A 144,179-nucleotide genomic window follows, 5' to 3' on the forward strand; every position below is an offset into this window, starting at 1 on the left:
TACTTCTTGTTCACCCACGACTATGTGGCTGTGCATGACTCCAACACCATCATCAAGTTTAAGGACAGGACGACGGCGAGGCAGCCTATAGGGAGGAGATCAGAGACCTGGCAGTGTGGTACCAGGACAACAACATCTCCCTCAACGTCAGCATGACAAAGGAGCTGACCGTGGAGTACAGGAAACAGAGGGGAGAGCACACCCCATCCACATCAATGAGGCTGTAGTGGAGCGGGTCGAGGGCTTCAAGTTCCTCGGTGTCCACTTCACTAAGGAATAAACATGGTCAACACACACCCACACAATAGTGAAGATGGCACGAAAGCGCCTCTTCCCCCTCAGGGGCCTGAATATATTTAGTAAGGGCCCTCAGATCCTCAAAAAGTTCTACAGCTGCACCATTGAGAGCATCTTGACTGGCTGCATCACCGCTTGGTATTGCAACTGCAAGGCACCCAACTGCAAGGTGCACAGAGGGTGTTGAGTACTGCCCAGTAGATCACTGGGGCTGAGCTCCCTGTCATCCAGGACCTCTGTACCAGGTGGTCAAAAAGGTGGTCAAAAAATTGTCAAAGACTCCAGCCACCGAAGCCATAGGCTGTTCTCTCTGCTACCACATGACAAGCGGTACCAGTGCACCAAGTCTGGAACCAACAGGACCCTGAATAGCTTCTAGCCCCAAGCCATAAGACTGCTAAACAAGGCTGCTAAATAGCAAATGAAACGGTTATCCAAACTAACTGCATTGATCCTTTTTTAAACTAACACTCTTGCACTGACTTTATGCACACACACTGGACTCTACCCCCCACACACACACATACTTCCTCTGACACAACCCACACACACACACACACACACACACACACACACACACACACACACACACACACACACACACACACACACACACACACACACACACACACACACACACACACTAAACACACCCACACACACATTACATGGGCACACATACTTCCACTGACACCCCAACACACCCACACACATTACATGGGCACACATACTTCCACTGACACCCCAACACACACACACACACACAAACACTCACTAAATACACCCACACACACATTACATGGGCACACATGCATAAACAAGGCTGCTAAATAGCTAATGAAACGGTTATCCAAACTAACTGCATTGATCCTTTTTTAAACTAACACTCTTGCACACACACTGGACTCTAAGCACACACACTCACACAAACTTCCACTGATACCCCAACACGCCCATACACACACACTAAATACACCCACATTACATGCGCACACATGCATAATGACAACCCCCCGCCAAACACACACACTCCACACACTTTTACACACCACATACGCTGCTGCTACAGCTTAGTCTATTATCTAGCCTGTTGCCTAGTCACTTTACCCCTACCTATATGTACATAGCTACCTCTACTACCTTGTACCCCTGCTCATTGACTAGGTACTGGTACTCCCTGTATAAAGCCTTGTGATTGTTATTTGTTATTCAATGTGTATTTAGTTCTCGTGTCACTATTTTTGAATCTTATATCTTTATCTTTAACTCTGCAGCCTACCTGGTGCCCGGCACAGGTTGCATCGGACTGATGACACGCTCTTCAGGGCGAGTGCAGGGAGCCGGCATAGGACATAACGGGCTGGGAAGGCACACTGCAGGCCTGGTGTGTGGAGCCGGCACAGGTTTCACCGGACTGATGACACGCTCTTCAGGGCGAGTGCAGGGAGCCGGCATAGGACATAACGGGCTGGGAAGGCACACTGCAGGCCTTGTGTGTGGAGCCGGCACAGGTTGCCCCGGACTGATGACACGCTCTTCAGGGCGAGTGCAGGGAGCCGGCACAGGACGTACTGGGCTGGAAAGACGCACTGGGGACCTGGAACATGGAGCCGGCATAGGTTGCATCGGACTGATGACACGCTCTTCAGGGCGAGTGTGCTGCAGAATACACCTAACCAACATCTCTCTCTGATCTCCTTCCTCCAATTGCTCCATCGACTCCCAGACGGTCTCTGGCTGTTTCCTCGGCTCAGCTGACCGCCCCTTGGCCCCCCGCCCCCCCAAAAAAAAACATATTGGGGTTGCCCTTGGGCTGTTTGTGGCCGTGGACCCCAGCGCCGTCGCTGTCCTCCTATACTCCTTAGCAACTCCCGCCAAGGAAGGGTCTCGCATCCACCCAGTATTTCCTTCAATGTTCAACTCTCCTTGGTCCTGCTGCTTGGTCCTGTAGTGGTGGGATATTCTGTCACGCCCGTCAAATAAACAAGTGGACCAAGGCGCAGCATGAATAGAGTTCCACATATTTATTACAGTGAAACTTCAAAACAACAAAGCATTAACGACCGAGCCGTACGTAGCGCACATAGGCACTAAACAAAACAATATCCCACAACGCAGGTGGGAAAAGGAACACTAAGTATGATCCCCAATTAGAGGCAACGATATTCAGCTGCCTCCAATTGGGAACCATACTCACACACCAACATAGAACTATAATAACTAGAAAAAAAATCTAGTCACGCTCTGACCTATTACACCATAGAGAACCCCGAGGGCTCTCTATGGTCAGGGCGTGACACAAATAATTAGTAGAAAAACCTTTTGTCATCATTGTGATGTCAGATTGACTTTTGAGATTGAAATTGAGGAGACCACCGTATCTTAGCTTGCTAACATTAACATTGCTAGGAAAGTAATGGCAAAATTTGCCTTTGCTCTACAGCAAATTTGACAACATCAATATATGGCAAAGTTGTTTCCTACTAATTATTTGCCCACTTTAGCAAAGTCATCGTATTTCCATGCCACTCTAAATTACTGTATTTTAGACGAAACAGTCACATTAGCCTCTGAGGTGCAACCCATGTCTAGGGCACGAATAAATATTGGAAATGTCATTGACAGGGACTCTCTAAGTCAATCTTAAATAAATGATTATTTATTTGTCACTGGAGAGGTTCCAACTAACTCAATGCACCATAGTACATGCTAATCAGGAGCTCTGCCTGGACAGTCCCAGAAGTTTTCTTATATACGGCTATACAGAGACAAGTTATATTTGCATGATTTAGTATAATTCATTAATCATTACCATTTCATTCATGTGACAGACCAATACTGGTTCATAACATATGACAGACCAATATCTCACTAGGCTTCTTCTCTCTAAGCTAAAAACTTGAATCTGAGATATCTTTCGTTCGTTCTCAAAACAAGGTCTGGGCTTATTGCCAAATTACAGCTACTGATTGTGAGGATTTGTACAGTCAACCACTTGCAAGAACACAGAAATTGGTTAATAAAGCTGTCATCAAGGCAAAGGGTGGCTACTTTGAAGAATATTAAATATAAAATATATTTGTATTTGTTTCACACTTTTTTGGTTACTACATGATTCCATATGTGTTATTTCATAGTTTTGATTTCTTCACTATTATTCTACAATATAGAAAATAGTAAAAATAAAGAAAAACTCCAGAGTAGGTGTGTAGAGTAGGTGTGTCCAAACTTTCGACTGGTACTGTATCTTCCAAGATTATGTTATTTCTCAAGCTTTGTTTACTGCCCTGATGACACAGACAGTTTCATCAACAACGACAGGTAATGTGTGTTAAGTGAAATGTGAAAAGCTTGTGGCCTACCGAGTGGTGCAGCGGTCGAATACCTTGCTTCGCAGTGCTACTGGTATCTCTACAAAACTGGGTTCGATCCCAGGCTGGGTCACACCTGACTGGGAGATCCCTGAGGTGGCACACTATTTGCCCAGTGTCGTCTTGGGATCATTTCATGCATCTGTGAACACAGTCACTGTTTGATTGCCAATGGTAGTTAGGGATAAAACAGAATTAGGTAGGTTTAGTCTGACCTGTTCATTCTTCAACATAGTATATGGGATATCTCCTATCCCTAACTGCTATTGGCAATCGGACAGTGTATGTGTTCACAGGCTCTGAATTCTAGTTAAAGACTGTGAAACTGTCTTCCGGACAAGAAAAACATGCTGTGAACACTTATGAGTAAGTCTCAGGTTTATACCATATGAACATCCTTATTTTTTTTATTTTATTTTACCTTTATTTAACCAGGCAAGTCAGTTAAGAACAAATTCTTATTTTCAATGACGGCCTAGGAACCGTGGGTTAACTGCCTGTTCAGGGGCAAAATGACAGATTTGTACCTTGTCAGCTCGGGGGTTTGAACTTGCAACCTTCCAGCTACTAGTCCAATGCTCTAACCATTAGGCTACCCTGCTGCCCCGCTACCATGGGGAGGTCCCAACGACACAGACCGGCCAGTAGAGCCCGCCTTCTGTGATTCTTCCTATAAATAAAAGGACTTACTCACTAGAAATAAGTTAAAATACCGCAAGGCGCAGCCATGCAGGTGGGTTGAATGATCGTATCTCTGTGAAACCAAAATACAGATCAAGGAAGCTTTATCCAGCTCAGACAGAAGAATCAGAGAAACTTTGCAGAACAACACACCGCTGAGTGTTCTCTCTCCCAAAAGGAGCCCAAACATTGGATCGAACCCTAGCACCGTAACAAACTTGATCTCTTTGGACTGAACAAACTGAGAACTGAACTGAGAGAAACTGAAGAGCTCCTGTGTGTGTGTGTGCCCTGACGAGGGAAGATGCTACGGTAGACCGAAAGCTCCAACACCAGGACCACTGACCCTTTTCCCTGTTCACCACTCCGTCATAACGGAAACCCAGCTGAACCAGATGACTTTCCCTTTGTGTGACTCTGTGTCTGTGTAAAAGTGGTGGCACTAACTGATTATTATAAGACTGATAGTCTTAATTACATATGATTAATACTGTCTCTGTCTGGTGAATGTATGCACTGTTGTATGTGCTACCTTGAGTACGGAAGTGTTGTATTCCGTTAGCCTATACCCTGCCTTACTATTGTATCTACCTATTGTTCCAACTTAGTCTATTAAATAAAACCTTACACTAATTATTTGTGACTTTTAATCCATTACCAAGCGATTGGGTTCTTGAAGATTCTGAGCTCAACAACCATTCAGAATGAGAATATGGTAAAATGACTGTTGATTAAGACTATTGTTGATATTGAGTTAATGATAAGTACTGATATAGTTAATTCAAGGGGTCTCTCCATATCAAAACCCTTAATGGTGCCCCACTTAGGTTAATTTGGATAGGATAACCAAATCAAATAAATAAATAATTGTAGTAATTAATCAGTAAATGACCTTGAATATTCATTGTCAAAGTCACAACATCTGTCTATTTCTACAGATGGACTGAAGATACTTTTACCAGACGGCAGCCTCTGTCATTTGATGGGGAGAACAAAATTGGGTAGATTGTATCTGACCTATTAAAACGTCAACATAGTACCTGTTCGTGTGTCAGACATTACCTATACTAACTACCATTGGTAATAAAACAGTGACTATGAGTGTTCCTAGAAACATGTATGGAGCCAGCACATAGAGACTTGCAAGATGATGTCCAGACTGGCTTGATAGTGATGTCTCTGAATTGAGAGAGACCTGGCACTCGGCATTACAATTTTCCTGAACACAACTTTTACTTGTATTATCTTTTTTTACTGAATCAAATGGTATCAGTCAATATGTGCCGGGAGAAACCCTGTGCATTTTGGGAACTCCTGTTGTTTCGGGGACACCACACAGGAACCGATTAGCACTCTGACATGTTTGCCAAGGTAGCTCCATTATCACCAGACAAAATGCCGATAGGCACATTATCTGTATCGGCTGGGAATGAAAGATGAAAGGTGCACATTGTTATATTAGCAGAGCACTGCGTCTATGGGACTATTTGCATGGACCTGTAATACATTTGAAAGTTATCAAAACACTTAGTTTAGAATATCTACATAATTTCAGAAATTGCATTCTTCTCATATTACTCTGTGGGCTATTTACCTATTCAAAGCTCCCTCGAGCATCTCACCGTACATATACCTGTAGTTATTGAACTCAACCTGCAGGAGGTTTATTTGTTGTCATTGAGATGGGGGAAATGGCTGCGGGCAAAGTTCTGACAGATGGGAGTGTCTTGGTGGGTGCAAGGGCACACCCAAGAAACACCCATATCAAACCACACCCCCAAGCCAACTCACATTTGGCTTCTGTCATGGCCGCCAGCATTTCTTGAGGAGCAAGCCAAAAAACGAAGCCAAATCAGTAGGTGCAGTTCCCCTTTAAATGTGTTGAGAATGTTCCAATGTCAAGCAACTATCATGCACCATTCCCAGAAAGTTGTGGGAAGGTTGTAAGCAAAATAACCAAAGGACATCCACACTCTCACCAAGCTCCAAGAAACATATGGTTCTCAGAGCGTTATGTGCTAGCTGGGGGACGATTATCCTATGAGGTGCAGGTGGAGAGGAAGACTGACTGGGCTTTGGGAGTGGTCACAGAGTCCAATGTCTGAGAAGATGTCTGAGAAGCAGACTCTGTGAAAAACCCAGGTGAACAACATTTGGCTTTCAATGATATGAGAGGTTAATGACTCAAATCAATGGTCCTGAAACAACTTGAAATCACGCAGGTTGGAAACAGTACTGGGGTTGTTAATTGGAACTAGAGTCTGAAAACTTTGCCCAGTGGTCCATGGTTTGGTGAAATCTGATGCAATCAGTTTGCATCTTGTTATTGAAAACAATTTGCCTCAAAGTCTCGACAGACGGCGCAACCTCTGTTTTGTGAGTTGCACTTTCATAACAACAAAACAAAAAAATGACCTCTCCATGCAGGCTTGTAACTCTTTATCCTATGTACAGTACATCACATGCTTCATCTTGCCAACTGTGAAAAAAATATCTTAATGGTCAGTTCTCCAACATAAACCTACCAAAAAGATAAATCTTAGCTCTGGTGGTAGCGTTCTAGGTTTGGGGGTGTGTCAGAAATATTTGAGATATTTTCACAACTGGCCAATCAGAATGTCCTCCATGGATAAATACGTGGTTGCTTCAAGTTCGGTATTTATGGCATTTTATGTATTGTGTTGTCATCAACTCCAATTCGAATCTTAGTCCATTATAGCCTAGTTTGTTAAATAGCCTGCCCCATATTTGCTAAATATGTTGAAAATATTTGTCATCCCAGTGTTCTAATTACATTGCTTAAACATGGAAATACATTGTTAAAACATAGGCTATAGCACTCACGCTAAGATAGGGTATAGGCCTACTGTAAATTGCTATCTGGAAATGGGCATACACAACGTAGTCAAAAAGCAAAATTAAATTCACTATGCTATTGATTAGGACAAAAAATATTTTTTTATAAAAACAAAACAACAACAACATACAGTTGAAGTCAGAAGTTTACATACACTTAGGTTGGAGTCATTAAAACTTGTTTTTCAACCACTCCACAAATCTCTTGTTAACAAACTATAGTTTTGGCAAGTCGGTTAGGACATCTACTTTGTGCATGACACAAGTCATTTTTCCCAAAATTCTTTACAGACAGATTATTTCACTTATAATTCAATGTATCACAATTCCAGTGGGTTAGAAGTTTACATACACTAAGTTAACTGTGCCTTTAAACAGCTTGGAAAATTCCAGAAAGAGATGTCATGGCTTTAAAAGCTTCTGGAAGGCTAATTGACATCATTTGAGTCAATTGGATGTGTACTTGTGGATGTATTTCAAGGTCTACCTTCAAACTCAGTGCCTCTTTACTTGACATCATGGGAAAATCAAATCAGCTAAGACCTCAGAAAAAAGATTGTAGACCTCCACAAGTCTAGTTCATCCTCGACCAGCTCCACTACAGCCCCGTCAATGTTAATGTGGGCCTGTTTGGCCCGCTTTTTCCTGTAATCCATGATCAACTCTTTTGTCTTGATCACGTTGAGGGAGAGGTTGTTGTCCTGTCTCTGACCTCCCTATATGCCGACTCATCGTTGTCGGTAATCATGCCTACCAGTGATGAGTCGTCAGCAAACTTAATGATGGTGGGTGAACGGAGTACAGGAGGGGACTAAGTACACACCCCTGAGGGGCTCCAGTATTGAGAAGCAGCGTGGCGGATGTGTTGTTGCCTAATCTTGCCACCTGGTGGCTGCCTGTCAGGAAGTCAAGGATCCAGTTGCAGAGGGAGGTGTTTAGTCCCAGGGTCCTTAGCTTAGTGATGAGCCTTGTGGGCACTATGGTGTTGAACGCTGAACTGTAGTCAATGAACAGCATTCTCACATAGGTGTTCCTTTTGTCCAGGTGGAAAAAGGCAGTGTGGAGTGTGATTGAGATTGTGTCATCTGTTCACCTGTTGGGGCGGTGAGCGAATTGGAGTGGGTCTAGGGTGTCCGGGAGGATGCTGTTGATGTGAGCCATGACCAGACTCTCAAAGCACTTCATTGCTACCGACGGGGCGGTAATCATTTAGGCAGGTTACCTTTGCTTCCTTGGGAACAGGAACTATGGTGGTCTGCTTGAAACTGTAGGTATTACAGACTCGGTCAGGGAGAGGTTGGTCGGTGAAGACACCTGACAGTTGGTCTGCGCATGCTTTGAGTACACGTACTGGTAATCCGTCTGGCCCAGCGGCTTTGTGAATGTTGACCTGTTTAAAGGTGTTGTTCACATCGGCTACCGAGAACGTTATCACACAGTCATCCAGAACAGCTGGTGCTCTCGTGCATACTTCAGTGTTGCTTGCCTCGAACTGAGCATAAAAGACATTTAGCTCATCTGGTAGGCTTGCGTCACTGGGCAGCTCGCATCTGGGTTTCCCTTTGTAGTCCGTAATAGTTTCAAGCCCTGTCACATCCGAGGAGCGTCAGAGTTGGTGTAGTAGGATTTAATCTTAATCCTGTATTGATGCTTTGCTTGTTTGATGGTTCATCTGAGGGCATAGCGGCATTTCTTATACGCATCTGGATTAGTCTCCCGCTCCTAGAAAGAGGCACCTCTAGCCTTTAGCTTGATGCAGATGTTGTCTGTAATCCATGGCTTCTGGTTGGGATATGTACATATGGTCACTGTGGGGACGACGTCGTCGATGCACTTATTAATGAAGCCGATGACTGATGTGGTGTACTCCTCAATGCCACTGGATGAATCCTGGGAACACATTCCAGTCTGTGCTAGCTAAACAGTCCTGTAGTGCAGCATCTGCGTCATCTGACAACTTCCGTATTGAGTGAGTAACTGGTACTTCCTGCTTTAGTTTTTGCTTGAAAGCAGGAATCAGGAGGATAGAATTATGGTCAGATTTGCCAAATTGAGGGTGGGGGAGAGATATGTATGCATCTCTGTGTATAGAGTAAAGGTGGTCTACGATTTTTTTCCCCTCTGGTTATCTTGCCAGGTTTTGTCACTCATGTTGTGGCACAGAGTCGATATGGATTACTCTACACACAGCCAGATACAGTAGCGGCAGCATCGCCCTTGCAGAAAAGATTGGCTAGTGAAACGCACACTGGGAACTTTGATTGGACAAGAAAACTGTCAATCAACACAGATCGGGTGGTGAGCTAGCGAACAGATTGTTGATTTGCTGTACAGCTATAGATAGGTATGGGTGCAGCGCAAACGTCAAATTATAGGAAGAGGGGATTGCCATAATAAATAGCTCCAAAAATGGTTTGGTGATCAGGAATATGAACTGTTTACTTTGCAATCTCATCAGCAATTGGGCAACAATTACTAATATAGGCCTACTGGTATTTTGGTATGTAACAATTACTTGAATATGATAATTTACTTACGAAGCTTGCATTTGGAATAGGTCTCAAATTAAGTATTACTTTGGCGAAGACGCACCATAGGCGCAGTGGAGTGTTTAAAAAAAATCTTGTTGAAATGTTTGCTCTTGCTTTCACATGTTTAAATGCATAGGCCCTATGTTGTAAGTCTATATTCCATCTAATACTACAATAATTGTTTGCGTTTCATCATTCTATCCACGTACCATTTATTGCAACACATACATTTATTTTCCATGTTTGATAGGTCTATGATACATTCTTATTTAGCCAACCATGTCTTACCCTCTGAGTGGGCTCTGTGTTTATTGTGCACATGAACATTCACAAGACTCTTGAGGTAGAAGTTCTGTTTATTTAATTCAATGTATACTTTCCTTTGTTTTCCAGTGCTATGTCGGAGTTCCGTCTGTGTCCTATGTCTCTGTCATTCTGGAAGGTGCATATTAGGAGCGCGTGCACCCCGGTGCACATAGAAACAGGCTATTGGAGTAGGAGAATAGGAGAAAATGATTGTTCCATGTATGCATGGTGTTGACATATCATTAATAATGTACCAATGTAACAATGGATGTGGAAATTGCCTTTTCAATTGTAGAAAATGTTTATTGGTTGTAATTGCCAATTTGCTAATTATTTGGTCCTGGGGGCCAAGTGCTTATATTATGTAGACCTACCTGTTTGAGCTCCTGTTAGACAGATTTGAGTTGGTTTCTCAAGGGGAGGCTGTACAGTCTTGCCCTCTACCTGTGTCTGTTCAGATGGGGCAAGTTAAGCCTGACAAGTAGGCTATTTATTTTGGCCAATTGCATATTTGGTGAATCTACTTGTATGTTTTGTATAATATGAAGCTTTCACCAATGGATCACCAAGACCTTTAAATACATCTACACTCTGAGCACGCCAACCTGCCTGGCCTTCTGCTCATGTCATGCCCTTACAACTGCTACGAGATCCCTATGAAATTAAATGGACATCTGGTAGCCTCAATAAATAGACAAAGATTTGAACAAGTCATTGAATGTATGGATACCTCTAGATTTGTATTATTATGCTAATTCGATTTCCACGGGTGCGCAGACATTGTTTCTCCGGGGAGATAAGGCTATGCTTGGTTTTTGATCAAATTAAACTAAATGGGGGAAACCAATCATTTTTTTATGTTTCTAAATATGAAATTCACTGGCTCAAAGGGCACATCTGTCCTTCCATGGGCACTGTGCATCATGGCTAGGTAACTCTCATAATCCATGTCCTTATCAACTTTGTTAGCGTTAAGACCTGATCTTGTGGGTCTTAAATCTTCCCATTAGCGCTACACAGTGGTGTAGTGCTTTTTGTTTAGCCGAGGAAGCACCAAAAAAAATATTTAAATTACATAATTTCCTCAGATTCGACCGACAGGTGTAGACAATTGAATAGCCTATCATTATAGAATATGCATAAAAAAACATCCTCCAAATTGCAACGTCTGCCTATGCCCACACATATTATCTCAGGAACATTTTATATTTTGAATATCCTCAAACACAAAGTTAGTCACAGGCTCCTAATTTCTCAATAGGCCATCATCACTGTCAATCGTGAATGATAATTCTTCACATTTTACCAGTGAAACATCCAAACTTAATCTCCATGCAAATCATTTGTTTGATCTCAATCAGTTTTATGGGAATATGCAATGAGATCTTCTTGAATTAAGGTTTTGTGAGTTAGAGCAGATGGTGTTAAACTATTAGCCTTTTCTTGTATTTGTTTTCCAATCAAATTGTATATCTTGCCTAGTGGCAAGCTCTGTTGAGTTTTGGCACATTATATTTTTGGGGGGACTATCTGCTTCAGCTACCATCCTAAAATCTCATTAGAATTGATACATGTCTATCGTCTGTTGAACGTTGTTTCCTGTGATGCATGGGCGCGGTAAAATACTAATACAGTGGGGCAAAAAAGTATTTAGTCAGCCACCAATTGTGCAAGTTCTCCCACTTAAAAAGATGAGAGAGGCCTGTAATTTTCATCATAGGTACACTTCAACTATGACAGACAAAATGAGCAAAAAGAATCCAGAAAATCACATTGTAGGATTTTTAATTAATTTATTTGCAAATTATGGTGGAAAATAAGTATTTGGTCAATAACAGAAGTTTATCTCAATACTTTGTTATATACCTTTTGTTGGTAATGACAGAGGTCAAACATTTTCTGTAAGTCTTCGCAAGGTTTTCACACACTGTTGCTGATATTTTGGCCCATTCCTCCATGCATATCTCCTCTAAAGCAGTGATGTTTTGGGGCTGTTGCTGGGCAACATGGACTTTCAACTCCCTCCAAAGATTTTCTATGTGTTTGAGATCTGGAGACTGGCTAGGCCACTCCAGGACCTTGAAATGCTTCTTACGAAGCCACTCCTTCGTTGCCCGGGCGGTGTGTTTGGGATCATTGTCATGCTGAAAGACCCAGCCACGTTTCATCTTCAATGCTCTTGCTGATGGAAGGAGGTTTTCACTCAAAATCTCACGATACATGGCCCCATTCATTCTTTCCTTTACACGGATCAGTCGTCCTGGTCCCTTTGCAGAAAAACAGCCCCAAAGCATTTCCACCCCCATGCTTCACAGTAGGTATGGTGTTCTTTGGACGCAACTCAGCATTCTTTGTCCTCCAAACACGACGAGTTGAGTTTTTACCAAAAAGTTATATTTTAGTTTCATCTGACCATATGACATTCTCCCAATCTTCTTCTGGATCATCCAAATGCTCTCTAGCAAACTTCAGACGGGCCAGGACATGTACTGGCTTAAGCAGGGGGACACGTCTGGCACTGCAGGATTTGAGTCCATGGCGGTGTAGTGTGTTACTGATGGCAGGCTTTGTTACTTTGGTCCCAGCTCTCTGCAGTTCATTCACTAGGTCCCCCCGTGTGGTTCTGTGATTTTTGCTCACCGTTCTTTTTGCTCAAACACTTTTGCTTTCAGAACAGCCTCAATTCATCGGGGCATGGACAAGGTGGCGAAAGCGTTTCATGTTGACTCCAAAGCTTCCCACAGTTGTGCTAAGTTGGCTGGATATTCTTTGGGTGGTGGACCAGTCTTGATACACGGGGAGGAACTGTTAAGTGTGAAAAACCCAGCAGCGTTGCATTTCTTGACACAAACTGGAGGCAAATTCCCTGGCACATATTACCATGCACCGTTCAAAGTCACTTAAATCTTTTGTCTTGTCCATTCGCCCTCTGAATGGCATACATACACAATCCATGTCTCAATTGTTACAAGGCTTAAAACTACTTCTTTAACCTGTCTCCTTCCCTTCAGATACAGTACACTGATTGAATTGGATTGAATAAGTGACATTAATTAGGGATCATAGCTTTCACCTGAATTAATCTGGTCAGTCTATGTCATGGAAAGAGCAGGTGTTATTAATTTTTTGTATACTCAGTGTATAGCAGTGGAGGCTGGTGACTTTATAAATTGAGGAGGATGGGAGACCCATAGTATAGGCGCAGAATGCACAGAGACCACAAAGTGTCTTTCAAAATCGGCAAAGACGAAATATTTTAACCTAAAGCATTTAATAATGACATTTATTTTACAATATTATGTGGAATGGGAATGACAGGGCTACTTACAGTGTTGTAAAGGGATCACAGCAGTGATTGAATGAGGGTGTGTGGCATGAGTTGAGATATTCAGAGGCATCACCAGTGTAGGGTTTGACTGACAAGACAAAAAACAATAACACAACACACTACACAGTTAGACAAAATATCTAAAAATGAGCTATTCCAAGCAAGGAGTAAAATCATTTATGTGTAATAATGTGATTGTGTTTTTGTATGTGATTGACTCTACATACAGTAGTGAGAGAAAATTGATAGGGGTACTCATGGTGCTTGGAGGGGAAACATTCAATGTGCCAGTGGATGAGCAGAAACATGAGACATGGCTTCAGTTCATCTCAAGAGAAAGTTGACAATGGGAGTTGAGTAGTCATCACCTCTTAATCAGATGAGATTATATTTATTACAATACTCATTTGCATCAAGCCTATAGCCTAATAAATCTATGACTACGTGATATAGCTAAACTCAGTAAAAAAATAAAAGTCCCTTTTTCAGGACCCTATCTTTAAAAGATAATTTGTAAAAATCCAAATAACGTCACAGATCTTCACTGTAAAGGGTTTAAACACTGTTTCTTATGCTTGTTCAATGAACCATAAACAATTCATGAACGTGCACCTGTGTAATGGTCATTAAGACACTAACAGCTTACAGACGTTAGGCAATTAAGGTCACAGTTATGAAAACTGAGGACACTAAAGAGGCCTTTCTACTGACTCTGAAAAACACCAAAAGAAAGATGCCCAGGATCACTGCTCATCTGCATGAATGTGCCTTAGGCATGCTGCAAGGAGGCATGAGGACTGCAGATGTGGCCAGGGCAATAAATTGCCATGTCTGTACTGTGAGACGCGTAATACAGCGCTACGGGGAGACAGTACGGACAGCTGATCATCCTCGCAGTGACAGACCACGTGTAACAACATCTGCACAGGTTCGGTCCATCCGAACATCACACCTGTGGGACAGGTACAGGATGGCAACAACAACTGCCCGAGTTACACCAGGAACACACAATCCCTCCATCAGTGCTCAGACTGTCCGCAATAGGCTGAGAGAGGCTGGACTGAGGGCTTGTAGGCCTGTTGTAAGGCAGGTCCTCACCAGACATCACCGACAACAACGTTGCCTATGGGCACAAACCAACCGTCGCTGGACCAGACAGGACTGGCAAAAAGTGCTCTTCACTGATGAGTTGCGGTTTCGCGTTTATTGCCAAAGGAATGAGCGTTACACCGAGGCCTGTACTCTGGAGCAGGATCCATTTGGAGGTGGAGGCTCCGTCATGGTCTGGAGCGGTGTGTCACAGCATCATCGGACTGAGCATGTTGTCATTGCAGGCAATCTCAACGCTGTGCTTTACAGGGAAGACATCCTCTTCCCTCATGTGGTACCCTTCCTGCAGGCTCATCCTGACATGACCCTCCAGCATGACAATGCCACCAGCCATACTGCTCGTTCTGTGCGTGATTTCCTGCAAGACAGGAATGTCAGTGTTCTGCCATGGCCAGCGACGAGCCCGGATCTCAATCCCATTGAGCACGTCTGGGACCTGTTGGATCGGAGGGTGAGGGCTAGGGCCATTCCACCCCAGAAATGTCCGAGAACTTGCAGGTGCCTTGGTGGAATAGTGGGGTAACATCTCACAGCAAGAACTGGCAAATCTGGTACAGTCCCCCTTTGTTCAGGGACACATTATTCCATTTCTGTTAGTCACATGTCTGTGGAACTTGTTCAGTTTGTCTCAGTTGTTGAATCTTATTATGTTCATACAGTATTTACACATGTTAAGTTTGCTGAAAAAAAACGCAGTTGACAGTGAGAGGACGTTTCTTTTTTTGCTGTGTTTATTTATACGCTATAGCCTAATATAAATACAAATACATATAGCTTAATATCATTGCACAGTTTGCGAGGAAAGCTGCATTACGATTAGGCATTTAATTGTATTTTGTAGCTTACACACTGTATCATAAATAAACATTTGAGTTACAATATACCCTATTACAGAATAATAGAAAACAGATTGATTAAACATGCTATCAAATGAATTGACCAGTTAGTGTATATAAATAATTTTGAGTAGAATTGCTGGAAATTCGTTTTAAAACGGCCATAAAATCAATATTTTTTTTGGTGGGTTCATGCATCTCAATAAACAATAACCTAAATGCATTACTACCTCCAACTTTCAATTCAAATTCAAATGTCCAAATGTCCAATTACCCACCAATTACCCACCAATTACCCACCAATTACCCACCGTGACGTACCAAGCTAGAACGGGCAGTCAAAAATATCCCTAGCAGGACTACAGCAACTTCCAGAGAGGGTCAAGCTCCTTGGGCTTTGCGGTGGCTACTTTGGTTTGGGTGTTCCTCTTAGAATGGTGTCGCCGTATCCAAGTGGTCACATACTGTATCGTTCTGGGCTCCACTCTGCAAAAGTAGAAAGGGGGTCCGTTGAGTTTTATTAACTGCAGGCCTCTGACGGGCCTCCGCAGTGCACACATAGTTCTTCAGATTTCTTGCCATCGCCAGAGAGAAGAAGAAACCATCATTCACCCACCTCTAGGCTGCTATACATATTTATTTGGTTTGTCATTTTATTATTTTTTTTTGGGGGGGGGTAATTCAATAGAATTTATTTAGAATTTATCAGAGTACATTTTCCAGAAATAGTATTCTCAAATAGAAAAACGTGAGGGAACGCCACTCCTCTGCACCGGCAGCTCTACACCCCTGTTCCTGCATGATATTGTCACTTTTCAAATCAAATCATATTTTATTTGTCACGTGTGTGGAATACAACAGCTGTAGACCTTACCGTGAAATGATTACATACAAGCCCTTAACTAACAATGCAGTTAAGAAAAATGAGTTTATAAAATAATAATAAAATTTAAGTTAAAAAAACTAACACAAACTTTTATGCTTGTTTTTAAGGACACACCTCAAGTATTGCAGTGCAAGCGAAATTATGTTTTACAGGTCAATTGTTTGTCCATTATTGACACTTGCTGTAAGAATGCGCCTCCCTTTGCGCCAGCCGAAAATAGAGTCCTTACTGTAAGAATACTTTCAAATGCACATTGGGAATAGTCAGATTAATATAACAGTTTGAATAAAACATTGACATGCTTTGCAAGAAGAACGATTGCTCTTGTAATCCTGTTTACCTGGACACATCTGATAGGACTTTGATAAATGCAGAACATCGCCAATCAAAATAAACATTCTTACCACAGCGATCGTGTTATTTTAGGGAAACCTAATTGATTCTGAGTTTGGACATATAAAGTTTGCATGTGAAAAATATGATGCATACTTTCAGTTTTTCTTCACTTGGCAAAGAGGGAGGTTTGTGCTACTCTTGCTAGCATATGCATAGATCAAATACACCGATTAAGATAAGTAGGTTAAGGTGTTTACAAGACTAATGCCATATTCGGGCTACTGCCATATTCCGTTTAATATTGAATTATTAGTGTGCATGTCAACATACTCATTGTTTTCAGTGAAGTTCATTGGATATCACCATTTAGCTCTTACATTATTGTGTTGTTTTAGACCACAATCAGCTATTCTAAGGCCCATGTCCCACTACCTCCGCACTTTAAAAACACTGACTACTCCTGTTAGTTTCTGTGTCATTTGCCTGTTTTCTCCTTTATGTTCTTTCGGGAGAAGTTAAGGGGGAGCTGGTCTACTTGGAACAAAGACTGATTGGCTGATTGTAGCACAGACAGCAATCAGCTGCTCTTTCTCTCTGTCTGTCTTTCCCATGGAGAAAGATAGAGGACTCCACTGCTCAAAAGCCTGTTTTATCCTGGGAAGTGCCATTGAGGACATTCACCATCTTGAAGTAGACAACTGAGTGTGACTTCCTATGGGTTAAGGAAATATCACATGATTTCCATCCAGGTAATGAGGGGTCAACCAATAAATTAAACTTGTGAGCAAACATTCCGGAACTGCAGGTGGCAGTAAATCATCAACCTTAGCTTTATACCTGTTCAAACAACACACTCTAGGTGGCAGTATGCACCCTTTCAGTTTGTTTGCCAACTCATAGAAGCAGCAGAAGAAGAAAATTAACTACTTGAAAATGGAGATGGCCTCAGACGCCATAATGAAACAGATACAATGATGTGGTGTCTATCTAAGTCTATGCTCCCTCCCTCCCCTCCCTCCCTCCTCCAACTGCTACAGAATAGAAGAAAAACAGACAACAAAGGAATGTAGGAGGAAGAAAAGCATTTCCTTCGATACCAAGTCCCAGTTTGGGGAGTGAAGTTGGTGTAGGGTGTAACCAATTTACCATGACATAATCTCTCTGGAAACATACTGTACTGTTCCATCCAATTGTTTGTCCATGATGTAAGACATAAGCAAAGCAAACACATGCAGAAACAGCTATCTAAATGTATGTTGGCCTAGGAAGTTATGAAACTCATAGGGTGCAGTAGCATATCATTGAAAAGCACATCCAGAACACTAGCATGAAAGCATGAGGGCTGTTTTGACAAGACAGAAAAAGCAGAAATAAGCCCTGAAAGTAAAGGTTGTTCATAGGAAAAAATTGTCTGAAGAGGGGCTTGTTAAATGCTGACGAATGCCTGTACATACGTCATTACTTGAAAATTCCACTTTCACCCTTACGCCACCTGGTGTCAAATAGCACATATGACACCCTAAAAAAATCTGAGTTGCACTCAGTTACAGTAATTTCAATTCTTTCAGATGAGTCAAAAAAAATGTATACAAGTTTCTCTGTGTGAAATAAAATGAAATATCACTCAACCAGTGAGTGTTTGTAAGTAGAGCTACCTGTCACCAAGCAACTGATGTAACAGTAGAGCTAGAGCACACAAAGGCCTCTGTGTATAAATCATCTTCTATAAAACAGTCAAAAACAACCTCAAAGACATATTCCATGGACATAACTCTTTATTTGTCTGAGGATTGGAATTTTATGACAATTTAAGGCACATGTTGTTGGGTTGCATTTACAAAGTACACCTCTGACAAACCAAATAACCAAGTCTATGTATGGCAGAAGTGACCAAAACAAATAAATAAAAGCAGAAACATATTAGGGGTGATATGCAAAGACACCCTCAACAGGAAGAGGGAAAGAGACAACTGCGGAAAAGTGCAAATATAGAAAATATGGCATATTAGCATTGCAAATCAAATAAAAAAAATTAGTCTTAAAGAGTTATTTTTATTCTATGAGGTATGCACAAGCAATGGTATTTAAAAATATAACATTTACAAAATAGCCATCAAGGCATGGACTTAATCAATTAAACAGAAACAAAACAACAAGGCTCCTTGCCTATAATAATACTGTAAAAGGAATCACAATTCAGACATTTCCTGAGCTATCTCCTGAATGGTGTATCTGATACCAATATTATACTGTAATATCATGCTCTACAGATAATAGTAAAAAAAAAAAAAAACAGCAACAGCCTCTAAAAGTAACAAGGTAATGTGTAGCTATCTAAAGAAAATAGATATAATACTGGTACATACAGTGCATCCTGAAACTATTCAAACCCCTTCCCTTTTTCCACATTTTGTTACGTTCCAGCCTTATCCTAAAATTGATTAAATACAGTTTTTTCCTCATCAATCTACACACAATACCCCATAATGACAAAGTGAAAAACAGGTTTTTAGAAATTTTGGCTAATGTATTAAACATATGAAACAGAAATACCTTACTTACATAAGTATTCAGACCCTTTGCTATGAGACTTGATTGAGCTCAGGTGCATCCTGTTTCCGTTGATCATCCTTGAGATGTTTCTACAACTTAATTGGAGTCCACCTGTGGTAAATCCAATTAATTGGACATGATTTGGAAAGGCACACACCTGTCTATATAAGGTTGCACAGTTGACAGTCCATGTCAGACCAAAAAACAAGCCATGAGGTCGAAGGAATTGTCCGTAGACAGTATTGTGTCTAGGCACAGATCTGGGGAAGGGTACCAAAAAATGTCTGCAGCATTGAACGTCCCCAAGAACACAGCGGCCTCCATCCTTCTTAAGTGGAAGAAGTTTGGAACCACCAAGACTCTTCCTAGAGCTGGCTGCCCAGCCAAACTGAGAAATCGGGGGAGAAGGGCCTTGTTCAGTGAGGTGACCAGGAGGAGGAGCCTAATGGTCACGGACAGAGCTCCAGAGTTCCTCTGTAGAGATGGGAGAACCTTCCATAAGGACAACCATCTCTGCAGCACTCCACCAATCAGGCCTTCATGGTAGAGGGGCCAGATGGAAGCCACTCATCAGTAAAAGGCACATGACAGCCCACTTGGAGTTTGCCAGAAGACACCTGAATGAAACCAAGATTTAACTCTTTGGCCTGAATGCCAAGTGTCACGTCTGGAGAAAACCTGACACCATCCCTATGATGAAGCATGGTGGTGGCAGTATCATGCTGTGGGGATGTTTTTCAGAGGCAGGGACTGGGAGACTAGTCAGGATTGAGGGAAAGATGAACGGAGCAAAGTACAGAAAGATCCTTGAGGAAAACCTGCTCCAGAACGCTCAGGGCCTCAGACTGGGGCGAAGATTCACCTTCCAACAGGACAACAACCCTAAGCACATAGCCAAGACAACACAGGAGTGATTTCTGGACAAGTCTCTGAATGTCCTTGAGTGGCCCAGCCAGAGCCCGGACTTGAACCCGATCGAACATCTCAGGAGAGTCCTGAATATAGCTGTGCAGTGGCACTCACCATCCAACATGACACAGTTTGAGGATCTTCAACAAAGTACTGAGTAAAGGGTCTGGATACTTATGTAAATGTGATATTTAAGTTTTTTTTAATGTAGATTGATGAGGAAAAAATCAATCAAATCCATTTTAGAAGAAGACTGTAACGTAACAAAATGTGGACAAAGTCAAGAGGTCTGAATACTTTCTGAATGCACTGTATATAGTCATTTCAAAGGAAAATAAATGTACAACTGTTGCCAAAATGTGTTATACTGTTAGATTTTGTAACGATACTAACCTTCAGGCCCATTTATTTTCATCAAATGATAAAATACATCAAACAATATTCTCATATAATTGGTGATTATATGATAATTATCTTTACCCTTTATATTGTCTAATTCCGAACAAATGTTTTCCTAATTTGACAACTTCACAGCAGTCAGCAGCAAATTTAATTTAAAAGCAACAGAGTATATACAAGGTAATAGGCACCGTTAAATTAAATTAAAGAGGACATTTGGTTAGTAAATGTAGTAACAGTAAAATAATACAAGTTTCTGTAAATTGTGGTTGATATGACTTACGATTATATTATTTTCTATCAAAAGAAAACACCCTGCAGTGCACTGACAGTAAATAACTGCTTTAATGTTATTTTGATGGCGTTTCTTACTCAAACTATGCGTGTCCATCAATGTCTATTTTGAAAAATGTTTGTGCTAATTTTCAGGTTAAGTCTATAGATAAACATTTCAGCACCACCAGGATGTGATGCCAATTTGAGTTTTTATTACTTATGGCATAAGCTGTACAGTGTATCTCCTGAAATTGCAAGATTGTACTGTACCTTCATCTTAATTATGGAATGCAAACCACTAATGGGACACAAAAGCTCATCAGCACAGAATACCTAGCCTGGCCGCAGATGTGTTTGTGTTGTCTTGCCAAATCACAACAACCATAGCAGTTGGAAAGACATCACAAACAGATCTGGGACCAAGCTAGAGAATAACCTCTCACAGAATGTGCTATACTACATGATCCAACCAGTGGAGCTTAGGTAAAACACCTATCCTATCACAGACGTTTCTCTCAACTTCACATATAGAAATCAGAGCCTTTATTAAACATTAATTGCAGGCCGGGAAAATAAAACTCTGGCAGTTCTAAAATTACCTCGACCGCTGCTTGTCAGCCAATAGAGTTGCTTTTAAGACAGCCACTCGTGAGTCACGTCCTGTCTGTGGTGCCGAAATGTTATACTAGGCAGTTTTTTGTCATCAGTTCTCATGTCAGTCCTGTGAATCCAAGCAAGTGGTTCAGTTTTGAGCAACTCTTTAGCATTGAAAGGCTAAATGAAAGGATACGATTAAAAGCTGGTTGAAAGATCTAGGGTCAATTCAATCAAAACTGCCGTAGCAATGTTTAGGGAGCATCTTTTCACAATTACTGCCCTGAGACACTTGTGCCATCATATGAACAATTGAAGTATATTCCTGTGAGGGTAGTCTATTTGGTATTGGAAAAATAACCAAAACCAGAGCCATTTATTTGGATTATATTTATATATAAAGATATACAGTATCTCGTTATTAAAAGTAGTTGAACCTACACCCCGGTTTATCATTAATCAAGGAACAAACATAACAGGTTGTGTGTGTGTGCGTGGCTGCATGCATGCATGTGAGTGTCTGAGGCCCTGCAGTGGGCTGGGTCAGACTAAAAAGCCAGACACAGCCAAGGAAAACACAGCTCTCAGTCTAGCACAACCCCGTCCCCAGACCATGGAGGAGGCCAGAGTCTGGGGCGATGATGGGAAATTGCCAGGGTGGACGCCCCGATGGGAAACAGGGCTTGATTTGGCTTTTGATCTGGGCCATGTCATCACTGTATGCCAGCCAATGGGATGGGGGTGGTGGTCTTCCAACAAGTGAAGAGTGAAGGGGAGGAGGGGTGGAGGGAAGGGGTGGCAAAATAACTGGTATGCAGCCCGGCTGTGCAGTTATTTTAAGAGAGAACCTCTGGAAATACACTTAAGGCTGTCTACACAGCCACTTTAGAGGGACAGCCCAGCTGAGGACAAAGATAAGTCAAACTTTGGGATGTTAGAAACAACAAACACCCCAGTAGTCATTTCTTGATCCATCAAATAAAGTTACAACAGTGTTGGTTGAACAGACATTATTCGTAATGCATCTATATACTTTTGAACAGAGATTTACAATAATATTTCCAATAGCGCCAAATAGATCTTTTCACAACCTAAATAAACTCAATGGCAAAACTTAAGGATTCTTCTTAGTTCTAAGTTGAGATATTTCTAAACTTATAGTGTGAAAAAACTGCAAGTGGTAATCTAAATGCTCTTTAATATCTGCTTTCAGTTTAGTGTTCTTCTTATCTGGACTGCCAGATGGTGAAGCATGATTCATCATTCCAGAGAATGTGTTTCCACTGCTCCAGAGTCCAATGACTGCGAGCTTGGCATTGTGCATGGTGGTCTTAGGCTTGGTTGTGGCTGATCGACCATAGACACCCATTTCATGAAACACCCGACGAACAGTTCTTGTGCGGACGTTGCTTCCAGAGGTGGTTTGGAACTTGTTAGTGAGTGTTGCAACCGATGACAGATGATTTTAAAGCGCTATGCGCTTCAGCTCTCGGCTGTCCCTTTCTGTGAGCTTGTGTGACTTCGCGGCAGAGCTATTGTTGCTCCTAGATGTTTCCACTTTGCAATAATAGCACTTACAGTTGACCAGGGCAGCTCTAGCAGGGCAGAAATCTGATTAACTAACTTGTTGGAAAGGTGGCATCCTATGTTGGTTCGTTGAAAGTCACTGAGCTCTTCAGCATGGGCCATTCTACTGCAAATGTTTGTTTATGGAGATTGCATGGCTGTGTGCTCGGTTTTATACACTTGTCATCAACGGGTGTGGTTGAAGTAGCCGAAACCACTAATTTGAAGGGGTGTCCACATACTTTGGTGATGTAGTGTATATCCAAATAGAAGGCTCTGCCCAAAACCCCTCAGATTTGATTCTACAACAGGACAAATGTCATATGTGGCTTTGTAAATACTGCAACAGAAGTTAGATTGAATTGGGGCCGAACAACAAAGCAACAAAAAAAATACATGGTCAATAATACATTTATAGAATAGTAATCAAAAACAAAAGGCAGTTTTTCCTTCATACAGCACAGATCTACCTTATTGAGTTGAATTATGTACACACTTGTCCACCTTTACTGTTAAAGCGAAACTACAATAAAACTATTACCAAAACTTCAAATAAATCTGTTTATTTAGTCAAATTAGTAATATTGTCCTATAATAGCATACTGAATATATTGTGGCAGCACACAAATTTTTAGCAAGCACAATATGTCCTCATTTGTGCCCTGTGAAAAAGTACATCATAGATGTCCAGCAGTTGTCCTAAAAATAAATATACGTGTTAGGCAAAACCCTCTTAAGTTTAATGGTGACATTTTTACCAATGGAAATATTCAGTGTTTCTTGACCTGAGGATTGGCACAATGTTAATATGTGATAGTGAAATGTCCAATGATATCAAAACATACACATTTCTTAATACTAGCATGGCAAAAAGGACTTTAACACTGAAAAGGAATGATTCAAGAAGGCCGCATTCAAAATGGTAGAGGATCTTCCTCTCTGTTTCCTATGTCTAAGCAATTAGTCAACTCTCATACCCAGTACTGGTTCTTTTTTAACTCCGGGTTCGTTGTCCGACAGTGCTGCAGCAATTCCGGGTCGGCGTCTTTGGAGTCCATTTGGGACATGGGGATGTTATTGGCCGGGTCGGTTTTCCGGAAGGTCTCCTGGCTGATCTCTCCATTTTTGGGCTTGGAGCCAGCCACCGTCTGCACATTGTGTTTACCCGTCTTGTTGCGACGCACCAAGTAGAAAGCCAAGATGGCCACCAGCAGGAGGAGGAGCAGGAGGATCAGAATGGGGATGAGGATGGACCACAGGTTGTTCCTCCTGGACACCACTGGTTTCCTATGGGAGTCTTTGTCAGTGTAGGCAGTGGTAGGGGCATCTCCTCCATGAGGCCAGTCCATGTTGCCCCTCCAGCGAGGGCTGGCTGGGGTGATGCGTGGGGACCCCGCCCCTCCAGGGAGGTCGTTGCTATTGGACCATGCAGACCCGCCAGGGACCTTAAGGAGAGTGGCCGGGTAGACCGCTGAGGCGTTGTAAGGGGTCGTCTTGAAGGAGAGAACGCACTCAGCTGGAGGGACCCCGTGGGCCTTGAGCAGGAAGCGAGCCACGTCCTGGGCTTGGCTGCCTCCTGTTCCATTCAGGATCTCCATGGCTACACGTCCCTCATCCAGTTCTTTCTGGGTGAACGTGTCCACGGGCTGGCCGTCTCCCTCTGGCCCTCTCCCGCCAGCCCTCACGAAGCGGGCGCCTTGCGGTTGCTGGATGACGCTGAAGGTGGGTGATGTCCGGGTCTTGTTGGCCAGCGGCGTGGCATCCAGCAGCTTCTTGTCCAGCAGCACGGTGGCACCCCGTGGCAGCAGGAGTTCCTGGGGGATGTTGGCCAGAGGCTTGACCGTGATGTTGAGGACAGAGGAGACATTGGCCGCCCGGCTCCGGGCCACAAAGGCCACGCTGTCCCGGGGTGAGGTGGACTTGATGAAGCGAACGCTCACCCGGCCCTCCCTTATCTGGGTCTGAGTGAAGGCCGACGTGGGCTGCCGGTCCACCATGACGGCAGCGTACTTGGGCACACTGGTGATCTTGTAGAGGACTTCCTCCTCATTGGGGCCACCTGTGGTGGCCCTCAACATCTCCTCTGTCACTAGGGTCTCGTCGTCCCCCTGCAGCACCTGGATCTCTGGGGCTTTGGCCAGCACCAGCGTCCGGGCCAGGACTCCTACATGGAGAGTGTGCGGCTCAGTGTGGTGCTTCCCGTCCGACACAGTGAACTCTATGAAGCCGTCCGACAGGCTTCCGTCACTGACAAAGCCCACCTGGCCCTTGTTGACCGCCTCCTGGGTGAACGTGGAGATGTGGTCACCCTTGGTGGCATCCACCAGCCGCCCGTTGGTGGGCACCTTGGAGACTGTGAAGCGCACCTCATCGGGCGTGCTGTCCTCGTCGCGGGTGTTGAGGTACTTTTGGGTGATCACCGTCATGGAGCCCTGGAGAACCTCCAGAAGAACGTCCAAGCTCACCAGCTCTGGAGGACTAGAGTCCCTTCTCCGGATCGAGATGTTGAAGACCTCCTCCAGGACCACTGCCTGGGCTGGGGAGGGGGGAAGTGTGCCGCGGCCCTGGGAGTTGAGCCGGGCTCGGAAGGAGAAGCTGTCCACGGAGGCTCCAGAGTCATCGTGGAGGTATTCCAGCTCGCCCTGCGCCACATCCTCCTGCATGAAGTAGGGGGCACCCTGGGGCAGATTCAGGCCCCCCAGGGTGACTCTCCCATGGGCCGGGAAGCGGCGCACCTCAAAGACCACGTCCAAGGGACCTCGCTCCACCTCGGGGAGGCTGGCCAGCAGGTTGGAGGCGTCCAGGATGGAACTGTCAATCACCTTCCTCTGACCTTGCACTATGTCCAGACCTGAAAAGAAAATAATATACAAGATGATCCATTGATGTATAGGGCCACATACCCTTTCTTTATATGACATTTGAAATAACTTTTTTATTTTCTTGTAATGCTTCTCTTCTTTGTAATTATGCCATGAACAGACCTGATTCAATAAACCTGCAATAGCAATATTGTTTACAGAACATTTTGTTTACAAACTGCTGCCTGACACACATGCATATCTTACACTGATAACAGACAGCCAGACCTGTGTCAAATACATACTGTATGTCAAGTCAGCTTGATTTATCTTACTCAGTAGAATAGAACCACCGGAAGTCACTAGTGCTAGTACACAGTTATCTGCATTTTTAGATGTTGTGAAACGCCTTGAATCCCATACAATGACTGACCTGGACACCATTTTCTTTGGTATCCACCACTTTTGACATGGCACCTGCCCAGATCCATGTGGGTCTACCTACCTCTGTTCTTCCAGAGCTGTGAGGAGATGTTGTGGCTGGCTGCGGAGTAGGACACGGTGATGGGGAGGACGTGATGCACAGCGGGGGCTGGAGGGGAGGAGAGCAGGAGCTCCACAGTGTCCCGGACCACCCAGAAGGGCTCCTCAGGCATCTGGTGCTCGTAAAATACGGCCCCGGACTCCAGCTGTGGGGAAGAGCAGAGGATTGGACATTGTTCATTAAGGCAACGTTTTAAATGTTTAGAAACAAAAATGAGCATTTCTCATTAGACAAGACCAGGTATTCCCTCCCTGTTTCAGCATGTAATCTTCAGTTTGGCGCTTAATTAATGAACACGACCCAGGTAGCTGTGTGTTTGTATGTGTGTGTATACGCGTTTGTGAGTGAGTGAGAGAGCGAGCGTGTTTGTGTGGGCGTCAGAACTGGGTTCAAATATCTCTCAAATATCTTACTTTCACATACAGTGGGCTCCAAAAGTATTGGGACAGTGACAAATGTTTTTGGCTTTGTACTCCAGCACTTTGGATTTGAAATTATACAATAACTATGAGGTTAAAGTGCAGCCTTGGTGAACTGTGTAGAAAGTACAGCACTTTTGTACATAGTCACCCCATTTTAGAGGACAAAAGTATTGGGACAAAGGACATATTCAGATATATTTTATTTGAAAAGATAAGTAGTTGAATATTTTAATGTATTTGGAAATACACAGTATTTTCAAATACAATTTTTAAATACTTGGATTAAATGCATGCGAGTGTATTTGAGTCACTGTATTTTAGTATTTGAAATATGATTTAGCAGAATATGATTTATACAAATAACCATTCAAACACTCAAATAAAAGTACTTGTTTTGGGTTGTGTATTTGAAAAATGCTCAATGACTATTTTTTTTAAATTGAATTTATTTTACCTCTATTTAACTAGGTAGGCTAGTTGAGACAAGTTCTCATTTACAACTGTGATCTGGCCAAGATAAAGCATAGCAGTGTGAACAGACAACAACACAGAGTTACACATGGAGTAAACAATAAACAAGTCAATAACACAGTAGAAAAAAAAGAAGAAAAAAAGTGTCTATATATATTGTGTGCAAAAGGCATGAGGAGGTAGGCGAATAATTACAATTTTGCAGATTAACACTGGAGTGATAAATGATCAGATGGTCATGTGCAGGTAGAGATACTGGTGTGCAAAAGAGCAGAAAAGTACAGTGCCTTGCGAAAGTATTCGGCCCCCTTGAACTTTGCGACCTTTTGCCACATTTCAGGCTTCAAACATAAAGATATAAAACTGTATTTTTTTGTGAAGAATCAACAACAAGTGGGACACAATCATGAAGTGGAACGACATTTATTGGATATTTCAAACTTTTTTTACAAATCAAAAACTGAAAAATTGGGCGTGCAAAATTATTCAGCCCCTTTACTTTCAGTGCAACTCTCTCCAGAAGTTCAGTGAGGATCTCTGAATGATCCAATGTTGACCTAAATGACTAATGATGATAAATACAATCCACCTGTGTGTAATCAAGTCTCCGTATAAATGCACCTGCACTGTGATAGTCTCAGAGGTCCGTTAAAAGCGCAGAGAGCATCATGAAGAACAAGCAACACACCAGGCAGGTCCGAGATACTGTTGTGAAGAAGTTTAAAGCCGGATTTGGATACAAAAAGATTTCCCAAGCTTTGAACATCCCAAGGAGCACTGTGCAAGCGATAATATTGAAATGGAAGGAGTATCAGACCACTGCAAATTTACCAAGACCTGGCCGTCCCTCTAAACTTTCAGCTCATACAAGGAGAAGACTGATCAGAGATGCAGCCAAGAGGCCCATGATCACTCTGGATGAACTGCAGAGATCTACAGCTGAGGTGGGAGACTCTGTCCATAGGACAACAATCAGTCGTATATTGCACAAATCTGGCCTTTATGGAAGAGTGGCAAGAAGAAAGCCATTTCTTAAAGATATCCATAAAAAGTGTCATTTAAAGTTTGCCACAAGCCACCTGGGAGACACACCAAACATGTGGAAGAAGGTGCTCTGGTCAGATGAAACCAAAATTGAACTTTTTGGCAACAATGCAAAACGTTATGTTTGGCGTAAAAGCAACACAGCTCATCACCCTGAACACACCATCCCCACTGTCAAACATGGTGGTGGCAGCATCATGGTTTGGGCCTGCTTTTCCTCAGCAGGGACAGGGAAGATGGTTAAAATTGATGGGAAGATGGATGGAGCCAAATACAGGACCATTCTGGAAGAAAACCTGATGGAGTCTGCAAAAGACCTGAGACTGGGACGGAGATTTGTCTTCCAACAAGACAATGATCCAAAACATAAAGCAAAATCTACAATGGAATGGTTCAAAAATAAACATATCCAGGTGTTAGAATGGCCAAGTCAAAGTCCAGACCTGAATCCAATCAAGAATCTGTGGAAAGAACTGAAAACTGCTGTTCACAAATGCTCTCCATCAAACCTCACTGAGCTCGAGCTGTTTTGCAAGGAGGAATGGGAAAAAATTTCAGTCTCTCGATGTGCAAAACTGACAGAGACATACCCCAAGCGACTTACAGCTGTAATCGCAGCAAAAAGGTGGCGCTACAAAGTATTAACTTAAGGGGGCTGAATAATTTTGCACGCCCCATTTTTCAGTTTTTGATTTGTTAAAAAAGTTGGCAAAAGGTCGCAAAGTTCAAGGGGGCCAAATACTTTCGCAAGGCACCGTAAATAAATAAAAACAGTGTGGGGATGAGGTAGGTAAATTGGGTGGGCTATTTAACGATGGACTATGTACAGCTGCAGCGATCGGTTAGCTGCTCAGATAGCAGATGTTTAAAGTTGGTGAGGGAGATAAGTCTCCAACTTCAGCAATTTGTTCCAGTCACAGGCAGCAGAGAACTGGAAGGAAAGGCGGCCAAATGAGGTGTTGGCTTTGGGGATGATCAGTGAGATAAACCTGCTGGAGCGCGTGCTACGGGTGGGTGTTGCCATCGTGACCAGTGAACTGAGATAAGGCGGACCTTTACCTAGCATGGACTTGTAGATGACCTGGAGCCAGTGGGTCTGGCGACGAATATGTAGCGAGGGCCAGCCGACTAGAGCATACAGGTCACAGTGGTGGGTGGTATAAGGTGCTTTAGTAACAAAATGAATGAATGATGAAGACGGCTGCACAGTACTGTCTTTTATCGATGGCGGTTATGATATCGTTTAGTACCTTGAGCGTGGCTGAGGTGCACCCGTGACCGGCTCAGAAACCAGATTGCACAGCGGAGAAGGTACGGTGGGATTCGAGATGGTCAGTGATCTGTTTGTTGACTTGGCTTTCGAAGACCTTAGATAGGCAGGGCAGGATGGATATAGGTCTGTAACAGTTTGGGTCCAGGGTGTCTCCCCCTTTGAAGAGGGGGATGACTGCGGCAGCTTTCCAATCCTTGGGGATCTCAGACGATATGAGAGAGGTTGAACAGTCTGTTTCAGAAATAGAGGGTCCAGATTGTCAAGCCCAGCTGATTTGTACGGGTCCAGGTTTTGCAGCTCTTTCAGAACATCTGCTATCTGGATTTGGGTAAAGGAGAAGCTGGAGATTAGCTGCGGGGGGGGGGCTGTTGGCCGAGGTTGGAGTAGCCAGGAGGAAGGCATGGCCAGCCGTTGAGAAATGCTTCTTGAAGTTTTCGATTATAATGGATTTATCGGTGGTGACCGTGTTACCTAGCCTCAGTGCAGTGGGCAGCTGGGAGGAGGTGCTCTTGTTCTCCATGGACTTTACAGTGTCCCAGAACTTTTGGGATTTTGTGTTGCAGGAAGCAAATTTCTGCTTGAAAAAGCTGGCCTTTGCTTTCCTGACTGAATACGTGTATTGGTTTCTGACTTCCCTGAACAGTTGCATATCGCGGGGACTATCCGATGCTATTGCAGTCCGCCACAGGATGTTTTTGTGCTAGTCGAGGGCAGTCAGGTCTTGAGTGAACCAAGGGCTACATCTGTTCTTAGTTCTGCATTTTTTGAACGGAGCATGCTTATCTAAGATCGTGAGGAAGTTACTTTTAAAGAATGACCAGGCATCCTCAATTGACGGGATGAGGTCAATATCCTTCCAAGATACCCGGTTCAGGTCGATTAGAAAGGCCTGCTCGCAGAAGTGTTTTAGGGAGCGTTTGACAGTGATGTGGTGTCGTCGTTTGATTGCGGACCCGTAGCGGATACAGGCAATGAGGCAGTGATCGCTGAGATCCTGATTGAAGACAGCGGGGGTGTATTTGGAGGGCCAGTTGGTCAGGATAACGTCTATGAGGGTGCCCTTGTTTACAGATTTAGGGTGGTACCTGGTGGGTTCCTTGATGATTTGTGTGAGATTGAGGGCATCTAGCTTAGATTGTAGGACTGCCGGGGTGTTAAGCATATCCCAGTTTAGGTCACCTAACAGAACAAACTCTGAAGCTAGATGGGGGGGTGATCAATTCACAAATGGTGTCCAGGGCACAGCTTGGGGCTGAGGGGGGGTCGGTAGCAGGCGTCAACAGTGAGAGACTTATTTCTGGAGAGATTCATTTTTAAAATTAGAAATTCAAACTGTTTGGGTATGGACCTGGAAAGTATGACATTACTTAGCCTGCAATCTCTGCAGTAGACTGCAACTCCTCCCCCTTTGGCAGTTCTATCTTGACGGAAAATGTTATAGTTGGGTATGGAAATCTCAGAATTTTTGGTGGCCTTCCTAAACCAGGATTCAGACACGGCAAGGACATCAGGGTTGGCAGAGTGTGCTAAAGCAGTGAGTAAAACAAACTTAGGGAGGAGGCTCCTGATGTTGACATGCATGAAACCAAGGCTTTTTCGATCACAGAAGTCAACAAATGAGGGTGCCCGGGAACATGCAGGGCCTGGGTTTACCTCCACATCACCCGCGGAACAGAGGAGGAGTAGGATGAGGACTTTCAACTCCCTCCAAAGATTTTCTATGGGGTTGAAATCTGGAGACTGGCTAGGCCACTCTTACGAAGCCACTCCTTCGTTGCACAGGCGGTTTGTTTGGGATCATTGTCATGCTGAAAGACCCAGCCACATTTCATCTTCAATGCCCTTGCTGATGGTAGGCTTCGTTACTTTGGTCCCAGCTCCCTGCAGGTCATTCACTAGGCCCCCGTGTGGTTCTGAGATTTTTGCTCACCGTTCTTGTAATCATTTTGACCCCACGGGGTGAGATCTTGCGTGGAGCCCCAGATCGAGGGAGTTGACAGTGCATGTCAGAGTAAAAAAACAAGCCATGAGGTCGAAGGAATTGTCCGTAGAGCTCCAAGATAGGATTGTGTCGTGGCACAGATCTGGGGAAGGGTACCAAAACATTTCTGCAGCATTGAAGGTCCCCAAGAACAACACCTCCATCATTCTTAAATGGAAGAAGTTTGGAACCACTAAGACTCATCCTAGAGCTGGCCACCCAGCCAAACTGAGCAATCGGGGAGAAGGGTCTTGGTCAGGGAGGTGACCAAGAACCCAATGGTCACTGATAGAGCTCCAGAGTTCCTCTGTGGAGATGGGAGAACCTTCCAGAAGGACAACCATCTCCGCGGCACTCCACCCACCAGGCCTTCATTGTAGAGTGGCCAGACAGAATCACTTGGAGTTTTCCAAAAGGCACATAAAGACTCAGACCACGAGAAGCAATATTATTTGGTTTGAAGAAAACAAGATTGAACAATTTGGCCTGCATGCCAAGCGCCACATCTTGAGTAAACCTGGCACCATCCCAAAGGTGAAGAATGGTGCTGGCAGCATCATGCTGTGGGGGATGTTTTTCAGCTGCAGGGACTGGGAGACTAGTCAGGATCGAGGGAAAGATGAACGGAGCAAAGTATAGAGAACCTTGATGAAAACCTGCTCCAGAGTGCTCAGGACCTCAGACTAGGGTGAAGGTTCAACTTCCAACAGGAAAACAACCCTAAGCACACAGACAAGGCAGGAGTGGCTTTGGGACATGTCTCTGAATGTCCTTAAGTGGTCCAGCCAGGGCCCGGACTCGAACCCAATCGAACATCTCTGGCGAGATCTGAAAATAGCTGTGGAACAACGCTCCCCATCCAACCTTGAGAGGATCTGCAGGGAAGAATGTGTGAAACTCCCCATATATAGGTTGCCAATCTTGTAGCGTCATACCCAAGAAGACCGGAGGCTGCAATTGCTGCCAAAAGGTGCTTCAACGAAGTACTGAATACCTTAGGTAAATGTGATATTTCCATTTTTTAAAATAAATTTGCTACATTTTCAAAAACACTGTTTTTGCTTTGTCATTATGGGGTGTTGTGTGTAGATTGATGAGGGGGAAAAGCTATTTATTCAATTTTAAGAACAAGGCTGTAACAAAATGTTGAAAAAGTAAAGGTGTCTGAATACTTTCTGAATGCATTGTGTAATGCAGTATGCAGAGTCTATTTTGTATCATTATTTTGCGGTTAAGAATGTTGGGCCAGTAACCAAAAAGTCACTAGTTCGAATGCCAAGCCGACTAGGTGAAAAATCTATCCATGTGCCTTGAGCAAGGCACTTAACCCTAATTACTCCTGAAAGTCGCTTTGGATAAGAGTGTCTGCTAAATTATTAAAATGTGAATCATGTTTTAATAACCAATAGTTTTTTTTTTGTTGATGCAGATGAATTTTGTGATTTACATACACTACCGTTCAAAGGTTTTACAACACCTACTCATTCAAGGGTTTTTCTTAATTTTTTAAAACTATTTTCTACATTGTACAACAATAGTGAAGACATCACAACTATGAAATAACACATTTGGAATCATGTAGTAAAATAAAAGTTAAACAAATCAAAACTCTTCATATTTGAGATTCTTCAAAAAGTCACCCTTTGCCTTGACAGCTTTGCACTCTTGGCATTCTCTCAACCAGCTTCATGAGGTAGTCACCTGGAATGCATTTCAATTAACAGGTATGCCTGTTCTTTCCTCAATACATTTGAGACAATCTTTTTGACAAGTTAGGGGGGTATACAGGAATAGAAGACCCATAGTTACCTCTGCTGCAGAGGATAAGTCCATTAGACTTACCAGCCTCAGAAATTGCAGCCCAAATAAATGCTTCAGAGTTCAAGTAACATACACAAACTGTTCAGAGGAGACTGTGAATCACACCTTCATGGTCAAATTGTTTCAAAGAAACCAATACTGAAGGGCACCAATAATAAAAAGAGACTTGCTTGGGCCAAGAAACATGAGCGATGGACATTAGACCGGTGGAAACTTGTCCTTTGGTCAAGAGTCCAAATTTGAGATTTTTGGTTCCAACTGCCTTGTCTTTGAGACGCGTGTGGGTGAATGGATGATCTCTGCATGTGTATTTCTCACCGTAAAGCATGGCGGAGGAGGTGTTATGGCGTGGGGGGCTTTGCTGGTGATACTAATTTACTTACAATTCAAGGCGCATGGCTACCACAGCATTCTGCAGCGATACGCCATCCCATCTTATTTGAACTTAGCGGGACTATCATTTGTTTTTCCACAGGACAATGACCCAACACACCTCCAGGCTGTGTAAGGGCTATTGTACAAAGGAGAGTGCTGCATCAGATGACATGGCCTCCACAAACCCCCCCGACCTCAAACCGATTGAGATGGTTTGGACCGCAGAGTGAAGTAAAAGCAGCCAACAAGTGCTAAGCATATGTGGGAACTCCTTCAAGACTGTTGGAAAAGCATTCCACGTGAATCTGGTTGAGAGAATGCCAAGAGTGTGCAAAGCCGTCATGGCAAAGGGTGGCTATTTGAAGAATCTCAAATATAAAATATATTATTTGTTAAACACTTTTTGTTTACTACATGATTCCAAATGTGTTTTTTCATAGTTTTGATGTCTTCACTATTATTGTACAATGTAGAAAATAGCAAAAAATAAAGAATCCCTTGAATGAGTAGGTGTTCTTAAACTTTTGACTGGTAGTGTAAATTCACTGAAAACCCACACTAACACGCATATTAACAGTATTGCACTTTTCATGTAGCCTAATTTTGGCCAGCTAATACCCTAACCACCGATCAAGCAATATTATGGAGTAAACATTTAAATCCTGTTGCTGCAAGTTTATTTTGCTGTGTCAGTACTGGTCAAATTAAGATCCTACATTGGATGCATGTACTGTATGTAATATTTTCCTTAGCTTTCCTTTATTTTTCCTATCAGCATATACATAAATATGGAACATAGCTTCCTGCTGACATGATCAGGGCTGTTGACATTGGCTTGTCTCTTACAGCATTAGCTAAGTATTGGTTTCCAAACTCATCCTAAATTGAAAACCAGATGCACTGACTGGACACTTTTCCCACAGGCCAGGGAAGTAAATGTCTTATCCATTCATTGGAATGTTCTTAAAATAGAAGATGGAACAATGGAAATGAAATTATAATAATTCTCAGTCATCTGGAGATCCTCTGTCTTACATCTGATTGAGAGAAGCGTGTGATCTCTTCAAACTGGTTCCTGTCGTTGGCTAAGATCAGTCTTCCCAGGCGAGGAGGCCTGACCAATGAGAAGCTTATCTCATCTCCATCCTCATTGGTCACTGCCTTCAAAATGGCACTGGTGATGGCATGTCTTGTTCCTGTAAAATTGTAAAAATGGTACAGGTTCACTATAAGTGAACATAATGCAGGATATAAAACACATGCCCTGTCATTGTAGCTCTTAGCTTCTTCTCATTGACACCTTTTAAGCCTTTAACGCCAGACATTCCAATAGCTCAGACACCAGTAGGATTGTCAAACGTTTGCCTGCCGATAGTATTTACTTAGCACCTCTGAACAGTGTTGGCAGTCAATCTCTTTTTTGTTCACACAGCAAAGACTTTGAAGTCATCAGCCACTCAGCCTTGTTAAAATTACACCAAACCAGAAGGTGGCAGTAGGGTTGTTTGGCAATACATGTCCATGTGTGTTGCTTAGTTTATGCTGTAGATTCCCATGTTAGCTAGCTAACTGTGCTAATGTTGCTATTTTGTAGAAAGCCCTTGTTGATACTAGCCAGATGGCCACAGCTAGATAACTACTTAGCAAGATGACCAATAAACAATTTAATTCACTCACCATAATCCCATAATGCCAGCGCCAGCCCATAGCCAACTGTTTACCTATCTAGCTAATGTTAGCATATTCGCTAGCTAGCACATCTTAGCTAGTTAGCTAAGGACACTGCACTAAAATGGCAGCTAACACCGGCAGCTGTTTCTAGGAAAATAATCCATTGTAATTTAATTATAATGTCAATACTAGCTACAGTGGTTAGTTAGCTTGGAGGAAGTATTCAGTGTTGTGCGCATTACCATCCCATAGCCTACATTGCATATGAAGTGTGACTGGCTCGTGACATTTAACTGTGGATGTATGAAGAAAATGCCATTTTTCCCCCATTTTGTTGTCATTCTTGCTTGCTCCCCATCTGGGGGTTCATGCGCTCTGATTGGCTCAAAGTGAAGTTGTTGGCCACTGACGAGCATTGCCAGGTTCGTCACTACCGGGTTGGTACTAATGATGGGAAAATAAACCTTCATGAAGAGTTTAGCATTTCCCGCGAATTGTGTCAAAAATAGGTTCATTACTTGAAGCTTTAAACAACACTGTGTATATTAGTGGCACCTGCTGGTCAAAAGAACAGCAAATTATTATAGATGGCGTTGCGTGCAGTGTAGCCTTTTTGTCTTCTACCAAAACCAATATCAAACCAATCAGGTGGTTGATCATTGATCACGTGCTTCTGATAGTGATACAAGCATCGGCATACCGCTTAGAGATTTCAACGCATGAGAAAAAAATAGGCAGTCTCGGCAGTGAGATTCTCGGTGTGTTTCATGCCGAAGTGTGGAATGTCAACATGTTGTGATTTAAAGAGGGGAAAAGGGGATCAGAAGGGAAAACAAAGCTAAACATTACACATCCTCAATTGTATTCCTTGTAGGCTACAAAATACCCATGGAACTATTTTTCTGATATTGAGGCCTATTTGTTATCCAATCAACAAAACAAAAAACAAAGCCATGCTGAGACAATTTGAAATGGCCATTATTTGTTCATCATAAATGTCTGGTTAAATTGGGTTCACTACTTCATGACCCAGCATGCTTTTGGTAGCTCACCTGGAAAGATCTTTAGCTCCTCCCCGGTTTCCATGGTGATGGTGAGCTGTCTAGCCGTAACGACAAAGCGGTAGAGAGGCGAGGTGTGCTCTCCATCTGTCACGGTAAAACTGAAGCCTCCAGACTCCAGACCTGAAGGAACAGTTCAGAATAGTAGGTGGCATAGGTTGACCATCAGTCAAAGATAAAGCTTACAAAGCCTAGGGAGCTAAAAAAAAAGAGAAAAAAAGACATGAGCTAGTCGCACACCCAGAATAATAGCTTGTTTGGAGGTGGTGACTAACGGCAAATAAACTATAAACTATCAAAGTAAAGAAAGTAGCACACTCCATGTATAATCTCCCAGCAATTGAATGGGTATTTACCAACTTTTCGGCATCACTGTGCCTTCCTCAGGGTAATGTCATGAGTACTTGAACCAGGTTATGTAGACACACAGTGCAATTAGTGTAACCAATGACAATAGTGAGGGGTGTGCCATAATGATTGCTTTCATTCAAATGAATTAGTGAAACTGTTAAAAAAGAGTATATGGCTTATTAAATATATTACACTATTGTTATCATATAGAAACAATGGAATATTGTACAACATATTAGCATCAACATACATTATTGTTTAATTCAATTTCACATAATTTTGTATTTCATTTTTGTTACATGTAACCTTTTGGTTCAACCTTAATATATAATGAGCATCCTCAATAGGGGGAACATATTAGGTGTACGCTAATAAGCTGTAAATAACTTTTCAATTTATAAGACTTGTTCATAAAGGAACATTTGTTCATAAGAAGGCCCTGAGATCAAAGTCAATATTCAGACCACTAGGGGTCAATGTTTTTAGATAGGATATCCAGTAAGCCTCCCTTGTAGTAGTAGGATCTCGATGTGACCTCCTTTCCTTGGTAGAGCAACATGCTCAATGCTTGTGTATTTAAGGGAGGAGATGGGATGGTTAGCTTCAACAAAGTGAGCTGCTACTTGATAGCCAATGTTCTTGGCTTTCCAGAAAAACAACGCAATCGTCTTTTGCACTAAGTACACCAAGGGTTCGGAGAAAATGAAAGCAATCCTGAAAAAGCACTGGCAAATTCTTCAATCAGACAACAACAAAAAAAATCACACAGCTCTTCAAGGAACCACCACTGGTGGTCTATAAGCGTGGTCGCAATATTGGAGATAGTTTGGTGAGATCTGACCTGCCCTCTGAGCCCACTTAGACACTCTTGACACCTATCCCAAATGGGAACTACAAATGTGGCTCAAGCTGCGCACAGTGCAATAGCACTTTAAAAACATATTTCTTCAGACACCCACATACAGTTTGAAAGATCCCTGTTAGAGGTATCATCTCATGCAAGACCAAGGGACTAATCTATCTCATCACCTGTTCATGTGGAAAAGCCTACGTAGGACAAACAAAAAGATAATTATAACACATAGCTGAACCCTGCAGCTCAATCAGGTGTAAGAACATTGGCTATCAAGTAGCAGCTCACTTTGTTGAAGCTAACCATCCCATCTCCCTTAAATACACAGGCATTGAGCATGTTGCTCTACCAAGGAAAGGAGGTCACATCGAGATCCTACTACTACAAGGGAGGCTTACTGGATATCCTATCTAAAAACATTGACCCCTAGTGGTCTGAATATTGACTTTGATCTCAGGGCCTTCTTATGAACAAATGTTCCTTTATGAACAAGTCTTATAAATTGAAAAGTTATTTACAGCTTATTAGCGTACACCTAATATGTTCCCCCTATTGAGGATGCTCATTATATATTAAGGTTGAACCAAAAGGTTACATGTAACAAAAATGAAATACAAAATGATGTGAAATTGAATTAAACAATAATGTATGTTGATGCTAATATATTGTATAATATTCCATTGTTTCTATATGATAACAATAGTGTAATATATTTAATAAGCCATATACTCTTTCTTAACAGTTTCACTAATTCATTTGAATGAACTCAATCATTATGACACACCCCTCACTATTGTCATTGGTTACACTAATTGCACTGTGTGTCTACATAACCTGGTTCAAGTATTCATGACATTACCCTGAGGAAGGCACAGTGATGCCGAAACATTGGTATATACCCATTAAATTGTTGGGAGATTGTACATGGAGTGTAAGACTTTCTTAATTTTGCTATTTTAAAGCCTTGGGAGCTAACACAGTTTTTCAGGTCTTCGCAAGGTATACCAATTGCATCCTTAAAAAGAAAAGAAAGAGCTGCACACTCTAGTAGCTCCGATGAAATAATTTATTTACCAACATTTCGACAAAAATTGATTCATCAGCCTGAAAGTGAATTTGTGGCCAGTGAGTCAATTGGGGTCAGTGAGATAGCTGAGGCTGTAGGTAGAAGCTCAAACAGCCTTACCTTCATGGATAAAGATGACTTCCCCATTGTTAATTTGTGCCTGTGTGAAGTTCTGAATTTCTTCGTCAGGTTCCACCTTTAGAGCCACCAACCCATTGATGGTTGACTCGATGGAATAAACCAACTCATTGATGGGGGTGTCTGCATCTTCTGTATTCAACATGCTGGTGGTGATGTCCGATTCCTCTCCAGCTAAAACCTGAGAGAGAAGCCCAGAGAATAGAGCTTGGTCTTGGTTAAGGAAAGGGATACATCTCCATGAACTTTTGGTGAGTCTATTTTCAAAAAAGCATATGTAAAACAAGATGTGCATTATATTCAAAAGTTTTAAGTTTAGAATGTTTATCATACCCATTGTGACATATTCAACCAGCAACTATGAGAATGTTTCAACTACTTTTAATAGATATGTATGAGCATACCAGTTGAGTTTTATATACCCCAAAAATTATATTGTATGTAGGCCTCCATATACTTGTATGTACTCTATGGATAATGTAAATTGACGATTGCTGCAAATGCAGCCTGTGCTCTGCCAAACCTATTCTTTCTTACTGCTGTCTGGTGGTAGTACTGTATAGGGTGGCAGGTAGCCTAGCGGTTATAGCATTTGGCCAGTAACTAAAAGGTTGCTGGTTAAAATACCTGAGCTGACTAGGTGAAAAATGTGTCCCTTGAGCAGAGTACTTAACTCTAATTTGCTCCAGGGTTGCTGTACTACTATGGTTGACCCAGTAAAACAGCACATTTCATTGCACCTATCCAGTGTACGTGACAATAAAGTTAATATATTTTGGGGGGTGTGTACACCATGAAATTATTAGTTATTCCATTAACTTTCCACTAGATGGCAACATTACATCACTATCACCCAAGAAATTTCCCTGAGTCATTTTGGCAAGTTATATCTAAATTGGTCTGGAAATGGATTGTTTATATAACAATCAATGGATTTTTCTCCTCAGGAAGAAGGGTTGCAAATTTAACTTGATCTGACAAAATGGATTTCTCATTTCTTTTGAAGCCAACAATATGATTCAATGTGTCAATGTTTTAATTGTATCCGTCTCCAAATCCCAGTAAAGAGAGAGGGAGAGAGAAAGTGAGATTAAATGAGAGAGAGGGAGAGAGAAAGTGAGATTAAATGAGAGAGAGGGAGAGAGAAAGTGAGATTAAATGAGAGAGAGGGAGAGAGAAAGTGAGATTAAATGAGAGAGAGGGAGAGAGAAAGTGAGATTAAATGAGAGAGAGGGAGAGAGAAAGTGAGATTAAATGAGAGAGAGGGAGAGAGAAAGTGAGATTAAATGAGAGAGAGGGAGAGAGAAAGTGAGATTAAATGAGAGAGAGGGAGAGAGAAAGTGAGATTAAATGAGAGAGAGGGAGAGAGAAAGTGAGATTAAATGAGAGAGAGGGAGAGAGAAAGTGAGATTAAATGAGAGAGAGGGAGAGAGAAAGTGAGATTAAATGAGAGAGAGGGAGAGAGAAAGTGAGATTAAATGAGAGAGAGGGAGAGAGAAAGTGAGATTAAATGAGAGAGAGGGAGAGAGAAAGTGAGATTAAATGAGAGAGAGGGAGAGAGAAAGTGAGATTAAATGAGAGAGAGGGAGAGGAGAAAGTGAGATTAAATGAGAGAGAGGGAGAGAGAAAGTGAGATTAAATGAGAGAGAGGGAGAGAGAAAGCGAGATTAAATGAGAGAGCGAGATTAAATGAGAGAGAGAGAGAGAGAGAGAGATTAGAGCAAAAGAGAGGGATAGGAGAGAGAAAGATAGACGGAGTGAGAGAAAATATCCTAATAGAAGACAGCTGTAGCAAGGGCCTGGCCAACAGGATCTATGGCAATCAGTCATGACCGGACCATCTTGTTCGTCATGCCTGATCATTTGCTGTAGGTCACTATGCTCACATTTCCTGCCTTAAAATCAGAAGCAGTTCTAGGGAAGCTAAGGAGAGAATTCACAGGAGGAGCTAGAGCTGGTATGAATGAACCCTAGGCCTGCATGCGGACAGAGAGACATATCATTATATTACATTTTGTGGCCGTGCGAGAGACTGGCTGGTTCCTTGGCACCACCAAAAGCCTGAGGTCTTGTCATCTCAGTTTTCCCAAAATACGGGTTACCGTGGATACGCCGAACCACAGGCCAGAGTGAACAAAGCTGAATGACACACTCGGTTTCCAGTTGTATGTGAGAGGATTATAGCTTTTTCCAGCCATTTTGTCTACAGTAAAAATCTGCATTCTGAATTTTTGAAACACTTAGGCCGTGTTCGAATAACCATATTTCCATTCTAAATAGTAGGCACTTTGGATATGTGAAAAAATTACTTTTTATTGAAATTTTGAAAATGTAGTATGCTTTAAATGCCAGAATGTCATACTCATTTAGTAAACTTCACTACACAATATTGAGGAAATAATTGTCTTTCGAGACCCACGTGTGTCTGACAACAGCTGATAATCAGTTGAGGGGACGCGCTGTGCCAAAATAAACGAATGGTGGGAATCAACGGAAATGCACATTAGATGACTCATTCTCCGTAGGATTTGCCTAGTATGTTGATATTTGTTGCATACTGCATTAATTTCACTAAACAGTATGTTCTAAATAGTATGTAGCACGATTAGTACAGAGTTTGCAGTTTAAGTAAGTAGTAGGCAAGTCAGATTTAAGACACGGCCTTACTGTTTGCTTTCAAGAATTGACGGGTAATACAATATATCCATGACTGAAATTGGTAATGAACCTTAGGCGTAAAAGGGTTACCAATATAAAGTGTTGCCAGATGTGTATTACTTAATTAAGGTATTCATTATCAAGTACATTAATTAGTAAGATGTTTACAAACCAATTCAATTCAAATGTGTTTGTATTGGTTCTGGTGAAATACAGTACACTGCAATTAAAAGGAGTTTGCACTCATCAAATATATAGTTATCAGCAGTCGACTGTTGTGGTAAACCGACAGCTCAGTACCTCCAGTCCTGTGTTGCATGTCAGTTTAGGTGCCTCATCGTTGACCGGGAAGACGGTGACAGTGAAGGTAACGGGAAGGCTGCGGCGCTCTATCTCATAGGCTGAGGCAGAGAGTGTGAAATTGTCCTCGCCACTTTCCGTGCTGTCATGTAAGTAGTAGATGTGTCCAAGTTTCACCTGTAGAGAACAAAAGGGGCCGTGGGGGTCACACAGACTAGTCAGTTCTCCTGTCACACAATAGTGGTAGGCAAACAGAATTGGCAGAATGGACACAGTGGTGTTGTTTAATGCCAGTCTCAAGCAAAGCTATAATAGCTCCTGTGTCTAGGAATGTTTAGTCAAAATCTGGCAACCTTTGGGCAAAACATTTTGCCCAAAGGTGATGATTCAAGATGTTGATCACTATCTTATCATGTTGGAACTTTGTTACACTCAAACAAAAAGCAATTATTAATTAATGTGTGTAAAATATATCATGCACATGTTTTGGAGATGGATGGATCAAGAATATTCTATCAAGGTCTTCATATCCCAGTATTTTGGAGTCCAGAGGACAGACAATGGATCACTGTGTCTTTCTCGCCCTCTACTGATCAATAACATAGGTGACCTGTTTCAGGAAACTAGGCGTACATTATGTCGCAAGTCACAACTTTGTTTTTAATCAAAATGCCTTCTGGAACATGTGAACTTTCATGCGCCTTAATAACAAACTTGTATGCCATCTGTAAATACAATTGTTAAATTACGAGCCTAGTTGGTTAAGCCACAGAAAAAGTCAGCAACCTTCCCACTTGCCATGATTGGCTGAGATAATGAGTGGGCTGGACATGCCGAGAGAGGAGTTCGGATTGGTCTGCCATATAGAGGCTTCTGTCTATTTGAGCTGGTGAGTCTGTGTTGGTAATCCTGTCGAACGCGGCTTTAAAAAAAAATGTATTGTGTAGTGGAGCTGTGTAAGGGTTGCTCTCCACTTTCTGGAGGATTGCGTTTTCAAATCAGTGGCGCGAGACTATGATAGCTAAAGAGATGGAGAAAACACCTGTCTCTGGATTACATCATCAAACTAAGGGCAACCGTGATATGGCATCCGTGACAGGGATACTCATCCATCATACATGATGATGTATAAGGGTAAGATAGTCTAGCAAGCTACATTTTCAGATATTACACAATTCTCATTTAGACATAAAGGGGTTTCATTTCAAGCTCAAGTGTACTGTTAGCTAGTACAGGTGCATCAAAGCAGGGAACGAGAGACTGAAAAACAGCTTCTATCTCAAGGCCATCAGACTGTTAAACAGCCACCATTAACATTGAGTGGCTGCTGCCAACATACTGACTCAACTCCAGCCAATTTAATAATGGAAAAATTGATGTAAAAAAAGTATCACTAGCCACTTTAAACAATGCCACTTAATATAATGTTTACATACCCTACATTACTCATCTCATATGTATATACTGTACTCGATACCATCTACTGCATCTTGCCTATGCCGTTCTGTATCATCACTCATTCATATATTTTTATGTGCATATTCTTCATCCCTTTATACTTGTGTGAGTATAAGGTAGTTGTTGTGAAATTGTTAGGTTAGATTACTCGTTAGTTATTACTGCATTGTCGGAATTAGAAGCACAAGCATTTCGCTACACTCGCATTAACATCTGCTAACCATGTGTATGTGACAAATATAATTTGATTTGATTTGTTTATCGTACCTTTGGTAGTCTAGAATGTTCCACTTCCAAGCCAGTTTGTTTACAAAGCTCTAAACATCACAACAAAAGTCAATATAGTGGTTCTTCTAGAAAAGTCTTTAAATGATCTCTGACCTTTCTGACACACCCTTCATCATGTAATGTACTATGTTACAATACTACTTACTGTATGTTCTGTTCCTATGTTATATGTGCAGTACATGCAAGTACCTTTTGCCATTCTTGTGGCCTCTTTAATTCATACTTATGACTATAGACTACCAGTCTATAATGAGAAGTGCCAACCACTTCAGCTACAGGAGTAAAGCTCCCTCACTCTCATTTTCTCCACTGCATCTCCTACATGCAGTAAGCTACAATACTCTGACATAACCTCACAGACTTCCCCTGCGTGACGAAGAGTTTATCACGGAAATGTCTTTACGCAGCAATTAAGCCAATATGAGTTTCACTGAGTAGTGGGCCCTGAGCATGAAAAGAACCACTGCTCCCACATGAGTGAGTCAAGAAATTCCAAATCATGTCCAATAATCAGTCCAAGCATAACCATCTTTAATTTACAAATAATTATGCTCTGGTTCTAATCCTGCCTCAACCGAGTCAGTCTGCAGATTTACTTCTAAATGTGGTACTCATTTGGAGAAGTGTTGTGTTTTGTCCTCTAAACTTTTTTTGGTCGTCCTTGCATAAGAGGAAAAAAACTCAGACTATGTACAGAGAGAGTACACACAAAAATACACCGATCCAGAGAGAGAACGTGTCCAGGATGGCAGACGATTATGTCAAAGTTTCCCCCCCACATTTTCTTCTCTAAAAATCCAAATCAGATTAACCTGAATCATGGCTATGCGCTTGTCCCAGTTGAATTGAAACACATAGTGGGGTCTTTCAGAAAGTCTGTCTGGGAGCAAAGCGAGGGAGGGCTGTGTGCACATGCCTTATTCTAGGAATATATGGGCAAGTTTATTTTGGCTTCGGGCTGCCGAACATCACCGTCAGTTTTTCCACAACCCTTTCAGAAGAGTAGTGTATGAGTGAGGAGAAGAGCTGAGCTATACACGTAGCAGGCTAGCCTTAAGTGGAGTGACTCACAAGCTCCACTAGGATCCCTGGTACATACAGAATGTATGAGGCTTTTCCACCACAAGTGACCACTCATGTCTCCTTTTCATTCTTTCCAAGTGCTAGGCCTCAGGACCACATGGTTGGAGACTAGACAACTCACAGTCTCGCATACTGTAGTTTCTCTCTATCTAAAACTATGGACAGAATCATAAAACAGCAGAGAAGCAACGCACAGAATAGTGAGCAGCTACTGTGAAAAGAGTTACTGAGCAAACAACAGCAAAGTGAACTTAGTGTGGCCTTGGTTGTCTTCGCGAACAACCAGCAAGATCAAAGTCAGGGAAGGTGGATATTATTCTGTGAGCATCTTGTAATTAAGACAGAAAATGCTATGGTGCATATAAATTATATGGCTTGTGGTCTGGTGGGACTCGGTTTGTTTCCAAACAAGTCAAAACGTATAAGTCAAACTCCATTTTCAATTAAACTAATGAATCCCTTTTTGTGTTGTATTTTCTCATGGTTCCTTCTTTTCAGAAAGATTAACAAACAAATAACACTTCAAATGTGGGGAGAGAGAGAGTAGCTCAATTCCTGGCATCTAAATAGAAATGTTATGTTTTTTAAATCCTTGATCATTTGAATTTGAATAAATATATTGTCTTTATCACAGGGGGTGACACATACCAGAGTTCACCTCTTAACAGTTGATATGGATATCTGTGTACGTTTAAATTAGCTAATGAACTCAATCAATCAATCAATCCATCAACAAACCAACCACCCCCCTACCCCCTCCAAAACGAAACCTATGAAAAGCACTCACCTCCTCCCAGGTAAAGAAGGTGAGCTCTTGTTCGTCACCATCCAAGTAGCGGATATCCCCATGCTGCGGTGGCTCCTCTACGACGAAGTCCACGTTGACCGCACTGTAGAATGGGTGAGAAATATTCAGGAGCTCAGTGGTAAGGGCCATCCCACCGCCCTCCCTCACACTGAAGTTGAGGGCCTGGATGGGGATGAGGCGAGGCACAATGTCCACCATCATCCGGAGGTCATCCACAGTGGTGAACCCGTTGCTGACGTCAGCCGCGAAGGCGTCACTGCCCTGGATGGAGGCAGAGACATAGAGGATGCGCCCACTGTTGACATCCTCCTGGGTGAAGGAGTGGATGTAGTCGAGGCTGGGCGCAGCCGTACTGTCCGAGTGGTTGGTCAGCATGACCACGTGGCCCAGACGAGGAGGCTCCTTGATGGTGAACACCATCTCAGAGGGCAGGATGTCTGCTTGTTCTACCTGGGGGGAGAATGTTGGGAGACCAGGTTCAGATTTACTTTCAAGTATTGACTAACTAAATGGTTGTACTTACATGGTTGTAGAACACCTATGTAATAGCTATGTAATTACATGGACAGGTGCAGTGTGTGACTATGTTGTAAGTAGCCTACACATTGTTACATAGTACTTACAACTTACAATTTACCATGTAAATACATACTTTAGGGACACTTATGTAAAGTTGGACCAGTTAGTTCAGTCAGTACATTCCATATACATTCAGTCAATTTGTTCCAGCACCACTGTAAAAACCTTCTGCTACTAAGATGAACACATCAATGTACCGTAGCATTTACTATGTCTTCCCTTATGTTGTATGAAAGAAGTAGGCCTATATTCACAGCATACTAAAGGTTTTTACAACCTATGAATTTAGGCAATGGAATTAACAGACAGTCTCCACTGACTTTGATTCATTGCATATGAATTACATTCGATGCACAACAGTTTTTCATCTAAAGCCCTCATAACTTGGTCAATTAAGGGAGATTCGGGGTCTGGCACTTTTGTGGCCTGATTGAAGCGCTTCTGAAAACAAGCACCTTTCAAAATAGGCAAAAGCTGCATCTCAAAGCTAGTTGATTATTGATTATAGTCGATTATTTGAATCAGCCATGCAGTGCTAGGGTAGTGCTATGGGTCCCGAGGACTGAGTTTGGGAGATGCTCTGCCTCAGGGATAAATCATTTCTGGAATATTTGACTGTTCTACCATCTATAATCACAACATTAGTCACAAATACACATTATTCCTATGTGAATGAGGCATGGGGCACTTGCTATGACTCATAGCTATACGGTCTTAAAAAACGCCCTATTTTTGGTCACTTGGAAAAGCTTGGTATTGATATCTAAAAAACGATATTATTTTACGCTAATTTGGTGCCAGGCGCGCCGGTTTTAGTGTGTCAAGAACTGCAACCCTGCTGATTATTTTTCTTGTCAACAGTTTGCTGTGTATCAAGGTTGGTCCACCACCCAAAGGACATCCAGCCAACTTGACACAACCGTGGGAAGCATTGGTTCTCCAACTAAATGTGAGAATGCACTTCAAGTAAGCTCCACAAAACCCATGGTGTATAGGGCCACATTTAAAGGACAGCCTGAGCTTTGTTTGACATTTCTCAATACTTGTTTCAATGTCTGTACATCTTGGTCCTTCTTAAGTCAATACTGAGAAAAGAACAGAACAAGGTCCTCTGAGAAATTAAACATTAAATATCAAGCACAATTTTCAATAGGTTTCTTATTACTTCACAATTCGAGGTGAAAACAGGAATGCAATATGCATTGAAAAAAATGTAACTTCATCAATAGGCTCTCAAGATGAAGTGCACTCGTGTTCATCTTCGAAACAACACGATTCCAGATATATCCTTAGGGTGTACTTAGTGAGTGTTTTCCACACTAAATAGACTATAATTAAGTACATAAACAAGATTAAAAGCGCATTCGGAAAGTAATCAGACCCCTTGACTTTTTCCACATTTTGTTACGTTACAGCCTTATTCTAAAATGTATTAAATAAAAACAATTCCTCAGCAATCTACACACAATACCCCATATGACAAAGCGAAAACAGGTTTTTAGACATTTTTGCAAATATATTATAAATCTGCCTCCAGAAGTAACAGCTTCTCCCAAGTGGGTGTGAGACCTACTTCCGTTGCCTGCTGCACTGCTAACTTAGATTCCACCTGGCGATCTGTTCACCGTCTGCCCTGGTTGTCTTCCCCTGTCTGGTACAGGTACCCCCACCACACACCCCTAAACCTCTCTCCCGAGCTTTTGCTCGCCTCCAGCACAAAGGCACTGTTGGGGCGAGTGACTCTGAACTTACAATGGTTAATCCCCAAGTCGTTATATATTTTTCTTCTGCATTTGACTATTTTGCTATTTGCCTCATGACTCCTGCATGCTTTGTTGACTACGAATTTTCTTTCCCCAACCGTGGAACAGACTTTGTTTGTTCCCACACTCGGGACTCTGAATCTCTATTGGTTACACAGACTTTTGGCCTCCCATCCTATTCTAATCACCTCTCGCCAGCTTTGTATTCATATTGCCTCCTGAAATTGCTGTACAATATGATCTTGTTGCCATCTGATACACATTCAGATGTCATAAATCAGCACTGCAGAGCTCTCTCCCTGTCCTATGCGGTGCCTTGATTGTATTACTGTTGATGATATCTGGAAATGTGCATGTACACCCTGGTCCATCTACTGTTGCTAGCCCCAATTCAAATCTTTCTCAGGTTATTACCAATCCCACAACGTATGACTCCAAATACCCAGAAACGGCTACTGTTCTTGATGTTATCCACACAAATAATCCTGATAGGTATCAGTCAGGTGTTTTCTGTAATGACCTTAGTGATCACTGTTTTACAGCCTGTGTTCATAGTGGCTGTTCAGTGAAAGGACCTGTCCTGATTCATCATAGACGCCTGCTAAAATACGTCAATGAGCAAGCCTTCCTTCATGAACTGGCCTCTGTAAAATGGTATAGAATCAACTTGATCCCTTCTGTCGAAGACACTTAGACCTTCTTTTTTGACATTTTCAGTGGTATTGTTAACAAACACGCCCCCATTAAGACAATTTTAATTAAAAACAGGTTCAGCCCCTGGATCGACCGTGATATTGTCGTTACTCCACCTCAAGAATTGCATTTTGCGAAAGGCTCGGCACAGGCATACTCAGGCTGACTGGCTCTCGTTCAGGCAAATGAGAAATAAGTGCACTCAAGCTATCCGGAAGGACAAAGTTAGTTACTTTAAAGACTTAGAGACTAAACACTCCTCACAGCTACCCATGTCCCTTAAAGTTGATGATGTGGTTGTTACTGACAAGAAGCCCATGGCTGAGCTCTTTAATCACCACTTCATTAAGTCAGGATTCCTATTTGACTCAGCCATGCCTCCTTGCCCATCCAACATTTCCTCATCTCCCACCCCTTCAAATCCGACTATCCCTGATGCTTCTCCCTCTTTTTCCCCTGCCCGCTACAAAGTTTCTCCCTGCAGACAGTCACTGTGTCCGAGGTGCTAAAGGAGCTCCTGAAACTTGACCCCAAAAACCATCTGGGTCAGATGGTTTAGACCCTTTCTTCTTTAAGGTTGATGCACCTATCATTGCCAAGCCTATCTTCGACCTTTTTAATCTGTCTCTCCTTTCTGGGGAAGTTCCCATATCTTGGAAGGCAGCCATGGTTCGTCCTTTATTTAAAGGGAGAGATCAAGCTGATCCTAACTGTTACAGGCCTATTTCTATTTTGCCCTGATTATCAAAAGTGTTGGAAAAACGTGTCAATAATTAACTGACTGGCTTTCTTGACGTCTATAGTATTCTCTTTGGTATGCAATCTGGTTTCCACTCAGGTTATGGATGTGTCACTGCAACCTTAAAGGTCCTCAATGATGTCACCATTGCCCTTGACTCTAAGCAATGCTGTGCTGCTATTTTTATTGACTTGGCCAAAGATTTTGATAGGGTAGACCATTTCATTCTTGTGGGCCATTCTTGGTGTCTTTGAGGGGTCTTTGGCCTGGTTTGCTAACTACCTCTCTCAAAGAGTGCAGTGTAAAAAGTCAGAAAAGCTGCTGTCTCAGCCACTGCCTGTCACCAAGGGAGTACCCCAAGGCTCAAACCTAGGCCACACACTCTTCTCAATTTACATCAACAACATTGCTCAGGCAGTAGGAAGCTCTTTCATCCATTTATATGCAGATGCTACAGTCTTCTACTCAGCTGGCCCTTCCCCGAATGTTGTCTTAAATGCTCCACAACAAAGCTTTCTTAGTGTCCAACAAGCTTTCTCTACCCGTAACCTTGTTCTGAACACCTCCAAAACAAAGGTCATGTGGTTTGGTAAGAAGAATGCCCCTCTCCCCACAGGTGTGATTACTACCTCTGTGGGTTTAGAGCTTGAGGTAGTCACCTCATACAAGTACTTGGGAGTATGGCTAGACTGTACACTGTCCTTCTCTCAGCACATGTCAAAGCTGCAGGCTAAAGTTAAATCTAGACTTGGTTTCCTCTAACAAAATCGCTCCTCTTTCTCCGCAGCTGCCAAACTAACCCTGATTCAGATGACCTTCCTACCCATGCTAGATTACATAGACATAATTTATAGATCGGCAGGTAAGGGTGCTCTCGAGCAGAAAGATGTTCTTTACCATTTGGCCATCAGATATGCCACCAATGCTCCTTATAGGTCACATCACTGTACTCTATACTCCTCTGTGAACTGGTCATCTCTGTAAACCCGTCGCAAGACCCACTGGTTGATGCTTATTTATAAAACCCTCTTAGGCCTCACTCCCCCTATCTGAGATATCTACTGCAGCCCTCATCCTCCACATACAACACCCGTTCTGCCAGTCACATTCTGTTAAAGGTCCCTAAAGCAAACACATCCCTGGGTCGTCTTTTCAGTTCGCTGTAGCTAGCGACCGGAACGAGCTGCAACAAACACTCAGACTGGACAGTTTTCTCAATCTCTTCATTCAATTATGGACACTCTTACTGACAATTGTGGCTGCTTTGCGTGATGTATTTTTGTCTCTACCTTCTTGCCCTTTGTGCTGTTGTCTGTGCCCAATAATGTTTGTACCATGTTTTGTGCTGCTTCTATAGTGTGTCGCTACCATGCTGTTGTCATGTTGTGTTGCTACCATGCTGTGTTGTCATGTGTTGCTGCCTAGCTATGTTGATGTCTTAGGTCTCTCTTGTCGTGATGTGTGTTTTGTCCTACAGTTGAAGTTGGATGTTTACATACACCTTAGCCAAATAAATGTTTTCACAATTCCTGACATTTAATCCAAGTAAAAATTCCCTGTCTAAGGTCAGTTAGGATCACCACTTTATGTTAAGAATATGAAATGTCAGAATAATAGTAGAGTGATTTATTTCAGCTTTTATTTCTTTCATCACATCCCCTGTGGGTCAGAAGTTTACATAAACTCAATTAGTATTTGGTAGCTATTCCTTTAAATTGTTTAACTTGAGTCAAACATTTCAGATAGCTTCCCACAATAAGTTGGGAGAATTTTGGCCCATTCCTCCTGACAGAGCTGGTGTACCTGAGTCAGGTTTATAGGCCTCCTTGCCCGCACACGCTTTTTCAGTTCTGCCCACACATTTTCTATAGGATTGAGGTCAGGGCTTTGTGATGGCCACTCCAATACCTTGACTTTGTTGTCCTTAAAGCCATTTTGCCACAACTTTGGAAGTATGCTTGGGATCATTGACCATTTGGAAGACTCATTTGTGACCAAGCTTTAGCTTCCTGACTGATGTCTTGAGATGTTGCTTCAATACATCCACATAATTCTTCTGCCTCATCATGCCATCTATTTTTTGAAGTGCACCAGTCGCTCCTGCAGCAAAGCCCCCCCACAACATGATGCTGCCACCCCCATGCTTCACGGTTGAGATGGTGTCCTTCGGCATGCAAGCCTCCCCCTTTTTCCTCCAAACCTAATGATGTCCAAACAGTTCTATAATTGTTTCATCAGACCAGAGGACAATTCTCCAAAAAGTACGATCTTTGTCCCCAAGTGCAGTTGAAAAACCGTAGTCTGGCATTTTTATGGCAGTTTTGGAGCAGTGGCGTCTTCCTTGCTGAGCGGGCTATGAGGTTATGTCGATATAGGACTCGTTTTACTGTGGATATAGATACTTTTGTATCTGTTTCCTCCAGCATCTTCACAAGGTCCTTTGCTGTTGTTCTGGGAATGATTTGCACTTTTCGCACCAAATACGTTCATCTCTAGGAGACAGAGCGCGTCTCCTTCCTGATAGGTATGATGGCTGCGTGATCCCATGGTGTTTATACTTGCGTACTATTTTTTGTACAGATGAACGTGGTACCTTCAGGCATTTGGAAATTGCTCCCAAGGATGAACCAGACTTGTGGAGGTCTACAATTTTATTTTTAAGGTCTTGGCTGATTTCGTTTGATTTTCCCATGATGTTAAGCAAAGAGGCACTGAGTTTGAAGGTAGGCATTGAAATACATCCACAGGTACACCTCCAAATGACTCAAATTATGTCAATTAGCCTAGCAGAAGCTTCTAAAGCCATGACATTATTATCTGGAATTTTCCAAGCTGTTTAAAGGCACAGTCAACTTAATGTATGTAAACTTCTGACCCACTGGAATTGTGATATAGTGAATAATAAGTGAAGTGAATCTGTCTGTTAACAATTGTTGGAAAAGTGATTTGTGTCATGCACAAACTACAGTTTGTTAACAAGAAATTTGTGGAGTGGTTGAAAAATAATTTTTAATGACTCCAGCCTAAGTGAATGTAAACTCCCAACTTCAACTGTATATTTATATTGTATTTAAAAATATATATTTTTATCCCAGCCCCCTTCTCCGAAAGAGTCCTTTTGCCTTTTGGTAGGCCGTCATAGTAAATAAGAATTTATTCTTCACTGACTGGTTAAATAAAGGTTTAACTGGTCAGTGAAGAATAAACAGAAACATAAAACATAAATACTTTATTTACATAAGTATTCAGACCTTGAGCTCAGGTGCATCACGATTACATTGATCATCGTTGAGATATTTCTGAAACTTTACTGGAGTCCACCTGTGGTAAATTCAATTGATTGTACATGATTTGGAAAGGCACATACCTGTCTATATAAGGTCCCACAGTTGACATTGCATGTCAGAGCAAAAACCAAGCGATGAGGTCAAAGTAATTTTCCGTAGAGCTCTGAGACAGGATTGTGTCGAGGCACAGCTCCGGGGAAGGGTACCAACACATTTCTGCAGATTAATTTTTTTAACATTAAAACAAAAAATGTAACCTTTATTTAACTAGGCAAGTCAGTTAAGAACAAATTTACAATGATGGCCTACCCTGGCCCAAATCTGGACGATGCTGGGCCAATTGTGCGCCGCTCTATGGGACTCCCAATCATGGTTGGATGTGATACATCCTGGATACGAACTAGGGACTGTAGTGACACCTCTTGCACTGAGATAAAGTACCTTAGACTCAGGAGCCTTGAAGGTCCCCAAGAACACAGTGGCCTCCATAATTCTTAAATTAAGTTTAAAACCACCAAGACTCTTCTTAGAGCTTGCCACCCGGCCAAACTGAGCAATCAGGGGTGAAGGGTCTTGGTCAAGGAGGTGACCAAGAACCTGGTGGTCAGCAGAACGAGCTCTAGAGCTTCTCTGTGGCGATGGGAGAACCTTACAGAAGGACAACAATCTCTGCAGCCCTCCACCAATCAGGCCTTTACGGTAGAATGGCCAGACGGAAGCCGCTCCTCAGTAGAAAGCACATGACAGCCCACTTGGAGTTTACCAAAAGGCACCTAAAGGACTCTCAGACCATGAGAAACAAGATTCTCTGGTCTGATGAAACCAAGATGGCCTGAATGCCAAGCGTCACGTCTGGCACCATCCTGGCACCATCCCTACGGTGAAGCATGGTGGTGGCAGCATCATGCTGGGAGGATGTTTTCAGTGGCAGGGAGACTAGTCAGAATCGAGGCAAACATGAACGGAGCAAAGTACAGAGAGATCCTCGATGACCACCTGCTCCAGAGCACACAGGACCTCAGACTGGGGCGAAGGTTCAAATTTCAACAGGACAACGACCCGAAGCCCACAGCCAAGACAATGCAGGAGTGGCTTTGGGACAAGTCTCTGAATGTCCTTGAGTGGCCCAGCCAGAGCCCAGACTTGAACCCGATTGAACATCTCTGGAGAGACCTGAAAATAGCTGTGCAGCAACGCTCCCCATCCAACCTGACAGATCTTGAGAGTATCTGCTGTGAGGAATGGGAGAAACTCCACAAATACAAGTGTGACAAGCTTGTTGCGTGATACCCAAGAAGACTCGATGTTGTAATCGCTGCCAAAAGTGCTTCAACAAAGTACTGAGTAAAGTGTCTGAATACTTATGTAAATGTGATATTTCAGTTTTGAATGCTTAATAGATTAGGAAAAAATGGTTAAAATCAATTTTAGAATAAGGCTGTAACGTAACAAAATGTGGAAAAAGTCAAGGGGTCTGAATATTTCCGAAGCGAAGGCACAGTATTCCTAATTTACAACAATTGTATTGTACAAAAAAAAGTGCCCAAAAGCAGCAAAGCAACTAAGCCACAACCATCCACCTACTTTCAACAGGCATTGATTAGTTTTCAAGTGTAACACCCAAAAAAACACCCTGCGCAGACATAGATATCACATAGCCAAAGACATGGTTCCTACTTACAGTCAGCAAAGACCGCTTCACGAAGATGATAAACAAGCTGGAAAGGAGATACAAGATTCTATCTCGCACATATTTCTCCCAAGTTGTCATCCCAACACTGTATAACAAAATTAAGAGGCAAGTTGAAACACGTCTCGTTGAATAACTGGACCAGACTCCAATGTTTTGGACACAGGCTGCACCTTGCAATTGGTAGGCTACACGTTACATGTTTTTAAGGCTTACAATTTCAATTATAATAATTATTGAGGCTACTTATACATAATTGCACAATCATAAGTTTCCTATTCCATCTGCAGGTTATGGCTGCCTGAAAAAATAATTAACTTAGGTTATTTAGGAACGTATAATGGTAAAATAGGAACTCAATGTTTTTCACTAATTTATTAATAAATGCACACTATATTTTGATGATCATGGTAAAAATGTTTGTTAATATGTTGGTGTAAGTATACTATTTAGTATGATATGTAGCCTATAACAATGTTAGAAAAGATTTGTTTCATTTGATTTTGTATTCAGTTAGCATAGTATGTAGTCATTCATATGATCTCATTTTAGAAGTGATGTTCTCTACCCTGACTCTTGTGATAACTAAGTCTGACATTTTCGCAAATCGCAATTATATATTTTATCCAGATCGTGCAGCCATAAAGTGTACATACTGTTGAGGGTGCATGCTTGGGTACTTCCAACTCTAATGACTGCTTCATAAGCACAATTACAGTCTACTAAATCACTCAGTTGGCGGTAGCGTAATAGATTCAAGAACAAACAGTCAAACAGGCAAAGGTGGAAGCCAATGATTGGTAAACGTAGAGGGAATATAATGTAAACATACCTTAAGATGATCTTGGTTGATCACAGTGTGCTCTCCCTCATAGGAGATGATGACCTCATTGGTGATGACCACAGGCTCAGACAGATAGCCTTGCTTGAAGATCTTTATTCTGAATGTACCCTCCTCAGAATATCCTTTCGCTTCCACAGTGAAGCCAAACGAGTCCTTGGAGCTCAGACTCTGGTCGTTATGCTCGTAGGACACCACACCCTTTTTCAGATCCTCCTGTGTGAACCAAGAGGCCTCAATCCCACTCACGATGATCTTCCCATCACTAGGGGGTGATGTCACTTGGTACCTAATGTCACTGGCGTCTCTAATGTCCATGTTGGACTCTGCACTCAAGAGACTGGTGTTGAGCGTCTTTGTGCTTCCATGGTCCATAACAACCATAGTGTTGTTCACCACACGGAGGTAGGCCTCACCAGCCTGGATCTGCAGCAGGGCTGTGGTCTTATGCAGGCCATCAGAAACCTGGAGCTGGAAGCGCTCACGGTCTGCTCCATGGTGCACAAATAGAACATTCTGGTCTTTCACGTCTGCTTGAGTGAAACGAAAGAGGGGCTGCGAGGGGTCTGATGGGGAGACAATATTTCCTGAGAGAATTCCTGTGCGAACAAAGACCAACTGGGTATCATTGAACCCTGAGTCATTGTCCCTGAAGAGGATATCTTCTGTGGTCAGCAAACGTTGTCCGTTTCGCACCACGTTGAAGGTTTTATCAACCACTCTAAGAGGCACGTGGTCGTTCTTGGACTGAATAGATATTCTAAACATGCTGCTCATAGACTCTTGACCATCGATTCTGATGTTTTCACTTCCTGCTGCTTGCTCGAATACCAGGAAAGAGAACTCATCATCGCTAGACTCTGAGCCATCATGTTGGTAAATCAGCCTATCTAGATTCAGATCCTCATTGCTGAACATTCTAATGGCCCCGTCGAACCTGGGCTGTCCAGAGGGGGACTCCCTGATGAGACGGCCATACTTGGGGTCTTGCGTCACCCTGTAAACAAAGTTTGTCGAGATGGATGTCTGAACCCATAGATAGTCTTTGTTCAGAATATTCTCCCCGCCCTCCAAGACAATGAGTCTCTCATTAGTCAAAACAGGGGCGTCTGAATCAGCCTGGATCTTGATTGGGTAGGTATACATAGGGGAGTACTGATTCTCTGCAAAGACTCTGAACTGGAACTGGTCCTCATTAGCCACCGCCCTTTGCACCTGGACTCTATAGCTGACCTGGGCATTCCAGAGGTCCTGTTGGGTGAAACTGTCTCCCTCAACTAGCTTCCTGCCAATCATTTGAAGAGTACCCAGTGTGGGGGCCTTCAGAAGGATGTATCTTATAGTTTCTGGGGCTACACTTTTTCCCTTCACTTCTGCTTCAAGATCAGTGTGCTGTATTGCCTTTTGCTCTACCTTGCCTTCAATCTCAAGGGGAACTACTTGGGCCATTTTAACCTGGGAGGGTGTGATCTTGATCAAAAAAGTATTGTTCCATAGGGAAAACTGTCCAAGATGGACATCAAATTGAAAATGATCTGACACAACGTCCTCCAGGTCACTTGAAACTGTGCTAACATATCTCAAGCGATCTTGTTCCAAATCTGACTGGTGAAAAGATGTCACCTGTTTGAGCAAACCATTGCGAGTGAGAACATGCAATTCACCATATCTCAGAGCCTGTGTGACATTAAACACAATATCTCCATTACGAGGGGTGGCAATGACGGCCAGGTTCTGGATCCCAATGGAAGAGTTGCTTCCCTGAGACAACAGAAGGCCAGTATTGGTCACAAGGCTCATTTGGGGCGGTGTAATGGACAGTTTAAAAGTGGTCGAATGACTTATGGATTGTCCGTCAGATACCTGTAGAGTTATCCCACCGCTCCCAGTTCTGTGGACAAAATATATATTGCCGTCTTTCAACTGCCTGCATGTGAACTCTTTGATACTTCTTCCTGGTTGCTGGGCATTTTCTAAGTAGCCAACCCCTTTGGGAGGTTCTGAGGTCACGGTAACAATCAATTCCTCACAGCGAGTGTCCGAATCCACAATCTTGATAAGGTTGGGATTTAAGCGAGTGCGACCGTTTTCTGTGATGGAAATGTTTCCTCCGCTTAGTTGTGGTGTGTCATTGACAGGTATGATCTCCACTGGGAGAATGTACTGGTGGGGATTTTTAAGACATCCTGGAAGGTAACTGTTACTATGGGCAAACACCTCCAACTGGATCTGATCGCCATACTTTTCATTGCCGTCGTGGAGATACTTGATTTTCTTGTTGACCACGTCCAGGAGTGTAAACTTTTTGGTACGTCTGGTATTGATGTTCATATCTACGAGTCCGTACCAAGGGTCATTTTGTAGAGTGAAAATGATCTGGGATTGGCGGATTCCCACAGTGTTTAGGTTAAATGTAGGGCTAAGGTTGTTAATATCGAGAAAAGCTTCCCCACCCTCGGGCACAAGCAAAGGGTTGACTTCAATAAGTTTTGTAATGTTCCGGAAGGCCTCTGGTGTGTCGTCAGTTGGGTAGCAATGTCTTTTATTAGGGTCAGCGTTGACATATCGGATCCGAACAGGAGCCGTAGTTGTGGTTGCCTCAAAATCATAGTAACTTGAGTAGTCATAGTCCTCTCCCTCGCATTTCACATGGACGTCTTTGGTGACCAACGCGTCCTGCAGGCTTCTCCCCTTCTGGTTCACTTTGATTTCTCCCATGCATCCGATAAAAGACTCAGATGTTATTACCTCCTCCATACGAGACAAGCTACTATCACGAAACACATCCTTCATCTTGCCCTGGATCCCCCCCATATACAGATTGCCAACTAGATCCAATCGCTCTGAGCCCCTTAGAGAGAGAGAGGCAGGCTGGCTGTCCACGTTAATCTCAAACACACTCGCATCTACAGTGACTCTGATCCTATGCCACTGATCATCATCTAGCTGTACTCTGGGGTTGTCCAGTACCACAATCCCACTCCCAAAGTCCACCACACCTTTTAGGTAACCGCCCACAACGCCAACAGCTATAAAGTCTGACTCTCGTCCAGGGTGGAAGGTGAGTAGGGCATCCTCGATGGTGGTCTTCATGAGAAACTCCAAGGTCCTTTCACTACCACTAGCCCCGCTCCAAGTAGGGAAGGACACAAATGAGTCTGGGCTGATAAAGCTGGTCGCCTCTCCATCACCAACCTCAAACTCACTGCTACAGGACTCCTTTGTATCATGGCAGTCAATGGGCTCGGAGTGGAGAATATCAAACTGATGGGACTCCAACTTGACATTGGTCATGCAGCCGCGGAATGGAGGTATGGCATTGCTGAGATATGGGGCGTCTAAGTCTCCGGTTCCCCCCATGTAAACCCCCATGTCAATGTTGAGGTCCTCCTGGGTTTCAGGCACAGAGATGAAAGTGGAAAAGAGATCATCTATCAGCATGGTCAGTTTGGCCTCCTGCATCGTAATAGACACCTTGTGCTCCAGGAGGTTGTTCAGTTGCAGCCCCAGAGATGATGATAGCACCATCTCACCGGCCCCAAGGTTAATTCGCACCTATGTGAAAAAAGGGAGAAGAGAAGTGTCATTGCTATTTTATGAAGCTCAATCATTGTATGTTTTTTGGACTGTCATTATATTCTTGAAAGGATTCCTTCCTCATAGCCTTTCTTTCCATGAACGATTATCTAAAAGGATTTGAAAGATGATATCAAAGAGGAATCAATCTAGCATAGACTTGTGATTGTCTTTTTGGGGGCATCTCTCTTTCACCTATCTTGTCCTTACAAACTGCTTCTTATGGATCAGAGGAGAACTGGGTAAGCATTTTAAGAATTGTGTGAGCAGCATCATAGCTTTCTTGTGATTCTATCATATTCAAACGTTATTAATAGCAAATGCACAAGAACTCTAAAAACAATAAACCTTGTTTATTGTACACAATTTAGGGATTGTTTATGTGATGCGAATTCAGCTCCTCACAGACTCTGCCAAGAAATTCATTATGGAATTAAAATGTCAGGAATCCCATTTTAAAGTGACAACCAGTAAAGCAATGTGGAATGATTTCAGAGTACCATCTAATTGAAACTGTCACATGCATGCTTCTTTAATGAGCACATACCACCAGCCTGCTTTCACTTCTGTTATAATCTTTAAATGTATTAGGTTGAAGTACATTTTTGGTTTGGAAAGAGGAAAGTGACATCACAGATGCTGTTGTCAGTCTTTCAATTACAATATAGGACATTTATAGGACGTTTTAAGACAGGTGTCCTTTTTCTAATACTTTTAGTGCCTCATCTCCACAGGATAGAACCAGAGGTGGAATTGGGGGGCGGGGGAATGCGTAGGAACAGAGTCCCCAAAGTGAAAGCATTTTTGTAAATCTGTGTTTAATTTGAATTTCTAGGATTTGACATGGTCAGTCCCCAGAGTGACTTTTTCCAATTCCAATCCTGGATAGAACTATAAACTGAAATATTGTGAGCCAGCTGACAAAACATGTTTGCCATCTAGGATTCACAATCAGTCATCCATCTAAATAACCATGCCTTGTACATTTCTGTGTGGTTTAATAACCTCATAAACTTGTGTAAAATATACTTTGCAACAGCTTGCTAGGTTGCCTTGGGTTAAGGCGGTCTGATAGTACATTGTAAATAGAATCCTTTCCGACAAGACAGGTGTTGATATTAACCTGTAATTTCCCATTTTGGAGTTCCAGAAATAGGTAGTCCTGCATCCCTGCAGCCAGGAGGAGGAGTCCACTTCGTCGGCTGGTCTTGAACTGCAGCGACAGGTGAAAGGAGGAGACATCTTGGATCGAAGTTATCTTGCAGAAACTGTCCCCAAAGTAGGATGCTGGAGAGACAAAAATGAGGAGCTTGAAAGAAAAGAAAGAATTCTGACATACAGTTTTCTTTGAACAGTCAATAAATATGGTTAGATGTATTTTTGTTAAGTATACAGTCACTCATTAATTCATATAGTTGGTGTGGTGGGGATTATTGATACAAAATGGCATAAGGATATCAACAGAAAATTAGCTTGATACCCTTTCATAGAGCTGGGTGATATGGACAATAAGTCATATGGTGGTAAATTTAACTAGTTTGCTGGATAACAACAAATATTTTTTACTTCTTTTTAATGGACAGTTACTTTACATTAGTGGCAGGGCTCTAAACATTTTGTTCCAGTGCAAAGTAAGACAACTGAGATGGTAGCCTCCTACTGGGCAAAAACTGATTGAATCAATGTTGCTTCCACATCATATCAACAAAAACATTCTATTTGATTGTATTGAATCGACGTGGAAAACTGATTTGATTTGAAATAAGTAATCAACGTAAGGGAATTTCACCCATCTTTTAACCTAAATCCAATGACCTGGTGACATTTTTGGGTGATTTCACTTTGAATTCAGGTTAGTTGAGACGTCTGTTATATGCCATGCTGTCATTGTTCTCTCTCTTCTTCTTCTTGTCCCGACAGTGAGTTGAGTAGCTGTGATTGTCGGATTTATATGGCGTAGGCTACAGCCAGACAGTAACCTGTGAGTTTGAAGTCAGTGAACCATCAATTCAAGAACTGTAGTGGACATTCTCTCATTTATGATCTATCGTGGTTATTAAAATATGATATTGTTGCTATATAGCCATGTAGACTAATTGATTAATCTATCAGTAAATGTATTCTAATGTCCTAGAAAAACTTTCTAAGGCTACTTGATGTAGGCCCATTCACTGCAAATGGCGCACTCTGCTTGCTCTGGGGGCGAATCAAAACCATACTACAACTTACTCCGGTTGTAAAATGAACTCAATATTGGTAGGTAAGCAATACAGTATGTACTCATAGAAAGCTGTGATTCTCCTCTCTGTAACTGGAACAACAGTAGTTGCTTTGAAAACTGTATTTGTCCCGCAATTGCATTTTGAGCAATGGTCATATGCTTGAGCTTCTCAGAATGCATCTCTCCCTCCTCTGTGCGCATAGTGGGGAGGGGGAGTGAGAGTGGTCTGCTCACACAGTAGCCGACAGCAAAAAAGGGACAGGCAGATACCATCATTGCAGGCATCAACGTAATGTATAGGCTATTACTGTTGAGCAGATAATGGTTTTTAGAACAATCTACAGACAACATGTGAAGCAAAATCACCAACGTAGGCCTATGCAAAATGCTTTGGTAAGAGGAATGCAATGTCGGTGTTGGTAATTTTCAGTTTATCGTCCCAGCTCTAACCTTTCATAATTTTTTACTTTATTTCATTGTATCATGGTCCATTGCATCTCTGCTGTACTGACCAACATGAAAAAGCTATTTTTGGAGGAACTAAAACATTATCAGGCCTAGTACAGCTGTTGCTCTCTGAAGAGGTGTTCTCATCACTTCAAAAGGATTCTCTCACTGAGACATCAGTCATTATCATTAGAGAGGGTTTCTGTGAGCCAACTATGGGCTGTAGGGTTTCCCAGGCATTTTGGCTGTCTCCTTTCCAGCTATATGCAAATTCAGCCATCTGCCTTGGACCACGTTCTCCGGAGCCCCTCTCCAACAGTAAACCACTCAGGAAGCCAATCATTTCCCAATAGCTTGTGCTCCTAAATAGCAATAGCTTGACCTCCAAGGCCCTGTTTCCAAGGCAGGGTTTTCCAAAGCCAGAGCCAAGAGACATAGAAGGGGGCTTTCCACAAGCCGCACACTCGCCTTCTGGGGATTATAGGTCAAGCCAGAGCGCCTTTCTGGAATTCATCGAAGTGGAACTCTGACACTGTTCTGAACGACAGACAATGCAGATGTTTTGGGGACCAGGAGGAAAAGACAGACATCGCTACATCTCACCCAGAACATTCCAAAGAGGTCACAGTGTCCCTCAAAAACTAACAGAGCACCCAGCAAGCCAGCAGCAGAGCACTCTTGCCAAGAGTAGATGGCGCAATGCCACCACAAGAGACAGTTCTAATTGCAAGACTTTGTGCTGTACAAAGTGCATGTGGGCAGTTATTCTGACTCATTATTGTAACTATAAAAGGTAAAAATATGTCTTCAAGACTTATTCAATGTGTGTGTATGTGTGTGCGTGTGTGTGTGTTTAGATGGTTGAGTGGTAGTCAGTATCTGTGTTTTATCAACATTAACGGCCATAGGCCTACTGCCAAACGCAACCAGGGTATGTTTGTCCCACGCTTTCTCATCCTGGAAAATGATCCCTTTCCAACCAGATCTGAAACAAACACTGGAAAACAAAATACTGCATTAGAGAGCCCCCAAACACATGTATACAGAACTAAAATAAGACAGTCGGCACAACTTTTAGCGTCTCGCCCAGGGCCTTTGTGATCACACTGTGCACATTTGAAGGTGCAAAGCTTGCTCTTTAATGAACAAAGACAGTTGTAATTAACTGTCCCCGTACAGAGCCAAATGCACACAGTGACCTTTAGTGGCACACAGCACACTTCTGCTCTCTTGCCAAGGATATACAATGTAGGCAACTCCCAATGTTGAACGATACAATTATTCTAACTGTTATCACATGTACAAACATCCACAGCAGATGATTACTATATTATACATACTATATTTACAAACCATGGCAAAGTGAAAATAAACAAGTTGCAAAAAACGATAAAAATGTTCACAAATGAGAGTTTACTTCCCTCTAAAATGAGCATAATAACATTATAATTAAGGCAGAAATCTGTTATTGGTGGCAGCGGTGGGATTTGAACCCGTGCCTCCGAAGAGACTGGAGCCTAAATGCAGACGAATATTATGGCTGTATGCAAATACTGAAGATTGTCAGGAAGCCATGTCTATACGTTTCTGATTGTGTCCAAGCTGCATATGCTACACTTCAGAGAACTCTGGGGACATGGTCCAAATAAGGTCTTCCAAATATGAGACTTCTGCTAATAGAACAGGAGCCTGCGGCTTGGAACGAAAAATAAAAATAAACTGTTCTCTAAAAGTCAATTAAATTAACAAAGCAAATCACAATGAGCTTCATGGTCCTTAAGCCGGAGCTTTAGCTGGATTGTTCACAGAGAAAAGGGGATAAAATACTGAAGTAGAGGGTGATGCCAAACAATTCTGCTTAGGGATTTTCTGGTCTGTGCTGAGCTCACTGCTCCAGCCTGTGGGGAAGAAGCACCATTTTGTAATGAGATACAATGGTCCTAGTCTCAGCAGAGCACCTGGAATTCACTACCTCCCCTAGAGTGCTGTGAATAGAATACATGTGTAAAGAAATTGGCCATTTTTAAAGGGTTTGCATGGTGTTTTAATATACCATGCTTTGTTTCGAGGCATTTCTCAACCTTTATTGGCTGACAGCCTTCACTACCATCAGCCCACTCAAAGAGTGAGCAGAGGTGTTCCACCCCTGTATGATTAACAAACCTAGACCACAACCTAGAGATAGTCACTCTGTGGCCAAAGAAGACAATATCCCAAAAATAAGACTGATGCTCATTTCACAAAAATGTGAGAACTTCCTTTGTCAAATTGCGGGTGAAGTTCAGGACCAGTTAGATAGCTTTCGTAAAATATGTGGTGCTAACTCTGAAAGGAAATGGCCTTCAGGGAGCGTACAGCCTAGGTGAAAACTAGCCTTGTTGATCCATGGTAAAGCATCATTAAGTTTGAGTTATGGTTAACATTCTACCAGAGTAGACAGAAGACCCGGGTTGTAAAACAGCTGAGAGGTTTGGTCTCACATGTCTGTCTGAGTATGTAAGAGTCATCACAGCTCCTCTGGGAATGCACTAGAACTGATCTGAAGACAGCTCTTATCCCCCTTAGCTGCCACACCCAAGCTAACACTGCTGTATTGTGCATGGGCAGTGTCCTGGGCAGCAGCCAATGCAGATGGCTATAATTTGATGACTGACTGAGGTTGTATTTATAGTGCTCGGAGGAAACTGAAAGTGTCTTCTATTTCTCAGACCAGTGAATTCATTTCCCTCTTGTCTTTCATCCCCTTCTTTCAACCCCTGCTCTCTTCCCAGCTAACAACAAATGTTCCCACAACTTTAGAGAACATTCCCTTTTAAGAGTCTCAATACGTCGTTACCTAACGTTTTCATAGGAATGCTCCAGTGCAAGGACTGTTTCCAGGAGACCATTCCCTTAATGTAAAACAGAACTTGGTTACCATGTTCTCAGAATATTCAATATTAATGTTTCAAACATGTTTCATTGGAACATTTCAAGACTGTTCCAGTGTCTAGTTTTCTCAATGTCACACCAAACATACTCAGAACATGGTTGCCATGTTGTCTGAATATAAGATATTCATGTTCTGGACACGTTTCATGGGACATTGCAAGAACATTAATGTGTCCAGTTTTCTTTGGGTTAGCAGAATATTCCATCAAGGTCACTCCAAACATACACAGAACACGGTTGCCATGTTCTCAGAATACTACATGTAATGTTCGAGACACATTTCATGGAAACGTTTCAAAAACATTCCTGTGTCCAATGACGTTTAAAACATAGTTCTGTCATGGTCCCCTGGAGGTTTTTGTGTGGTTCCCCGCTGGAAACATCCTAAAGATGTTTTTAGGGTGTTTCCAGATGGTCCTAATGAAAGGTTCTTCTGCAAAATGTTTCTTGATACACCCCCCCCTTGTTACTGTTGTACAGCATATGATTGGTGAACCACTGATTCATTCACAGCTCTTTGTATGTTGGCAAGGGACACCCTCACACAGAAACAGTGCTTTTCACATAAACATTTTCAACTTACATATTTGATTTCATTGTGCATGTTCATTTATACAGTGGTTATTATACAACATGTCCTCACCTGGGATTTGAATGCATAATCTCTTGGTTCACAGCATTCCGAGCTTCCTGCTACGCCACCATCTCACTATTCTCTCATCATTGATTTGATTGACTTATTTCAACAATTTTGGGGTTTTCTGTAAAGTCTGCTGGGGCACATTACTCTGTTGTAATGTTGCTCTGTAAACACTCTGAGAAATAACAGGGCTGAGATTTAATTCGAAGTGAAATCAATCATCGACACAGACGTGCTGGCATAGAAGGAAGATTGGAAATGCTGTGAACCAAGAGGTTGTGAGTTCAAATCCCCAGTGAGCCATGTTAAATAAATATTACTGTATGAATAAACATGCACAATGTAATCCTGTGTCAAATATGTAGGTTGAAAGCACTATGTGTGGATGTCCCTAACTTTGCCAAGAGGCAAAGATTTGTAAATGGATTAGTGGTTCAATGATGGACTTAGCAATAGTAACAAGGGGTGATGTGTAATGAAATTAATTCTGTTTTTTTGGGACCATATTGCAACGTCCTTTAGGGACGTCCCTGAAACAAGCCGGGAATTAGACAAATTCCTCCAGGAGACCATGACAGAATGTCCTATGTTCTTGCAACGTTCCAAAGAAACATGTCTCGAACAATAACCCTCAGATAACTGGACACATGAATGTTCGGAATGTTCTAGCAACATTCCCATGAAATGTGTCTAGAACATTAATATCTTATATTCTGAGAGCATGGCAAACACGTTCTGTGTATGTTTGGTGTAATGTCGATGAAATATTCTCCTAACCCTCAGAAAACTGGACACATTAATGTTCTTGCAACGTCCCATGAAAAGTGCATAGAACATTAATATTGGATATTATGAGAACATGGTAACTACATTCTGGGTAAGTTCTGTTTGACATTCATGTTCTCCTGACGCTAATGCCAAAACATGCTATAGGAGGTTTTTGCAAACATACATAGATTGTTCCCCCCCTAACTAACAGGTATCTAGACAGTCAAACATCAGGGTAACATTACAGGTAACTTTACAAAACCTTTTTCTCTCCCTACAATTGTTAGCTGAGTTTTTGCTTTCGAGCTCCCAACACTTGCCCGTAAAACACATGAGGAAGAGGGCACAGGGGAAGGAAGCTATGCATTGTTTGGTCTGCTTCTTTTTAGCCTTGTGACTTGGCAGGGTGATGAGTCAGATTCCTCTGGCTATAGATGCAGTAAAGAGGTCAATGAAATGCAGACCATGGCGGATAGAAGAAGGACGCCGGATTGGCACACGTTCAACAAATCTGATCTAACAAAGTGGATATTCGTTAAATCCGTCATGATTTATGTATTGTAACAGGCCCACAATGTGGTTACTAATATCCAGTTTGGATATATTTGGATGTTTTCGCTGCATAACATTTAGAAGTTGTCCCTTTTCAGGTTTAGAAGAAATTATTGCTAAATGCTAACTCTTGTTCGTATAAGCTGGTAGCGTAGCTAGCATACAGAAATCAGTGGTGGTAGTCAAAATAGTTTTTAACTGTAATGTGGTTGATTGGTGACGATGACATGAATATGTGTTGGGGTTGACATCCATAAAAGCATTATACTGAGATTTTTACCTCAAGATAGTGTGAAACACATAAAAAAATAGCCTAAATGTAGGCACATTTTGCTGGGGGGAAAGGAGATTTGGTATCCCTCCCCCAAACGTTTCCATGGCATTCCCATTGTTCTGATCAAGTTTGCATGCATTCTCTAGAGATGAAGACACCATCCAGATCAGATAAAGGTGTGCAGGATTAGTGTACATAACCATACCCCTGTATATCCAACATGAGCTTTATTCCAAAATGATTTTTTATTAATACTGATGTGGTCCTATTGTCCAATTTGTAGATTCCTTGTGTCACAGTCCCTATCATAATGCAGGTCACATCAGCATGTTTATCTGTACGATCACCATGGAAACCATTTTTTCCATGTGTGCCCTCCGCCATAGCAACAGCCACTGGCAGCCACTGATTCACCAAACAAACCATCTACTTGTGTAGCAGTGGTAAAACTCTGGTCAACTTGCCTATGAATAGCTGTCATGTTGGTAATTTGTTTTCCTTACTGGGTTGTGCCTGCCCACTATACCAGCCAGTGCAGGGTGATGCTCTGGATATAATTACATGAGGGATGGGCTGCTGCTGCTATTCAGCGATAGAGTAGATTTACTAATGGATATGATGACATTTACTGTATGAGACCATTATAAGTAACACAACAGTGATATGAATGAATCTATTCAGTTTAATGACAATAATGTACAGGGGTTAAATTGGGCCAGCTCTCGCTATGATCCAAATGAGACCTGGTAGGTAGGCCGCCAAACTTTGGTTATTTGAATTATTTAATGAAAAATTGTTGTCCACAGATCATTTTCCACAGCCAACAACACGAGTAAGCAACGGCAAAATCAGACAACCCCATAGTACAATAGTTGACCTATTCTTGTTCAGCCGGTTGCATTCTATGTGAGTAAATAATGTTCCGTGCAATCAAATTCCGAGCGCGACACAGGGAGTGAAATATAAATGGCCAGTCATTGTACAACATTTCGTGGTACAGTCGTGGGAAAACACTCCTTTCAAAGCAATTTTGATGGCCACTGTTAAAAGGAGGATCCCAGAGTTTTCTTTTGTTTACTAGGCTGCACTTATTTCTCAAATCTCAGATTTGAGCCCTTTTCACCAAGATGTTTTTTTAAACCACTTCATTGCAACACGTACAGTGTTATTCACATGCAAAACTCAGCACGCTAGCTGCTCTTTAAAGGAACCAAACACACACAGTAAAATTGAAGTGCTTTGTAAGACAAACTAGTGCCAACTGAGCTGCCACCACCACCTTAAAGGAGACGATACCTTAACTTTGCTGGAGTATTAAAACACATGGTTGTGAGGGTATTGGGACCGATTTAAGGTCTATTGAAACATTCATCCTGAGGTGTTCTGACAGGGTGTGTTGTAACACCACATAATCAAGTGTTGTGCTGCACATTGCCAGAGACTGGGAGCCCTAACCCGGAAAAGTTGGAAAACACTTTTATGGTGTTTCGAGTCCTGTGTAGTGCAAAATTAGATCCCTTCTCTATTGGGGTTGTTTCGTCTCTCTAAAGCTCCTAACCACTATGATGGTGTTTCAAATCCTGTCTAGTCCACAATTGGATTCCTTCATCTGGAGTTTCCAAATATTGTAAATGGGAGTCTCACCTCTTATTGTATATTCTCTGCTCTTATATGGTGTGTTTATAAACTCCACATCGGTAATTACAAATGGTCAAAATGTACAGTATTATGCTCAAACGAAGGACACAAGAAAAAATTGATTTGTGAAAATACTAATTAATACATTTGTCCAGTATAATAATGAATGAGAAGAAAATTATTTTTTCAAGACATGACTGAAGCAAATTATCAAATGACAACAAAAATGTAAAGGTCTTAAACATTTTTATATTGATATAGACAGTTCAAAGATCTAAGATGTTTATCATATTCTTCTAAAGCAACAGAAATGTGGTAAATTTCACATTCATGAAAAACAATACGGAAAATGACTGCTAATGTTAGCAGTAGCACTCATACAAAACTTGTAAAAAACTTTAGCCCAGGGCTCAATGCGATTCACTAGTCAATCATCCATTACTCTAATGTCCTGAGTCTATATTAATTTTAAAAAAATGTAATTTTACCAGGCAAGTCAGTTAAGAACACATTCTTATTTTCAATGATGGCCTGGGAACAGAGGGTTAACTGCCTGTTCAGGGGCAGAACAACAGATTTGTACCTTGTCAGCTCAGGGGTTTGAACTTGCAACCTTCTGGTTACTAGTCCAATGCTCTAACCACTAGGCTACGCTACGTGTATATATTCAGATGATGGTACAATACATGACATGGAAGGTTGTTCCGATTAATTGAATCACAGTCCAGTAAAGTTTGGACTTTTACTTAGACTATTAGCATAAGCAGCCGAAATGATACACAAAGTCTGAGTTTGTGAAGGGCCGGATATCAGGGATGGCACCGCAAACTTACCTGTTTTATAGTTTACCGTAGAGTTTACTAGAGGGCACACTTGCCCACAAATGCCCTCCCTTCACCTCTATGCATCAGACTCGGGGAATTCTGAACAGTACAAAAGCACGATGTTTGTAGTTCCCATTTTGCCTTCAATCTTCTGTTATGAAGGTATGAAAAAATAAAGGTGTGGAATTTATTGTGGAATTTCACCCCCCAAAATTATCCCTAGGCCGTATTCAGACTTGGTATAAGATGATTTAAAGTGGACTAAAATCTGAATCGGGCCCCATGTCATCAGTGTAACAAGGTTGGTTCATCACAACAGTTTTATCCTGATGACTGGCTGAGTGGACTGAGGCAGTATTTTGACAAGCAGGAGACCTGAGTTCACATCCGCCTTCTCACATAAATACCAGTCATGAAGGTTCATGTTGTACATGTTTCCTCTGATATAACTTACATAGCCCTAAAAATCTGGAGTGTACCATTATTTACAATCTCACAAAGTCTACCGTGTGAAAAGTATTCAAATTCCCAGTGTCTTCTTCAAAATGTTAATTAGAATATTGACTCAAAAGTCAATCAATATTTATAATAAATCAACATTTATGCTTTAGACCATTTGCTATTTTAAAATATGTACAGCTGAAGTCAGAAGATGACAAACACTTAGGTTGAAGTCATGAAAACTCATTTTTCAACCACTCCACACATTTCTTGTTAACGAACTGTAGTTTTGGCAAGTCGGTTAGGACATCTACTTTGTGCATGAAAGTAATTTTTCCAACAATTGTTTACAGACAGATTATTTCACTTTTATAATTCCAGTGGGTCAGAAGTTTACATACACTAAGTTGACTGTGCCTTTAAACAGCTTGGAAAATTCCAGAAAATTATGTCATGTCTTTAGAAGCGTCTGATAGGCTAATTTACATCCTTTGAGTCAATTGGAGGTGTACCTGTGGATGTATTTCAAGGCCTACATTCAAACTCAGTGCCTCTTTGCTTGACATCATGGGAAAATCAAAAGAAATCAGTCAAGACCTCAGAAAAGACATTGTAGACCTCCACAAGTCTGGTTCGTACTTGGGAGCAATTTCCAAACGCCTAAAGGTACCATGTTCATCTGTACAAACAATATTACACCATGGGACCACGCAGCCATCATACCACTCAGGAATGAGGCACGCTCTGTCTCCCAGAGATGAAGGTACTTTTGTGCAAAAAGTGCAAATCAATCCCAGAACAACAGCAAAGGACCTTGTGAAGATGCTGGAGGAAGCAGGTACTAAAGTATCTATATCCACAGTAAAACAAGTCCTATATCGACATAACCTGAGAGGCCGCTCAGCAAGGAAGAAGCCACTGCTTCAAAACTGCCATAAAAAGCCGTATTACGGTTTGCAACTGCACACGGGGACAAAGATCGTACTTTTTGGAGAAATGTCCTCTGCTCTGATGAAACAAAAAAAGAACTGTTTGGCCATAATGACCATCTTTATGTTTGGAGGAAAAAGGGGGAGGCTTGCAAGCTGAAGACACCATCCCAACCGTGAAGCATGGGGTTGGCAGCATCATGTTGTGGGGGTGCTTTGCTGCAGGAGCGACTGGTGCACTTCACAAAATAGATGGCTTCATGAGGTGGGAAAATTATGTGGACGTATTTAAGCAACATCTCAAGACATCAGTCAGGAAGTTAAAGCTTGGTTGCAAATGGGTCTTCCAGTTAGACAATGACCCCAAGCATACTTCCAAAGTTGTGGCAAAATGGCTTGATAAGGACAACAAAGTCAAGGTATTGGAGTGGCCATCACAAAGCACTGACCTCAATCCTATAGGAAACTTGTGGATAGAACTGAAAAAGCATGTGCGAGCAAGGAGGCCTACAAACCTGACTCCAGTTTCAGCAGCTCTGTCAGGAGGAATGGGCCAAAATTCACCCAACTTATTGTGGGAAGCTTGTGGAAGGCTACCCGAAATGTTTGACCCAAGTTAAACAATTTACTAAGTGAAAATACTAATTGAGTGTATGTAAACTTCTGACCTACTGGGAATGTAATGAATGAAACAAAAGCTGAAATAAATCATTCTCTCTACTATTATTCTGACATTTCACATTCTTAACATAAAGTGGTGATCCTAACTGACCTAAGACAGGGAATTTGTACTAGGATTAAATGTCAGGAATTGTGAAAAACTGAGTTTCAATGCATTTGGCTAAGGTGTACATAAACATACCAGGGACATACATTTACAGTCATTGAGGAGCTATTTCTCACACGGGACCCATGCATTGTGAAGGCAAGGACAACATAATTTTAGCCTCCTTTCAGATTCCCATCTACCTCCGCGTTTCCTCAAGATTCACCAAAGCCGCCGGGGGGAAGATGAATAAAAGATTTAATATTGTGGCCATTGGACATGACTCAGGGGGTGGCCTTCTCCCTGCGAATAGTTACAACAGTTCTGCTCCTTCGTAAAAACTCACCGCGCTTACACATGGAGTGGGAAAACATAGGACCCTTCCATCTTAGAGAGAAGCATAACATAGTGGTGTAAGTTCAGCAGTGAAATCGACAAGACAAATGAGGGAAAAAACATGGGAAAGTTGAGGTGGAGAATAACTTTGATTTAAAGGATACTTTGGGATTTTAGCAATGAAGCCCTTTATCTACTTCGCAGAGTCAGATGAACTAGTGGATACCATTTGCATGTCTCTGCGTGCAGAGTCTCTGTTGTCTGGGCTTGGTTCATCAACAAAGAGGGGAAATTTGGAAAAAAGTGTCTCATCAAAACAAAATTATGATTGGTGTCACACTTTTGCCCCAGACATCTACCAAGTGATGTCATACAATCCTTCATTCTTTCCTATTTAGACACCTCGAAAAGACACCTCAGGCTGAAATCACCAACATTGTTTTCCTTGTATGTAAATAATTGTATTTGTCTTCCATTATAGCAGGTTCACTATTTGGTTTAGAGTTTATCACACCCAAATGAAAAGACTAATAGCAGTCGTCACAAATGGCCTGGACGGATAACCTCACTCACCTAACAGCATTTGAACAAAAACAGAAACCTCAACAGGAGCATTGTACCAGGCCTGAGCCCTGCCTGGTTTATAGCCAGGCAATACAAAGGACGCCTCTGTAAGGCCCAGGCGAGCTACGGAAGCCATCAACCTCCAAGGTCCCTGCGAGTGGGTTCTGTTTAAATAATCCCCCCGTGACATCATATGATTGACCAGCCCCCCCACCGGGACTAACAACAAGTGATTGTTTATGCTCGTATGACCTGCAGGAGGGACTTCAAAACCCCAGGGTGCTGTCTCCTGAAGACTCCTTCAGCGAACTTGTGGACCGCGTCAGCAATGCCTGGGGACACTTGAGTCAATAGACAAGTGCAGTGTAATAAAGTATTACTTTAAATTACATAGGTTTCGTTACAGGGTAACTACAGTACAAAGACATAAGCATGGAGGAAATGACCATGTAGCTAGGTCAGTACAGGCATTTACCACTGCTAAATACAAAAATGGAGAGAACATGTAAGTACTAATTACTCCATAATGTAATGCACTTACTAGCTTGTTACAGTGTAATTACATAGGTTATTACACTGTAGTTACTCTGACATGAGACCAGTAGCATAAAGTTCAACCATAGCCTCATGTCACTATATTGGAAAGCGATGATTGATGTGTATAATACTTCCTTTTTTCCTTTCCATATACCCACTACCAGTGTACCTTTACAGATATGCATATGTAAAATATTCCATACAGAGTTTCTATCACCTTTACCTCCATGTCTGTAGTCCTGCCACTTTAACCTAATCCACTGTTCCTGACATTTCAAAAAAATAATTCATTCAGTATTCACCAGTATTAACATTTGCCCCGTTATGACTCTGGTTATGAGCACTAGAGAGCAGCCTTCATTCACGCAACAGCTAATTATCCCTATGACATTGGCTTTTCAATGGAGTGGAGAACAATTCGGTAGCAGATCTCTGTCATAAATCACCCTCTGAATGTCAACAAAGGACAATAGTTGAGACCTGATTCATAAAGACATTTCTCTTTACTGGCTCCTTTGTACGCTGTGTTCTGTGCAGTGAATCAGGTATATGGATAAGCTGAATGGGGTATAGAAAGGGGGAAAGTAAAGAGTCCCTTACTCTGAGGCAGAGCCCAGATCAGAGCTCTCTCTATGGGCTGTGGCGTGTGAGCCCCTAGCCAAGCATGCCTGGTTGTGTGTACAGTCTGTGGAGAGGAAACTGTGATACAGAAGCAGAAAGCTGCGTTGCTCCCTATCTGGCTTACAACTCTGGTGTGTAAGTCAGTGTGTGTGTGAGATCAGAGCACAACATTAGCCCCTTAATGCAGACCAGATGAAGACCCCGCAGGGCTCAGGTTGCCCCCCCACCACTCCCCCTTCCTTTCCCATAAGCCAACCCACCGTCCACCCCTCCCTATCCTAGTCCACTGTATTAAAGCTCCCCATAAATGCTTTTCCTGAAGCTGTCTAGCTACCCCTCCCCCAGCCCTCCTTGCCCACTCCACCTCCGCCTTGCTTCGCTCACTTTTTCCCCCAACAGCTAGGTTTTCCAAAACCACTCAATCATTGTATTCAGTTTCTGGTTGGTCTGGTCACTCCACCCTTAGCTGGAGCTCTCCCGCCACTCCCGGCACCATTTCCACAACGCTACAACTCAGGGGCCCCACCCTGTTTTTACTGACTGACTGCCTCTCATTTGGGAGAAATTAGGAGCAAGCCACCCCACACTACCCCACCTCTCACCCCCCTGTGCCTCCCTCCCTCGCCCTACCACCACTCTCCACAGCCCAAAATAAACATGGGCGCTAGGAAAACCAGGGAACACTGCAAAACGACTTAAAAGCCTGTCTAATCTTCCATCTCTGAATTTTCATCCATTTTCCTTTCCTATACCATGACAATTTGTTTCGGGAAGTTTTTAGATGTCTAACTTAAAGATTGATAGTATCGTTGGCCACGGAAAATGTAGGTCGGGAGTCATTAAGAGACAGAGAGAAAACCCACTCAGATTAATCCGAAACAGGTTCTCAGCTCAGCCACATTCTCACTCTCTGGCATGGCTGTCCATGGTACGCTCTCTAACCAACTGTGCAGAGATAGATAAGTCCAAGATATTATTTCATATTGGGAAATGGGGAAGCCTGAGGGCATATTCCATCTATCCAAGTAGGTTTTCAGGATAAACATGAAATAAGTCTGAAATGTGTTTGTGAAATACTGTATTGTACATCTACTATTGATTTATACCCGACGAGCCCCCAAATATGTTACGATATAGGATGCACAAACTCTACAAAACAAAGTTTACAGTGAAACCCAGTAATCACTGCTGATTGACTGTGGGTTACTTAATAGCCTCTGCAATTACTTTATGGACCAGTCTCAATCAAGATGCAATCTAAACTTGGCTCAAAGGATGATATTGTTCAAAAGGTCTAGCACATTATGAGGTCTAGACATACAGTATAAACTGTATGTATATCAACAGGAATTGATTGGTGGTGGACTCAAGGTTCAATGGGAGACAGCACAGTGAATAGAATTGTCTTCAAATCGCAAAAACATACAAGACATTTGGAAACTGTTCCACCACTTTCAAACCCCACTTTTCAGCCCACTTAAAAGCCATGCGGTAAGAATGTCGCGTTACACTTTATTATTCAAGTCCCATTTTTTTCTTCTGTTGCGGTTGTGGACCACAAAACACCCGTATTCCCATCCCAATGGCCACATCCATGTTAATGGTTTAAACATGTGCTGTTTCAGTGAGAAGTCCCCCTGAGGGGAAAACTCAGACTCTCAGCCTCCTGGTAATCATAAATTAGTCCCCACTCCATCCACCACAGTGGGCAGGAGTTACAGTGCATTCGGAAAGTATTCAGACCCCTTCCCTTTTTCCACATGATTGCTACGTTACAGCCTCATTCTAAAATTGATTAAATTACACATTTTCGTCATCAATCTACACACAATCCATCATAATGACAAAGTGAAATTTTGGGACATTTTTGAAAATTTATAAAAAATGTAAAACAGAAATACCTTATTTACATAAGTATTCAGACCCTTTGCTATGAGACTCGAAATTGAGCTCAGGTGCATCCTGTTTCCATTGATCATCCAACTTGATTGGTGTCCACCTGTGGTAAATTCAATTGATTGTACATGATTTGGAAAGACACACACACGTCTATACAGTTGCATATTAGAGCAAACACTGAGCCAGAGGTCGAAAGAATTGTCCGTAGAATTCCGAGACAGGATTGTGTCGAGGCACAGCTCTGGGGAAGGGTACTAAAACATTTCTGGAGCGTTGAAGGTACCCAAGAACACAGTATCCTTCATTATTCTTAAACAGAAGAAGTCTGGAACCACCAAGACTCTTCCTACAGCTGACCGCCCGGCCAAACTGAGCAATTAGGGGAGAAGGGCCTTGGCCAGGGAGGTGACCAAGATCCCGATGGAGGAAACCTGGCACCATCCCAACGGTGAAGCATGGTGGTGGCAGCATCATGCTGGGGGATGTTTTTCAGTGACAGGGACTGGGAGACTAGTCAGGATTGAGGGAAAGAAGAACGGAGTATAGAGAAAGTATAGACAAAGTATAGAGAAATCCTTGATGAAAACCTGCTCCAGAGGGCTCAGGACCTCAGACTGAGGCAACGGTTAACCTTCCAACAGGACAATGACCCTAAGCCCGCAGTCAAGACAACGCAGTAGTGGCTTCAGGACAAGTCTCTGAATGTTCTTGAGTGGCCCAGCCAGAGCCTGGACTTGAACCCGATCAAACATCTCTGGAGAGACCTGAAAATAGCTGTACAGCGACGCTCCCCATCCAACCTGACAGAGTTTGAGATGATCTGCAGAGAAGAATGGGAGAAACTCCCCAAATACAGGCGTGCCGAGCTTGTAGCATCCTACCCAAGAAGACTTGAGGCTGTAATCGCTGCCAAAAGTGCTTCAACAAAGTACTGAAGAAAGGGTTACAGCACTTTACGTACATAGTCCCCCCATTTTAGGGGACCAAAAGTGTTAGGACAAATTCACTTAATCAGTATATGTATTAAAGTAGTCAAACGTTTAGCATTTGGTCCCATATTCCTGGCACACAATGATTACATAAAACGTGTTACGCATGGATGCATTTGCTGTTTGCTTTGGTTGTGTTTTAGATTATTTTATGCCCAATAGAAAGGAATGGTAAATAATGTATTGTGTAACTTTGGAGTCACTTTTATTGTAAATAATAATAGAATATACGGTATCTCTAAGCAGTTCTACAAATATACCCCCAAGACATACTAACCTCTCATAATTAGAATAACAGGGGAGGTTATAGCATTTTTGGGGGGTATGATATTTGTGCGTGTGTAACTTTCTCACTCATCATTATTCATGATTCATTCAGGACAATCTGTAATCATGTTAGCATCCACATTAATGTAGAACATATTCCTTTCAGGTGCAAAACGTTCTGTAATTTCTAAACGGTTCTTCCAATATGGATGAAAATACCTTTCAAATTAAAGCTGACAGTCTGCACATGACTAACCTCATAGTCATTGTATAATTTCAAATCCAAAGTATTGGAGTACAGAGCCAAAACAATGCAACAATTGTAACTGTCCCAATTGTCACTGTCCCTTTTGGAGCTCACTGCATATAGAGACAGAGAGAAAATGAGAGACACTAAGAGAGTGGAATGAGAAACAGAGACAGATAGAGAGTGGAAAGAGATTTGTTAAAAGACAGATTGGACCAGACAGAGAGAGAAAGAGAGAGAACAGAAAGGGAGAGAGAAAGGAACTTCGTACATCATTATTGTACGCGAACAATGTGTCAAAGAGCTGGCAAGACGATGGAAAAACAGTAGAGTATTTATTCCCCTATTTGCATTTAGATTATAACAATCATGGAGCAATTTTTAGACGCTGTTGTTCAAACAGCTTTCCCAGTGGTTAAACCAATGTAATTACAAGCAATTGCACCTCATTGACTGCAATTGATTTACTGTTATCTCTTCATTCCATTTGAATGAATTGGCTTCTGCTCCTAATCCCAAATGACCCTCTTTGTAATACACAGTGCGTAACATGCTCAATATCCCGGGTAGTATGCTAGTTGCTAGTCATTGTGCATGAAATTAGCATTAGCTTTCCAAGACAACCACAGAGCATAATGCATTAGGCCTACTCCAACGCTTATTATCTTTTAGCTTCACCATCATCAGCCCAGACCCAGCTTAACTAAGCAGATAATGAGTCTATATGCAGATGTAGGATCTGAATTTGAGCCTGTTTGCACAGCAGGAAAATAATCCTGTTGCTGCAGGATTTTTTAAGTCTGAAATTCCTAAGTAGAATTTACAAACTTCAGAATCCTTCTTAAAAGTTCTGCTGCAACAGGGTGATACAATTAAAGATCATACATCTGTAGGGCGAAGCAACAGTGTTGCTGCTTTATCCCAATTATTTATGTCCACTCCACGTCTTCCTGTATTCAATCTGGTGCAATAGGCTAACACATACATCTCGGTTTCGGCCTACACATGCCAAAACAATCGTCCATCATAAGATCTTTGATCTTATCACAGTGTAATTATGTTGATGAAAGCACTATATAGGCTCCTGTGTGAATCATTCTACGGAATAAAATATGCTCTACCCTGCAGATGGCAAGCACAGATTTCTTGCATAAAACACACATCTACCAACAGTTTTACATACAATGGAGACAGCTCAACGGCTTTATCTAGATTTACGACCACATTCTTTCGCCTCTATATGTTTTTTTTTTGCACACTTCAGGCAAACAATATTGATATTGGTGTCAAGTTGTGATGAATACGGGTTTGGCTGACACACAGTAAATGGGAGGGAGAAGAAGAGAAGATTATTAACATGGTTGAGAGACTGGGTCGCTGAGGAAAAAAGGGAAAGTGAAGGATGTCTCTTCTATTCACAGCTGGAGGCAGCTCTATAGAGACTGTACCACAGAGGACTTTTTGACAAAGCACTTGACTAAAATCAATGCTGCATTTCTGTGCGTGAATGCGTTATTGACTACCAAGTTGGTCCACGCAAAGGACACAAGGGTGACTATCTTCGATGTGGGTTAGCGATAACAACATTGTGTATTACTGTAGCTAGCATCCTTAGATAATTCCATAATGGCCTCTATTCCTGACATATTTAGTACCTTGTGCATTCATAATGCATACCTAGAAAAGGATGCACTACGCTCGATGCCTTACGCTCTCAGGAGCTCGCAAATAGGCACTACCTTCCCAGGAGCAAGCAAAGCTGAGTGAGTGTGTGAGATGAATATCTAATGTAAATTAACAACATGTAGTAACATGTCCCATATTGAATGAAGAGATATTATAACCATAATCTAAGTCTTTAGACTGGTTTCATACTCAACAAAATGTAAAGTTCTGATGATCTGACATTATCCACCATGGATACTTTGTTCGATAGCCAGCTTTCTGAGGCAATGATTTGTAAACTCTTGACTGTTCTTGATTCAAACCAAGTAGATCCACTCCCCCATATTCCATGTCTACAGCAGCCAGGCATAAAGGCATTTGGGGATGTCTTCTATCTCTGTAGTTGCAAGCTGATAGTACGTCATTATGATGATGCTGTGACAGTCCCCTGGGGGGCATATGTTCATTCGTCCACCTCCTTCCCTTCCCATTTCACTCCTAATTTATTAACCAGTACACACACTCACCGTATGTGTACCAGATGTCTAGGCCCTTCAGTTTTCCTACTGAGAGACCTCACTTACCTACAAGGGTATATCACAGAACTGTGGTATAACATATTAATGACAAAGACAGAATGAAACCTATACATAACACTTTGCTTGAGAAATCTGTATCCATGTATGTGGCAATGACAATGCCTGCACACAGGGTTTTGTTGAACCATTTTCGGGTTAAAAAAACGTTGGTTAACCAGTGCCTAATGGAACTAGCAGAGAGATGTTTAGCTTACATGTTCAGAAGCAATCATATTCCATCATGTCGCTGAAATATGTCTTAAAGGACACAATATGTCTTCCTCTGAACATTATGTAACGTTCGGTTAACCAACGCATTCACAGAATGTTTGGCCTTAAAAACATTCTGACCTTATTTGAAAGAGGATGTTCCTCTATTTTTCAGACTACCTGTTAGTTATTAGGGAGGAGAACCTATAAACTGCAAAGATTAACCTTCCAGTTCTTCCTTTTGCCCCATTAAACTGAAAAGAATACACTTATCTGCACAACCAATGCAGAGAACACCAAAATGGGGACTTTCTTACAGTGCGAACAAAACCAAAATGATCTGCAGATGTGTTCACTGTTGCTTACCCTCTAAGTAAGCAAACCATCCTTGCAGAATGCTGAAAAGTTGATATGTGTGAGAATATAGGGTTCCTTCACACTACTTGACATTTTTCACATTTTGATGTGTTACAGCCTGATTTTAAAATGGATACAATTTAGATGTTGTGTTACTGGCCTACACACAATACCCCTTAATGTCAAAGTGGAATGTTATGTTTTTATACATTTTTATCAAACAAAATAAAAAATGAAAAGCTGAAATGTCTTGAGTCAATAAGTTTTCAACCACTTTTTTATGACATGGCTAAATATTTTCATGAGTAAAAATGTGCTTAACAAGTCATATAATAAGTTGCGTGGACTCACTCAGTGAACAATAATAGTGTTTAACATGACTTTTTAATGATTAACTCATCTCTAAATCCCACACATACAATTATATGTAAGGTCCCTTGGTCGAGCAGTGAATTTCAAACACAGATTCAACCACAAAGACCAGGGAGGTTGCCCAATGCCTTGCAAAGAAGGGCACCTATTAGTAGATGGGTAAAAAAAAAATCAGGCATTGAATATTGCTTTGAGCATGGTGAAGTTATTAATTACACTTTAGATGGTATAACAACACACCCAGTCACCACAAAGATAAAGGTGTCATTCCTTACTCGGTTGCAGGAGAGGAAGGAAACTGCTCAGGGATTTCACCATGAGGCCAATGGTGACTTTAAAACAGTTACAGTGTTTAAAGACTGTGATAAGAGAAAACTGAGGACGGATCAACAACATTGTAGTTACTTCAAAATATTAACCTAATTGACAGAGTAAAAAGAAGGAAGCCTGTACAGAATAAAAATAAAAGTAAAGTAAAACTGCAAAAAAATGTGTACAATCCAGGTGAGTTTCCAGAGAATTACCCAGAAAGACTCACAGCTGTAATCGATACCAAAGGTGATTCTAAAATGTATTGACTCAGGGGTGTGAATACTTATGTAAATTAAATATTTATGTATTTAATTTTCAATACATTTGCTTAAATTTCAAAAAACACGTTTTCACTTTGTCATTATGGAATATTGTGTGTTGATGGGTGAATAGTTTTTAATAGTTTTTTATTCAGGCTCTAACACAACCAAATGTGGAGTAAATCAAGGTGTATGAATACTTTCTGAACGTATGTGGCACATGGTCTACACATGCACAATCTAATACCTCACAAGGGAATCGACTTCTAATAGACTGGAATATGGTAATCATGGGGTTTAGGTTTTACAGTTCAAAATATTTCACGGCTCTGAGAATCTTTCAGACTGATATTTAAATTTAAAGTCAGCTTTCTGTTTTCAACTTGTTTATTTTTCATTTTTCTTTCAACAAAAGTCCCCCATATCTTGGGCGTGTTGTTGTCAACATACCTTGAGGTTTGGCTTGGAAGCGCTGCAACATTCTTAAAATGTTTTTTCCTCACAAGAAGTGAAAAAAACATCTGACTTAAGCATCACCATTTTACCAACAAACAACACAAGGAACCAATTTGCAAGCTATCCTAATATTGTTAAAATTCCAATAGATGTGAATGCTTTCATTGAGTTTCATGGGGGTTGATAGAAAGACTTTAGCTATGCTTATGGCCAACATTGGATTTCATGGTACTACAACGCAATGATCCATTTTTAGATATGAAGAGTGAGTGAAAAAGAGAGTGAAAAACCAAATTGCACATGACAGACACTCATGAAGACTCATTGAGTCTTTCACACCAAGCCAGTCCTTTTTTTTCTTCCTTTCGTAAACTTACTTAACTTTGAAAACATTCTTTGCACTCTCTGCGGAACAACATCTGAATGTTTCTAACAAGCCTAAACTGTTCACAGATTGTCAACAATAAAAGCCCATGTTAGGACTTTAACTTAATTTCTATGAAGCTAAATCTACACATTCTTAGTACTGATGTGCAGGCATTCAGAATTTATTCCAAATGTCTCAGAATTTCTAACACTATTGTTTGAGTGTATTATATAAAATGTCAGAACAGTGCATTGTGGGAGCAAATCTACAGCTGCAGATAGATGTGTTGGTCCTTATTTGGGACTTGGGTGCTATTTGGGGATTCTTGGAGAGAGGGAGACATTGGACACAGTACAGCATAAGGTCAAAGAGACCCCAGACTACACAATGTTTGAAGAATGGGAGCTTTTGAGCATCACGTCACCGCCCTTTTAGTCTGGGAAAATAGGGCATTTATTCAACTATTACCATTATTTATGATGACATCAGCTAAACCCCCCCTCACCCAGAATGAATTACAGGGGTTTCAAGACACTGTTCACAGCAAACTGTTGCTCTGTGCATATGGGATGTGCTTATATGGAGCAAACTTGTTAAGTGGGGTGAGTGTGAGTGGATTGTGTAGATAGGTGCATGGGGATGGATAGATGGATGTTCGGGTCAGGAGATGCTATGGACTACTGCTGTGCTGGGAATGCAGATCCCAGCTGCAAAGGATTATGGGAGATTAGAGATAGTTTTATCTCTTGTGAACGGTACCAGGTCTGTATATCTATGTCAATAACTTGTGAATGGAAAAATGAGTCTTTTGGGACTAATTATTTATGGATTGTGTTGGACGTATTGCACCCTCTGTGAGAATGAGTAACAAGGGCAAAGAGGCATGTATTATTGGCTAGCATGGACTGATTTGTAATGGACCCCTCATGGATCAGAAAGGGCTAGGTGAAAGCAATAAGGAAATATCTCCTCAATAGCTTGCCCTCTAATGTACCATGTACATTTTGGGACACCCTCTGGCTCAAGAAGGGGTGATGCTTGAGAATGAGGGTGTCTTAAAATGCACATCGTACTGTTACATGCTGATCAGAACGGACACGTCGCGTGCGCGAGCATTGCAAAATAAATGTAGAAATCGATGTTATTCAATTATTGCACCCACACTGCTCGCGCGCGCCAACGAGCGTCTGCGTTGTCAAGGGCTAAAATAGAAGTCATTCCTATTTCTGACGCAGATTGCGGTACAAGTCCTGCCTCTCCCATCTCCTCATTGGTTTATAGAAGCAGGTACCCACGTGCCATCTCCTCATTGGTTATACCCACGTGGTTGATTGAAAGACTAACTGTTTTGCCGGTCGTCGTGGTAATACTATGCAAGTTTAGATGCCAATCACCATATAAGTTCAAAGATGAAAGCCTGGAAGGAGGAGAGATGACTAGAAACGATTCGGTTGACCGTTTTATGTGTGGTTTAATTGTCGGAGTAGAGGACCTTGTGCATTTCAGGTAAAATAACAACTCAATGTTTATATCCCAGGACAAATTAGCTAGCAACAGCAAGCTATCTAAATAGGACACATTAGCTAGCATGTGCAAGCTAGCTAGCTAAATTGCCATACATGTTTGATGCTTTTCGACCTGTCCCCAAATTCATGTAATTGGTTCAGAGTTTGTTTTGATATTTTAACCTGCATGTTGCGATCGCGTTTGGTGTGGGGGAACAAAATAAATGTATGCACGATGGTGCACGCGCGCAGCCGGTTTGGGTTCCGTGTTAGACTGTGTGTACAGTTTCTGCCATATTTCTTGTACCTATCCTGTCCTACCAGATGGATGTAGAAAACAAGGTCAACAAGGATGGAGGTACTGGATAAAGGAACCAGCTTGGAATCCACTCGGATGGAAACTTATGCTAGACTGTGTGACATGGCTAATGTCTTCATCACTCCATAATTCTGCTGTTCAGCTTGACGACCCGAGAACTGTTATCACAAACAACAGTACACAAAAGCTCTGGGTAATAATTTAGTTTGAATAAGGCCAGCTATCTGCTTTGAACATCAGCAACACTGTATCCAATATGGGATTAGAGAAATCAATGTCAGATGAGACATTTCCAATTTAATCAAATTAACAATAGAGTTTATTTCATCTTTAAAAAGAGCAATCCCACTGGACACAAACTGGTTGAATCAGTGTTGTTTCAATGCAATTTGTCTACTTATTGTGATGTGGAATATATGTGGAAAATACATAGGATTTGAAAAAAGCTGTTTTGAGAGTGAAATTTCAGCTACAGGATTATGTAATCATTGTAACAAATGTTCAACAAACGTATAAAATACAATGAATTTGATACAATGACCTTGACTTATTCCAAACAATAGGCTGGGCAGCACCTTCCACTGGAGATTTGATCTATCTATAGCTACAGTATTAATTTGGTCTCTTTCAGGATCGGTGTCCCTTCCACGGGATGGTTTAGCTAACATAGGCTAATGCGATTAGAATGAGGTTGTAAGTAACATGGACATTTTCTAGGACATAGACATATCTGATATCAGCAGAAAGCTTAAATTCTTGTTCATCTAACTGCACTTTACTGTAGCTATTACAGTGAAATAATACCATGCTATTGTTTGAGGAGAGTGCACAATTTTGAACATGAAAAGTTATTAATAAACCAATTAGGCACATTTGGGCAGTCTTGATACAACATTTTGAACCGAAATGCAATGGTTCATTGGATCAGTCTAAAACTTTGCACATACATTGAAGATGAAGCAGATGCTAAACAACAGGACTGTTTTCGCACAACATTCGCACTGAGCTAAAGGAAAGAGTTTCTGCATTCAAGGAGCGGGACTCTAACCCGGAAGTTTACAAGAAATCCCGCTATGCCCTCCGACGAACCATCAAACAGGTAAAGTGTCAATACAGGACTAAGATTGAATCGTACTACACCAGCTCCGATGGTCATCCGATGTGGCAGGGCTTGCAAACTATTACAGACTACAAAGGGAAGCACAGTCGAGAGCTGCAAAGTGACACAAGCCTATCAGATGAGCTAAATAACTTCTATGCCATTTCGAAGTAAGTAACAATGAAACATGCATGAGAACATCACCTGTTCCGGACAACTGTGTGTTCATGCTCTCTGTAGCCGATTTGAGTAAGACCTTTAAAACAGGTCAATATTCCAAAGGCTGCAGGGCCAGATGGATTACCAGGACGTGTACTCCGATTGTGCGCTGACCAACAGCCAAGAGTCTTCACTGAAAATTTCAACCAGTCCTTGACTGAGTCTGTAATACCAACATGTTTCAAGCAGACCAACATAGTCCCTGTGCCCAAGAACACTAAGGTAACCTCCCTAAATGACTACCGACCAGTAGCACTCACATCTATAGCCATGGAATGCTTTGAAAGGCTGGTCATGGCTTACATCAACACCATTATCCCAGAAACCCTAGACCCATTCCAATTTGCATACCGCATCAACAGATCCACAGATGATGAAATCTCTATTGCACTCCACACTGCCCTTTCACACCTTGACAAAAGGAACACCTATGGAAGAACGCTATTCATTGACTACAGCTTAGCGTTCAACACCATAGCACCCTCAAAGCTCATCACTAAGCTAAGGACCCTGGGACTAAACACTCCCCTCTGCAACTGGATCCTGGACTACCTGCCGCACCCAGGTGGTAAGGGTAGGTAACAACACGTCCGCCACCCTGATCCTCAACACATGGGCCTCTCGATCCCCTCAGTCCCCTCCTGTACTCCATGTTCACTCATGACCGCATGGCCAGGCACGACTCCAACACACTCATTAAGTTTGCTGATGACACAAGGCTGATGAGGTCAGGGCCTTGTGATGGCCACTCCAATACCTTGACTTTGTTGTCCTTAAGCCTTTTTATTACAACTTTGGACGTATGCTTGGGGTCATTGTCCATTTGGAAGACCAATTCGTGACCAAGCTTTAACTTCCTGACTGATGTCTTGAGATGTTGCTTCAATATATCCACATAATTTTCCTGATGCCATCTATTTTGTGAGGTGCACCAGTCGCTCCTTAAGCAAAGCACACCCACAACATGATGCTGCCACCCCCGTGCTTCAAAAAGTACGATCTTTGTCCCCATGTGCAGTTGCAAACTGTAGTCTGGCTTTTTTATGGCGGTTTTTGGAGCAGTGGCTTCTTCCTTGCTGAGAGGCCTTTCAGGTTATGTCGATTATAGGACTCGTTTTACTGTGGATATAGATACTGTTGTACCCGTTTCCACCAGCATCATCAAAAGGTCCTTTGCTCTTGTTCTGGGATTGATTTGCACTTTCGCACCAAAGAACGTTCATCTCTAGGAGACAGAACACGTCTCCTTCCTGAGTGGTATGACAGCTGCGTGGTCCCATGGTGTTTATACTTGCGTACTATTGTTTGTACAGATTAACGTGGCACCTTCAGGCGTTTGGAAATTGCTCCCAAGGATGAACCAAACTTGTGGAGGTCTACAATTTTTTCTCTGATGATTTATTTTGATTTTCCCATGGTGTCAAGCAAAGAGGCACTGAGTTTGAAGGTAGGCCTTGAAATACATCCACAGGTACACCTCCAATTGAATTAAATTATGTCAATTAGTCTATAAGAAGCTTCTAAAGCCATGACGTCATTTTCTGGAATTTTCCAAGCTGTTTAATGGCACAGTTAACTTAGTGTATATAAACTTCTGACCTACTTGAATTGTGATACAGTGAATTATAAGTTAAATAATCTGTACGTCATCAATTGTTGGAAAAATTACTTGTGCCATGCTAAAACTATGGTTTGTTAACAAGAAATTTGTGGAGTGGTTGAAAAACAAGTTTTAATGACTTTTAACTTCCGACTTCAACTGTAATGGGTGAAAGGACAAGTTGTTTTGCGCTACTTGGCAACTGAATGACAGCCCACCTTTCACTTTGGGCACATTAAATAAATTGTTATGACATTCTTGAATTTATCATGGTGGTAAACTTCATGTAAAATGTCACTACTCTGACACTATAACGGGTACACTATGCTCTTAATGTGTTTCAAAACGTATCCATTTGTGATCACGACAAGCAACGTGTGATCTGGTGTCTCTGGCTGCTAACCCTGCCGCATCACCCGTTCTCCCCCCACGCCCAGCCCTTTGCTGAACAGAATCTGCCCAGTAAGCCACAGCCACACTCCAGGGGAACCACAGACACACAGTCTCACACATACTGCCTCCCGCCCACTGGAAGACAGCCAAAGAAACAAACAAACAACACAACTGCTGTAATACTGTGGGACTCTTCTTGATGCACTTCAGTTGCCAACGACCAGCCAGGTGTGCACGTGTGTGTGTGTGTGTGTGCGCGAGTGTGTGTGTGCACGTGTGTGTACTCAGTACTGTATATTCTTTTGCACCAAGGGGTATTCCCAAGCATACACAGCTCCTATCAGATTGTACATTGAGTCTGTCATAACTACAGAATGTCACAGGGAGAACACGCTGGGAGAAGCCATTTGGTGCAGTAGGCTCTCCTTGGTAGAAAGCGCTCAGTAATATTGTCGACAGAGGGGTACAAACAACACTCAGCCGGTCTTCTCTTTTGGCTTCCCGAGGGGAGGTCTGTTTTCCCCCCCTTCCCAGAGAGATTCAACTCAGCAGGCCTAAACACCCAATCACTGCACGCTCATTTGAAGAGAGTAAGTGGATGGTGGAGTCAATTAATTCATTAGGGCATACTGGCTAAACTAAGCAAACACAGACTCTCTCTCAACTCTGTCAGCAAAAGAGGGGGTTGAGGGAGGTAGAGAAACCCTGTGCCTCGGCAGCCGTGCATGCCTGATGACATGAAGTGCTGTTTTTTTCTGCGCAGCTTCCCTCCAGACTCCACCATACCAAGCTTTGAGGTGGTTTTGGAGCCATGGGAAGAGGGCTCTTTTTTTAACTGTTTTATGAGGTACAGGGCGAATCCATTCGCAGACGGGAGAGGCCCTACTAGAGGGTGTAATAGGGGAAACTGTCCCGAAAAAGGAAAAGCAAACAAACAGCATAAAACATTTTTTTCATGTTGATTACTGTAAAAGGAGCCTTTGTGTCTCAAATGTTTGATGTCCACCAGACACTCACTGCTATGTCAGAGCAGAGGAAAGAACAGCAGGAAATAAATACTCAACAGAAGGGTACAAAATGTACAGAAGGGGAGGGATTTTTGGTGAACTGTAAAATATGTATTTCGGGAAGAAAGAGATCCTTCTTTCAGTTCGAAACCCACGTTTCGCCAGCAGATCTTGGCTTCAGGTTCTGGGGCGTTTATTCTAGTTTCCAGAGGCGTCACTTACTTTCATAGCAACAGCACCACTGCTTCATAATACATTTATAACATGTTTTATTTTTACCCTTTCATCTGACGTGGCAGAACAAACAGCATCTGTCAAGTTCAGTGAGCAGACCTGGTTTAAATAAGGCTGCACACATGAAATATAATCATGCATTCAGTTTGGCAGACGACCACTCAAGGGAGATATGAATAGCTATTGTCAGAACATAATGTTTACTCAACAGAGAGGAATTATATAAGTCTACATCATATTCACAGACCTGTTGAATGGTATAAGCACATAATCCCTTTTCATATATCTGTTGCTGGGTAACTTGTTACCCTTTCAAACTCAAACTCCACTCTCTGTTGGATGTTAAAGGGGGGCTGAACTTCCTGATTTAGCCTCGGTTTCAATTCTCCTCATTAGGATATGTGACAGAACGAGATTTGGGTTTTGGATGGGTGCTCTGATGAAAGTGTCTCTTGTGTGTGTGTTTGAATATGGGAAGCATTTGTACTTTCCCTCTGCCAAAACAGTACACAGTTACAGTCACTCACCCTTCTTGATAACTTGAAACAGTCTAACCAGGTCTTGTGTTTGTAAGTAGCCTAGACGAGCTAACAAGCTAGCCAACTTCTTTCGCCAATTAGCTTCAGCCTGCCGGTGTGTGACCATGGTGAAGTTGGTTTGACTTTGGATAGCCTGTGGGCCTAGTTAAGGACCGTCAATAAATTACACAATGTGAATGGGCCAATACTTGTATGTTGCACTTCTTTTAGTTCTCATTAAATGCTTTTAATATTTGTATATGAATTGACCATGGTATTAGGATCAGCTCTCGTGCATCTGCGCTTCGAATTGATGATAACTTGCTGCCTGCTGTGGGCAGGGTTGAAATACACCAAACCAAAGATGTCCAATTATATTGACAAGATAGTCGAGTGACCGCTCTAACATTGGAAATACATGTCCTCAAAGATAGAAGGCAGGTAAAATCAGGTGGGACCATTCTAGCCAATGAGGGGGCAGATAGCCTTGTGAACAACTTTGATATAGTTGACGAAATGCCGCGTGCATCCACTTATATTAGTGCATTCGTAATAACCTAACCATTATGTAACTTCTATTCAATCAAATAAGCCTCAAGTAGCAAATTTGTCTCATTTTTGTGGACAGATTTTGGGCGGAGTAAGCCTTCTCACTTCGCCTCTTCCCCTCTTACCCAACCCAAGGCAAACTGTTACGGTACCCTTCATTCGGTGACATCATTTTCTCCCCCCCTAATTATCTTGCAAATCTCTGTTTTGGATGAGACTGAATTTATGACCAAAATGATCCTATTTACACTTTGTAGTAAATTTTGACATTACAACACATACATCTGACTCATATCGATGCCACATAGGGCGTTTTCAAAAGGAAAATTAGCTTTTTTGGGTCAGTCGCACTTTATTAACTGAGTCCAATCCTTCAAGTTTCTGGTATACCAACAACCGGAAGACTGCAATGGCGAGAATGGGATTCCAGGTCCCGGCCTTGCCAATCAGCTTTTGGTATTCAGAGCTCAGACGGGCGACTGTTTTCTCAAGGGCTACTATGCGGTCACTCTAGTCACATAGGTCATGTTCAAAGCCGTCAAGTTGGCGGCCTTGTTCATCAGCAGCGGCTCAGACACCATCCAGGAGAGCAGAGAATGGGGCCAGAGCAGCATCAATGGCATTTTTAAGCTGAGTGGCAATGGTAGCTGTAATTTCCGAGATCAGAACGTCCAGATGTTCTGAAAATCTGTGGGGGGAGTGTGACTCCGTAACGGTTGGACTGGAGTCAGCGCCATTACCGTTTGCCATCACGGTTGAAACGTTAGTTACAGGTCTTCTGCTCCAGATCGTGTGACATTCAAATCAAAAAGGAAACTTACGAACTCATCAATCGAATTTGATGTGTAAGAAAGTGGAATACCAGACCAATGCTCTCATTTAGAAGTGGAAACGTTGAGGTATTTCGCTCAGTCTTCCACTCCAAGCCTTGAGCTATTTTCTTCAACCGTTGAATATTGTATAATTTTTACCCATATGAAGTCTAAGGGAAGGGCATATCTCTATAACAATGAGCAAGTTTTATCAGAACGTACAGGTATAACATACTATTGGGGAGTCAATGTCTGAAATCATGTCCAACGGGCCAAAGGATGCCGAGCCCGCGGTCAGAAGCCCCACCTTCATGGATGTAATAACGGGGCACACTTTAATTTCCTGAATTTATTACCGCTCTTCAGCGATCCCAAACCCACTGATGGCGCTGGTCAAAATATGTTATACCTCGTTCCCTCGTTCAAGGAGCAGTAGTTATATTCATAACTTTGCGTTTCCTTTCAGTCGATCACCCGGTATAACACACTATGGGGAGATACAATCACGCCCCAAGCTGGCTCAATGGGTACCAAACTAGGAGGCAGCCCAAGAACACACAGGTTCCACCGGCTCCAAAAAGGGGTTACAGAAGCCTCCTTTTCCCCTAATACTTACCAGAGAAGCCTGAACTGTCAGAGCCTCATGAGCCCCATATAGGGAACCAGAACCTGCTGCACCTTGGTAAAGCACACGCATGCTGCATAGTGTCGACCAGAGTCGATGAACCACGTCAAACCCACATGAAGCCTGCAGTAAGCTGGAAACTGTGCACTCACACACTGCCAAGGCAGCCCAAAGCTCAAACATGCAGGAATCTGTGGTAATCCTTATAATGCGCACTTCACGCGCTGCCACACCCCAAGGCAGCCTGAGGCTCAAACCAACAGCGAACTGTGGTAACCTGAATAAATTCCCAACCTTCGCATCATGCCCCTGAACAATGCCCAAGAAACCACCACACCCCTAGTGGAGTGAGAAAGCACACTGCTAGGAAAGCCTTGTCATTTACTGTCAAATGTCAGGGAGATAGCCTCCACAATCCAATGAGAAAGCGCCATACCTTGAGCTGGATTAGCGAAAAATACAAAAAAATTGTCACAAACGTGGAAATCCTTGGTCCTATCCATATACCTGAGTAAAGCGTGCACTGGACACGGGCCATCCAGGACCAGGTTGGGGCCATAGGCTTAGACACTGGTCTGAGCCAAGACACGCCTTTCAGGAACCTCACCACCAGAAGATGAGACCCAGGGGTGGAGCCGTAAATCCCTATATGACCCGCCGAGATGGCTGATATATAAACCTTCCATGTGAAAAAGGCCCAGCTCAAAAAGCTCTTACAAGAATGTCAAAATGTCTACCAAAGAGCTCTGAAAAGGAGAAACTCCTTTAACTTGACACCAACCCTCAAATCCACACCAATTGCATATGTATACAACTATCTCACAGAATCAGTTCCACCGGAGAAGCACATAGAGCAGAGTCACTGATACGCCAAAGCATCCGTTCCCAATGGAGTGTCCAGATCCCTCATTGAAAGAACAGACGACAATGCAGAGAGGCAACACATGCTGGACCTCCAACATCGGAAGGAAACGCCTCAGCACTAGCGAAACAGTTAGTCGCTTTGATATGAAGTGCCCATTGCGCTGTTGACCAAATCCCTCTTTTCAAGTTGCCCACATACTGTAATGATGCGTCTGTCGTGATAACCCTGCGGGACACTACCCGGCCCATGAGAACCCCCTGCAACAGCAGTCACGGGTCCCTCCAAGAGTCAATGCCCTTAGGCACGATGGGGATAACTTGAGCAACCGATGGCAGTGGTGAGATGTGTCCAGACACATAGCAATCACCCAGCGCTGAAACTAACGCATCAAAAGGAGTCCCAGGGGCACCACAATTATCATAGACCCAATAACCACAGGCACAAGCGAAAAGGTACAGAGTGCCCCAGCTGAAACCGTGCCAGACAGAGCCGGAATGTGACCACTTCCTTCACGCTCCAGGAACTGCTGAGCCACCCCCGTGAAAGATTTCTGTCGGAAAGGGACTTGTTTTGATGAGCCAGTTTCTCCTCAAAATGAGCCTGTAAGTACTCCATAGCCGAGCCAAACAACCACAAAATACCTGTCAGTCTCAGAAATCCGCAACCATCACCCCCATACTTTTCCACACAGCCAGGATAGTACAGAGGGACAGACGCAGCACAAAAAAAGATGTAGCACGGATTTTGTCGAGAAGCTCTAAAACTGGCTTCCCTGCCTTGACGGTCTTATACAGCTCCTTCAGCAAACCGATACATCTGCAGCATTGTAACCACATTCAATGACCGGGCCGCCACACCATCAGCCTGGTGCACTTTGTCCAGCTGATCCGCCGAGAAGCACCATGTCAGGATTAGCCCCTTTGTTAGTCTCTGAAGCTAAGTAACTCCAGCTTTCCATCCATCGACGGTGTACAAACGAGCTACATTTGTCTTTAGCTAATTGGCAAAATCTTTAAACAGGGTTGCGCAACGATTAACTGCTGCAGTGACAGGAGGCAAATACCTTCCCCCAAACCTGGAAGAACTCCACTGGGGAGAAGACGGGCAATCCACCCCCAGGTGATCTGTCGTCCAACGACACTGCTCCATCAAAGTATCATTAACAACCAATGGTTCACCCGAATTCAAAGCCATCCAGAGCCAACCAGGGGTAGCATATCATCCCCGGAATCCGGACTCAGAACATTGCCAGAGAAACCGTAATGAGCGTCATTCTGCTGGGATGACACCCCTATCAACTCCGACCACTGCTGCTGCTCTCTCCCGGCCTCAGACAACCCCATTCCTGAGGTTTCTTCACCGGATGACCCTTCACCAACAGCCCCAATCTTTCTCACAAAGTCAGCCCGACGCCCAATGGAAGTTGAACACAGCCGGAGACAATGTCACACTAACTGGTCTGAGCCAAAGCCCGCTGAGCAGGCAAACAGGACAGCACTCATGAGTATCACACATTTTTATTGTGAAACCACATGCCCTACGGCACGGTCGGAGGATCAAACTCAGCTGGTAAGCCTTTTTGAACTCTCACCACTGGCCATCTTACTCAAGCAAGGAAGCAGAACAGCAGAAAGTATTGGGTTTTTAGTAAACACAAATCCTACCCAAGAAAGGAAGCATTAGCTACACAAGCAGAGCAGAGAGTAGTTAGCTTTTAGCACAAAAAAAAAGCAATATCATGACCCAAAACTCGCAATATCTAGGGGGAAAATAACTCTCTCTCCACTAACAGACATCTAAGTCAGAGCCAAATCTTGTAGTTTTTGTGTGCTTGAAAAGTGTGTAAATTGCGTGACATGTTCTTCCTTCAGGTGAGCTGAAGAGTGAAGAATTTAGGAAATTAATGCAAGCCTGATATTATAGCGGCGGGGCTTCTAAGGGTGGGCTCGGCATCCATTGGCCAGCTGGGCCTGAATACTGTATGACGGGTTGTGGACTCACCATAGTATGTTATACTGAGTGAACGACTGAAATGGAACAGCCTGTTATATATTATCCTATCCCCTCTCTCCATGAGTAAAATTGTTTCTTGACAACTTTTCCATTGTTTCCAAGTAGACGCATTCTTGAATGAAGTCATGAATAGGTCAGATACAGACCATCGTCAGAATTTTACACCATGTTGTAAAATTGACTAATTAAATTTTTCTGATAAAATGATCATCCTGATCTGTTAGTGAATGATATATATAATGACACACTATATGACCAAAAGTATGTGGACAATGGCTCATTGAACATCTCATTCCAAAATCATAGCATTAACATGGAGTTGGTCTCCTCTTTGCTGCTATTAAAGCCTCCAGTCTTCTGTGAAGGCTTTCCACTAGATGCTGGAACATTGCTGCGGGGACTTGCTTCCATTCAGCCACAAGAGCATTAGTGAGGTCAAGCACTGATGTTGGCGTTCCAATTCATCCCAAAGGTGTTCGATGGGTTGAGGTCAGGGCCCTGTGCAGGCCAGTTCAGTTCTTCAACACCGATCTCGACAAGCCATTTCTGTATGGACTTCGCTTTGTGCATGGGGGCATTGTCATGCTGAAACAGGGAAAGGGCCTTTCACAAACTGTTGCCACAAAGTTGGAAGCACAGAATCGTCTAGAATGTCATTGTATGCTGTAGCGTTAAGATCTCTCTTCACTGGAACTAAGGGCCTAGCCCAAACCATGAAAAACAGCCCCAGACCATTATTGCTCCTCCACCAAACTTTACCGTTGGCACTATGCATTGAGGCAGGTTGCGTTCTCCTGGCATCTGCCAAACACAAATTTGTCCGTCGGACTGGCAGATGGTGAAGACGATTTTTATGCACTACGTGGTTCAGCATTCAGTGGTCCAGTACTGTGAGCTTATGTGGCCTACCACTTCACGGCTGAGATGTTGTTTCTCCTAAACGTTTCCAAATCACAATAACAGCACTTACTGTTGACAGGGGCAGCTCTAGTAGGACAAAAAAACAGACTTGTTGGACAGGTGGCATCCTATGATGGTGCACATTGAAAGTCACTGAGCTCTTCAGTTATGGCCATTCAACTGCCAATGTTTGTCATTGGAGATTGCATGGCTGTGTGCTCTATTTTATACACCTCTCAGCAACGGGTGTGGGTGAAATACCCGATTTCCACTCATTTCAAGGGGTGTCCACATACTTTTGTTCATGTAGTGTACATCCCACATTTAGAGATCTGATGTTATATGGTTTGCAACCATATGGTTTGAAAAATGGTCACCATTTGGACAGAATGTAAACAGACTGTGATGCTCTAGACAAGTGAAAGATGTACAGAAACATTTTCCTTGCTTCGGTTGGTGGTAAACCTATTAGAATATTCTGTAGATATGCAGCTTAACCCTAGATAATTAATGGGTTTGCTTGAATCTTGCAAATTCTTGCCGTAAAAAAGAAAGGCAAAAAAACCTACGCAAAAAAATAATAATTCAGCCAGTGATTCTCCCTAGGGATCCTAAATGCTGAGCAGACACTGTGAGTAAAACTTCAGTGCTCCATAGTTGGATTGCTTCCTTGACTTGACAGTTGAACAAAGCTCTCCCAGTATCAGCTCCCAAACTGTATCTATTTGTCGACCGCAGAATGTCTCTGGAATGCCAACTATAGTTTAAGTTTAGACAAAGACAGATGGCAGGTAAAACCTGAACGTTTCACTCCAATAATGTGCTCTTGACTTTTCTGTGAGACTATGGGAATATAAAAACATGTTCCATTCAACTGTGGACCAAATCTCACTTATCTTTGACTTTCTGAAGTGTATGTTTGCACTTGAAAAACATCTGTGGCATTGCATTGTGTTCTGAGAATTTGTTAAATAAAAAATAAAAATTACATTTTGGATGACAAAGAATGCAAAGCGGTTTCAGGGCGGTATTTGCTAAAGAATGCTTCGATATAATTAGGACTGCAAGCCTTCCTGCCTTGCTCCTGTCTCCATCTTTGAGTAGCAACCAAATTATATGCTACATGATTCATGAATACAATGTTCTCCTTCCATGGAGGTCCAAGTGAAGTGTTTTGAGCTGAGATCTATGTAATAGACATGGCCAGTGAACTATGGCCAGTGAACCAAGATGTCCATTTGAAGGGCAAGGAACATACTTCCCACTAGGCACACACTGGTTGAGTCAACATTGTTTTAACGTAATTTGTTATTGGATTTGAACAAAGTAATCAATCAGTACTGTTTTCATTTAATTTCAACCAGCGTTGTTAGCATTGAAATTCGGTACAACTTCAACTTAAATAAATTGACATAACCTGACTAACAGGTTGTTATATCAATATAATTTCAATATAATCATCACAACTATGTATATGTTGAAATTGTGTTAAATTCCACATAAAAACATTAATATTTTTAATATTATATTCAATATATATGGTTGAAATTATGTTCAATTTTATATTTGATTAAACATGTTTTATTTGACCTTGTTTCAATGTTGATAGTGTTTGAATCAACGTCATCGTTTCAACATCATGCCATCAAGCTAAATAAAGAGGAATAAAATGAATTGAATAAATTCAATAAATTGAAATAAAATGTGAAGCCACAGTCCACTGATTCCTGCCTGAATAGTGACTCCTACTGGTATATGAAGGGTAGTGCACTTCAGTGAGAACAAGTCAACCATCCAGTTTCCTACCTCCATGTACCTTGCTTAGGTTTGGAAACAAGCTACATTTCAGTTGAGCTTGTAGCTAGGTATCCTGTCATTAATCTATGGTTGATTGGCTCTTTGGAAGTTTTGAAGTAGTTACCATTAGCTCTACAAATAGGATGCCAAATGCATGATATTAATAATATGTTTTCACCTTTGGTTGCTAAAATTCTAATAGCTAGCCTAATTTCAGTTTATGTGGCAAAACAAGCATATACTGTAGAGAATTATTGTACCATGTAAATTGCATTTTCAGCTGTTTGAAGCTGTGGACAAAACCAAAATGTAAAAAAAAATAAAAAAATGGAAGCATAGAAATAGCCCACATAGAATAGATCTGCCGCTTCTTAGATTTGCTTTCAATGAGAATGCCATATTTATAACTCATATTTCTATGTGAATTTGGTTTGGTTGCCCAAAAAGTTACATATTGCAGCTTTAACTGTAAGGTCTCTAATATTAAATAAAATCACATTTGTCACATGCTTAATAAACAGTAAAAGTCCAGTCTGGAGCATGAAGTCACAAGCTCTGCTGGTCGGTTACTGCGTAGCAACCAAGTGGTGCCAAAAGCCCTGGTCTGCCCTAGTGTCACACCTTGGTCTTAGTATTTTGTGTTTTCTTTAATTATTTGTTCAGGCCAGGGTGTGACATGGGTTTATTGTGTTGTCGTATTGGGGTATTTGTAGGCATTGGGATTGTGGCTGATTAGGGGTGTGTCTAGCATAGGCTTGGCTGCCTGAGGCGGTTCTCAATCAGAGTCAGGTGATTCTCGTTGTCTCTGATTGGGAACCATATTTAGGTAGCCTGGGTTTCACTGTGTATTTTGTGGGTGATTGTTCCTGTCTCTGTGTAGTGTTCACCAGATAGGCTGTAATTAGGTTTTCACGTTTCGTTTGTTGTTTTTGTATTTATTTAGTTATTTCATGTATCGCTATTTTTTTCATTAAAGAACATGAGTAACCACCACACTGCATTTTGGTCCGACTCTCCTTCGACAGACGAAAGCCGTTACACCTAGAATGCCTAAAAGAAATAACGATAGCCAGAAAAGCCATACAGAAAAAAAACATACGCCCGTTTTGGGCTCTAAAATATGTTTATTAAGTTCGATCCCCGCAGTGAATTATTTTCAAGTTTGCTACAAATCAAGATATTTCATTAAATAGTGATCCATTCTGACTTCTATGTTTGTCATCACACAGGACCACGTACTGACACAGACACCTCATGTTATTAATGTCATAATTTGATAATTATTCAACATGAATGCTGAAAATCCGCTGGTCTTATGTCAAAGGGTTTGTTATATAAAGTGTAATATAGGGATGCTCAAAATTCAATACATTACAACTCTATATCTGACATGGTACAGGTGTCTTCTTTTTTAAATTAAGCTCATAATCATGTGTGAGGTGCATACTTTTGTTTCAAAGTAGATTTGTTTAAGACTACCAAGAAACACTCTGTGTGACCCTGATTTAGCCCACTGTAGTAAAAGGTTTTAAAACCTCTCTGGGATATGTGGGACGGTAGTGTCCCAACTGGCCAACATGCAGTGAAAATGCAGAGCGCCAAATTAAAATAAATTACTATAAAAATTAAACTTTCATGAAATCACACATATTCAATATACCAAATTAAAGCTACACTTGTTGTGAATCCAGCCAACGTGTCAGATTTCAGAAATGAAGCGATAGGAACTTCAAGAAGGTCCCTTAGAAATCTGGATTCGCAATGAAACCCCATTGAAAAGAGTGACCTAAAAAAATAAACATGGAATGGTTTGTCCTCTGGGTTTTGCCTGTCAAATAAGTTCTGTTATAGTCACAGACATGATTCAAACAGTTTTAGAAACTTCAGAGTATTTTCTATCTAATAATATGCATATCTTAGCTTCTGGGCATGAGTAGCAGGCAGTTTAATTTGGGCACGCTTTTCATCCAAAATTCCCAATGCTGCCCCCTATCCTAGAGAAGTTTTAACATAGCTATGTAATGCTGACAAATGATGAATAAGGAAAATACATTATTCACTTTTGCTTAGGAAGTGGAATAAATTGAATAGAAACATAAAAACACAGCAAATCTAAAATGACTTTTTCTTCAGTCAACTGTGACTGCATGCCAAGGACATGACTTGACTGTAAATAAGGTATTTCATTTATTTTTAATTTTTTTGCCAACATTTCTAATAACATCTTTTGGCTTTGTCGTTATTGGGTATTGTGTTTAGATTGATGAGATTTTTTGCCTTAACGTAACAAAATGTGGAAAAAGGGAAAGTCTGAATACTTTCCAAATGCACGGTATCTGATGCTGTCTTGCCAAAAAGAGTATATCATGTCATAGTCTTTTTGGCCAGAGCTTCAGATACATGGGCTACACATTACAGGTATTCAAAAAGTTGGACCCATTCCAAAATGGACCTGGAGCTTTCCCACCCGGACCCGATATGCATAAATATATTTTTTACACATAGAAACACGTTTTAAACGGACACTATATAACAACTGGACTCGCTCCGATCCAAGGTGAGGGAAGCAGCAGAAAGGTATATTTCTAAGCTAATTTATTAACCAGAGCTGATAAAGCAAGAGGGAGAGTAGGAATACACAACAAAGCTTGTAGTCTGCCAAAAAACCAATCCCCCGCTCTAGCAGGCGGGGGAATGGCCGTGATACTGCTGTGAGTGACATTGGGTGCAGGGAGGTAGAGACTAGAGACAGCAACAAGCCAAGCCGACTTGCGCTATAGCAGACTAATAACTTCCATAGTTAAGTTATGTAGCATCCATTATGATTATGTAGTACCGTCTTGACTGCATAAAACTGGAAGAAGCTAGCCAGCTAGCGAGCTAGGCTAATTGAGGCTCCATGAGCTTTCTTACCTTACAGTTATAAATAACTACAACATTCATAATTTCAAGTAGCAGCCTACCTGTTGACTCTTGGTTGTTGTAGCCTACCTAGCCTAGGCAGCCGGCAGTGGTGGGCGCTAGATCTGCACAATCGTCTAGGCTTGATGTACATTCCTGGTAGTACACTCATGTCCCCGTGGACCGGCTCGTTCATAAAGCATCCTCCATTTAGGCTGCAAAGGCATACTTTTCCTCCTTAACTATCTTTGAAGGCAAAAAGGCGGGGAGAAAATGATCTAGAGCACACCACTATCGGCTGCCTAGGCTACAGCCTGTCCTCCTCTAACTTTTATTGATTAGACATCTCCTAACTTTTGCCATACACAGAGGCTCTATGACTGTAGCCTATTGCCACTTGATGACATGATTGGCCAATAACAATCTCCATGCGCCATGTGCCACTTGTGAAAAGAGCAGGGAAACTCTGTCAGGGTGGAATAGTATATTATTATGAACCAATCTGTGGTTGACTAATGACAAGTGACAAGTATCTAAGTATCAAGTGACAAGTATCTAATTACTGATGATTTGAAGCCTTGATGATTGAAGTCCGCTAGTGTATAGGATATTCGTAGGCCTATTATTTGGTAAGTGGTGTCACCAAGTCCTATTATTTAAGAGATAATACCCGAGAAGCCCGTGTTTGGAGAATATATTGGCATGGTTGATGTTAGGCCCGAGAGTTGAGGGTCGGCAAAACGTGCCAATATATCCTCCAAACACCGGCTTCAAGGACATTATCACTTTTATACAATGGGTTACCAACATATTAAAATAATGATTGACATATTTTCATTAAAAACATTATTTTGATTAATTGATTTACACTATTTCATTCCACAAGACATAGTCCCAACACAAGAGACACGACCCAGTCGTTCAGTCTTTTTGTTTTGGGTCTATGGAAGTGACCCAGTAGTTCATTCTGAATGTTCCATTGCCATACTGGCTTATCCCTTGCTTGCTAGCTTGCCAACTACGGCTAACTTACTTTCTGCAGCCAGAATAACATCAAAGTAGCTGCATTTGCATTTAAGCTGTTTTCTAGTGAAATTTATTTGGATGCATTCATAACAATGAGCTAATGATTCACGATTTCCCCTGGCATAGAAAATGTGCTCACTCATCAGGACACTGTTGTTCAGAGGAGCTAGCCAACAACAAAACATAATCACTTCAAACGGAAGCTTTTAAGACAGCAAACTAGCTGCACTTTGTTTAGTTTGACCTGTTTTCTATTGATATTTCTTTGTATGTATCCATAAAAATTATGCTAGTTCATGATTTTGACTGGCTGAGAAAAGCTGCCTGCCTGTCTGTCTCATCCCGACTCATTCATCACTATAGGACAGCTGGAGATCGAATTTGAATATTGAAACAATGTTGCAAATGTTGGCGAGACAGACAGCAAGGTTTATACAAATCTCCACTGTTTAAAAAATGTTAGTCTAAAAGAAATGTGAGATAATGTCTGAATGCTTTTCATAGTGGAGATCAGGTTTATAAATTTCCTGGCTGGGCCGATGAGACAGTGGATTGAGCAGTCAGATGCATAGACATTTTAAAGTCATATATTTAGCAGGTGGTAACTTCTGGAATAGAAACAGGCTGGAACGCTTTTTAAAATGTATTACATTTTAAATTTTTTTGGTATTTTCCCCCCAATTTCGAACTTGTCTCATCGCTGCAACTCCCCAACAGGCTCGGGAGGTGAAGGTCGAGTCATGCGTCCTCCAAAACATGACCTGCCAAACCACGCTTCTTAACACCTGCCAAACCCGGATGCCAGCTGCACCAATGTGTCGTAGGAAACACTGTTCACCTGATGACCGTGGTCAGCTTGCAGGCGCCCGACCTGCCACAAGGAGTCGCTAGAGCACAATGTGCCAAGTATGCTTTACTTGGTACATTGTGCTCTAGCGACTCCCTCCAGCCAAATATATTTTTAATTAATATACCGGTGTAGGATATTAGCCCATACAGGCAATCAGTCTACAAGATGTCCCTTTATTGTTTTACATTTTGTTTAGTTTCAGTACAATTATAGGCTACTGTTCAATACACCTAAGCATTTTCAATAGCTCAAGAAAAACGTAACCTAATTGTTCAATAAATGTTTCAAGAGAAAAAAGACAGCTGTATAATCGGCCTACAAGAATTTAGTTTATTTAGTTTCCTTTCAGTAAAAATAAGTACCGTTAATTTCTGTATGTACCTCGCTTTGTGCACAGTGGCATTGTCATCCTGAAACAGGAAAGGGCCTTCCACACATTGTTGCCACAAAGTTGGAAGCACAGAATCGTCATTGTAGACGATTCTGTGCGCCGACAGAGATGGCCGCCTCGCTTCGCGTTCCTAGGAAACTGCAGTATTTTGTTTTTTTACGTGTTATTTCTTACGTTGGTACCCCAGGTAATCTTAGGTTTCATTACATACAGTCGGGAATATATAATAAAGCTATTGTTGCTAATAAAGCTATTGTTGACTAACCCCAATCCGTACAAATTTGCGCAACCGCGGCATTCAAACAAGGCTGCAATGAAAACTAATGGGATTGTAGCGACTGTGTTGACATCAAAATCTGGGGTGTGAACTACGTTTCTATTCAAGCGTTGATTGACATGGTAATGGAGTTGAAAAGTTGAAATAACTGACCCCTCTGACACTGTACCTTAAATTGTGACGTGTCATAATGCAACTCATTCTGTGTTGTACTGCCTCTCTCAACCAGATGTAGCACTTCACTGGCAGATTTAAATCAAGAAAGGGACAGGGTAAGGGGGATACCTAGTCAAATGTACAATTGAATGCATTAATTTCTTGCGTCATCACTGCAAGCCATCATGACTCTCAAAAGCCGCGACGGCCGTTGTTTTTTTCTGAAGATAACTTTAGCACCGCCCTAAAAACATGATTCAAATAGGTATGTAATGACACATTATATGAACTCTTTATAGTGTTTTATTTACATTTTAGAGGTGATAAGTTGGATGGATCGGATGAAAAAGCAGTTTGCCCACACAGCTTATCTCCCTATTTCCCTATCACGCAGTAGGTTTCACTTTCACGCCATTTTTAAAAAGACCCGATGGAGCTCACTGCCTTCTTCAATCAGGCAGCTTGAAGGTTTTGTCATTGATTTTGCTGGAATGGGGAGAAATGTTCCTTTGCAATGGTATTCATATTACACTTTTTGGGCGCTAAAATAATGTAAATTGTACATTACAGCGCGATGTACAAAGGTGCGTTAGCTAACTAGAAATGTGTTAGTAAACCTGCTACAATCATGCAGTAACGTTACAGTGTTTAGTCAGTAAGAAGTTACACCGGTGGGCCCCGTTGGCAATAAATTAATAAAACAAAAAGCTTACCTTGACTTGGAAGTGTTCCAGTGTTGTGTTGGATAGTCATAGCCAGCTAGCTAACATAGCATCTCTCTGTTTGAGCCGGGTGTTTGAGTAGGCTAAACTAGCTAGCCGCATTTGCTAGCTAAGTGAAACAGAAAGTGAAAAAAATGATAATCTCTCTCTCGCTTCTCCTGCATTTTTAAATAAATAAATTTGTTAAAAACTGTTCAACTATTGTCTTTCTCTTTCTTTGAGTCAATTACTCACCATAGTTTATCCACTGCTATGCTAGCTAGCTGTAGCTTATGCTTTCAGTACCAGATTAATACTCTGATCCTTTGATTGGGTGGACAATATGTCAGTTCATGCTGCAAGAGCTCTGATAGGTTGGGGGACGTTCTCCAGAAGTTGTCATAATTACTGTGTAAGTCTATGGAAGGGGGCGAGAACCAAGAGCATCCTTGGTTTTGTATTGATTTCAATGTACCAAGAGGAGGACGGAAGCCTGCTGTCCTCCGGCTACACCATGGTACTACCCTACAGATTGATGTTGAGGCTACTGTACACCTTCATTGCAAAACAGTGTGTTTCAATCAATTATTTGGTGAAATGTCAATATATTTAGTATAATTTAATCTAAAAAGGATAACTTTAAATGTTACATTTTTGTTATTTTTATGAAGTTCACTGAGTAGGATGGTCCTTCCGTTTCTCATCTGAGGAGCCTCCACTGATGGAACCCCACTTCATGAAGCTCCCGACAAACAGATCCTGTGCTGACGTTGCTTCCAGAGGCAGTTTGGAACTCGGTACTGAGTGGCGCAAATCGAGGACAGACGAGTTTTCTGCGCTTCAGCTCTCAGCAGTCCCATTCCGTGAGCTTGTGTGTCCTACCACTTCTCGTCTGAGCTGTTGTTGCTCCTAGACGCGTCCTATGACGGTGCCACGTTGAAAGTCACTGAGCTCTCCAGTTAAAACATTCTACTGCCTCCTTTTGGCTATGGAGATTGCATGGTGGTGTGCTCGATTTTAGACACCTGTCAGCAACGGATGTGGTTGAAATAGCCGAATGCACTAATTTGAAGGGGACTCCACATACTTTTGTATATATAGTGTATGTGACCTGATGCACTCGTTATGTGGCTGTGGGAGCATATTCCAATACTTTCACCTCAAAATACTGGGTAGCTCTTGTCATTGTACATTGATTCTGCTTCCATTTGATAGTGTTTTTCTATTTGACCTATGATTTGTCTACTTTGCGAGTTGTACTGTTTTGCCAAAACCGATAATTTAGCTAGCATTATTGTTCACCATTTGATTGTTATTGAGCAACATAGAACAATGTTATACAATAACATTTTATTGAGACTTGTCTTATTACATTCCATATGTATCCCTATGTACCAAATAAACATTCAAGAGCTTCAGAATGTTGTGTAAGACAGTACACATTTGTTTGCTTTACAATGAGCATTAAACAGCAATGATCTCAAGTGCTGTAAATAAACACACAATAAAGACGTAACTTAGCCTTGGCTATTATATCAGCTCAGACAAGGGCTTGGTCTCCTGGCAAGTCCCCTCAGCACCCGAGGCAGCTACTGAAGAAGACGTTGCAGTCAGTCAGGCAGAACTCCATGGAGCAAACCATTTCCTCTGTCTATTTCAATCTGCCGTGACTGGGAGATGACGACATGCTCTAGCCCCTGAACACTGGAATCTGTGTGAACCACCACTCTGCACCCCTTTCCTCCTCTCCTCTCCCCAGAGCTTCCAAGCAGCCCCTCTCACACCCCCTCTCCTCTCTGCAAAATGTGAAGCAATACGCTACTGGGTCGGGCTACACCCAGCTATATTTATCCAGCACAATTTAGTCACGTCTTGTCAGCTGCAAGAGCAGAACCAAGCTACCCCAGCAGGCCCCTTGATTTTCTCCCATAGGACCCAGCCTCTGACAAGAACAGGCAGGCTACAAATTACCCAGAAACACTTCAGGGTTTTATCAGGCCTGAAGAAGATTTCAACAGGACAAAAGTTGGCATTGATATGCCTCTGTGTCGCCCTCCTTGCATATTGCCGTCTGCCTGCCAAAGCCATGTTGCGATACTCAAATGGCAGGAGATATTCAAACTGCATATTCAGGTCAACTGAAGACAGAGTAATTTCATACATCAACAGACAATCATGTTATATTTTCTGTGTAAGGTTGCTGGAAAGAAATGCTCTCTAGGTAGAACATACAAGGATGTTAGAGGAAAATTCATGTCGGGTTTCCATTGGTTTTGAGATAGTTAAAAGGGAGAGTTTTCCCAAAAACGCTACCACAACATTTCTAACAAGCACTATTGAGAGGACTCAAAATGTGTTGGTTGTGTTAGTGTAAGATACAGTATCCCATGATTTAACCACAGTGGCCTCATGAGTGTATGACTCACACTCAGACACTGTGTGGACCCGAGAGAACTCCCACAGACCAGCAGCAATAGACCTACATGTGACTCAAGTGTGCCATTTTGGAAGTAGCCGATGACTCACTAAAACATGTGAGCGACCACCAAGGCTGTCTATGTTTATATTATTAACAGAAGGAAAGTTTCATGGAGGGTTTAAATTACAAAGCCTCACAAGTATGTCTTCAAAGATATACTGTATGTTGACATATTTTCATAACAGATATTCAGTCATTTTAAGGAATGCATTTTTCCTTGTACGATCATTAATGTAGATTTGGCCATAGCTGATGTAAAGCTAATGGGTCCTGAAGTAAAATAACGAAAAAGTTTTCTTGGTATAACAGTTAATTGCTCTCTTACAAGTCCTTTTTTAATCTCCATTACTATCTCAACCTAATTGAAAGAAAAAAAAATACAATCAAATAGTAGGCATACTTGAAATCAGGAACTATTGAGATGGCAATCGGAACATTTTCTAAGCCTCTCACAGAAGCAGTTTTGTCTATATTAGGATGGGGAAGAAACAGGGATATTTTGATCAAGGTATTGCCATGTTGTTAAGCATCAGACCAGGCTCTTTTATCACACTTCCCCCATTGAATCATCCCAACACTGGATACGATTTTTATCCATGCATAGCCAATTTACCTCTACCTACATGTACATATTACCTCAATTACCTCGAGTAACCGGTGCCCCCACACATTGATTCTGTACCGAAACCCCCTGTATATAGCCTCGCTACTTTTATTGTTGTCACACGGCGTTTGCCCACTCCAGACCTCTCCCCGAGAGGCATGAGACGAGGGCGGACACGCTCTCCCTTCCCGAGGGAGCTGGGTGAAAGGTGGCCAGGTAGAGGTCAAGTTGTAAAAGGAACCCCTGGCACTGTGCTGCCGTCCCATCATACTCCCTGGGAAGGGAGAGATGCATCCCACTGGGACTGGCTCCGGATGGGACGGGTAGAGGTAACCCCGGTTGTGCTGGTCGAGGCACTGGAGAGACTTCCTGTCTGTATTACCCATTTTATGCAGGAATTGAACAACTTATTTACACTGTTACATTAGCATAGAGAAGCAGATTTGTACTGCCTATTGGGCAAATCAGATACTGTTTTTATCAGAAAATGAATGTTTTAAAATGATAACTTCGCCTGAGAACTGAAGACATTGGTTAGCTCCCTGATCTCATGCCTACTCTTCAGCTCGATGGGCTAACACAGACTTCTTCAAAACCAGATATGATAAGATCTTCTCCAGTACTTCATTGGTCGCCAAAGGGGAAATGTAATGCCTTGACCTTAGCTGATCGGGTTAACACAGTCTATTCAAACCCAGTTGGTCACGCTGGTCTGATCATGAAATCCACGCCATTAAATTCCCCAACAGTTCTTATCAACAATAAATATGCTGGGCGGTGCTGTTTAACTTTGTGTTACACTTGTTTTTCCTACTACCTTGAGGGAGAAAATGTAACGATTGCACTTTTCGGGGACAGAAACACTGGCTTTGACTTGGGTATCTTCACAAGTGCACTTTCTAGTTTGAGAAACAGACGCCTCACAAGTCCTCAGCTGGCAGCTTCATTAAATAGTACCTGCAAAACACCCGTCTCAACGTCAACAGTGAAGAGGTGACTTCGGGATGCTGGCCTTCTAGGCAGAGTTGAAAAGAAAAAGCCATATCTCAGGCGGGAATAAGTACAAGTAGAGATGGAAAGCCCTATCATATGGTAAGTTTTACTAGGGTTATAAAGTTACACTTATTCCGCCTGGTGGGGGAAGAGCGGGAGAAGGCATAGGGAATGTCCAAATTAAGAAATGTGGATTCTCACAACGGATTTTGCCCCCGGCCACATGCAGAAAGGTCATTAATAACACAGAACTCACTCGAATAGTGAAACCTGCTGTCTTAAGCTGCCAGGATAAAAAGCAGACAGGAAGAGGAGGGAGCTTTACCTTCATTAGAACACTGTCAACATTGATTTTCTTTCCCATGCTCTGCAATGTTATGGCATCCTCTTATTTCCATATGATTTCAAACGGTGGCGTAGGCAGAAATCCGTTGATGGCAGAGCCAGCAAAAATGTATGTGGTCCAAAATTTGCGAACTTAAATCAACATTAAATTATCATAAAAGTATAGCTTACCCTATGCTTTACTGTATACTATACCCCACACATGTGATGGCCTACGTAAATCCATGACTCATGCATTTAACATGCGACTCACACAGACCTACATATAATAAACCAGACCTATAGTTAGACTAAAACAACTTTTTTAAAGTTAAGTTATGTCCCCCCATCTTTGACTTTTCTTAAATAAGTCTATTTAACACACTATTGTGTTAGACTCTTAATATCACAAACAGAATTTGTGTTATAAGCAGTTTTAAGAGGACATGTTATTTTTTTTCCCTGCCAGGCCTGTGCAACTGATGATGACCCATCAAAACGACACCTAAACCAGTGGTCACCAACCGGTCGTAAAAAAACAACAACGATAAAGCCCTGCGATCCTATTGTTTTTATTTGTTTTGTGATGCTGGCGGTAAGTGCACTTGATTCAGCAGCCCCAGCGCCTGGTAGGCAGGGCTCCCATATTGAACCATTACATGTGTCTGAAGGTAGAAGAACTCCCCCTACCCGACAGGCCCAGAGAGCAAATCAAGTGCACCTACAGGCCTGTCGCTGGCCAATCAGATAACTGCAGACACGTGATCTGAGCTTCCTCGAGCCATAGGTTGCGGTCCAAACACTTAAAAGACACACCCTATCCCCTCAGCCCTCAAATTAAGTGGACACCTCTGATGACGTATCATGACGCCAGACGAGTATACAATTGCAGGGCAAGGGGCAAGGGAGGAAGGAATTATTTTTAAATTAACCACCCTTGGCCGGAAATTCGTCACTCGTTCATTCCGCGATGATTGTGTTTTCAGCCACCATTAGCTTGTGGGCCCCATATGCGCTACAGTCAATTTTGAGTGCATGTCTACTTATTAAATTAATAAGATCTCGGCTTGCATTTTGACTCAGAAAGTGATCTTTAGCAAATTCTCCTACAGAGTGACAAGCATGTAAGACGTTTTGATGTCTATATAGTATCAGAAAGAGACGATTCTGCAGTTTCCAAATCACCTATCCTTACTAAACTCTTAAAAATAACCCCCTGAGCTCCCACGTGCACTTGCAACACTCAAAGCACAGTAATATATTTAAACAGACAATATGCCATTCTGTTCTTTTGAAATACTTTTTTTTTCATAAATTCATTCCTTAAGAACTGCCCTTAACTAATTAATCATTTCTGTTCTTTGTGATGGTGTTTATTTAATGGATTTTAACACTTGAATTGTTTATTTTTTTGTGTTTTTTTAATTTTGTACATGTAGCCTACAGTTACATAAACAAATGAATTCTATTGTGTTCTTTGAAATACATTATATTTTGTATAGCGTTACCGAACACCCTCATAAACACAACCAAATGATTATTCTTCCGATAGTATATATGAAATGTGTTTATTAGACTGTTGACTTTCGAAAGACACGTCATTGGCCCGAAGGGATCCAACGAGGCCTGGCTTTTCTAGTGTTAATCACTAGCATGTTGGCCAATCGAATTAGATCAGGTTTGCGTGAGACACGCACCTCATAATAGGCTGTAGCCTATATAGACCAGAACAGTGGTCCACAACCTTTTCTTAGTCAAGATCACTTTATGAGTCACAATGCAAGTAGAATGCTATTCTCTGTGGGCGCGGGAGATCATGTGTGCCTACAATGCATTGTGTGATATCAGTTAAATGATCAAATAGCCTATAGGGCCTAACTAAAGTGCATTGGGGGAGAAGCACAGGACAAAGTTCTATTTCCAATTCAATTCAATTCCCCATGCATTTGCCTACTTTCATAATAAATGTAGAGTCTCTTATATTTCAAAACTCGAGTCTCAAGCTAGGCTATATGATTACACTGGTAAAGGGCCGGTTGTTGTATCCTATTACTTGCAAGGCACAACAGAGCATACATTTAAATAACTCCATTTTTTATTTCATGTCATGTCTCAGCGGAGGGAGGGATCGAGCGTGTGTCGAAGTGGAGAAGCGGGGTTCATGATTTCTAAGAATGTTTAATAAAAATGTTTGTAACGCTGATCATTGTCTCTGAATGTACTGGAAGCCCTTCATGGCAAAATCACTGATATCAAATAACTTGGCAAAAGCTCCAACATCACATTTACTTGTTTTTGCTAGCCAAGTTGGCTAGAGAGTCAACACAGTGATAGCTGCTGTTTTCTGAACATGGTATCAGCGCAAAGTGACACGTGCCAGAGCCCACATATTATTTGGAAATTAATCAGTTTAACCTGTATTTAACTACGCAAGTCAGTTAAAAACAAATTCGTATTTACAATGACGGCCTACCCCGGCTAAACCCGGACGACGCTGGACCAATTGTGTGCCGCCCTATGGGACTCCCAATCACGGCCGTATGTGATACAGCCTAGATTCAAACCAGGGACTGTAGTGACACCTCTTGTACTGATATCCAGTGCCTTAGACCGCTGTGCCACTCAGGAGCTGATTTCTTTTTACAATTTGTTTTTATAGTTTTCCCCCCTGTAAATAAAGAATAATTCATATTCATTACATAGGCCTAACTGAAATTGATTTTATGTAAGATGTCCTTTAGTGTTCTGAAAGGCATCTGCCAAATACCATATATTATTATTATTGTATTATTATTATTATTATTATTGTTATTGTCAATATCCCTTTTGTATATTCCTATTCCTTTTCCCACCCCCTCCCTACTGCTTGCTATGAATTCTATCTGATGGTGTATGCATGTTTAGACCAGTGCTTGACTTGGACTGAAATAGGTGCCAGTACTCATTTCGAGTGCCGGTACCGTTTATATTTAGTTGCAGGAACTTCTCAATACTTTTGAACTAGTATTCTATAGGAGGTGCAGGAACTCAAGCAGGAGAAATGGTGCCGGTACTCAGTTTCGTTGAGGTCCTGCCCCAGTCAAGTACAATGCAAATAACGTCCCATTTGGAACACTGACGAGTAAAGCATTTTTTCCCTCAAGCCTATTTGGTGGGCCTGGATCCCCTACACCTGTGCCTGCACCCACCCAGACCCAGTCGTGCCTACGCCCCTAGTATCAAGCAAAAGGTTGTAATAAAATGATGTGTCCTTTGGGGCCGATTCCGATTGTAGTAGTAGCAGTACTAGTCTTAGCCAGTGGAGGGCACTTATCCAATGCAAATAACAATGCTCAGTGCACATACCATTCATTAAACAATGTCAGAACGTTTGGAAATACCACCTACAGCAGATGTACAATATCAGGAAGATTGGGTATACAGCCTATAGCAGACATAGCGAAGATCAAGAACTAATGTAAGAGGTTGATCTTATCACGACTGTCACCCCATGGGCCCTTGTCAAAACAAGTGAATTACACTGAACAAAATGATAAGCACAACCTGTAAAGTGTTGGTCCCATGTTTCATGAGCTGAAATAAAAGATCTCAGAAATGTTCCATACACAAAAAGCATGTTTCTCAAAATGTTGTGCACAAAATCGTTTACATCCCTGTTAGTGAGCATTTTTCCTTTGCCAAGGTAATCCATCCACCTGACAGGTGGCATATCAAGAAGCTGACTAAACAGCATGATCATTACACAGGTGCACCTTGTGCGGGGGACAGTAAATGGCCATTCTAAAATGAGCAGTTTTTCACATGACACAATGCCACAGATGTCTCAGGTTTTGAGGAAGCGTGCAACTGGCATGCTGATGCAGGAATGTCCACCAGAGCTGTTGCCAGAAAATGTTATGTTAATTGCACTAACATAAGTCACCTCTAATTCCGTTTTAGAAAACTAGGCAGCACGTTCATCCGGCCCCACAACTACAGACCACGTGTAACCACTCCAGCCCAGGACCTCCACGTCCGACTTTTTCACCTTCGGGATTGTCGGAGACCAGCCACCAGGACAGCTGATGAAACTGTGGGTTTGCACAACCAAAGTATTTCTGCACAAACTGTCAGAAACCGTCTCAGGGAAGCTCATCTGTGTGCTAACCAGAGTCTTGACCTGACTGCAGTTTAGCGTCGTAACTGACTTCAGTGGGAAAATGCTTACCTTCGGTGGTCACTGGCACGCTGGAAAAAGTGTGCTCTTCACAGAAGAATCTTGTGTTTAACTGTACTGGGCAGATGGCATTGTGTGGGTGAGCGGTATGCTGATGTCAACGTTGTGAACAGAATGCCTCGTGGTGGCGGTGGGGTTATGATATGGGCAGGCATAAGCTACGGATAACGTACACAATTGCATTTTATCTATGGCAATTTGAATGCACAAAGATACCGTGACGAGATCCTGAGGCCCATTGTTTGTACCATTCCCCCGCCACCATCACCTCATGTTTCAGCATAATAATGCAAGGCCCCATGTCGCAAGGATCTGTACACAATTCCTGAAAGCTGAAAATGTCCCAGTTCATCCATGGCCTGCATACTCACCAGAAATTTCACCCATTGAGCACGTTTGGGTTGCTGTGTACGACAGCATGTTCCTGTTCCCGACAATATCCAGCAAATTCGCACAGCTTTGAAGAGGAGTGGGACAACATTCCACGGGCCACAAACAACAGCCTGATCAACTCTATGCGAAGGAGATGTGTCCCGCTGCATGAGGCAAGTGGTGGTCACATCAGATACTGACTGGTTTTCTGATCCACTGCCCTACATTTTTTTAAAGGTATCTGTCACCAACAGATGCATATCTGTACTCCCAGTCATGTGAAATCCATAGATTATGGCCTAATTAATTTATTTCCATTGACTGATTTCCTTATGTGAACTGTAACTCAGTAAAATATTTTAAATTGTTGTATGATGCGCCTATACTTTTGTTCATAGGGAATAGGTTGCCATTTGGGTTTCAACCTTTGTGATTAAGTGGACTGCGAAACCATGTCTCTAACATCGATGTCTGTATATGGATGTCTATACTACATAATTACATGTACAATGGCTTGCGAAAGTATTCACCCCCCTTTTCATATTTTCTTGCCTTACAACCTGGAATTAAAATGGATTTGTTGGAGGTTTGTATCATTTGATTTACACAACATGCCTACCACTTTGAAGATGCAAAATAAGACAAAAAAAAACAACAGAAAACTTGAGCGTACATAACTATTCTCCCCACAAAGTCAATACCTTGTTAAAGCCACCTTTTGCAGGAATTACAGCTGCAAGTCTCTTGGGGTATGTCTCTATAAGCTTGGCACATCTAGCCACTGGGATTTTTGCACCTTCTTCAATGCAAAACTGCTCCAGCTACTTCAAGTTGGATGGATTCTGCTGGCGTACAGCAATCTTTAAGTCATACCACAGATTCTCAATTGTATTGAGGTCTGGGCTTTGACTAGGCCATTCCAAGACGTTTAAATATTTCCCCTTAAACCACTCGAGTGTTGCTTTAGCAGTATGCTTCGGGTCATTGTCATGCTGGAAGGTGAATCTCTGTCCCAGTCTCAAATCTCTGGAAGACTGAAACAGGTTTCTCTCAAGAATTTCCCTGTATTTTGCACCATCCATCATTCCTTCAATTCTGACCAGTTTCCCAGCCCCTGCCGATGAAAAACATACCCATGAGGGGTGATGAGGGGTGTTGGGTTTGCGCTAGACATAGAATTTACCTTGATGGACAAAAAGCTCAATTTTAGTCTGATCTGACCAGAGTACATTCTTACATATATTTTGGGAGTCTCCCACATGCATTTTGGCAAACACCAAACGTGTTTGCTTATTTTTTTCTTTAAGCAATGGCTTTTTTTCTAGCCACTCTTCCGTGAAGCCCAGCTCTGTGGAGTGTATGGCTGAAAGTGGTCCTATGGACAGATACTCCATTCTCCGCTGTGGAGCTTTGCAGCTCCTTCAGGGTTATCTTTGGACTCTTTGTTGCCTCTCTGATTAATGCTCTCCTTGCCTGGTCCGTGAGTTTTGGTGGGTGGCCCTCTCTTGGCAGGTTTGTTGTGGTGCCAAATTCTTTACATTTTTTAATAATAGATTTAATGGTGCTAATTCGGATTTTCAAAGTTACTGATTTTTTTTTATAACCCAACCCTGATCTGTACTTCTCCACAACTTTGTCTCTGACCTGTTTGGAGAGCTCCTTGGTCTTCATGGTGCTGCTTGCTTGGTGGTGCCCCTAGCTAGTGGTGTTGCAGACACTGGTGCTTTTCAGAACAGGTGTATATATACTGAGATCATGTGACAGATCATGTGACACTTGGATTGCACATAGGAGGACATCATTTAACTAATTATGTGACTTCTGAAGGTAATTGGTTGCACCAGATCTTATTTAGGGGCTTCATAGCAAAGGGGCGGAATACATACGCACGCACCACTTTTCCATTTTTTATTTATTTGAATTATTTATATTTTTAGTTATTTTTTAAATTTAATTTCACTAATTTGGACTATTTTGTGTATTTCCATTACATGAAATCAAAATCAATTTCAATTACAGGTTGTAATGCAACAAAATAGGAAAAAACGCCAAGGGGGATGATTACTTTTGCAAGGCACTGTACATTGTTGCCATCCTATTCTACGATGATGTACAAAGGGCCAAAAAATAAGTCCTGTGTGATTTGCGCCGTATTTATACACTGTCGGATTTGCATGCCCAGTATGTTGCATCTACATAATGTGCATTTACAGTGTAACATAACATTTTAGTTAGTAAACTGTTTAAAGTGGGGGGTGAATTCAGGGGTGCTGGCTGCATTAGTCAGAGAGCTCCAGTCACCAACGACTAATCTCGTCAATTCCCTTAAACAAGGATTGGATTCATTAATCTAATGTGCAGACACTTGTAGTCTGTGCAGTTTACCCTTCTGGCAACTCACACAGAACACATGGGCTCCTTGTATAGAAGCTCCAAGAAGCCCAGCGTCAAACTCCATATTTGTTTAGCTCTGTTACCATAGCCACAAAATACACAGAGGTAGAGAATGAGATGTAGTAGTTTTGACTGGAAAGGATAGAGCTTTTGTCAGATTAGACTTTTTGTTGCAGGTTAGGATAATTAACGTAGCAGTTAAGGAGAATTAGGTTTATGAACCCGAGTCATTTAGCAACAGCTCCACAGACCAGAGAAATCATTAGAGTGACTTTTCTATAGCATTCTGCTGTCGTACAATGACGTACAAGTTCGTCCAGTTCAAGCTGCGAGCAATGTGGCACCCCGTGACACAGGAACAAGATGCAAACACAGAGGAGGTGAGGTCAGAGATGCATATTCCAGGTAGTTTGTGAGGTGTTCCTGACAGCTTGTGGTTGGAAGGGTGAGGGTGACAGGGGGGGGGGGAAGAAAGGCGCAGACTCTGGAACATCTGTTTAGCATTAGTGCTATCGGGTCAGCAGTTTAACACTACAGGCTGTGGTGCCAACTGATATCAATGCTATCACCTGATAACATCCCATTACAGTGCTACAGATGACATTCACTACACAGGCTTTGAAGGTTGAAACGATTCCCTAAACTAGACTTAACAAGCAGTTTTCCACTCAGACCAAGTGGCATTCCCAACCCCAGACTGGGGCTCATCACTGTTTTCCCATTGGAGTTTAACTGGAGTAAAATGTCCAATGTGATTTGAAAGATCTAAGAGCCTGGCACAAACAATAAACTAAACATCTGTGCAATGGGGCCTGGGATACTCCTGCCAAATTGCCATGTGTACAGATTTCTGTAGGATCCAGTGAGCTTTTGAAAGGCATCGTTTCATTCCCTCACCAGATTCAGGGCGAACACCAGATTTGCCTTCCCCCAACCACAAACACTTCCAAAACTCCTCGTGGCCGGGAACTACACTGTGAGGTGCTGCTGCTCCTGATTCAATCTATCTCAGAACTGTGGGGCCAAGGGAGGAGAAGGGAGAGAGAGAGGAGAAGGGAGGGAGAGAGGAGAAGGGAGAGAGAGAGGAGAAGGGAGGGAGAGAGGAGAAGGGAGGGAGAGAGGAGAAGGGAGAGAGAGAGGAGAAGGGAGAGAGAGAGGAGAAGGGAGGGAGAGAGGAGAAGGGAGGGAGAGAGGAGAAGGGAGGGAGAGAGGAGAAGGGAGGGAGAGAGGAGAAGGGAGGGAGAGAGGAGAAGGGAGGGAGAGAGGAGAAGGGAGGGAGAGAGGAGAAGGGAGGGAGAGAGAGAGGAAGCCAGCTCTTTCTTGACACTCCACCACCTAAAGCTCATTTCCCTGGATGGGTGAAATCAAACCTTGCCTACCCTGGCCCTGGGCTGCTTCTGAAAGAGCTTTTCAGAGCTCGAGGAGGGGACCTCAAACTCACCTCCCTTTAAAGTTAGCTATCTAACGACTGACTGTACCCTCTACCAACACACTGCTCCCACAAAACTGTTCCTGAGCAAACATTACACATAAACTTCAACATCTGCTGTCTGAGACCTATAGCACTGCACAACACCTACAGCAGATCTCTCCAGGTGTATGTCATTTCATGTAAAACAGCAGTAAAATGTGTTTGAAAGAAAACTGACTGATCGATATCTAATGGTGTGGGATGAAGGTACCCCTATGCCCGGGTCCAATGTCAGTTTTTATTTTTTACCTCCCAAAAGTGAGGAGGGTGAAGGATCGATTAGCTGAACCTAAGTCAGCGATTAGAGGCAACTTCAACCCGGAAACCCAAGTGATTATGATTGATATGTATAGGAGAGAAGCCCCTGAAAGTGAGAGTTGACTTGAATAGCTACAGCTGTGACTTTCTGACATAACAGGGGATCAGCTGGGAGACTAATAGCTTGAAGAACTAATTTGGCTTGTTGCACTTACCTCCATGGCTGGGGCTGGGCAGACAGAGCAGGGGCAAGAAGGCACTCAGCAGGACCAAACGCAGGGCTCTCATATTGCCGGTGTAGTCCTCTGCAACTCACTCTCCATTCAAAGGGAACTGTCTTCCAGTTAATTTTGGGAGCCGAGTTGCTTCTGCATCTCTACTCTATGGAAGAGGGGTTGGGCCCCCGAAGTAAACGCCCCCCAAAAAGCCACAAGAGCCCTGCCTACGCCTCCCTTCAGCCCTTTGCCTAGCACACTCCCAGAGAGAGCCACGCCGCCCCTGGTGGAAAAAAGTACACAACTCTCCCTCGCCCCTTTCTACCCCCCGCTCTCTCAAATTACTGAGTCTGGCCACTCAACGTTGAAGGGCTCTTTATGTCTTCTGCCAGTAATTGGAATGGCCTTTAGAGACTGCAGGCTGGTGCTGTAGGGATAAACCTTTTGCTTTTAATTAAAGATGAAAATCAAGGTTGTTTCACTCTCTGTTGCTTTTGTCTCTTAAGTCTGGAGGCAGTGTCTCTGTTACTACTTGGTAGTAATAATGGTATTCACATGCAAATCCTACACTTGAATTCAATGGAATAACTTCTGAAAAGAGTACACAGTAAATCAAGGAGAGTTAAAATCAGTGTTAACATTTTAGGTTTAAATGGACTTTACTGGCGTTATCTTAACAGAGTGATACACTCTCTGGATTTGGTGCTGATCACTGAGTACTTTTAGCTCTACCAGAGACATGGAGTTAAATCTATGGAATATCTACATATTTGGGAGGGGTCTCATTGTCATCTTTCCCAGCATTCTCAGTTGTAGGTAGATTTTTTAAAGAGTTTGTTTCAATATCTATGATTTCGCATTGATGGTTTTTATGTTATGCTTCACAAATATAAGTAAAACATTTTTTAAAACGAATCCAATCTGTAAGTGATTGGATTTATTGCATCCATTACAGAGATGGTTGTTCCAGTTTACATGAGGAACTACTGTACAAAGTGGTCTCCAACTGCACTCTATCCCCCCTACTTTGGCAGGCATTCTGATTGTAATGGTTGATATACAAATTGGTTTCCAACAGAGATTGGATTACACATTGCAAGCCACTGTAATGTGACACTTTTAGAAATATGAAATTGAGACTTTACACCTTCATAACTCAAAGGAGGTAAATCGCCAGAGAAATGGTTTACTCTGACAGTTGATTGTTAATGAAAAACAACACAGAAAAGTGCAAAATGGCAAAGGGAGTTTAATCGTAATTGTTTTAACTCCAAAAATAGAGTAGTTTTACCTCAAAATGGGGGGGACCATATGAACCTCAAAATAGTATTGAATTTGACTCCATAGGAGATGTTTTTACTGTGTATAGAAATTAAAGGAATGGGTCAATGGGTCTTATTCATGAACAGTATTTTATGTGACTTTAGTGACACCACTTACGAGACGAATCTTTTTGACTCGGCTCCCTTGATAATTTCACAGAAGCTTGTGCTGCATCAATAATGTCTTTATGAATCATAGCACGCCACATGGTCCCAAGACACAGAGGCTCGTTCCCCTGGGCTTGGTAATTTGCCTGGAGGGATGCCACTCACAGATATGAGTGGGTTCTCTCAGCATGGGAGGGCACAGAGCCACAGACATTCATTCAAATGAGGTTTACCTCACAGTCAGGACGGCTTCAAACCACTTCACATGATGTGTGGTGAGTCAATTGTGTGGCGGTTTATAAAACAGATTCACAACAAACAGTTTGTTGTTGTGTGTCTTTGTCTCATCCCCAGACATTTTTCTGTAAACTCAATAACAGAGGTTATTGAATTAAATTATTCAATTTGCCATTTGGTTTCTTATATAACTTAACCTCTGTAGGCTGGATGTTCATCACTCACCACATGTTCATCACTCACCACATTACGTCATCAAATGCTAAAAAATATGTCTCTGAAAAAACAAATCAATACTAGCTTACTAACTAGCTACGTTTACAATGCATCCAATTTCAGTTTGTGTAGTTGTTGGCTTAACTTTCTGTAGCTTTTTAGCAAGTACTGTAAGCGGTAAGTAACTGGTGGCAGAGAAGTCAGACGCAGGAGAGCAAAACTGGGTAACAACCAGAGCAGTTTAATATCCAAAACCACCGGCATCCAGAATAACAACGTATGGGTACAAAACCCGTCGCACACCAGACAACAATGTGCACAAGCACTTACAACAAACAATTCCGCACAAAGACATGGGGGGAACAGAGGGTTAAATACACAACACGTAATGAGGGAATGAAAACCAGGTGTGTGGGAAAACAAGACTTAACAAAATGGAAAATGAAAAATGGATCTGCGATGGCTAGAAGATCGTGACGTGGACCGCCCGAACAAGGAGAGGAACCGGCTTCGGCAGAAGTCGTAACAAGTACAATCTGCATATGTAGGCGGATATTGCGTCATGATTGCAAGGTGTCCCGATATATATTCCAACTGTCCCGTTATCTGTTTTAATGTCCATTCTAGAATGCTCTTCTAGCCAATCAAAACAGAGTATTCAACAATGCTGTGGTATATGGCCAATACACCATGGCTAAGGGCTGTTCTTAGGCAGTATATTGGTCGTATATCAAAACCCCCCGAGGTGCCTTTTGCTATTATAAACTGGTTATCAACGTAATTAGGCAGTAAAAATACGTATTTTATCATACACGTGAGATACAGTCTGATATACCACGGCTGTAAGCCAATTAGTATTCAGGGTTCGAACCACCCAGTTTATAATATTTGCCATTTAGCAGACGCTTTTATCCAAAGCGACTTACAGTCATGCGTGTATACATTTTTCATATGGGTGGCCCCAGCAGGAATCAAACGTATGATTCTGGCATTGCAAGTGCTATGCCATACTGACTGAGCCACAACATGTCTAATGGACTTATTAACTAAATTATCTGAGAAGGGTTAAAAAAACTAGCTGAACGATATCAGCAGACATGCTCACATTGAATAAGTGGAAATGATGATATCACTTCTTGCATTTTCAAAAAATGTGAGTTCTGCCATTGAATTTCTTGTTGCTACTGGACCACTTTTTGGGCCCAAGCACCTAGCCAAAGCGCACAATTCTGAAAACCTCACATCGACCACTCCCTTTTGCACTGGACTCGTTCCTCTGTTTGGCTCCTTTTGAACATCAATAATAAGGAGCCGGGTCAAGCAGACTAAACACTTCTCATTTTCCTTACAGTTGATGTGTGTAATCCCTAAACACACACCCTCTAATATGCAGAAGCCTGGGATAGCTCCCAAGGAATTCCTCACACGTCTCTTCGGGAAAAAGCAGTACGGCTCAGTTTTCACCACAAACGAGCTACAATATCATCTCTCTGTGTTGCTACTGCTGTCATGCCAGGCCCAGACCACCTCTTCACTCTTAAAGCTAAAGACTTGATTAACCGCAGCCTGGTGTGTCTATGTTATTCTAGACCTTTTTCCACTGTCGGGTAATAACCCAGCACCAATTGCCAGATAATCACAAAAGGTAAATAATCACTGTATTTTTTTCTGGATTTAAATATACATTCAAGTGCCCCCTTGAACAAGGTCTAATACAGTATACTGTACACATTTGCTGCAGTTCTGCACCCAAATGGAAGCAAACAAGCAAAGAAATGAAGATACCATACCCATAAAATGTGTTTGATTTTGATTTTTCAGTGGATCAGATTCCAGACACCATGCGACTTGTGACCATCAACATAAATAAGACATAAAATCGGATGGTTTATAATTTCCATCCTGCATTTGAGATAATATTTTGCAAATGGACTAAGCATTGCATTTGCTTTCACCTGGATGTCTTAACTCTGTTTTCATCCTTGCTCTACATTGTTCTGGCTTTGGGCATGATTCAAAAGTCCCACATCATAACAACCCACATGTTGGGTGATAATGATTCAAAATTCATACCCAAACATTTACCCTCTAGAGAAGTATCACTTTATGACCTCACGCCAGCTTCTCTCCATAAGCAGGCATTAAGAAAAGCAAGAGTCACCTCCAAGCCACCTGTGTAACTTCACTCCTCGCCACACAGTGGTCTGCCTCCAGTGTGGGTGCAGAGGCCAGATTTTTATAGAGGGAAAATTATTTGGACGGGGTCACACCCTTGTCAGTGTAACGGCTACAGCTCACGCTTTCATGAGTCTCAGTGAGACAAAGCAGTAGTGTTGAGAAGCAGAGTTCATGTGTGCCTGGAGTCATCCAGATGGTTTGGCAATTCTCAGCACAACTCAAAGAGTACATGGTGCCTTAGAAGAGTTCCTATCATCTAGAGACAAGTGGCTACTCAGACAGGCCACTGGAATATGACATACTTCAATAGGATTCCCAGCCCAACCGGAATACACTACCCATAATGGGTGGGACTATGTTCACATAGAACACATTATAAGATGTCAAGAGTAACTGTCAACAGCCTTTACACTTCTGACAACAAACATGTTCTTTTTGTGACACCTGAAATGCATGACCAATATTTGGTAACACTTTATATAAACATTGTATACATAAGGCATTCATAACACCTTTATGAAACAGTAATTACATATTTATGAAACAGTCATGAATTGTAGAATGGTGCCGGAGAGGATGGCTGACGTTTTACTTGCTCCGAACCAGCTGTGTGTTATTTTTTGCGTTGTTTGTAACTTATTTTTTTACTTATTTTACTTATTTTGTAATGTTGCTGATAATGTTGCTGTCTTCGTAGGCAAGCGAGTAAACTCCCATTGCAGTAACTCCCAGTAAACTCCCATTTTATTGGCCAACGTGCAATAAAAACATTGATGACCTACGATCAAGATTATCCTACCAACGGGACATTAAAACTGTAATATTTAACCGAGCCGTGGCTGAACGATGACACAGATCATATAGAGCTGGCAGGATTTTCCACACACCGGCAGAACAAAGAAGCTACGTCTTGTAAGACAAGGGGCGGGGGTGTGTGTCTATTTGTCAATAACAGCTGGGGCGCGATGTCGAATATTAAAGAAGTCTTGAGGTATTTCTCACCTGAGGTAGAGTACCTTATGATAACCTGTAGACCACACTATCTACCAAGAGAGTTCTCATCTATATTATTTGTAGCTGTCTATTTACCACCACACACCGATGCTGGCACTAAGACCTCTCTCAACCAACTCTATAAGGCCATAAGAATACAAGAAAATGCTCATCCAGAGGTGGACTTTAAGGCAGGCAAACTTAAATCAGTTTCACATCATTTCTACCAGTATGTCACATGTGCAACCAGAGGGAAAAAACTCCAGACTACCTTTACTCCACACAGAGAGATCCATACAAAGATCTCCCCCACTCTGCATTTGGCAAATCTGACAATAATTATATCCTCTTGATTCCTGCTTACAAGCTAAAACGAAAGTAGGATGCACCAGTGACTCGCTCAATGCGGATGCTACGTCTACAGGACTTTGCTAGCATAGACTGGAATATGTTCATCCAATGGCATTGAGAAGTATACCACCTCAGTCATCGTCTTCATCAATAAGTGCATCGACGACGTTGTCCCCACAGTGACCATACGTACATATCCAAACCAGAAAGAATTTCTTATAAGCGTCCAGATTAGTGTCCTGCTCCTTCAAAGTGGCAGCTCTCCATAGCTGCTGCTTTCTAGGAGCGGGACACTAATCTGGACGCTTTTGAGACACCCCGCTATTCACCTCAGACAAACCATCAAACAAGTAAGGTGTCAATGTAGGAGTAAGATTGAATCGTACTACACCGGCTCTGACACTCCTCGGATGTGGCAGGGTTTGAAACTATTATGGACTACAAAGGGAAACCCAGACGCAAGCTGCCCAGCGACACAAGCCTAACATATGCGCTAAATGCCTTTTATGCTTGCTTCCAGGCAAGCAACACTGAAGCATGCACGAGAGGACCAGCTGTTCTGGACGACTGTGTGATAATGATCTCGGAAGCTGATGTGAGCAAGACCTTTAAACAGGTCAACATTCACAAAGCTGCGGGGCCAGATGGATTACTAGAACGTGTACTCAAACATAGGCGGATCAACTGGCGAGTCTGTAACACCTAAATGTTTCAAGCAGACCACCATAGTCCCTGTGCCCAAGGAAGCGAAGGTAACCTGCCCAATTGATTACCGCCCCGTAGCACTTGATAGCCATGAAGTGCTTTGAAAGGATGGTCTTGGTTCACATCAACAGCATCCTGCCGGACACCCTAGACCCACTCCAATTCGCATACCGCCCCAACAGATCCACAGACGACGCAATCTCACTTGCACTCCACACTGCCCTTTCCCACCTGGACAAAAGGAACACCTATGTGAAAATGCTGTTCATTGACTACAGCTCAGCATTCAACACCATAGTGCCCACGAAGCTCATCACTAAGCTAAAGACTCTAGGTCTTAACACAGAGGAGCCTCTTAAAGAAGAAGTTACAGGTCTGTGAGAGCCAGAAATCTTGCTTGTTTGTAGGTGACCAAATCCTTATTTTCCACCAGAATTTGCAAATAAATTCTTAAAATCCTACAATGTGATTTTCTGGATTTTTTAAACTAATTTTGTCTGTCATAATTGAAGTGTACCTATGATGAAAATTACAGGCCTCTCTCATCTTTTTAAGTGGGAGAACTTGCACAATTGGTGGCTGACTAAATACTTTTTTCCCCCACTGTATATCCACATTAAAACGACTCCTACATCAACATAACCTGAAAATCCGCTCAGCAAGGAAGAAGCCACTGCTCCAAAACCACCATAAAAATGCCAGACTATGGTTTTTAACAGCACATGGCGGCAAAGATTGTACTTTTGGGAGAAATGTCCCCAATTCTGATTAAACAAAAATAGAACTGTTTGGCCATCATTATATTTGGAGGAAAAAGGGGGAGGCTTGCAAGCCGAAGAACACCATCCCAACCATGAAGTACAGGGTGGCAGTATCTTTTCTGCAGGAGGGACTGGTGCACTTCCCAAAATAGATGGCATCATGAGGAAAGAACATTTCGTGGATATATTGAAGCAACATCTCAAGACATCAGTCTGGAAGTTAAGGCTTGGTCACCAATGTGTATTCCAAATGGACAATGACCCCAAGCATTTGCATCCTGTAGCTCCAACTCCAAAAAGTTCTGGGACACTGTGAAGTCCATGGAGAACAAGAGCACCTCCTCCCAGCTGCCCACTGCACTGAGGCTAGGTAACACGGTCACCACCAATAAATCCATGATTATCGAAAACTTTAACAAGCATTTCTCAACGGCTGGCCATGCCTTCCGCCTGGCTACTCCAACCTCGGCCAACAGCTCCACCCCCCCGCAGCTACTCGCCCAAGCCTCTCCAGGATCTCCTTTACCCAAATCCAGATAGCAGATGTTCTGAAAGAGCTGCAAAACCTGGACCCATACAAATCAGCTGGGCTTGACAATCTGGACCCTCTATTTCTGAAACTATCCGCCGCCATTGTCGCAACCCCTATTACCAGCCTGTTCAACCTCTATTTCATATCATCTGAGATCCCCAAGGATTGGAAAGCTGCCGCAGTCATCCCCCTCTTCAAAGGGGGAGACACCCTGGACCCAAACTGTTACAGACCTATATCCATCCTGCCCTGCCTATCTAAGGTCTTCGAAAGCCAAGTCAACAAACAGGTCACTGACCATCTCGAATCCCACTGTACCTTCTCCGCTGTGCAATCTGGTTTCCGAGCCCGTCACGGGTGCACCTCAGCCACGCTCAAGGTACTAAACGATATCATAACCGCCATCGATAAAAGACAGTACTGTGCAGCCGTCTTCATCGACCTTGCCAAGGCTTTCGACTCTGTCAATCACCATATTCTTATCGGCAGACTCAGTAGCCTTGGTTTTTCGGATGACTGCCTTGCCTGGTTCACCAATTACTTTGCAGACAGAGTTCAGTGTATCAAATCGGAGGGCATGCTGTCTGGTCCTCTGGCAGTCTCTATGGGGGTGCCACAGGGTTCAATCCTCGGGCCGACTCTTTTCTCTGTATATATCAATGATGTTGCTTTTCCTGCGGACGATTCCCTGATCCACCTCTACGCAGACGCCATACAACACACCATTCTATATACTGCCTCCGGCCCGTCCTTGGACACTGTGCTATCCAACCTCCAAACGAGCTTCAATGCCATACAACACTCCTTCCGTGGCCTCCAACTGCTCTTAAACGCTAGTAAAACCAAATGCATGCTTATCAACTGTTCAGCTGCCTGCACCCGCACGCCTGACCAGCATCACCACCCTGGATGGTTCCGACCTTGAATATGTGGACATCTATAAGTACCTTTTACCTACCTCATCCCCATACTGTTTTTATTTATTCTACTGTGTTATTGACTTGTTAATTGTTTACTCCATGTGTAACTCTGTGTTGTCTGTTCACACTGCTATGCTTTATCTTGGCAAGGTCGCAGTTGCAAATGAGAACTTGTTCTCAACTAGCCTACCTGGTTAAATAAAGGTGAAATAAATTTAAAAAAAAAAAAAATGTCTTCCAAATTTGTGGCAAAATGGCTTAATAAGGACAACAAAGTCAAGGTATTGGAGTGGCCATCACAAAGCCCTGACCTCAATCCTAAAGAAAATTTGTGGGCAGAACTGAAAAAGCTTGTGCAAGCAAGGAGGCCTACAAACCTGACTCAGTTACACCCGCTCTGTCAGGAGGAATGGGCCAAAATTCACCCAACTTATTTTGGGAAGCTTGTGGAAGGCTACCCAAAATGTTTGACCCAAGTTAAACAATTTAAAGGCAATGCTACCAAATTCTAATTGAAATAGAAAATGCCAAGAGCGTGCAAAGTGTGCAAAGCTGTCATCAAGGCAAAGGGTGGATACTTTGCAGAATCTCAAATATAAAGTATATTTTGATTTGTTTCACAATTTTTTGGCTACTTCAAGATTCAGTTTCTGCTATTTCATAGTTTTCACTTTTATAATACAATGTTTAAAATAGTAAAAATAAAGAAAAACCCTTGCATGAGGTGTGCCCAAACTTTTCACTGGTACTATATGTCAAAACAGGTGTAAATATATGTTTCATGACAGTCTTAGGTACTATATGTCAAAACAGGTGTAAATATATGTTTCATGACAGTCTTAGGGCCATATTATGACAGGTTATGAGAAGTTATGTCAGCTGTTAGAATATATTTTGACATGGTTACTGATGTCACTCTCATGACCGGGCCACGACAGTGTTTTGAAGCGTTATGTTATCAAGTATCCATGCCCCGAATCTGTCAGTCAGTCAAAACCCTTAACAGCTTGAAAAGCGATACCACTTGATACTGAAACATCGAAGCACTCACAGTCCTGGTATTTACTTAAAAACTTCCAACATTTTCAGAGCCGTAATCTGTATTATCCCTCACTTCTGAAAGGTAACAGGAATCCCTAACTAAATGCTAATCCTCATCACATACAGTGGATTTATCTTTCTTCTGACAGCTTTGTGCCTGTGAATCTCCATCTCTAATGCCATGCTGCCGGGTGTATTGTCTGTGTGGATAGATCAGAATCCTCAGGTATTATAAATGGAAAAGCGAAAATAAGGGATTAGCAACTAAGCGTTGGTTGAAATTTCATTGTAATAATGAGACTTTGCAAAGTTGTAAGATAAAGAGAACAAACACAGGAACATCTGAAGATGTCAAAAGTAATTTCACTTCACTGAAAGTAAACTTAGAGTTCACTGTTTGATAAATGTAACAATCTTCTCTACCATGCAGAAAAAGTTAACATGTTCAATGTTACAACTGTTCCTTTTCAATTTTGGTACATGTGCACAACGCAACAAGGCATAGCTTAAAACATGAAAGCCCATCATAACATATTAATCCGTTTTTCTAATTTTGCCAATATCAAAGGAACAACTTAATTGGAGTACGGGAGTTGAAAGAGATGTTTGGACTTCTTTTAGCTATCTGCGAAAGGAATCGACATATACATATTTATACCAATGATAATTTTTTTTTTCAATCAACTCAAGGCCCAGGGAGGAGGCTGTAGATAGAGCTAGGGGGAAACACTATAATATCCCCGGCTGTTTCTACTCTCTAAAGTAACACAAGCACTGCGTGACAAGAACAGACTAAAGGGGTATCCTACGAAGCAGGTTCGAGGAGTTAATTAACGAGGTAACTTTGGTCAACTCTGAGTTCAACTCAGGATAACCAGTCATACAAAAGCGGCTCACGTTGTAGCCAGATAAATGTCTATGGCAGCAAATCCTTCACAACTAACCTGCTCAGGGGCAGGCTAACTCATGGCTATCTCCATTTACCCTGAATGAAATGACTGAGCAACGAGTAGAGGACCAGTGAAATCAGATTCCCTTGCTCTTGCAAAGATTGCGTCATCATCCCCTTCATTTGACTGATTTAAATATTTTCTTTTGGGGAAAAAAAGTAATGTTCAAATATATCACGTATTAGTAATGACAGAAAACATTTTCAACTTCATGCAATGTAACAATTTTGTATGACTTAAAAAAAATACTGATAGGAGTGGGAAAAAAGGTGCTTGTGCACTGATAAGCACACCAAAGACCGCATTAACTATACTGTAAGTGATTTCGGCAGAAATTAGAGGCAGGCGCACGAGAAATATCTACCGTCGTAGTACAGATCAAATCAAATCAAATGTATTTGTCACATACAGATGGTTAGCAGATGTTAATGCGAGTGTAGCGAAATGCTTGTGCTTCTAGTTCCGAAAATGCAGTAATAACAAACGAGTAATCTAACCTAACAATTCCAGAACTACTACCTTATACACACAAGTGTAAAGGGATAAAGAATATGTAGATAAAGATATGAATGAGTGATGGTACAGAACGGCATAGGCAAGATGCAGTAGATGGTATCGAGTACAGTATATAAATATGAGATGAGTAATGTAGGGTATGTAAACAAAGTGGCAAAGTTTAAAGTGGCTAGTGATACATGCATTACATAAAGATGCGGTAGATGATATAGAGTACAGTATATACACATACATATGAGATGAATAATATAGGGTATGTAAACATTATATTAAGTAGCATTGTTTAAAGTAGCTAGCGATATATTTTACATCAATTTCCATCAATTCCCATTATTAAAGTGGCTGGAGTTGAGTCAGTGTGTTGGCAGCAGCCACTCAATGTTAGTGGTGGCTGTTTAACAGTCTGATGGCCTTGAGATAGAAGCTGTTTTTCAGTCTCTCGGTCCCTACTTTGATGCACCTGTACTGACCTCGCCTTCTGGATGATAGCGGGGTGAACAGGCAATGGCTCGGGTGGTTGTTGTCCTTGATGATCTTTATGGCCTTCCTGTGACACCGGGTGGTGTAGGTGTCCTGGAGGGCAGGTAGTTTGCCCCCGGTGATGCGTTGTGCAGACCTCACTACCCTCTGGAGAGCCTTACGGTTGTGGGCGGAGCAGTTGCCGTACCAGGCGGTGATACAGCCCGACAGGATGCACTCCATTGTGCATCTGTAGAAGTTTGTGAGTGCTTTTGGTGACAAGCCGAATTTCTTCAGCCTCCTGAGGTTGAATAGGCGCTGCTGCGCCTTCTTCACGATGCTGTCTGTGTGGGTGGACCAATTCAGTTTGTCTGTGATGTGTATGCCGAGGAACTTAAAACTTACTACCCTCTCCACTACTGTCCCATCGATGTGGACAGGGGGGTGGTCCCTCTGCTGTTTCCTGAAGTCCACAATCATCTCCTTAGTTTTGTTGACGTTGAGTGTGAGGTTATTTTCCTGACACCACACTCCGAGGGCCCTCACGTCCTCCCTGTAGGCCGTCTCGTCGTTGTTGGTAATCAAGCCTACCACTGTAGTGTCGTCCGCAAACTTGATGATTGAGTTGGAGGCGTGCATGGCCACGCAGTCGTGGCTGAACAGGGAGAACAGGAGAGGGCTCAGAACGCACCCTTCTGGGGCCCCAGTGTTGAGGATCAGCGGGGTGGAGATGTTGTTATCTACCCTCACCACCTGGGGGCGGCCCGTCAGGAAGTCCAGTACCCAGTTGCACAGGGCGGGGTCGAGACCCAGGGTCTCGAGCTTGATGACGAGTTTGGAGGGTACTATGGTGTTAAATGCTGAGCTGTAGTCGATGAACAGCATTCTCACATAGGTATTCCTCTTGTCCAGATGGGTTAGGGCAGTGTGCAGTGTTGTTGAGATTGCATCGTCTCTGGACCTATTTGGGCGGTAAGCAAATTGGAGTGGGTCTAGGGTGTCAGGTAGGGTGGAGGTGATATGGTCCTTGACTAGTCTCTCAAAGCACTTCATGATGACGGAAGTGAGTGGTACGGGGCGGTAGTCGTTTAGCTCAGTTACCTTAGCTTTCTTGGGAACAGGAACAATGGTGGCCCTCTTGAAGCATGTGGGGACAGCAGACTGGGATAAGGATGATTGAATATGTCCGTAAACACACTAGCCAGCTGGTCTGTGCATGCTCTGAGGGCGCGGCTGGGGATGCCGTCTGGGCCTGCAGCCTTGCGAGGGTTAACACGTTTAATTGTTTTACTCACTCGGCTGCAGTGAAGGAGAGTCCGCATGTTTTGGTTGCGGGCCGTGTCAGTGGCACTGTATTGTCCTCAAAGCGGGCAAAAAAGTTATTTAGTCTGCATGGGAGCAAGACATCCTGGTCAGTGACGGGGCTGGTTTTGTTTTTGTAACCCGTGATTGACTGTAGACCCTGCCACACACCTCTTGTGTCTGAGCCATTGAATTGCGACTCTACTTTGTCTCTATACTGACGCTTAGCTTGTTTGTTTGCCTTGCGGAGGAAATAGCTACACTGTTTGTATTCGGTCATGTTACCGGTCACCTTGCCCTGGTGAAAAGCAGTGGTTCACGCTTTCAGTTTCACGCGAATGCTGCCATCAATCCACGGTTTCTGGTTTGGGAATGTTTTAATCATTGCTATGGGAACGACATCTTCAATGCACGTTCTAATGAACTCACTCACCGAATCAGCGTATTCGTCAATGTTGTTGTTGGACGCAGTGTGGAACATATCCCAGTCCACGTGATGGAAGCAGTCTTGGAGCGTGGAATCAGATTGGTCGGACCAGCGTTGAACAGACCTGAGCGCGGGAGCTTCTTGTTTTAGCTTCTGTCTGTAGGCAGGGAGCAACAAAATGGAGTCGTGGTCAGCTTTTCCGAAAGGAGTGCGGGGAGGGCCTTATATGTGTCGCAGAAGTTAGAATAGCAATGATCCAAGGATTTACCAGCCCTGGTTGCGCAATCGATATGCTGATACAATTTAGGGAGTTTTGTTTTCAGATTAGCCTTGTTAAAATCCCCAGCTACAATGAATGCAGCCTCAGGATAGGTGGTTTCCAGTTTGCCAAGAGTCAAATAACGTTCGTTCAGAGCCATCGATGTGTCTGCTTGGGGGGAATATATACGGCTGTGATTATAATCGAAGAGAATTCCCTTGGTAGATAATGCGGTCGACATTTGATTGTGAGGAATTCTAAATCAGGTGAACAGAAGGACTTGAGGTCCTGTATGTTGTTGTGATTACACCATGTCTCATTATCCATAAGGCATACACCCCTGCCCCTCTTCTTACCAGAAAGATGTTTGTTTCTGTCAGCGTGCTGCGTGAAGAAACCAGCTGGCTGCACCGATTCCGTTAGCGTCTCTCGAGTGAGCCATGTTTCCGTGAAGCAAAGAACGTTACAGTCTCTGATGTCCCTCTGGAATGCTACCCTTGCTCAGATTATCAACCTTGATGTCAAGAGACTGGATATTGGTGAGAAGTATGCTAGGGAGTGGTGTGCGATCTGCCCGTCTCCGGAGCCTGACCAGAAGATCGCTTCGTTTCCCTCTTTTATGATGTCTTTGTTTTGGGTCGCAGGCTGGGATCCATTCCGTTGTCCTGGGTGAAAGGCAGAACACAGGATCCGCTTCGGGAAAGTCATATTCCTGGTCGTACTGATGGTGAGTTGACGTTGCTCTTATATTCAGTAGTTCTTCCCGACTGTATGTAATGAAACCTAAGATTACCTGGGGTACCAATGTAAGAAATAACACGTAAAAAAACAAAAATCTGCATAGTTTCCTAGGAACGCGAAGCGAGGCGGCCATCTCTGTCGGCGCCGGAAGTAACAAGATGAAGCCTGAGCTGGATTGTGAAGTAAACTGAAGCTAGGTAGCTTTAGTAAACCCTGAGTAGATCTAGCTTGCTTTGATATCCCTCAAGCCAACCCACTTGTTTCCATGTATACTGAACATAAATATAAATGCACCATGTAGTGTTGGTCCCATGTTAGATGAGCTGAAATATAACATCCCAGAAATGTTTCATACGCACTTAAAGAATTTTTCTCTCAAATTGTGTGAACAAATGTGTTTACATCCCTGTTAGTGAGCATTTATCATTTGCCAAGATAATCCATCCACTTGACAGATGTGGCATATCAATAAGCTGATTAAACAACATGATCATAACACAGTTGCACCTTGTGCTGGGGACAATAAAAGGCCACTCTAAAATCTGCAGTTTTGTCACACAAGACAATGCCACAGATGTCTCAAGTTTTGAAGGAGTGTGCAATCGGCATGCTAACTGCAGGAATGTCCACCAGAGCTGTTGCCAGAGAATGTAATGTTAATTTCTCTACTATAAGCCGCCTCCAAAGTTGTTTTAGAGAATTTGTCAGTACGTCCAACTGGGCTCACAAGCACAGACCACGTGTAAACACGCCAACCCAGGAACTCCACATCCGGCTTCTTACCTGTGGGATCGTCTGAGACCAACCACCCGGACAGCTGATGAAGCTGAGGAGTTTTTATGTCTGTAATAAAGCCCTTTTGTGGTAAAAAAAACTCATTCTGATTGGCCTGGCTCCCACGTGGGTGGGCATAGGCACCCCACCCAGGCCCACCCATGGCTGCACCCCTGCCCAGTCATGTGAAAAACACAGATTAGGGTCTAATGAATTTAATTAAATTGACTAATTTCCTTATTTGAACTGCAACTCAGTAAAATCGTTGAAATTGTTGCATGTTGTGTTTATATTTTTACATAAAGCCAAACAGTGATTGAGCATTTACAAAGATATTTCACGCTGCCTGTGGGTGATTCAGAAGTTGGAATCTTTCCTCCGAAATGTAAACATCAATTTACTCCTGCCAATAAGAGTTCATATGAATTCATCATGTGTAGCTAAATAAACCTTCCAGGGGTCCTTACAGCAAGAGACGCTGTGAATCTGATATGCAACCTGTATCAATACATTTCACAGAACTTTATTCCAGTTTATAGGATATCAATCATCTGTGTACATCAGCAAAAATATACATTTTTTAAAATTTATTCTGAGTGATGTATCTTTTTCTTACTTGCAGCAAGTGGGAAAAAATATTGACACTCAAATGTATCGGTGAGACTGGCCTAGTAAATATGTAACATTTACCTTATTCATTAATAATAACCTAGATGTATCCCTTGTTTGGGCAGAGTAAACACAAATCTATCTAAACACAAACAACAAAGAATTGAGCTGGTTTCAAGTTGATCCTTCCTGAAAAACAGTGTCATTGATGGAAATTGTGTGTCAAGCATGGTTTATAGGACAGAATTCCCTCTTGTCGAGAATCAACTGTCCTTTACACAGGTAATGACCTAAATGCTTGCAGGCTAAACAACAAACTGGACTATCATGACTCAGGATATGACCCAGATGCAGACACAGGAGGCGGATAGTACAGTTCTCAGATGATTTATTGAAAACACGGGGCAGGCAAAGGGCAGGTCGAGGACAGGCATGGGTTCATTATCAGGTCAGAGTCAGGACGCAGGCAGGCAGAATAGGCAGAATAGTCAGAACCGGAGAAACACTAGGAAAACAGACTAGAGAAATAGGAAGACGGGAAAGCAAGCTGGTAAGACCTGACTAGACAAGATTAACTGGCAACAGACAAACAGAGAACACAGGTATAAATACACAGGGGATAATGGGAAGATGGGGGACACCTGTAATTCTCTTCAACTGGCTACAAATGACTCCACTACTCACTTACCCACTGAAGTGGCTATTGAGATCCAGTTGATGTTTTCAACTCTATGTGAATGAGGGAGCTGTAGTCACAAAGTGACACACTTAAATCTTCCCTACATAGCACTTTTTCATATCAGACCACCACTAAGAAATATGAATGAGTGAGTACTCTGATTGACCAAATAAAATTAGCTCCAGTTACACATGGATGATAATCCTTTCAAATTGGTCAACATGAGAAGTGAAAAGCTTATTTTAAAGCATTCTAGCATGCTCCTATTACATTTTGGTCATTTACAAATCAAAATCACATGCGCTGTGATGGTTATGATTTGCAACGCAAGAGTCATCTTTTAAATATTTGCAGATAGAAATATAGTCATTAGAAATATACTATGGAAAGGAGAAACAGAATAGGAGAATGATACTTTTGTTATATTGGGTTTTGTATACAGCGGCTTGCGAAATTATTCACCCCCTTGGCATTTTTCCGATTTTGTTGCCTTACCACCTCGAATTAAAATGGATTTTTGGAGGTTTGTATCATTTGATTTATACAACATGCCACCACTTTGAAGATGCAAAATATTATTATTGTGAAACAAATAACTATTCACCCTCCAAAGTCAATACTTTGTAGAGCCACCTTTTGCAGGAATTACAGCTGCAAGTCTCTTGGGGTATGTCTCTATAAGCTTGGCACATCTAGCCACTGGGATTTTTTCCCATTCTTCAAGGCAAAACTGCTCCAGCTCCTTCAAGTTGGATGGATTCCGCTGGTGTACAGCAATCTTTAAGTCACACCACAGATTCTCAATTGGATTGAGGTCTGGGCTTTGAATAGGCCATTCCAAGACGTTTAAATGTTTCCCCTTAAACCACTCGAGTGTTGCTTTAGCAATATGCTTAGGGTCATTGTCCTGCTGGAAGGTGAACCTCCGTCCCAGTCTCAAATCTCTGGAAGACTGAAACAGGTTTCCCTCAAGAATTTCTCTGTATTTTGCGCCATCCATCATTCCTTCAATTCTGACCATTTTCCCAGTCCCTGCCGATGAAAAACATCCCCACAGCATGATGCTGCCACCACCATGCTTCACTGTGGGGATGATGTTCTCGGGGTGATGAGGGGTGTTGGGTTTGCGCCAGACATAAAGTTTTCCTTGATGGCCAAAAAGCTGGCCAGAGTACCTTCTTACATATGTTCGGTGAGTCAACCACATGCCTTTTGGCAAACACCAAACGTGTTTGCCTATTTTTTTCTTTAAGAAATGTTTTTTTCTGGCCACTCCTCCGTGAAGTCCAGCTCTGTGGAATGTATGGCTTAAAGTGGTCCTATGGACAGATACTCCACTCTCTGCTGTGGAGCTTTGCAGCTCCTTCAGGGTTATCTTTGGTCTCTTAGTTGCCTCTATGATTAATGCCCTCCATGCCTGGTCCATGAGTTTTGGTGGGCGGCCCTCTCTTGGTAGGTTTGTTGCGGTGCCATATTTAAAAAAATTGTGCTCTGTGGGTTATTCAAAGTTTCTAATATTTTTTTATAACCCAACCCTGATCTGTATTTTGCCACAACTTTGTCCCTGACCTGTTTGGAGAGCTCCTCGGTCTTCATGGTGCTGCGTGTTTGGTGATGCCCCTTGCTTAGTGGTGTTGCAGACTCTGGGGCCTTTCAGAACAAGTGTATATATACTGAGATCATGTGACAGATCATGTGACACTTGGATTGCACACAGGAGGACTTTATTTAACTAATTATGTGACTTCTGAAGATAATTGGTTGCACCAGATTTTTATTTAGGGGCTTCATTGCAAAGGGGTGAATACACGCACCACATTTCCTTTATATATATTTTTTTTGTCCATTACATGAAATCCAAATAAAAAACATTTAAATGACAGGTTGTAATGCAACAAAATAGGAAAAACACTAAGGGGGGTGAATACTTTTGCAAGGCACTTTATATATATCCATTTTCAGTGCACAACACACTGAATTCAGGCACAGATGTGAGCACATTTTGGACACAGAAAGGCTGGCCATCGCCATCTGTGCACATTCAACATAGCCTAAATTTAAATAGTTATTACTTCTAAACAAAACAAAAAACTTTGGGGGTTTTCATACACTGTGAATGTTGTTTTGATTATTGCTTGAACAGTCGCTAAGATCATATTTGGTTGTGATCTTTGCAAAAATTCCTATTTTGGAAGCTAACACTCATTGACACTTTTGGAATGCTAACACTCATGGACATGGCTGTAATTGTCTGTAACAAAAGCTAGCCAGAGAACCATTTTACTGGTTGAAGTTGAAGTGTTTATTAAGTATAATACAGTTGATTTTTGATGATTACACAAACATTATATTAAACAGGACAATCATACGAGTCTTAAAATCCAATTAGAATCCCTAAGTCATGTGAAATGCATTCATAAGAAACATGTAAATGGAAGCTTTTTTTGCTGGCGGTCTTGAAAACTCCCCCATGTATGTTCTGCCACCAAATTTGCGCATGTGGCAATGTTTGCAAACACAGAAAGTTGTCTATATCTGTCCCAGGGGTGTCTGAATACCCCCCCCCCCCCCCCAGCACTGATCTGAAATCACATGATGGGTGAATGTGATATGGTGGAGAAGGGTGCTTTCACTTGTCCAGTTGTTTCAGATCAGTATAGACTAAGTGAAGCAGACAAGCAACTTTTGACAGGCTAGAGGCATGGACACATTGCTAAATTCATAGAGAGGAGTGATGTAATAGAGTAAAGCATCCTAGTTCTGTCAATTACTGCCCTCTGGTGGGGGAGGTTCAAATGACCCTTACAGAGTGCCAATCTCACACTTTCCTTTATCCTCTTACGCAGTACATAAGAATGTATTGAATGATTTTCATATCAATGCACCAATAAATATCATATTTCATTCAAGAATAGTGATGAAAATGAATAGCATAGCTCAATGCTGACCATCTCATCTAAATATCTAATCTGAAAAGTTGTCCTTGGGAGACTTAATTCAAGCTGGTTTACGAAACAGGACTTTTACATGTCATTTAAGGCCAAGAATGACTCAACATACAAAAAAAACAAATCTTAAATTATAAACAGTCATTTCCGTCCCTGCTTTTCATTCAGAGGTTAGTTAGTAATATAGACGTGGTCGGAAAAATATGAGCCTTGGGAAAGATATAGGAAAGAGGACATCTCAGAGGATAGTATGAGAACTTCCTTGCAATTGCGAGCTCAGGTCAAAGGCCAAACACTATTATCATTCCAGCATAGCCACCCAGTGAGTCATTGCAGAGTGAATCTGTTCTTTAAATCTATTGTACAGTGGGGCAGAAAACGTATTTAGTCAGCCACCAATTGTGCAAGTTCTCCCACTTAAAAAGATGAGAGGCCTGTAATTTTCATCATAGGTACACTTCAACTATGACAGACGAAATGAGAAAAAAAAATCCAGAAAATCACATTGTAGGATTTTTAATGAATTTATTTGCAAATTATGGTGGAAAATAAGTATTTGGTCAAAAACAAAAGTTTATCTCAATACTTTGTTATATACCCTTTGTTGGCAATGACAGAGGTCAAACATTTTCTGTAAGTCTTCACGAGGTTTTCACCACACTGTTGCTGGTATTTTGGCCCATTCCTCCATGCAGATCTCCTCTAGAGCAGTGCTGTTTTGGGGCTGTTGCTGGGCAACATGGACTTTCAACTCCCTCCAAAGATTTTCTATGGGGTTGAGATCTGGAGACTGGCTAGGCCACTCCAGGACCTTGAAATGCTTCTTACGAAGCCACTCCTTCGTTGCCCGGGTGGTGTGTTTGGGATCATTGTCATGCTGAAAGACCCAGCCACGTTTCATCTTCAATGCACTTGCTGATGGAAGGAGGTTTTCACTCAAAATCTCACGATACATGGCCCCATTCATTCTTTCCTTTACACGGATCAGTCGTCCTGGTCCCTTTGCAGAAAACAGCCCCAAAGCATGATGTTTCCACCCCCATGCTTCACTGTAGGTATGGTGTTCTTTGGATACAACTCAGCATTCTTTGTCCTCCAAACACGACGAGTTGAGTTTTTACCAAAAAGTTATATTTTGGTTTCATCTGACCATATGACATTCTCACAATCTTCTTCTGGATCATCCAAATGCTCTCTAGCAAACTTCAGAAAGGCCTGGACATGTACTGGCTTAAGCAGGGGGACACGTCTGGCACTGCAGGATTTGAGTCCCTGGCGGCGTAGTGTGTTACTGATGGTAGGCTTTGTTACTTTGGTTCCAGCTCTGTGCAGGTCATTCACTAGGTCCCCCCGTGTGGTTCTGGGATATTTGCTTACCGTTCTTGTGATCATTTTGACCCCACGGGGTGAGATCTTGCGTGGAGCCCCAGATCGAGGGAGATTATCAGTGGTCTTGTATGTCTTCCATTTCCTAATAATTGCTCCCACAGTTGATTTCTTCAAACCAAGCTGCTTACCTATTTCAGATTCAGTCTTCCCAGCCTGGTGCAGGTCTACAATTTTGTTTCTGGTGTCCTTTGACAGCTCTTTGGGTCTTGGCCATAGTGGAGTTTGGAGTGTGACTGTTTGAGGTTGTGGACAGGTGTCTTTTATACTGATAACAAGTTCAAACAGGTGCCATTATTACAGGTAACGAGTGGAGGACAGGGGAGCCTCTTAAAGAAGAAGTTACAGGTCTGTGAGAGCCAGAAATCTTGCTTGTTTGTAGGTGATCAAATACTTATTTTCCACCATAATTTGCTAATAAATTAATTTAAAATCCTACAATGTGATTTTCTGGATATTTTTTCTTCTCATTTTGTCTTTCATAGTTGAAGTGTACCTATGATGAAAATTATAGCCTCTCTCATCTTTAAGTGGGAGAACTTGCACAATTGGTGGCTGACTAAATACTTTTTTTGCCCCACTGTATGACTGTCATTGCCTGATTTGTATTGGCTTGGACTTAGTTGGGAATTTAACAGTATGGTTCCACTGGCGTACCGGACACACCCGCAAGGCGGAGAGGCCCACGAGCTCTGAGGGCCCATGTGCCTTTCATCAGTCTATTTTCGTAAATGTAATACATTTCACAAACCCTCCAGAAAGTCATTCAAAAACACACTTTCAGGAATGTTACTGAAAAGGTGCCCAAGGCCTTGAAAAAGAAAAATGTAACTGATTGAAAGTAGGTGGATATCAGTGAACAAATGCCGTGGTCAAGCCTACTGCTGCGCCAGTGCAATGAGGGTCCGTGCAATCCTGGTTCCTTGGGACGTCACTCCCCTATTGAAGTTGAAATTTAAAATGGTTAGGGTAAGGGTTAAAATCAAATCAAATCAAATCAAATTTTATTTGTCACATACACATGGTTAGCAGATGTTAATGCGAGTGTAGCGAAATGCTTGTGCTTCTAGTTCCGACAATGCAGTAATAAAAAGCAAGTAATCTAACTAACAATTCCAAAAAAAACTACTGTCTTATACACAGTGTAAGGGGATAAAGAATATGTACATAAGGATATATGAATGAGTGATGGTACAGAGCAGCATAGGCAAGATACAGTAGATGATATCGAGTACAGTATATACATATGAGATAAGTTTGTAAACCAAGTGGCATAGTTAAAGTGACTAGTGATACATGTATTACATAAGGATGCAGTCGATGATATAGAGTACAGTATCAACGTATGCATATGAGATGAACAATGTAGGGTAAGTAACATTATATAAGGTAGCATTGTTTAAAGTGGCTAGTGATATATTTACATCATTTCCCATCAATTCCCATGATTAAAGTGGCTGGAGTAGAGTCAGTGTCATTGACAGTGTGTTGGCAGCAGCCACTCAATGTTAGTGGTGGCTGTTTAACAGTCTGATGGCCTTGAGATAGAAGCTGTTTTTCAGTCTCTCGGTCCCAGCTTTGATGCACCTGTACTGACCTCGCCTTCTGGATGATAGCGGGGTGAACAGGCAGTGGCTCGGGTGGTTGTTGTCCTTGATGATCTTTATGGCCTTCCTGTGACATCGGGGGGTGTAGGTGTCCTGGAGGGCAGGTAGTTTGCCCCCGGTGATGCCTTGTGCAGACCTCACTACCCTCTGGAGAGCCTTACGGTTGTGGGCGGAGCAGTTGCCGTACCAGGCGGTGATACAGCCCGACAGGATGCTCTCGATTGTGCATCTGTAGAAGTTTGTGAGTGCTTTTGGTGATAAGCCAAATTTCTTCAGCCTCCTGAGGTTGAAGAGGCGCTACTGCGCCTTCTTCACGATGCTGTCTGTGTGGGTGGACCAATTCAGTTTGTCTGTGATGTGTACGCCGAGGAACTTAAAACTTACTACACTCTCCACTACTGTTCCATCGATGTGGATAGGTGGGTGTTCCCTCTGCTGTTTCCTGAAGTCCACAATCATCTCCTTAGTTTTGTTGACATTGAGTGTGAGGTTATTTTCCTGACACCACACTCCGAGGGCCCTCACCTCGTCCCTGTAGGCCGTCTCGTCGTTGTTGGTAATCAAGCCTACCACTGTTGTGTCGTCCGCAAACTTGATGATTGAGTTGGAGGCGTGCGTAGCCACGCAGTCGTGGGTGAACAGGGAGTACAGGAGAGGGCTCAGAACGCAACCTTGTGGGGCCCCAGTGTTGAGGATCAGCGGGGTGGAAATGTTGTTGCCTACCCTCACCACCTGGGGGCGGCCCGTCAGGAAGTCCAGTACCCAGTTGCACAGGGCGGGGTCGAGACCCAGGGTCTCGAACTTGATGACGAGCTTGGAGGGCACTATGGTGTTAAATGCCGAGCTGTAGTCGATGAACAGCATTCTCACATAGGTATTCCTCTTGTCCAGATGGGTTAGGGCAGTGTGCAGTGTGGTTGAGATTGCATCGTCTGTGGACCTATTTGGGCGGTAAGCAAATTGGAGTGGGTCTAGGGTGTCAGGTAGGGTGGAGGTGATATGGTCCTTGACTAGTCTCTCAAAGCACTTCATGATGACGGAAGTTACATTTGTACCTGAAATATTCTATATATTTCAGCTGAAATTTCACTGAATATACATACCTCAGGTGTACTTCTGGTGGAATTGAACAAGTTAAAATTAAGGAATGTATTAAATTTTAGTAAACAGTCAATCAGCTTGGTCAATAATGTGACTCATTGCCATGGGTTTTTATCACTGTGTATTCATGCATCCGTTTCCATAACTATTTCTAGCTTTGTCTCCCTGGATCTGTCCAAGCACTTTGTGGATCCTCTCATCACCATGACCTTGAAGTCAAGGTAAGCCACACATAGGGTGTATCTTACTACGTTTGGATATGAATGGGTGCGTTTCACAATGGTAAAATGTAAACAACTGGAGACATCATTTTTGTCCGAAGACATTCTTTTTGGAGACTGGTTGTTGACATGGCAAAGCTGCTGTAGTTAACACAATAGTTCACAAGCCAGGGCTGCTGGCTAATGTGTGGTGAGCTGGCATTTGCCCCACTCTTTTTAAATCAGGTGTGGCAGACAAGTTAAGTTCTTCAATAGAGCTGACATAGGCTTTCACAGTTGCGTGATAATAGCCCATTTAGTTCCATCAGGGGCCCATGGTAGGGTAAATGTATTGCTGAAATGGACTTTTCCCCAAAAGGGAATATTCTTTTCCATAATTTCCAATGATGCCCAGAACCCATCCCTACAATTTACTGGTATTTGTTGTGTTTAAAGGTGATTGTGTTAGAATCCCACTCACTGTTGGTATCGTTGTTTACACTAGCGAGCACAAGCCCTGGCAGCCTCAGGTCCTCTGTCTTCTCAGACTGGGGTGCACAGTCCATTCTGAGGAGCAGCCTGATCCTGTGCCCAACCCCTGGGAGCTCAGTCTCCTTCTTCTTCTCAGCACTCGTTCTTTCACATCATTCATCCTCACTTTGCCATTACTTTCATCATACTTTTGCCTCCTTTGCAATTTCAGTTGTATATATATTTTTTTTTTTAAACTAAATGTCTCTCACCACATTCAACCTCTTGTTTGTATTAGTAATATGAAGGACCTGTTTGTATTGCTTGTGAAGAATACATCAGGCAAAACTAAATTGGAGTTTGCTGGAAGTCATGGCTTGTACGGCTTTAAGTCTGACTAATATGCCTTAGTATGAGCAGAGTAGATTTAATCATTTTTCTGAAGACAAAAGGAAAGCAGATGTAAATTAAAAACTTGTGAATTGTGTTATTAGTCACGTCTTTTGGCTTTGTCATTGTTTTTTGTCTGAAATTGGGGAAGGTCGAGCCCCATCACCCTTGAAATAGAAACATGTCACATAGTTGTGTGTTGTTGTTTGCTCTCATTAACCTAATGTTAAGCCGGCCCAGTGGGTAAGGCAGCTAGACTACTGATTGTTTGACTTGCCTAGTGTCATCATTAACAGCTATAAGACAGCAGATCACTATGAGGCATGGGAATTGTTTTTTTTTATGTTTATTTTTGCTTTTGGTCTGATACCTGTCAGGGGGAGGATGAATATTTTTCTTTCAGAAAGTCTATACTGTATCTTCCGCATAACCTGAAATAAGATCTGTTCACACAAATATCCCCGGCCAATCCCTCCCCTAACCCGGACGACGCTGGGCCAATTGTGCGCCGCCCTATTGGATTCCCGATCACAGCCGGTTGTGATACAGCCCCAGGGTCTTAGTGACGCCTCTAGCACTGCGATGCTCGGGAGCACTTATACAGTACATATGTACACATACACATACACACATGGTAAATGCATCTGTATGAGTGGGTGCGTGTGAATTCACACTACACTGAGAATTCACCGATGGTGAGTTAGTGACTCAGGTTCCTGTGTTTGAGTGATGGTGCTTCCAGACCGTCAGGCCTCTTCCATAGAGCAGAGGCCAGTTGTAAAACTCTTGCAGAGTCCCAAGCACTCCAAGGGCTCAGAGGCTCAGGGTTGACTGATCGCAGGATTTCTCCACAGGCCCCATCAGGGTTTGTTTTAGAAGATATTCTCCCCACAGAGACCCCCTTGGATTAGGAAGCCTGGGTTGGTATTGCATTAATAAGGCTCTTCATTGCCCAGGGAAGATACTGCAGTAATGCCTTGCAGTTTTAAGCCGTGTCCTACCTCCTCAGGCTGCAGAAAGAGTCAGAGTGAGAGAGAAATATGAAAGAAAGTGGCAAATAAATAAAGAGTGTGGGAAGGTTAGTGGAAGAGAGAAACCGATACAGAGGCAGAGAAAAAGAGAGATGCAGAGAGATAGAAAGATGTAAAGAGAGAAAGACATACATAAGACAGATACGAATGCAGAGAAAGAGAGGGAGTGAGAACATGGAGAGAGAAAGACAGATGCAGAAACAAACACAGGAGCAGAGAGAGAGAGAGAGAGAGAGGTCTCCCCAAGGTCAGTCAAAAAGTAATAGCTGGACTTTTGCACTTAAAACCAACCCGAAGACAAATAGGCACTGTTGTTCTTCTCCCTCGTCTTCTCTCTCAAAGCAAACCAGTCAATAATTACTCTCCTAATCCCTTCTCCCAGCTTTGAGATCTTAGAAAAAAGACTTGAAAGACATTTAGCAAGGAGGCGAAGACAGATCGTTATTTTTCTCCTCAGCGCTAGATGAAAATGCATTCCCTTGTTACTTTCCTTTTTTCTCTCTCTTATTTTAGGGAGGGGGGTCTGAAACCTCTTTCTATTCATGATATCATTATCTTTTTTGCATTCATACAATGCGGAAGAGCGGTACTCCAGAGTCCCACAAACTCCCTGGCTCCCCTAGGTACAAAAAACACTTGGAGGAATGCTTTCGGCAAAGACTCATCAAATATCTAAGGGTGGAACAGTGGTACCGACGGAGTGGGCAGGCTTTTGGAAACTCATGGGAGGCACCTGCCCACCAGTTTCTTGCAAGAGAGCTTTGCAATGAAAGGCAGCCATGAGCTACTGTGTAGTTGTCTTTGTTCATTCTCCTTCTGGAGTGATGTCAACACATCACATAGTGCTCTCTGGTCATTTGGCATTCTAACAGGTAAACAAAAACTGTACTGGCTCTAGGTAGTCAGAGACAATGGTGAGTCAATGACTTGAGTGTAGCGTGGGAAATCAAACAAGCTAGCCATAGGATATCTAGGTTCACCTCCCTACACAGCACCTTAGTGGTTTGGGCTTTAGAAACATTAATGAATAGATAGTAGTGGTCTTAACTACATGGGAAAAAAGCAAAGAAGCAACTATCTCCAGCCTCCTTCCTACCCACTCTGCACATCCCCTCATCCTCATTTTCTCCCGTGCCCTCCCGATTCACTCTCTCCACTCTCATGCGTTCACCTTTTTCACCTCCATGCCATGTGGAGTACCCTTTCGCCACATGACGCCTCTAATAGTGACAGCAGCGAGCAAAGGGGGCTCGCATTAGTGGCCCATTATTCATACGAGAGGTAACCGTGAGGCTGTGTCTCTCCCAGGTACTGTACTCCGCAGCGTGGGCCGCATTGACAGAAATAAACCATTTGTGGCTCCTATTGCCCAGCTCAAGGGCTGAGTGTATAAATACATTGTTCCCCCCCAAGGGACATGGGCCGCTTATCAATGGATATTGAAATGAGGGGTCAAGAAGTCCAACATTTCAATCTATCATCAAAGGGGAAAGAGTGGAATCATATAAGAACGGCCCGAGAATAATATCAGCGTCATGTTGCTGGCTGAATACTAAGCACTGTCTGCTGCAGGCAGCCAGTGATGTTTGAAGTCGAGAGGAGAAGACATTTGAGGGCACCAAACAGTCGGCCGCAGAATCACAGCCATTGCAGAAGCAGAGCTGCTTCAGTGTTATGAGTATAGTTGAGATCATGTGTCATAAAGCTTGACATATTCAGTTATTTTTATGCATTATGTGATATTCATTGCTATTTGATAATTGAAATTCAGCAATTGACATGTTTAGATATTGGTTTCCTTACAGTCACTCCTTGCAGTCTCTTCTTGGTTCAAAGGCCCAGTGTAGTCAAAATTATTTTTTTGTGTGCTTTATATCATATTGCACAACAGCTGATTCAACTACCACTGTAAAATTGTTATAATTGGATAGGTGTAATTTCCTCATAGTTGCTGGTTGAAAATACAATCTACACAGGACCTTCCAATCGGCAGGTTGGCATGGGCGAGTTTCGGCTTTCCATGTTCAATCAATCAATCACATTTATTTATAAAGCCCTTTTTACATCAGCCGATGTCACAAAGTGCTATACAGAAACCCAGCCTAAAACCCCAAATAGCAAGCAATGCAGATGTAGAAGCACGGTGGCTAGGAAAAACCTAGAATGGCTGGAACCTAGGAAGAAACCTAGAGAAGAGCCAGGCTATGTTGACATAATCATGCGGTAAATCGGTTAATAGACCAATAACAAACAGTTCCAAACCTCTGTGACAACAACAGCTTGTTTTCAATTTACCCCTCCCGGACAGTCCTTATTTATTGAAAATCTATTACAGTAAGGTCCTAATAATTAAAGTTGAAACTCAGAGCTAGAAAATGGTATTTCATACACTACACTTGTTGAATGTTGATCAACTTTTAACCTCACTTTTGAGAAAATGGCCTTTAAATGTTTTGGTACACCCACTGGAGAGCTCTTCTTGTTCTCAAGACACTATCAAACATGTATCAGTCTTTCCGCAACAGAGCAATCCTTATGTGTGAGGGTGCTTGTGCATGATAGTGATATAAAATATGTCACAGTTTCCTGTTTATGATCACAATCTTGTGAAACCCGAACCCTCCAAGATCCCCCAACATTCCCCAATAGCTGTCCCTCAACCATTCGAGACCCCTCCCACAGTCCTCCCCCAGAAGAAAACCCCCCCAAACAATTAATTCCATTCCCCACCGCCAAGAACCCCTCAATGCACCAACAACCAAGAGAATGAACTAAAGAGAAAAAGGAAAAGACAGAACAAAACAGCAAACAATGCAAACAAAATAAAACTAAATAATACATTTAAAACAAAGGACATCAAGGACAACTGAAATCATAACAGCAATGCCAACTGTATGTTTGTGTGGATGTCTGTGTAACCGATGTGAAATGGCTAGCTAGTTAGCGGTGGTGCGCGCTAATAGCGTTTCAATCGGTGACGTCACTTGCTCTGAGACATTAAAGTAGTGGTTCCCCTTGCTCTGCAAGGTCCGCGGCTTTTGTGGAGCGATGGGTAACGATGCTTCGTGGGTGTCCGTTGTTGATGTGTGCAGAGGGTCCCTGGTTCGAGCCCGGGTAGGTGCGAGGGGACGGACTAAATTTATACTGTTACATCTGGCACTATTACATGTATGTGTGTGTTCTTGTATGTGTTCATGTGAATGAGAGTGTGTGTATATGCATGTGTACAAACACCTGCACGGCATCAGCCACAGGCAAACCGCCATTAGTTGTTATTACACTGCCACTTAGTGTCATTCAAATGTACTTTTATTATGTTTTATTTGGACTTTTTTGACCATCATTCTCTCTCTCACACAACAACTCCAATTCCACATACCAACCCTCAGCTTCCTATCCCATCTATCTCTGCTGGCCACCCACTTCGTGTTTCTACGCAACACATACCTTTCAATTATGCTATGACGTTTAACTTCACTAGGGTAGGGGGCAGCATTGGGAGTTTTGGATGAAAAGCGTGCCCAAATGAAACTGCCTTCTACTCAGAATATGCATATAATTAGTAGATTTGGATAGAAAACACTCTGAAGTTCATAAAACTGTTTGAATGATGTCTGTGAGTATAACAGAACTCAGATGGCAGGCAAAAGCCTGAGAAAAAATCCAACCAGGAAGTGGGACATCTGAGGTTTGTAGTTTTTCAACTCTTTGCCTATCGAATATACAGTGTCTATCGGGTCATATTGCACTTCCTAAGACTTCCACTAGATGTCAACAGTCTTTAGAACCTTGTTTGATGCTCCTACTGTGAAGTGGGGACAAATGAGAGGGGAATGAGTCAGAAGTCTGCCAGAGAGCCACGAGCTGACCATGCACGTTCACGTGATAGTTAGCTTGCTTTCCATTGCATTTCTGAAGGGGGGCAAGGTGGGGGGGCAACCAGG

The 144,179-nt window shown here is 42.3% G+C and overlaps 1 protein-coding gene across 1 annotated transcript; it reads right to left on the reverse strand.

The window, feature by feature from the left end:
* Positions 1–20,247: 20,247 nt before the first annotated feature.
* Positions 20,248–115,153, reverse strand: cspg4 (chondroitin sulfate proteoglycan 4). The gene is made up of 10 exons (XM_024379030.2): positions 115,022–115,153; positions 59,594–59,757; positions 54,886–58,449; positions 45,282–45,752; positions 41,666–41,842; positions 38,690–38,888; positions 36,291–36,422; positions 34,603–34,763; positions 26,142–26,325; positions 20,248–25,686 (listed from the first exon to the last, which is right to left on the reverse strand). Exons 1-10 carry the CDS (start codon positions 115,092–115,094, stop codon positions 23,807–23,809), a joined length of 7,005 nt encoding a protein of 2,334 aa, XP_024234798.1. The 5' UTR covers positions 115,095–115,153; the 3' UTR covers positions 20,248–23,806.
* Positions 115,154–144,179: the final 29,026 nt, after the last annotated feature.

Source organism: Oncorhynchus tshawytscha, linkage group LG19, assembly GCF_018296145.1.
Source record: "Oncorhynchus tshawytscha isolate Ot180627B linkage group LG19, Otsh_v2.0, whole genome shotgun sequence".
In the NCBI taxonomy this organism is placed as follows: domain Eukaryota; kingdom Metazoa; phylum Chordata; class Actinopteri; order Salmoniformes; family Salmonidae; genus Oncorhynchus; species Oncorhynchus tshawytscha.

What these genes read in the sequence shown, in the direction of transcription:
- cspg4 (XM_024379030.2), bottom strand. Translation starts at nt 115,094, where the DNA reads ATGAGAGCCCTGCGTTTGGTCCTGCTGAGTGCCTTCTTGCCCCTGCTC. An exon ending in GCCCAGCCCCAGCCATGGAG is followed by an intron (nt 59,758 to 115,021) that starts GTAAGTGCAACA and finishes TTGTCTCTCCAG; the next exon opens with CATCCTACTTTGGGGACAGT. An exon ending in AGTCATCTTTATCCATGAAG is followed by an intron (nt 36,423 to 38,689) that starts GTAAGGCTGTTT and finishes CTGTTCCTTCAG; the next exon opens with GTCTGGAGTCTGGAGGCTTC.